The following is a 136498-nucleotide window of genomic DNA, read 5'->3' as shown; positions in this document are numbered from 1 at the left end:
GGACATGGGCCAGCCGTCCTGCCCGCTGCTCCCAGGCCCTGCCGGCCGAGGCCACTAGTGGTCTAGGCATGGGAAGACCAGGTCTCTCCATGAGCACTTAGAGCACTGGGGATTTCTCAGCCCATGACCCACCCCCTGCTCGGCCTGTTTTTGCCTCTGTCAGAGCAAGTTCTTGAACTGCATCTGGTCCCTTGTGACACACCCAGGCAAAGGTCTGCTGGGCATCGGTGGCTTTCACTTCCTTCGTGGTCCTAAGTCGGGGTTCACTGAGGCCAGCAGGCTGGCTGGGCACCTAACCAGGCTCCCTGGCCGAGGCTGGTTAGGATGGGACCTGTTCTGGGGCCCAGAGGTGGCCATGATGGTCTTCGGGATGCCCTTGAGGTGAAGCCTCACGGTCCTGCAGTCCCCTTGCAGCGGCTGCTCTCCTTGCTGGGGCTCTTGGCACTCTGCAGCCGACCCCATAGCCTGCCCGGTGCCCCCAAATGTGACCTTGGCCCATGAGCCTCACTCAGCCACTGTAGGGCCCATTCAGACATTGGCACCCTGCCTTCCTCCACTGAAACATCCATCGAGGGATGACACTCCAGGGTCACCATTGGTGCCACAGCTTCTGCTGTTCCCCAAGTTGCTGTGGGCCTTTCAAAACTGGCAAAAGTCAACTGCTGGCCAGCATCCTGCTGGCTGGTCATCAGAGCGGAGAACCCTGCGCGTGCCTCGCTCTTGCCCATTTGTCACCAGGCTGTTTACCGAAGCAGGCCTGTGTCCTGGACCATTCCTCTGGAGGAGGTGGGCCTCTTGAGCTTACAGCTGTGGCAGGGCAGGCAGAAGTTTCCACAAGCTCACGGGGAGTGTGACTTGGTCTGAAGTTGTTATCCCGTTTAGAAGCAGTCAACCTCAGACACCTTCGTTAGGAGCCACCCTCCCCTCTGACCAATCTTTGACCCCACTGGCCAAGCGTGCCAGGTTCCAGGGAGCAGCAGCAGAGCCACCTGCCAGCCTGTCCTTTCCATCGCCTTCAGAAGGAGGCCCATGATGCAGTGTGCCCCAGGGGAACTGTCTGGGTCCAGCCCCAGCAGCCCCCTCCCCAGGGCCGACAGGAAAGAAAGGGTGGTGCGGCAGCTAGGGCCCCCCACAGGAGGCTGGAAGGCTGGAACCCCAGGACCTTGGCTCCAGTGAGGCCCTCTTGCCCCACACTGCCGACTGGCCCACCAGGCACTCAGACCCAAGGCCACATTCCCCGGTCCCACTGAGGGAGGAAGGACCAGGGCCTGTCAGCTCATCAGGGGACGTGGAGCCAGCTGGGGCAGTGCTGGGCCAGCTGGGCTCCAGACATCAGTGCTGACACTTCCCCTCCCCCCGCTACCCCCTCTGTGCTCTACCCTCTAACCCAGCACCTTCCTCCTCCCGTGAGCCTCCTGGCACCTGATGTTCTAAGTATTGGGTGGGCCAAAAATCTCATTTAATTTTTTCCATACCATGGCTCTAGTCGTGCTTAGATGTCTCTAACTTTATTCAAAACAATTTTGTTAGGTTGTATTGTGACAGCTCTCATATCATGCATTTAAAAAAACTTATCAAAGTTGGTGAATTTTTGTAGAGCCATTTTAATATTGAAGGTGGAAGAAGATATGCAACATTTTTAGTGTATTATGCTTTATTATTTCAAGAAAGGTAAGAACACAGCTGAAACAAACAAAAAAAAGATTTGTGCAGTGTATGGAGAAGGTGCTGTGACTGATTCAATGTGTCAAAAGTTGTTTGCAAAATTTCTTGGTACTATTGACAACTTTGGCTGAATAACTCTGCTGTGGACTGTCTCATGCACTGGAAGATGTTCAGCAGCACCCCTGGCCTCTGCCCACTAGAAGCCAATAGCAGGAGATAGTCAACATACTCAAAATATCCAAATCAATAAAGTTATTGGTGAAAATGAAAAATCTGTCCTTTATTTTACAGAAAAAACTAAACAGACTTCTTGGCCAACCCATTACAAACCCAATACCAACCCAATACTAACCTCCTTTGGCCAGGACCCTTGTCCCTTCTTCCCCCAGAGCTTCCTGGACACATCATGGCTGTGGTTCTGGGCCGCCCAGGGGGGCGCGTGCCCTGCCTCCAGTTAGGCCCTTCGCCTTAGAGCAGGGCTGGTGCCAGCATGTGTGTTCACACCTTGGCCACTGGCCAGGTCTGTCCATACCTGGTCAGCCCACACCCACCACCTCCCGGGGGACAGGACAGTGCTGCTCCCACAGCCCCAGGCCACTTAGCTGTCATGGCCCTCAGTGCCCAGGAGCCCTGGAGGCAGCTTTAGGGCATCTCAGCAGGTCCTGGCCTCGCCATGCCCTTGCTTGCTGTCTGTCCATCAGGGAGATGGCTGGGTGTTGATGGGGCCAGATGGGCCAGACAGCCACATGGAGCACACAGAACACACAGGGCACATGGGGCCCACGGGACACACAGGGTCCATGGGACCCACGGGACACACAGGGACACATGGTATACACAGACCCATGGGACATATGGGGGACCTGCGCCACACCTGTCACCATTGCTCCAAAACAATGTCCAAGACAGTCTTCCCAGAGGGGAGCATTCATGTGGACCCCATGTGGTGGGGGCATGTGAGACCTGGATCAGCAGACTTGCAGTGAGGCATCAGGACATCTCAGGGCAAAGCTGCTGCACCAGCAGCCTCCTCTTACTTTGCATAAAATCTGAAGTGGAGCCCAATGTCTGAAATCCATGCAGTGGGGCTTCCCAATGAGGACGGGGGGCCTGGACTGCAGCTGGGTTAAAAGCCACACACCCAGGCCAGCCCCTTCTGTCCTTCCCCAGGTCCCACCACAAAGCCATAGGGCAGCCAGAGCCAGAGCTGCCACACAGCTGCATCCTAGGCTTCCCACCGCCCAGCGTGTGGGCTCGGACCCAGGGACCCACTGCCGTAAGGTAGGGGTTCCTGAAGCCAGGGTCCCCTCCACCATGACAAAGGCAGGGACTGACGATCCCTGGCAGCTTTTCTCCTCTGCTCGAAGCCAAACAGTCCTTATATTCAGGGCCCCCTTATGCGTATGCCCTGGAGCATCCCTGACTGGAGGTGTCATGACCTTTCTTTCATGTTAGGCACTTCTAGAAAGCACCTCTTTGTTCCCTGATATCTGTGACTTTCTTAACCAGGCCGCCTAAAGGCAGGACACTCAGAGCACAGGGCCCAACTTGGGTTCCCTTCACTAGCTCGGGGCTCCCGAGAACTGGCCACCAGCTCTGGGCACACGGCGGACACACAGGGCATGGCTGGGCATAGCCTGAGGGGAGAACGCCTCAAGAATGCCTCGTGAAGGCAACGGGTCAGTCATCTACGAGCCGAGGGTGCTGGAGGCGCCGGGGCCTGGCAGAGCCGGAGAGCAGGAACAGAGCGGGTGCCCCCTCACAGCCCTCAGGAGGAAGCAGCCATGCCAGCAGCTGGCCCCCGGGCTTCTGGCCTCCTGAGCTACACAGGAATCCATTTCTGTTGTGGAAGTCACACAGCTGTGGGGTTTTCTTACAGCGGCCCAGGACACTCACCCCGACAACGGCCTTGCTTTCCCCTATTTGCTGTGAGGGCCCAGCTGATCAAGAAGAACTAACTAAGCACAGCACCACAAACCCACACAGCAAATGTGCTCAGTTTCTAGAAAAATACCACATTGGTGCTGTTTGCACTTCCCATTGGCCTATTCTTGTGCCCGCCCGCCCACCCCTTCCTTTCTGAATGTTTCCAGAGGTTTGATAGCGTAGGCTCGTGAGGGAGGCGAGGCCCACGAAACGGTCTGCTAGCTCCCGCCTCTCCTGCTCCTCGCTGGGAGAGGAGTCCACTCCAGGAGCCCAGCCGCTGCCCGGCCCGTGGCTGTGAGGGCCGCCCTCAGAGAAAACTGACCTGTTCCAGCCCACCCTGTTCCCGCTGGCTCATCTGTCCTTTCCCCTGGCTGAAGCCCAGGCTGTGGCTGGGAGGCCAGCCTCCCCTAGTTGCTTCTCACGGACTGAGAGTGTGCGTGCGGCTAGAGGTGCGTCCCTGAGGCGGACTGTGGGAGGGCGCCTCGGACCCCATCAGCCCTGGATGTCCTGTGAATGAGTTTAAGACCCCTCCCGCATGAGCGGGCTCGCTGCAGCTGTGTCATGAGGAAGTGCCCTCTCTCACACCAGGCCCTGGGGGCAGAGGCATCCTGTCCCCGACAGATGCCGCAGGACTTGTCAAGGTACCCCCGTAGAAAGAGTCCATGTTGGAGCCACAGCTGCGGCATGTCAGGCCATTTGCCTCTTGTGACAAGTTCTTGGAAATTCTTTCTTCATTCAGGAAATGGGGCAGTGATTTCAGCCTATCTCCCCAGGGCAGTACGTACCATGTCCAGGGGACAGAGGGAGGGTACAGCTCTGTGTGGCAGGTGTCTGGGTCCCCGGTGATGAGATAAAGCAGGTAGTCCACTTGTTTTCTGGTGCCAGGCCCCTGTACACATTTGTATTTCCTGAAAGAACTAGCCTAGAGTCCCACACACCCAGCCTGAGCCGAGCCGCCAGGGGGCCGCTCTGCAGTGGGCATGCGTGGCTATGCCCAGCCATGCCCTGTGTGTCCGCCGTGTGCCCAGAGCCGGTGGCCAGTTCTCGGGAGCCCCGAGCTAGTGAAGGGAACCCAACACGGGCCAGGGGGCCCTGTGCCCTGACTATTCTGCCTTTAGGTGGCCTGGTAGCCAGTTTCCTTCCTAGCAAAGAAAGTCACAGATATCAGGGAACCAAGAGGCGCTTTCCAGGAGTGACTTACATGGAAGAAAGGGCACCCCTTCGGGTCATCTGCCCTCTGTGCGTGCCTGTATCCAAATTTCCCCTTTTTTCAGACCAGGGCCACCCTCATGACTTCACCTTGACTACACCTACAAAGACCCTATATTCAAATAAAACCACAACCACAGGTGCTGAGGTTAGGACTTCAACATTCAACATCCTTGCAGGACAAATGCTTTAACCCCTGATGCTGTCTGTCAGTTCACTGTCAGCACGCACCAAATAGGGAAGAACCAGGCATGAGCTCCAGCTTCGTGCCACCTGGAAAGGAGCGGCAACTGGTGGCTGTATTCTTATTACACTCATTCTCCATTGCCTTGTGGGTTTTAGAGGGTACTGGAACCTCCACTTGGCACCAGAGTTGCTGAGGGCCCCTTGAGAGTTTGACCCACTGCTCTGAAGCAGCCTGGGGACAGAGCCAGTGGGCTCCCACACAGGTGTCCTACTGAATGTGGTGACCAGCATGCCAGGCCAGTGAACCTGTCAGACCCACTGCTGGCTCCTCTGGGGTGTGCTTTGAAGGGACGCCAGATCCTGCAGTCAGCGGCTTCTAGAGAGCCTGCCCTAGGCCTGGCCGAATATCAGCAGGATTCCTAGGACCCAGGAGGCGCATCCTGGAGTCCTGGGCATGTTCTGGCTGGCACAGCCCAGCTCCTTGACTGGAAGTTGCTGCAGAGGTTAGAGCCAGCTGAGATGCCTCTCTGGCAAACCTCGAGGACAAGTCAGACCTTGCTGCTCTCTGTGCCCTGGTGGCTGGGTGAGCAAAAGAAGCACAGCATACTGACCAAGGGAACTCAAGATAGTGAGTGTCGAGGTTCAGACACTGCACTGAGGATGGATCGGCACCTGAAGAGGTCCAACCCATCACTGTGAGAGACCCGACACATGGTCTTTGGAGTCTCTCCAGCAATCTGCTGGGGGCTGGGGCCGGCTCCACTGCGTGGACAGAGAAGAGTGCAGAGAGGGTTTAGTGGGGTGAGGAGCTGGGAACTGAGCTGTGCACCCAACAGACCCCTCGCTTCAATGCCAGGGCTCACCCGCTGATGCCTGGCCTCTGTATCACATGAAAACAGCTCCTGTGACCTCACACATGCACACACATGTATATGCATGTATTGCACGTGTATGTACAGGATACAGGTCTGTACATGTGCACATACCGACATGCACACACACTGACACAGATGCACACAGCACACCCCTGCCTGGTCACTGCTCAGTTCTCACCTGTCCTGCCCCAGCCCCCAGGACCCTCCTCGGCATCCAACATCGTACTCTCTGGCACGCCCTAAAGTGTCTAGGCCTCCATTGCCTACCTTATAGGCTGTGTGTAGAGGGACGATGTCCCCTCTCACACAGGATAAGTCCGCTGAACCTCTATTTAAGATCCAGTATCACCAATAGCAATCAGGCCCCAAAATGGAATGAGATGAACAGCTGTAAGCAGCAGTGAGTTTGCCTTCACTGAGGGTGACCAAGCACACACACTGGCCACCAATCTGGCCAATTGTTGGGAGCTGGAGCATTGGATCCAAGTTTTCATCGCCTTGGGTAGCATGGGGTTCCCCCACCCTCCCTCCATGAATGCTCCACAAACTGATACAGAGGGGCCCCTGTTGCAGTGGCTGATGCCCACAGCGCGAGGGCCATCTGCTTGCAGCCTGGGACAGACGAGCCCCAGCTTCAAGGCCCAGTTCTGAGCACTATTCCAAGAGTCCTGGCACCAGGCTCACCCCTGGAGCCTGGTCCCTTCACACATGTGTCTGCACTCAAGAGCACAAACAAGAGCTCATCCCAACCCCCAGGGACATGTGTGCCCGGGGCCATGTTATCTCAGGGCTCAATGCTTTTCCATCTAGTCCAACAAGTATTGCTGAACAACAACTGTGGACCTGAGCACATGTGGGTGCTGTGCGGAAGCAAAGGATGATTCCCATCTGGCCCAGGGGAATGGGAGTTCCCACACTGACAGAGGCAGGTGGGAGGGCCAGCAGCCTGGCTCTTGGAAGCTGACATCCCCCAGGTCATAGGTGCCCAGGGAAGACTGCTATGGTCTCTGCTGGAAAGGTAAACCTCAGCTCCTGGCAAGTCCTGCTCTGGGTGAGAGGCAGGGATGCTGAGAAGGTTTATTTCCCACTGCAGGGTGGGGCACAAGCCTTCACCGCCAGGCACAGTGGCTGTACTGAAGGCAGAAGGACACAGAGCAGCGCAAATAGGGACAGCTGCACCCCTCTCCTGGGAGTGCACAGAAAGGGACAGGTAGGTGCTGAGGTTTTCCTCTGTTGGAACCACTTGGGTCCCCAGAGTCAAAAGTCAGTGCCGCCAAGGGAGGGCAGTTCTGGGATGTTAGCAGGGACTGAAAACTTCCCTTTGGGTCATTTGTTACAGCAGCTCCAGGAAAGGAATCAACTGCCCCTACCTGAAGGCTCTCTCAGGACCCTCGGATCCCCGGTGTGTTTCCAAGAAGAGATCAGCAGATTCTCCACAGGAGTGCTCCAGCTTCCCTAAATAACAGAGTGTCTCTCTGGGGATTAAGGAGGTCATCTTGGCCAGCGGCCACACAATGGGTAGCTGAGTGAGGAAGAACAGTGTGGGCAAAGAGTTGGCCCAGGTATCTGCAAGTGTTATCTACGTCTGGGAGGGGAAGAGGGAAGGAAGAGAGGATATAAATAGAAACCTTTCGAGGCCTAGGAACAGGTGAATAAGCAGAAGGCAGTCACGTGTCCCCTGAAAGCCACATGCGTGGCAGCATGGTGCCAGGCCATGGCCCGTAGGAAAGACTAGCGTCTTCTCCTGTATGTGCATGACCTGACTTTCCATGCACCCTCACCAAGCAACAGATGGGGTATACACACACACCTTGGATTAGGGTGAAAGTGTGGCCCGGGTCCCAGTTCTATCACTTCCCAGATTCTCAGAGCCTGTTTTCTCATCTGCAAAACTGTAGGAATGTAAGACACCGTGTGACATGGCCCTCCCTCCCACTGTCTGCACAGGCTCTTCTACAGACTCACCCCCATAACTACCATGCCTCCCCCTGAAGCATCAAAGAGCACCAAGGCACCAACGCAGCACCCAGGCCTCAAAAGTCCCCACCGGGAAGGCAGGCTTGCTGCACAGCCATAGAAACATCTGGGGCTTTCAGGGGGCTGGCCAGGTGTGGTGTCCACCCACCCAGTGACTGCCCCATCTGACCCCTAAACTCATGAAACATTCATATCCAAAAGGACCAGACACCCAGAACTGACTCACCCAGCTCTCTGTGGCACTGAGGATTCCAAAGGACACTGAAGGAGGAACATGGCTGCCCACAGTCACAAACAGGCTGCTGCGAAGTGTGCATGTTTTGCCCTTTTTGATTAAACTTCCTATAACTACATGTCTGAACACCTTGGAATTCCAGAATTCCAGGCTGTGTCCTTTCTCCCACCAAATGAGCTTTCTGTATCCCTGGGGCCAACTCCTAAAGCATTGACTCCAGAGAGAAGGGGCCCACTGGAAAAGGCCCCCGCTCCACCAGACCAGCCGACGCCAGGGGTCACCATTATGGCTGTTCAGCTGGATTAGCTTTGGAGTTCAGGGCTTATGCTCATCAGTCCTACCGTTGCGGGTTGGAGCAGGAGGTGGGGCGTGTGTAACAGGCTGGAGCGAGGGTTATCCCAGGCTGTGCTCCGCAAACGCTCCCACGCCGTGTGCACTGGAGTGCCTGCTGGGCTCGCACCCCGCCCTGACTTCCACGGTTTAGTCGGCGGCGAGTGGGCGCGTCAGGCCGCAGGGGTCGACGTGACTCCCGGAGCTCGCCAGGGAGGTCCCGTGGGCACGACACGCCGGCCACGCGCTCCTGCCCCCACGCCGCGCACCTGTCCTGGGCGTGGCCCCAAAAGCCCTGTGCCGCGGTCCCGCCCCGCCCCGCCCCGGCCGCGCCGCATGCTGGTTGGCTGAGGCGGTGCGCTATGCTAATAAGCCTGACCCTGCCCCGCACCTGCCGCGGAGCCGCGGACCCGCGGAGCCGCGTTCTGTGGACTCGCAAGTGGGACCCGCGCCCGCAAGAAACAATGCCGCGCTCCTTCCTGGTGAAAACGCACTCCAGCCACAGGGTCCCCAACTACGGGGAGCTGGAGACCCAGAAAGGTAGGGGCTGTCGGGTTCCCCAGCCCCCCCCCACCCCACCCCCGGGGTCGAGCTCCTGCGGGGCAGGAGAGGGAAGCCCCTGGGAGCGGGGGACACCTGTTCCAGGTAGGAGGAGAGGCGTTAGCTCACCAGCACTGCTGGGGCCGAGGCCCAGAGGCTGGAGGTATGTTGGTGGTCCGAGTCCGAGTCCAGCGAAGCGCGTGGACATTCTCTCCCCACTTAAAGAGATTTCTAGGCCTCTAATCACTCTGGGCTGTCCCCCTTATAGCCCGGCGCGCCCATCCCAGCTAAGGAAACCCGGAGCCATCTTCCTGGGGCAGGAGGTTTGGGAGGGGCCCCAGGGATGGTGGGAAGAGAGCCGGAGGGCCACCTGGGGTTGCCGTTCAAAGACTCGCGAAGAATATCCTAGTTTGGGTGGTAAGCACAGGGCCAGGAAGAGTGACCACGGACTCTCTGGCGCCAAGGCCCAGCTCTTTTAGCGTTGCGAGGGCTCCTCCTGTGCCTCCTCACCCCTCCCGAGGGTATCCTTCCCTCTGGCCTCCTCTCACTCCAGTGGAGATTGCCCAGGAAAGGCTGGGCTAAGGGGTTGCAACCCTATCCCCAAGGGGTTTGTAGGGAGATGGGAGTCCAGGACCCAGCACTGTTCCCTCACTCCCATTCCCTACTGGGCATGGGGACACGCAGAGGCCCCAGGGTAAAGGCCTCTAGAGTAGCCAGAGTTGTCCCTCCTCGCTCAGTTTCTTGGGACTAAGACCCTCTGGGGGACTGCTTCACGACTCAACGTGGGAAAGGGGAAGGGGAGACACTGTTGGTGGTCCGGCCACCTCAGAACCTTTCCAACTCTCAGCACCCAGCGCGGGGAGGGAGTGTCTGACCAGTACTGTGGCGGGGCCGCCACCAGGGGGCACCTTCCAGGACCAGGAACCTCACTTCTGGGTTCTGAAATCAAGGTAGAGTCATCACCAATGATTTTATAAAATAAAATAGAACAGACACCATCACAGTGCAGTGCTCCAGATAAAGGAAACTTTTTTTTCTAGCTTTATTTTTTAATTAAACTTATTGAGGTGACATTGGTTAATAGAGCCATATGGGTGTCGAGTGTACATTTCCATGATACATGATCTGTATATTGCATTGTGTTCCCGTCACCCAAACTCAAATCAACTTCCATCAAATATGTGGATATTTGGCTCCTTTTACCCTTCACTACTCCACACCCCCTTCCCTCTGGTAACCACTGTACTGTTGTCTGTGTCTGTGAGTTTCAGTTTTATATCCCACATCTGAGTGAAATCATATGGTTCTTGACTTTTTCTGACTTATTTCACTTAGCATAACCTTTTTAAGGTCCATCCATGTTGTCGCAAATGGCAGTATTTTTTCCTATGGCTGAGTAGTATTCCCTAGTATATATGTACCACATCTTCTTTATCCAGTTCTCTCCCTGTTGAAGGACATTTTGGTTGTCTAAGAAAACTTTTGTTTCAGATATATATGATGGAAAACTGAATTTACATCAGACATAGTTTTAAAAGTTTAAAAACCATGTGCAGAGTCCAGTCACACAGTGCACCCACTTCACTATTTGAATATGCAAATATGGGCAGCTCTGCCATGCCCAGTGATGGACTGTCCAAGAACAGCCTGCAGCCCGTTAGCTCTCTCTGCTTCCCTCCCCTTCCCCTTCCTCTCCCACTCTGGGGCCAGAGATTTATTTTAACACATAAGGAATAAGAAATGGGTTGCAGGCTCTGTGGAGATTTGGACTTTGGGGAGATGCAGAATTTAACTCTCACCTACTAACTTGTTTACTTTGGGGGCCTGCCATTCCAGGTCAAGCATGAGGCGTGCTGGCTCACAAATGTGGGCACAACAGGCTGAGGGCAGAGGACAAGCCCTCTGGACCAGGAGAGTTGGCAGGAGGCTACCTACGTGCACCAATGTCAGGATATCGAGGGGTAATTGGGAGGTGACTGGAGGCTAATTGTTATTTTACAAGTGGTGGCCTGCTGCCAGGTGCTCTGAATTAATGCTGCATGGGAGCCTGGGGGTGCACTGTGAGCAGGACCTGAGGTGGGACAGGGCATCAGAGAGAGGGTCCACCCCGTCTAGCAGTGAGGGAGCCTTCCTTGGCTCCGGGAAGGCTGTTCTGGGATTCCGTAAGGTATTTCTCTTTTTTCGTTCGTAAAGAGGAGCTGAGACTACTCCCCTAGACCCTATGGTTTCCGGGCTGTCCTTACTTCCCCAGCTGACACCTCCATCTTTCAGGCCTCTCCCTACATACCAAGCTGCTGAAGGCCTAAAGATGGGCTTGAAATTGGACCTGAGATGAAGTTTGAGACATAACACGTTGAGACTGAGTCTTCACTTTTCCATTCTCTCTCCTTCTGCCCTTCTAGAAATCAATGGTTCCTGTTCTGCCTGTGGGGGGCTGGTGGTGCCCCTCCTCCTCCCTGACAGGGCGGCCCCTCTCATGCCTGTTGACCCTGCCCAGCCCTGGGACCACACCTCTGGCATCACCTGCATCTCCCTGCCCCTCCCAGAAGCTCGGAGGGCCTCTGAGCCAGACCCCTTGGAAGTCACCTTGATGGACCCTTGTGCTAGCCGGGCTCCCAGCATACCCCTCAAAGACAGCCTGAACCACCTCAACCTGCCCCCACTGCTGGTACTGCCCACGCGGTGGCCCCCATTACTGAGCCCAGATGGGGACCCGGCTCCAGACAGACTGCTGGGGGCTGAGCACGCCCACTGCTCCCCAGGTGGCTTCCAGTGCACCCACTGCCACAAGCCCTACCACACACTGGCTGGGTTGGCCAGGCACCAGCAGCTGCACTGCCACCTGCAGGCTCAGCGCTGTTTTACCTGCAAGTACTGCGACAAGGAGTATTCCAGCCTGGGCGCCCTCAAAATGCACATCCGCACGCACACGCTGCCCTGCATTTGCACCATCTGCGGCAAGGCCTTCTCTAGGCCCTGGCTGCTTCAGGGCCACATTCGGACCCACACAGGTAGGAGAGCGTCGGGTCCACAAGAGGGATCTGGGTAGAGGCAAGAATGGGGCCTGGAAGTTAGAAAGAGGGAAGAGGAGATTTTATGAACAAGAGGATGGACGTTCACACAGCTTTTGCCCTCCAGTGTATCCGTGTCTTGTGGCTGCAGCACAAAATCCCACAATTTGAAGGGCTCAAAACATCAGAAATGTCTTCCCTCACTATCTGGAAGCCAGAAGCCCAAAGTCCAGGTGTCCCAGGGTTGAATCCTCCCTGCCTCTTCCTGCTCCTGGAAGCTGCAGGTGTCCTTGGCTTGTGGCCACATCACTCCCAACCTCTGCTTCCGACCTCACGTGGCCTCTCCTCCCTCTGTGTTTGTGTCCAAATTTTCCTCTTGTTATAAGGACACCAGTCATATTGAATCAGGGCCCGCAAACTGCAACATGACCTCATCTTAACCTGATGACATCTGCAAAGCCCCTATTTCCAAATAAGGTCACATCTGCAGGTACTGGGGTTTAGGACATGGACATCTCTTTTTTGGAGGACACGATTCAACCCATAACACACCCAGGAAAGTGTAGGATGCACAGGACCTCAGCAGAATCTGACTTCTCACATTTCACAGCCTTCCAGAATTCTGGAAGGAGGCATGGGGAGCAAGAAAGGCCTGGGCAGGGCGTAAGAACCATAGGGGTCATAGCTTATTTGAAGGGCAGAGATGACAGCTGGGACTTCACTCAGAAGTTTGGGACCTGGAGCAAACCTGTCCACGGTCAGAGGGTGGCCAGGAGCCCACAGGAAACAAAGGAGAGAAGAGCATCTATGGAGAGGAGACAAAGACAGAAACAGAGAAAGGAGAGGAACATGGACAGGGAGCTGAGGGAGGGCTAAACACCTTAGCCTTTTCATGCTGTAGATTATAACATACTGCCCAGAAAGAGCGGAATCATCCTGCTACGTGCAGGGGCAGCCAGTAGCTGAAATGGACCTCAGTCCAGGGCTTCACCTGGAGCCTGGGACTCTATCAAGCACACCGTGCAGAATGGGAGACGAGAACAGAGACAGGGGTCCCAGAATACGTGTTTGGTCCTGGTCAAGACCCACAGTTGCAACACATACTTTCTGTAACTGGAGTCTCCCTAACCCTAAGGCACGGCTCCGTGACTAGAATCTTCTGAGTCACACATGGGTGGAGGCTGGAAAGAAGGATTTTACTGGAAAGGAGCCATTTTCCTTGACCCTTCACTAAGGATGTCACACATCGTCCTTAGGGACATCGTCCGAGGGACTCAGTGCTCGTGTTCTGGGAGCCAGGAGGGTGGGAGTCCCTGCAGGAGGGTGGCCTGGCAGGGAGCGTGCCCAGGTGTCGGGCAGTGGGGGCGGCAGGCTGGTGTCTCTCAGGACCCTGTAGGGCTCCAGGATTGGAAGCTGCTCTGCACAGGCAAGAGAACAGGTGACTTTCAATGACCCTCCTTTCACACTTGTCAGAATCATCCTGGGGCCAAGGTCCCAACAGGAGGACTTTGTCCAAATCCCCAGTGGCCCGATTGGAGGTGGCCTAAAGGATACAAGGACTTTAGCCATTCCTAAATGCCCTCTGCGCAGGGGGAGGGCTCACTCCTTCCAGCCCGCCTTCTGTGGGAGCCTGGCCACGCTCCACCACTGGCTTTCAGTGGGCAGGCACAGCTGCCAGAAGGTGCCTGTGCTTCTCACGTCCAGATCTGGGTGGCAAAGGGCTCCAGGAGAGCTCTGGCAGAAACAGAGAAAGATCCAGCAGCTGCGGTAGATGTAGCAAAGAGCTGTGCTGGACCTGTGCTCTTAGGAAGGGCCAGGTACGTCATTCCACCCTGTGGATTCCACACTTGGGTGCTGGTATGGCCTCTTGGCCTTAGAGTCTCCTCCTGGGGCTGGGGCAAGGCCCCTATCACCTGTATTCTATGGAGGGGCTGATGAAGATAGATGAATTGGAATTGAGGGAGCATTTGGAGGGGGAGGGATGGGTTATTCATTTATAAACAGGGACACTTGAACCCTGAGGCCACCTTCCCAGCACACCCCAGATAGTCACACACCTGGCCCTTCCCTCTTCCTTCCCCAGGTGAGAAGCCCTATGCTTGCTCTCACTGCAGCAGGGCCTTCGCCGACCGCTCAAATCTCCGAGCCCACCTGCAGACACACTCCGACACCAAGAAATACCAGTGTAAGAGCTGCGCCAAGACCTTCTCCCGCATGTCACTCTTGGCAAGACATGAGGAATCTGGCTGCTGCTCCGGTCCCTGAGAGGTATGAGTTTGGCGCAGGTAGGAGGGACAAGACCTCAGCCCAAGAGACCACAGCGGGCACCCCTCTTGGCAGCCTCATGTTGCCTGGTGCACTCAAAGGAGCCAGAAGTCCCGGGAGGGCAGGAGTTCAGCCTCCCACTCTCAGGCGCGTCCCCCTGCTCGCCACAGCCTGTGTCTGCTCCGAACCAGAGCAGCCCGGTGGGCCGCCAGGGTGAGCGAGGGCTCATGCGGATCTCCCAGTACACTCTGCCCACTTAGAGGGGACTTCTCTTCCAGGGGCGACTTTCAGCAAAACAAGAACCACTGTTTCATTTTCCACGTGCTCTGGTTTCGGCTTCTGTTTCTTTAAGAGTTAAAGGCTGTCGGGGGACTGTCTCCAGCATGGACAATCCTCCATCAAGATGACGAAGAGCGCGGCCTTTGGATCTCTTCGCAGCAACTCCACGGAGACAGCCCGACCTGTGCTGAGCACATTGCACACTCTGACCTGCACGGGCAGAGCTACCTCATGGCTCACCTCCTCCTGCCTTGGTGTGGAATCTGGGCCACGCTGCCTCGTGTCACACGTGCGCACCCATACCCTCCCCACCTCTGAGATGCAGCAGCACCAGGAGGGCCAGCAGCTAGGTCCCCACCCACAAACGTGGGGCAATAAAGAGTCTATGCACTCAGGCCTGTCATGTCCTCTGAGGGTCGGCGTTTTCCCAGCCCCCTGCATCTACAAAGGAGGCCCAGCTCTCAGAAATTCTCCAGAGGCGGCAGGATTCCTAGCCACAAAGGAGGAGACTAGGGGTCGGCATCAAGCTGTGATGCTGTTATGGGTTGCCAGCAAGGCTGCAGGAGGCAGGGGCCCGGTGAGCAGGGTGCCTTCTTCTGGAAGAAAGAGACAGGTGATGGGAACAGCATCAAACAGTGTGGAAGAATAACTAAGGGGCAGGAACTTGGGCTGGGGAGGAGTAAGGGTTTGCAAGAAGAGAAGTGTGAGGAAGCTACAGCGGGAAGAAAGCGCCAGGGAGGGCTGTGAGCGCTGCCTGGCTGGAGGTTCATTTTCCCCAAGGTCTAAGGTAGAAGAGAGAACCAGTGCTGTATCTGCACAGCTCTGCCCTGTCACAAAAAGGGTGTGTCTTCATTGCGCCAACTCACCAAAGGGCCACTTCTCCATGTCTGCCCACAGCACTGTTTCCTTTTTTCTGCACCCCTCTCTTGAGGCCACAGGCATCTATGAACTGAGTGAGTGGCCCAGACCTTTGACCCAGCCCCAGACACACATGCCTTGTCAAACCGACTCAGACGCCAACAAAGAAGCACCCGCTCCCACTATCCCAGTGTCCTGTGCCCACTGTGCCAGCGTGGTGTTGTCATTTCCTTCTCGCAGGGGGCCTCCTTTCACGCCCAGGCCCTGTGTGGTCACCTGTTGGACTGGTCCTTCCTCTTGCCAGAGTGTCTTAACTGTCTCCAGCAGGACCCTTCAGGGAGGGTGGCACCCAGGACCGAAGAAGGAGGCCTGAGTCTAATGGAGACTGACTAAGTCCTTGACGTTGGGAGGGAACATCTGCTCCTCTTGGCCGGGAGGATGGCCTGTGCTGTCGGCAGCTCCACTTTTGGTCCCGGCCAAGGGAGAGTTAGGCCCCTCTGTTCTGGCCGTGGAACGGAGCCACACAGCAAGCTGCAGAGGTCCCCCTCTTGGCCCTGAGCCACCAGACCCACTAAGCCTCCTCCGCATGTGAAAATATTTGGGAGCATTTACCAGGACCGCACTGGGTGCCAAGTATCTTACTTTGTAGTCACCTCTGTTGCAGTTCCAGCCCTGGCGGTCCCCACTGTAGATTCCACCTCATGTTTCTCAGAGGATGAAGGGACCTGGGTGGCTGGTTTAATGACAGCCATTGGAAGGGACTCGGGGCATCCCAGAGGAAACCTGACCTTGGTTTGGGGCTTCTTTGGACCCAAGTGACCTTGAAGCAGACTGCCCAGGAGAGGCCCCTGCCTGACCTATACCAGACTGTCTCAGCCGGTAGAATGCAGATGCTTCTGAGACTGGGAATTTAGCTAATGTATCAGTTTGCTGCTGTAACAAAGTCCCACATGCTGGGCAGCTTAAACAGCATAAATTTATGCTTTCACTGTCCTGAAGGCTAGAAGTCCAAGACTAAGGTGCCGCCAGGGCTGGCTTCTCCTGGCACTGTGAGGAGAACCTGTCCAGGCCTCCCCAAGCCCTGCTCGTCTGCTCACAGCCTCTGATGTTCCTTAGCTTGTAGAAGCATCACCCTCTCTCTGCCTCCATCTTCACAGGGCGTCCTCCCTGTGTGCATGTCTGCCTGTGTCCAGATTTCCCCTTTTTATAGGGAAGCCAGACGTGTTGGGTTAGGACGCGCCCTATAATGATCTTATCTTGACTACATGTGCAATTTCCCTATTTCCAAAAAAGGTCACATTCTGAGGTACTGTGGGTTAATACATCAACATATAAGTTGAAGGGACACAATTTACCTCCCAACAGCAGATGAGAGCACATGATTTGCCAAGAGATGCTGGGTGGGTCCCGTGCTTGGGCTTAAGGCGAGGAAAGACAAATCCTATTCTCCCCCAGTCCACAAAGCACTGAGGGGGTCCGTGGGTTCTTACTGAGTTACTAGAAACGCCTCCTCCAACGGTCTGAGTCCCCCTGCTCAGTACCTGGTCCCTCTTTAGTGTCTGTGCCTGTGCCCCTCCTCGTCTCCACCCTGCCAGGGGATCCTGCGGCGCTGAGAACAGGCCTGTGCCCTGGCAGGACGGTCCTGCCCCCAAGCTGCCTCTCGAGGTGCCTCGCTCCTCTGCTGAGGGGGCAAGCTGCCTGCGGGTGGGTGCCTCTCCCGGGGCCTGGCAAAGGGGAAAGCTCCAGCCAGTGTTCATGCTGCGCCTGGCCAGCTAGCAGGAGGCTTTTTTTTTTTTTTTTAAATAGCATCCAGATGCCTGAAGGAAGCTATATTGTAAATTGTGTTCTATTTCTGGGCCCCAATATCTAAATGAGGCGATGCACCTGTTGGGCATGAAGGAAGAGAATTTCACAGGCCTAAAATAAAGTCAAATGTTTGCCCTTCTGTGCCGGCCCATGGAAAATGCTCTTATATTTATATCTGGGCTGGAGTAGGGCAGGGTAGTGGAGCATCGGTTGGCAGAGGGGCGAGGAAAGGCCCAAGCACCTGCCAAGAAACTGACACAGAATGAATGGGGGGGACGTCCCAGGCAAAGCGAGCTGGCAACAGCCGGACTGTGAGGCCGCCGCGTCCCCCACGGGCCATGCTGCCCGCTGCACACTCGGGGCTCACAGCTGCCCACCCCGACCCATCTTTCTTTGTTATTTAGCCTGATCATTAGAATTAATCCGGGGTGCCCATTGAACATTTGGGCTTCTGGAGCCCTCTCTCCACACCTACAGAATAAGAATCAGAAAGGGGCCTGAGGCTCATTCATGTTCATTCCCAGGTGATGTTGGCATGACCAACTCTCTTCTTGGGGAACTGCTATTTGGCCCCTCTCCTAATCAAATCTTTACTCATCATATTCCCACTCTTCTCCCTAAAGACAGCCTTTTGGTCGCACTACTCCGGGCATGTTGTTGGAACCTCCCTCCAAGGTGGGAGCCTGGGACCTATGCAGTGAGAGGCAGGTGTTTAGACGGCAGCTTGATGAAGTCTGGGCAAAAGAAGGAGCCTAATAAACCAAGAGGATTCTGAACAAGAGAAAAACCATGTAATTGGCTTTTCCACGTTTAGGGACAGCAGCTTCCCAGCACAAAAAGGGCTCCTGGGATGGCACGTGATAGGCGGACAGGATGGCGTCCGTGTGCACAGGAAAGGAAATTACTGGGCACGGCAGACTTCCACTCTTTTCCGACTCACAGACGCGAGTGCCTGGCCTCCATGAGCTCAAGCCCTGGAAACAGCTGAGAGGGACACCCAGTCTCAGTGGCTGGGTCCCTCACCCCACTCCCTGTTGAAAGAAACCTCTCTCATGAAACTAAAGACGCACTAAGGTTATGCCTTCCCTTCCAGACCCCAAAGGGCTCTATAAATATCATTTTGGCCCTGAATATTTTGGGGGTTCTCTGGACGTTTGAAAATAGCCCACTTGTTACTATCTATACTCTGAGAACCCACTCTTGGCCCCACTTGGTAGCTAAGTATAGCTCCCTGGCAAAGTTCAATGGAACAAAAGTTTCCAGGCCTTCATCACCTTGTGTATGGCAGAACATTCCAGGGAGAGCACCTCAGCTGCCAAGACTCAGAGGACCTCATAGAGAGGCTAGACCTGATGCGGGGCATGGGCTGCACCCCCCACCTCCTGCTTGAGCTGAGGAGTCTGCAGGCCCTTAGCAGACAAGGGTGTCCTTGCCAGATCCAGAAGGGAGGCGCTCCGATTCCAGTGCTGTGAGTCTGTCAGGGCTGAGCCAATTCCATTACGAAGACTTGGGTTCTTCATCTATAAAAAAGGAATCACGCTGACCTCTATTTCAGCATTCAGGAAAGTGCCAAGTAAACATAAAAGTATAAACAGACACCTAGGATACTGAAAATAAAACATAATTGCTAACTTTAGACAAACCCTCAGCCTTTACTCCTCCTAGAATCTGTCCATTTCTTAATCACCAAGTTCTGGCTGAAGTAACTCTCTGCTCCCTGCTGCCCAGGCCCAACCCAAGAGCTGCCTGAGAGCAGATCTGGCACCTGTCCGGGGTATCGATGGGTGTCAGAAGGGCTTTGTTCCACTGAACTTGGCTGAAGTACATGGATGGTGCAAAGGGCAAGAGGAGTGAGGGGCAGGAATTCAGACAGGGTCCCTCCTGTTGGGTGCATGTGTACCATCTTCGGACATCGAGTAGGGAAGCTGGAGGCTGTTTTCCCACCACATGAATCAATGCTGCACCCCATCCCCGGTTTTACAGCCAGCTCTCCCTCAGGTTCACCCGGAGCACTGGAGCACTCACCTCCTCTTCCCCACACCTCTGTCCCTCAGGGTGCCTCCTGTTTTCTCTCCTTGGTTCTCCCTGTAAGGACCAACTGCAGCTGGTCCTTAATCACTTCAGTTTCGCTTATCCAGCTCAAAACATCAGCTCCCATTTCCTTCCCCCAGAACACAAGTGACACCTTTACAGGTATCTCAGGAGGCGTGAAGGTGGCCATGGAATCACAGGCTACTCTTCTGTGAAATCAGCATATGTACCTTTTGAAATGTAACTGTTTTGAGTTGGCCAAAAAGAGAGGCTGAGATTGAGCAGAGTCAGGGCCGAGATCCCGCCGCCATTCCTTCACCGAGCATGCAATGAGAGACAGCCCGCGGACCCCCAGCACCCTCCCCAGCACACCTGGTGAGGCATGGCCTCCTGTCCTGTGGCTCCGTCCCCTCCCCTCACAGACCCAGCACGGCCATGCCAGCTCTCACGGGCGGTCTTCAGACACCTCTCCAGGGGGCTATGCTTAAGGACACTTCTCATCGTTTGGCACACACATTGAAAGTGAGAAAGTGGAGGGGGCTACACCACACCCACCAAAGCAGCACAGGCAGAAGCAGACAGGAGAGCCCAGCTGCTGATCTCAGTAAAGGAGATCCACAAAATGGCCACTCAACTCATTAAAATTTTGCTTCAGAAGTTATTTTTCACAAAAAATATTAATGTGATCGGTTCATTATTTTAAATAAATTTAATATTTTGTTTTAAAATCTATCATTTTTAATTTCTAATATGGGTAAATATTAGATAAATGCACATCACAGAAAGTATAGCTCTTTGGGGTTTTCAATAATTTTTAAGAGTGTGAAAGTGTTCTGAGACACAGAGCTTAAGAATTGCTATTCCACATGTGATTCTAATATGTGGACATGAACCCACTGGTGCCAAAGAAACAGCCACCCAGCCCCGTGCGGGAAGAAAAGCTTGCCCTGGCCTTGGAGAGATGGTTCTGCTCTCTGTCTCATCGGCGACTTTAGGCGTTACTAGGGGTAACTCTATGTGTATATTCTGCTTTGTCTGCGAATTGTGGAATTTCATCGCAGACCCACTGCATCAGCAGGAGAGTGCCCCAATACTCACTGCTAGGAACCCCAACATTCCTGATACCTCTGTCTAGTCAATTCACCTCTGGGTCTTTCAGACCAGTCTCGTCATCTTGATCCTCAGGGCTGTCACCTTAGTTCACACAATTTCATCTTCCATCCTGCACCCCCAATACAGCCCCACTACCCAGGCACCGCCCCTCCCCACTGTTCCAACCTGGGACAGGGTTGTCTGTCCCTGAAGTCTCAAGTTCAAACCCATAATCCTTGGCATTGAGCACAAGGCCACTTTCTCCCTCAAACTCCCACCGTGTTGCAGCAGTCTCCGTATCTCACATGCCCAACCTGTATCTGATCCGGGACGGACACTCAACAAACATCAAGAGAATAAAGGATACTCAACTAGGAACATGGCAAGGCTCAATCTAACCCAGACTTTTTTTCTCTTTAATCCATCGCTGGGGCTAATCTCACAGGTGTGTCTTTTTCTCATCCTTGGAAAGAAATCTGCTCTCTGTGGCAGAAACTGAATGACCACTGTTTACCCCAGGAGGCAAGCAGCCTCCTGTTTACCTGTGCTGCCTGAATCAAGCCCTGGATCAATTTACCCAGGCAGGCTGTGGGGCGGGACAATGGGAGCATGTGCTTGAAGGCGGGTGAGCTGGGTGCACGTCCCCTTGATAAAGGAAATACTTTCCAGGGTGAGCGGCTCAGGCAGAAAGACGCCAAGGCAAGTGCGGAGTGGTGATGCCAGCCGGCTGGCCCCAGCTGGCAAGGCTTCCTCCCCACGTGAGTACAGTCAGTGAGGGCATGTTTGGAGCCCATGTTTTGGACAACTGGAAGCTATAGAAGCCATGTGAGTTACTTACTGCTTTAACCAAATGAAAATGCTGTTTCTTCTGAAAGGAACGCCTCCCAGAGCTGCTTTGGGGACTAATAACCAACCCTTCCTGAGGACTGACACAAGCGTGACGCTGATGTGAAAACTCTAAGGCTGCATCCTCTCCTACAGATGAGCAGACAGGTACAAAGAGGTTAAGCAGCTCCTCCGGTCACACAGCGTGTCAGAGGCAGGGCTGGGATTTAAGCATAAAACACTCTGGACCCAGAGGCTGTCATCCTCGTTACCCAGTAAGGAACTCTGAGCTTTCCTTTCGCTTGGAAATCAGAACTGGGGAGCCAGATCAGGATGGCAGATACTGGGTTTCACACTGGGGCCAGGGTATGAGCTGAGAGGGTCAAGGGCGACCATGAGGATCTGGAGGAAGGGCAATGGCCTGGTCCTGGAAGAAAGCATTTTGAAGCTCTGGAGTTCACGGGTGTGAAGCTGGTTCTCTTTCATCCCCTGTTAAGAGGAGAGAAGGCGTGATAAACAGAAGGAAAATAAGGCTGGAAGGTGAAGAAACAGGAAATGCTCAAAACGTTATGGAGCTGACCAGTATTTTGAAAAACAAGAGAAAATGGCAAGGAAGAAAGGAGAAAAGGAGGTCAAAGGGCAGCAGTGGAGCAATGGCTCCAAAGGTGGGTTTGGAAAGGACCTCCTGAGCCACTAATAGTTCGGCTTGAAGCCTAAATAACAGGCCCAGTGAAACACCTGGCATGCAGTAGGTACTTAATAAATGTTTAGCCTTCTGCACTCTGTGACTCATAGTTCTGGTCTTTCTGGTTTACAATGAAACAGACCTTCAGCCATTTCTATTGGAACCACAAACCTTTCAAGGAAAGAGCAGCAGCTAGATGCAAGCAGGTGCCTGGAAGGCACCTCTGATGGTTGCTAAAACACTGGCATGAGTAGGGACAGGAAAGGGCCACCTCGAGGAAGGTAGAAATACCACAGAGGATCCCTGTCACTGTCTACAGTTAAGTGTGCACCAACGTGCAGGCTCTGGGCTGGTTTCTCCTGAGGCCCCTTTCCTTGCTTTGCAGCCGTCCTGTTCCCGTGTCTTCCTGTGGTCATCCCTCTGTGTATATCTGTGTCTTGTTTTGTTCCCCCTTCATGTTGCTTCAGAACCCACCCAACTGACCTCATTTTTAACTTAATCACAACTTTATAGGCCCTCTCTCAAACAGTCACATTCTAAAATCCTGGGGGTTAGGACTTCAACATATGAATTTTTAGGGATACAATTCAGCCAATAAGAGCTTCCTTTTGAACCATTTGATGTTAATATTGTTACATTTATTGATTTTAGAGAGAAAAAGGAAAGGGGGGGAGGGAGAGAGAGAGAAATTTGTTGTTCCACTTACGCATTCACTGGGGATCCCACAACTTTGGTGCATCGGGATGATATGCTAACCAACTGAGCTACCCAGCCAGGGCTAATCTTATTTTTAAAATGAGATACTGGCATGGCCTCCCAAGTGCTGGCATACCCCCAGACCCCTTTCCAGGAGTCAGTCTCTTCAGCTCTGAGGGTTCTGGCACTATTTCAGAGGCAGACGTGCTGGCACGGGAGGTGAACTGACTTGTCCTGGGTCTCACTGTTACAGTGATGGGATTGGGACTTGAACCCAGCAGCCTTCTCCAGACTTGGGAATCCTTGTCATGCCTCTTTTCTGCTGGGAACAGCAGCTCTTTCAGAGGATGGGTGGACTCCAGTCAGGTGGACTCCTTGATTTTTCCCACCTTTACAACACTGAGTCATTTGCCTTCCCCGAAGCAGATTTAGAAGCCTGTAATCTAGCCCTCCCTCCCTCCTCTTCTCCAGCAGCTCCTCCAAGGGTTCCACTCTCCAGGCACGAGGGCCACCACCCCAGCCTCTTGGCTGCCCCGCCCTGACCCACAGGCTCCCTGGAGGCTCCGACTACAGCATCAATTCCACACCCAGCACACATACCCAAGACCAATTCCTAAGCATAAATAAATAAAAAAGGAACTAAAAAATCTAGAAATAAAGTCTGCTCTTCTGCTGTTCTTTCTCTGCTAATGGAGAGAAAAGGGAGACAATGAACATTTGACATTTGCTGAGTCCTTGCTCCCTGCCAGGAGTGTCACCTCCTAACAGGCTCACAAGAAGCGGCATTCAGTGGGAAACGGGAGTGCTCAGAGGCCGCGACCTGGGAAAGGCTCAGTGGCCAATGGCAGAGCAGAGGTTCAAACTCCAGTTTCCCTTCCTCCAATGAGGAAGACAAGGTAGCTATGAATGGAATCTAGAAGTGGAACAAAGGAGCAGGGAAAAATGTAAATAACTTTCAAAGAGAGGAGTAGGGACTATACAGACAGACATTAGGCCTCAGGCCAAGGCACTGACAGAAACAGTTTCTTCAGGTCGCTTCCTTAGTGTACCAGGCCACACAGAGGATGTGCTGTGCTTGGGTGAACACTCCGCTGTTGTCATCTTGAAATTCTTCATACTTTTTAAACATTTTCAGTTTGTAGTGGGTCCTGCAAATGATGTCTCCGCACTCAAGAATGGATTAACAAAGACATGAGTAATCAAATAACTACTCAACATTCCATCAGTGTAAAACGAGGTCCGTCCAGAAAAAAGTCCAGCCGTTGTTGACATAACGAGAATGGTTTGTGCAACATCCATGTAACCTGGCAGCCAAGAAGAGTGGACTGGAGTGCACATGCGTGAACAATGACGACTTCGCTGTACTAGTCAGTGGGGGCGGTAGATACTGTTGAATGAACATGTGTACTGTGTGGCCATCACATTCAAAATGACTGAGCAAGTAGAGCAATGAATCTCTATCAAATTTTGCATTAAGCTTGAATATTCTTCTGTGGGAACTATTTGGATGATTCAGAAGGCTGCAGCTATAGGCAACTGGTGATTGGCAGGCTCATCACGACAACATGCCCCCTCATGCATTACATCTTGTGCAGAGTTTTCTGGTGAAATGTCAAATCACCCAGATGACTCAGCCCCACTATAGCCCAGATTTGCACCGTGCAACCCCTGGCTTTTTCCAAAACTAGTATCACCTTTGAAAGGGAAGAGATTTCAGACTGTTGATGAGATTCAGAAAAATATGACGGGCAGCTGGTGGCAACTGAGAGAACTGTGTGAGGTACCTACTTTGAAGGGGACTGAGGCATCATTGTCCTATGTACAATGTTTCTTGTATCTTGTATCTTCTTCAATAAATGTCTCTATTTTTCATATTACATGGCTGGATACCTTCTAGACAGACCTCATATTCCTTTCTCCTCCAAAGTCATCTTCATATCCCCACTCATGAAACTTACTCTTGTGCTGTTTTTTAAAAATATATATATAACTTTATTCTGATTCTAAATGAAAAGGAATGGGAATGAGAGTAACAGACAAGGTTTTACCACTGAATATTGTGATGTGGCTGCAGCAGACTTATAGCTGAAACTCAATAAGGAAACAACTGCATTCCAAAACAGCTAAATATGCAGGTCCAAAAAATGAAGGTATTTTCTAATTGCCACAGTTTCACTCCGAAGCTCATTAATCCCTTCCAGCATCCCAAAGATCAAGCGCAGGTTCTGCGTGGCTATATAGTAAAGTGGCAAACACACTGCACCACTGACATCACGGGACAGTTGCCTATAAAACTGGTTCCTGATGCTGGGCTCCAGCTTCCCCTTCTCACAGGTCGTCATCGTCACCCAGGAGAGTGGTGGTCTGAGCAACCTCTAGACTGTGGTCACACAGTGCTGCCACAGCTGGGTCCGTCACAACCTCTGGTGGGGCAAGAGCAGGCATGGTGACCAACTCCAAGTTAGGGCCTCCAATTAGTTTTCCAGCACGCCAGAGGAAGGGCTTTTCAAAGTTATAGTTACTTTTGTTAAAGACACATTTAAAAAAATATTTATTTTTAGAGAGAGAGGAAGGGAGTTAGAGAGAGAGGGAGAGAAACATCAATGTGCAAGAGATACCTCGATCAGTTGCCTCTCACATGTCCCCAGCTGGGGACCTGGCCTGCAACCCAGGCACGCGTCCTGCACTAGGAGTCAAACCAGCAACCTTTTGGTTCACAGGACAGCACTCGATCCACTGAGCCACATCAGCCAGGGCAACGTTGTAGTAAATTTTTGGCAGAGATGTTGTAGTACTGAAGATTCTTCTTTCGGTGAAAGGCAATTGATTTTGCCTTAATTTTCCTGTCTGTAATATCCACTCTGTTGCTGCACAACATGATGGGGATGTTTTCATACCCTCGTACCAGATCTCTATGCCAGTTAGGCACACTCTTGTAAGTGACCCTTGAAATTCCATCAAACACTATTAATGGCACACTGGGCTTGGCTGTAACAGCCATCTCTCTGCCTGCCAAACTTCTTGCCCACATGAGGGGATGGACCTCAACACCCAGGGTGGCTACGTGCTTCTCAAATTCACCAGCCAGTTGACATTTCATGAATGTAGTTTTCCCAGTCCCACCATCACCAACCAATACAAGTTTGAAATGAACTTGGGATTTTCTTTGTGTGGCCATCTGAGTCTTTTTGGTTGTTGTTAAGAAATCTTTAATCATCAGGGCATTCTGCCTTTTTCAAGGCAACTTTTTATTAAATATCAGTATGTGGCAATATTTTGTTTAGCTTAAATGTTACTTCAATTGTAAAAACCATCCCTGGTTACAAAAAATAATCAAAAACCTTACTGAGCCCTGGCCAGTGTGGTTCAGTTGCTTGGAATCTCGTCCATAACTGACAGGTTAGAGGTTCAATTCCCGGTCAGAGCACATACCTGGGTTACAGGTTCAATCCCTGGTCCGAATGTGCACAATTCCTGGTCTGGGTGTATAGGGAGGCAATGAGTCAGTGCTTCTCTCTTGCATCAATGTTTTTCTCTCTCCCTTTCTCTCTCTAAAAGCAATGAAAGAGTGTCCGCCAGTGAGGATTAAAAAAAAAAACTATTAAAATTTCACTTGCTTTTACAAATACCCTAAAATATCTTAAGCTATACAATATTTTAAGTAGAAAAACACTAATTTTTTTACTAGTTTGGTATATACCATTTCTGTGGTTTACGAATATATATTACTTGGTTTCTTTTATAGGAAACCTTACTAGAATTTTATCACATTAACCATTGTAAAATAAAGGCAAGAACTAATTACCTTTTAACAAAAATACTCTATATACAACAGTTTAAACTATCAAAGATATTATTTATTGTAATTGACTATTACAAAATAAGAAACAAAATATATTTACTGGATTTTTTTTTTACGAGTACAGCTGCCCTTTGGCACCCAAAATAAGGATTTCCGATGAATAAAAGCTGGAAAGTAATTCATGTAGTGGTTAGTTTAGGTCAATGCATTTTCCTCCCTATTGTTCTTCTTCCTCAGCCCCACACCCTGCAGTGGCACCTGATTATTAAATACATTAAGTACCTGGGATTTATGCTTCGGATCAAGACATCATTTGAGTAATTTCAAATGATGTACAGCTCCTCATGTAAAAAAGATGTTTTGTGGTCATGATTACTTCAAAAAGTAATTATATTCAAATAACCTGACATAACATGCTTTAGCAATTATAGAACCATGATTTTTTTTTTTTTTTTTTTGAGAGAGAGATAGGGAGAGAAACATTGACTTGAGAAACATCAATCAGCTGCCCTTCTCTCATGCCCCAACAGGGATGAGCCTGCAACCCAGGCATGTGCCCTGACTGGGAATCAAACTGGCAAACTTTCGGTTTGTCTCAAACTGAGCCATACCAGCCAGGGCTAAAGAATCATAATTTTGAGACATGGCAATTTATAAATTAGGCAAATGCGAAATGCTGAAAGATGTAAAGAGTTGTTCTCCTGTGTCAGTTTAAAGTGCTGCAAAATTCCGGTAATGACGTTAGTTTTATGGTTAACATAACCAGCCCACAATAAAGCATACTGTCATCAAGTACAAATCCAAGGAAGGTCATATACCTTCACTAGTTTCAGAACTTTGGCAAGTCAATACAGTATTCTTTAATACAATAAAATCATATTTTGTTGGAGTTATATATTATTTTAGGGACAATTTTCATCCCAGAAATGTCCTTTAAATACTAAATTAAAACACTGGTTTTTAATGGTGGTTTATAGCAGAGCAAGTTATTTTATACAAATTAATATATCTTTTAAAACTATACAATTTCTCCTTTTAAAGTGAGTTCTCTCTTGAAGTTTATCGCAGCAGGATAATTGTGTCCATTTAGAGGTGGCTCTGCTTTGTTCTGGGGTTGCTCCAAAGCCAGGTAGAGTTCCAATGCCTGAAAAGCTGTAAAATTCTAACATAAGGAGATTCAATATGCTAACACTGATTTCCAAGTAATTTGTTTTGTACTTTTCAAAAATTGTAAATTTTCACATAAACACTGGAATCCTTAAAACCAGTCATTTCAAACAACACTAATAATTTCAGATGTTTTATTTAGAAACCCTGCAACTCTTTGTTTTGATCGAGTCACATAGCCTTTCTTCAGCTTATTAAAAAAAATTAAACCTAAAACATAGCTGTATTTTTAAAATAATAAATACAATGCCAGCCAGTAGAGATCAGAAGGACTGGGTGTCACATACCAACTTTCATCATTTCTCTACAAATGCTGCCACCAGTGTCCTTATGCTCCCTCTTGATGAAGCTGTCAATTCTTTAGTCTCTGCATTTAACTTATTTAATTGACCCATTCCAGCTTCTCGACCTTTATTCTCATTTGAAAATATTGCACTTGTCGTCAGACCTTCGAGATAACTACTGAGACTGACTCCTTTCACAGTGATTATGGCCCCTTGAGTCAAAACAGGTTTTTCTGGGTTCTGAGGATGTGGTTTTATATCTTTCACCTACTGAAACCATATTTGTAAATGAAATATTACTGGATTTAAGATCCATTGTTTATAGGATCAACCACGGAATGTTCTTGCACATATGTTTTGGTTCTTGCTGCACCAACAAGAGATTTCACAATGGAAGGCGGTCCCTATTTGGTGCTGAGAAGTCTATGGCTGTGCAACTCTCCAGAAGGATCTACATGTCTGTCCAGTACATCAACTCCAACCACAGTTGGGTTCATAGGGTTTGGGTATTTCTGCATTGCAGCCGTTGCAACAGTTTTCTATGGATGGTCAAAGACGTGCTCTGAAGTCCAGATCTTCTTGGTATCGGTGGCCTGTGTGATGTCTTGGTGATGCAAAGAGGCAAAATGCTTGTGCTGCCTTTGTTGTCATTTGATCCTTGTTCCAAAATGCCATTTCAATGTGTTTATGCCAGGTTTGAACAGTACCTTTTGGTTCCAAAACTGAAGGGCAGATATTTTTAGATGAGCAGTTGAGCCAAGACAATGCCTATAGCTTGGATGTGATGAGCACATTTTACATCCTCAGAACTCATTCAAGGCAGTAAATCTAAAAGGCCAGCCATTCACCAGATTCCCTCCCTTTTCTGGGCCCTCAATCCATAACCATCCACCGGTAGCTCAGGCATCAAGTCTTAATAACACAGCCTTACTGGGGTATAATAGGTACAAAATCAAGTACACAGATTATGAGTACAATTTGATGAGCTTTTCCATCTGTACATATGGGCAAGACCATCAGCCCAATCAATGTAGCAGACACGTCCACCCCCAATAAATTCCCTCACGTCCCTTGTAGTCCGTCTATGCCTTCAACCACACCACAGGTAACCACTGATTCCCTTACTGCCCCTTCAGGTTAGTTGGCATTTTTTAGAATTTTTATGAGTGGAATTTGCCATGCTCTTTTATCCATCTCTTTCCCGCAGTCTCTACCTGCAGGCTCTCAATATTCAACGGTATCTTTCTTCCCATCACCAACTGCTTAGCCCCCTGGCCACGGTCCTCCATGACAACTTTGGCATCGTGGAGGGACTCATGACCACACTTCATGCCATCACTGCCACCCAGAAGACCATGGACAGCCCCTCTGGGAAGCTGTGGTGATTAGCTGAGGGGCTGCCAAGAACATCAACCCTGCTTCCCCTGGCACTGCCAAGGCTGTGAGCAGTCACCAGCATGGCCTTCCGTGTCCCCACCCCCGATGTATAAGTTGTGGATCTGACTTGTCGGCTAGAGAAAGCTGCCAAATATGGTGACATCAAGAAGGCAGTGACGCAGCCCTGGCTGGTATGGCTCAGTGGACTGAGTGCCAGCTTGCAATGCAAAGCGTCACTGGTTTGATGCCCAGTCAGGACACATGCTTGGGTTGCAGGCTAGGTCCTCAGTACGGGGTATGCAAGAGGCAACCAGACATTGATGTTTCTCTCCTTCTCTTTCTTTCCCCCTTCCCCTCTCAATAAACAAACAAACAAACAAATAAATAAATAAATCTTAAAAAAGGTAGTGAAGCAGGCATCAGAGGGCCCCCTCAAGAGTATCCTGGGCTATACAGAGGAATGGACTTTAACAGTCTTGTGACTTTAACAGTGACACCAGCCTCTCCACGTTTGATGCTGGGGCTGGCATTGCCCTTAATGACCACTTTGTCGAGCTCATTTCCTGGTATGACAATCACTTTGGCTACAGCATATTATGCCCACATGGCCTCCAAGGAGTAAGAGCCCCCAGACCTCCAGTCCCAGCTAGAGGAAGAGAGTCCCTCAGGTGCCGGGGAGTCCTTGCCCCAAATCCCCCAACACACTGAGAATCTCCTCACCTCAGCAGTTTCCATTCCAGATCCCCTGAAGAAGGAGAGGGGCTTAGAGAGCCCTGCCTTGTCACGCACCATCAATAAAGCTCACTGTACCCCAAAAATAAAAAATAAAGAACATCAAACAAGGAAAGAAAGTTGACCAGTGAAGGTGATTTGGGACTACTGTGTTTGAGACAGCATTCAGCAAACCCTGGCCCAGGGCCAAAGCCAGCCTCCACCTGTTTTTGTGTAGCCCAAGAGCTAAGAATGGTTGGGTCAAAGAAAATCAAAAGACATGGCAGTATTATTTGCAATAGCCAAAAGGTGAAAGCCACCCTAGTGACTATTGATGGACGAATGGATAACCAAAATGTGGTCTATTCAGTCAATGGAATATTATTTAGCCATAAAAAGGAAGGGAATTCTGACACATGCTACAACATGAATGAACCTTGAGGACATCATGCTAAGTGAAATAAGCCGGTCACAAAAGGACAAATGCTGCATGATTCCACTTACACGTTTCTATAGTAACTGAATTCATAGAGACAGAAAGTAGAATGGTGGGCACCAGGGCCTGAGGGATGGGGAATGGGGAGTTGGTGTTTAACGGGGACAGAATTTCAGTTTGAGAAGATGAGAAAGCTCTGGGGATGTCTGGTAGTGATGGCTGCACAACACTGAATGTACCTGATGCCACTGAACTGGACACTTAAAAATAATTAAAATGGGAATTTTGTGTTATTTATATTTTACCACCATAAAAATATACCAAAAAATCAAAAGAGGAAGATTTCATGACCTGAAAATTATGTGATATTCATTTTAGTGTTCATGAATAAAGTTGTATTCATTCACTCATTTTGTATGGCTGATTTGGATCTGCCTCTGCAAAGGTGAGTGGTCTGTGTGGTCCACAAAGCCAACAATACTTATTATCTGGCCCTTTACGTAGCGTCTGCAATGCCTGGCCTAGAGCCAGCTTGGGGAACCTACGGGAGAGTCTTGCTTGCTAAGCGGGCACAGAAATCAGAGCACTGGAGTCTAAGAGGCCTAGTTCAAACCCTTTATTTCCAGGGTCATGATGATACATCCCTAAGGAGTTTAGAAGAATGATTAAGAGGAAAATGAGAAATAAGGTAGGGGGATAAAATTTGGGGTGGGGGTATACCCTTCTACGAACCGGGCCTTTTCACTCTGAGCAGAATGTCCTCCCACCGGCACACCAAAAGGTCCTGGCTACCTCCTCCTCCTTAGGTTAGCCTGGGAGAGAGAGGAATTTGTTCTGGTAAATTCTTTCTCTGCCTTTCTCCTTTCCTCCCTTCCTCTCTCTCCCTAAAATCAATCAATAAATTTTTTTTTTTTTTTTAAAAGAGAGGGGGAGGAATTTCCTCCTGGAGGGCTAGGAATGATCTGTTCCCACTCACTCTGCTACCACCCTCCTACGCCACTAGAATGTTCCCTCCCTACCTTCTGCCATCCACATATCACACCTGTGTTACCTCATAGTCACCTTGGCCTTTTCCACAATTCCTTTTGCACTTTAGCACGTTTACTTATTTGCCCTAGACTGGTTTGTCTGCTATCCACCATTTGTATTATCTTGGGTTGCAGTTTATCTGTATGCCATCACATCTACAATATAACTTTTTACATAAGTATAAAATTCTACCCCCCCCCCCAAAAAAAAGCAAATCCCTGGAGAGGAAACATTTCTTTCTTTTCCTCTGGCATTGCCTAGCTCCTGGTGTTTCATATCTGCCAGGGCCAGAAAAACTATGGAGTAGACTAGGTTTAAATGAAAGGAAAAAAAAAATGTACAAATGTATGCTTTCCTTTCAAATCACTTACTGTTTTTTTAGGCCCTGAGGCCTAGACTGGGGCAAAGTGACCAGAGAGGGAAGCATGAGGTAGCCAAAGCCACTGAGGATCATCATGCAGGACACCTTGCAGAAGCTCTGCTCTCTGGTCCCCTCTGCTGGCTGTCCTGGCAGTCCCTAGGTGAGAGGAAGGGGGACAGCTGTGTGCCAGCACTCAGACCCAGGCCGAACTTGCCTGTTTCTGCTTTGTTATCCATCCTTGCTCATCACACTGTATACCTTCACTTAGTAAATCAACATGAAGTATGGCAGATATGTGACCAATGTTTACTGAATGAGCAGAAAACGTTCCTCGCATTCTCTGTAGCTCCAACGCACTAAAGGCTCAAGGAACAAGTCAGGAATGCCCCCATCACATGTATGGTACTTGATAACAGCACAAGAGGACCCCCACTTCTCTGCCTCAGCAGCTCTGCCTTATCTCTCTTCTCAACACGGATGGGCCAGATAGCAGCTCTGATGGAGTTCCTCATTTATTCTGTGCCTGTGTCAGAAAGCTTGCACTGGCAATTTATAACTCTTTAGGGAGCACTACTGCCACTTTACATGTCAGGAGACTGAGGTACACTACAGTTGAGACCTATTTATACACCAGGTCTGCCAGACTCCACAGTCCATGTGCTCTGTCATCTATCTTTGCTCTTCAGGGTGTGACCCCTGGATTAGCAGCCCCGGCCACTGGCATCCCCTGGGTGCTTGTTAGAAATGCAGACTCTTAGGCCCCACCCTGGACTTCCTGCATCAGAATGTGCATTTTAAAAAGCCCCCTAGATGATTTGAATTTCCATTAACATTTGAGAAATAAGATACTACACTTTTTCTCATCAACACTGGGAGAATACCTCCAATAAAAGAAAAACTGGGAATTCAAATCAAAACTACAATGAGATACCACTAAACACCCATTAGGAGGGCAAGGAGGAGGAGGAGGTGGAGAAGACAAGTGTTAGCAAGGATGTGGAGAAATCAGAAACTCCTTACAATGCTGTTGGGAATTTTAAATGGCACGGCTGCTGAGGAAAACATTATGGAAGTTCCTCAAAAAATTAAAAATAGGAATTACCAAATGACCCAACAATTCCACCTCTGGGTATATGCCCAAAGGAAATGAAAGCAGGGACATAAAACAGGTATTTTTGCACACCCATGTTCACAGCAGCATTACCCACAACAGCCAAGAGGTGGCAGCAGGCCAAATGTCTACCAATGGATAAGGGGATAAGCGAAACTGGGTGTACAGATCCAGCAGAGTATCATTCAGCCTCAAAAGGGAGGGAAATCCTGACACATGCTAAAGACAGAGGAACCTTGAGGACATTATGCCAAGTGAAATCAACCAGACACAGAAGGACAAATACTATATGATTCCACTTACGTGAAGTCCTTAGAAGTGACAAATTCAGAGACAGAAAACATGATGGTGGTTGTCAGGGGCTAAAGGAGGGGGATGGGGAGTTGTTTAATGGGGACAGTTTCAGCTGGGAAACATGAAAAAGTTCTGTGGATGGATGGGGGTGATGGCTGCACAACACTGTGAAGGTACTTAACAGCACTGAACTGTACTCTTAAAAATGGTTAAGATGGTATTTTACATTATGCATATTTGACCACAATTTTCAAAATGCTTTAAAACAAAAAAGGAAACCTAAGATTGTGGGAGATGTCTCAAGCTTGTAGCAGGAGTGCACCCTATAATTCTTTCTTGCTCCTAAGCCTTAAAATTTCAAGCTTTACTCCACTTTTCCTGCACCTACATCATGCCCTTTGAATCACTTTGTAGGAACAAATTAATGTGTGGGTGTATTTTAAAGTTCCTGTCATCTGATTTATCACCCCCTCCCCATGATCCAAAAGGCATTAACCCCACAACCTATTTGACAAAATCTGAACATTGGAAAAAAAGTACGTATTTTACAGTTATTTACCAAAGAGGCCTTGCGATGAGTTTATTTTATATGTGTGCCTAGGTTGACAGTTCAGGACTTAGGCTGAAGGTGTCAGTGGGGGGATCTGTGTCTAGCCCTCTCTTAGGAGAGCTGTTCATTCAAGGTTCTCCCCTAAGTAAGAGAGTCCTTGCCTACATGCATACTGTCAGGCATTCACGCCTCCATGGCTCTACTGTGAGTACGGTACACAATCGTAGTAATGAAAACAAGGAATGCCCACTTAACTGTTTCTGGAGGATGGCAGAGGGAGGAATGTGGTTGGGATGGAAGAGAATTCCTTATCCCTACTTAGTGGTGATCAACAGGTGCTATCTAAAACTGAAGGAAAGGAAGGCAGGAAGCAAGGGAAAAAGGAAGGAGAAAAGGAAAACAAGAAAAGAGAGGGGATAAAACAGGTTATTTAGAAACATGGAGGAAAATAAAAGATTTGAAAGTGGCTGCTTGATAAGTGGAACTTGGGAGAGAGCAGACTAAGACAGTATTATATAGACTATCTTAGTCTGTTCTGGCTGCTAGAACAAAAACATACCAGATGGGGGCTTAAACAACAACCATTGGTTTCTCTCAGTTCTGGAGGCTGGAAGTCCAAAATCAAGGTGCTGGCAGATTCAGTGTATCGTAGCAGCCTGATTCCTGGTCTTCTTGCTGTGTCCTCACATGGTACAGGGGGGAAGGACAATCTTTGGGCTCTTTTATAAGGACACTAATCCCATTCAGGAGGGCTCTGTCTAATTACCTCCCAAAGGCCTTACCTCCTGATACTTTGATTATAAATAAAATTGAAAAGTTACCTGAATGATATACACAGTACTTGGCACAAAACAGATGATTGATAAATGCCTGTACTTTCCCTTCCATCACTAACACACAGAACATAAATTACCGATGTCCATGGGTGACTTGCCTTCAACCCTTTCCTCCGTAGCTCAGAGAATACATCGTGACTATTGTCCAAAGCAATCCACCATTAACTCTTCAAAAGAATCTGAGAAGCTTTGCATGAAACAGAAAAGTGATGGCAAGAAAAACTTATAATAATCATCTGAAATACATGTACAAACAACAGGCATGTGCACACTTGACTTCAACAATCAATTCAACTTCCAGAGGCAACTTGTCCACAGCTGGCAAAATTACTCCAGGCACGTTCCAGTTGGCCCAGCGATTCCAAGTCCAAGAATTTCTCCTATAGAAATACTCACATATGCACAAAATGTGTGGAAAAGCAGCTTATAATATTAAAAAATTAGTAACAACTCAATTGCCCAACAGCAGGGGACAAGTTGGACACTTATGATATGTCTACACAACAAAACCAGGGAGCTCTTATGTACCAAATTGCGATGATCTCCAAGAAACATGTAAGTAGAAAAAAACAAGTTGGAAAAAAAGCTGTTATGTTTGTACAGGCATAATTTTATTGCACTTCACAGATACTGAGTTTTCATAAACATCAAGGCAAGACCCTCCACCAACAAAGATCATGACTCGCTAAAGACTCAAATGTAGTTAGCCTTTCTTAGCAAAAAAAGCATTTTTAAATTGAGATATATAGTTTGAAATTCATAGAGAACATTTTGCTAGTTGTCGGATGGGAGGGGGTTGGGTGAAAAAGGGGAAGGGATTAAATGCACACAAATTGCCAGTAATAAAAACAGTCAGGGGGCCAGGGGGCCCTGGCGGGGGGGCTCAGGTGGTTGGAGCGTCAGTCCATACACCAAAAGGCTACGTGTTCAATTCCTCGTTGGGCACCTATGGGAGGCAACTGATCAATGTTTCCCTCACCCTTCCTCTCTCTCTACAATCAATAAATATATCTTTGGGTGAGGATTTTTAAAAAACAGGGATGTAAAGTACCGCATAGGGAATATAGTCAATAATGGAAAAATTACGTGTCATGTCAGTTTAGTACCATGTCATGGGTACTAAACTTATGGGGGTGATCACTTCGTACGTTAGATAAATGTCTAATCACTATGTTGTATACCTTAAATTAATATAATCTTGTATGTCAAAGGTAATTAAAAAAATTTTATTTAAAATGGTATGTCGTGTTTCTTTTTTGGACATAATGCTACTGCACACCTAATAGACTTAACAGTATAGTGTAAATATAACTTTCATATGTTCTGGAAAATCAAAAAACTCATGTGACTCACCTTATTGCAGTGGTCTTGAACTGAACCTGCATATCTCCAAGGTGTGCCTCTATTTTGCTTTAATGTTGATGGAAAGATACATAAAAAATCCATTAATACTGCCCGGGGTGGGAGACTTCATATTATTCTTAATTCTCTTAATACCTTGACTGAAATCTGAACCATTTTAAAGCTAAAAATAAACTTTTATAAAGGGAAGGGAAAAATTGGGGCATCACTGTTCAATGGGCAAGGAATTTGAGTTTAGACTGATGAAAAAGCTCTGGATATGGATGGTGGTGAAGAATGCACATCAATGGGAAGGTACTTCATGCCACAGAACTGTGTACTTAAAGTGGTTAAAATGATAAACTTTACCTTATGTGCATTTTTTAATCCTCAGCCAAGGATATGTTTACTGATTTTTAGAGAGAGGAAGGGAAGAGAGACACACAAACATCCATCGGTTGCCTCCGTATGCGTCAGACCTCGATGGGACCGGCAACCTAGGTTTGTGCACTGACTGGGGATCCAACCTGGCAACATTTATTTTTATTTTTTGGTGCCTCACGCTCCAACCAATCGAACCACCCGGCCAGGGCACGTTATGTGTATTTTACCACAAGAAAAAAGCCAACGTACTTTTTCACTATAAATGTGGCAATCCATATCACCCCCCCGAAAAAAATCCTTGCTCATCCGGCGCTTTAAAATGGAGTGTGGGATTTCAAAGCGCCTGTCTCTGAAGCAGTGCATCCCTTAGCCGCCGCCACCCAGCGGCACTGGTCAGGCCAGGGAAGGAGGAGCCCGTGGGACCCCCAGAGGACGGGGCCCGTGAGGAAACGTGGGTTGCGGGACACCGGAGCGGCGAGCCCGAGGCCACGGGGAGTCGTCAGATGCCGTGCTGGTAGCCTGTTAACCCTTCGGCCACAGGAGCACCCCGGCAGGGTCACCCGAGTCTTCCAACCCGAGCTGCTGGGATACCTGGCCTCCGGCGCCCCATTCAGCCTCCTGTCAGCTGGGAAAGCCCCTTGGGTCCAACCTGCCCACCGCGCGAAACCGTCTGCCCGCTTGTGGGAGCAAGGTCCCTCATCGACGGCCAAGACACTCGTAGAAGGAAGCCATCCGCGCCTGCACACACCCCACGCCTACCCATCTGCCCGCCAGAGGAAGTCGCCCGCCAGGGGAGGTCCCGCGCCTGCGCACACTCCGTGCAAGCGCCGGCCCGGCGCAGGTCGGCTGAGGACAGAGGGGCGGGTTCAGTGTCGTCAGTTTATCGTTCGATCCCTCTCATTGGCTGAGAGTTGGAGCATGGACAAGACCCACCCCTGATTGGGCTGCGCGTAAACAGCTGGAATCGCGTAAGCCAATGGTGGGGCCTGGTGAGGCTCAGGTTCCGACACCTGTCGGCTGTGGGGTGGGTTCGCAGTGTTCTTCGGTAATGGCCTCGGAGAAGCATAGTGTGGCAGTGACCTGCACCGCGCCGGTTAACATCGCGGTCATCAAGTACTGTGAGTACATGAGCTGGAGGGGCAGACGTGGGGGACCGTCTACCGGCGCAGGGGCCCGGATCAGGACGTGAGCCACACAAGATAGCCATCCCTAATGGGGGCGCTCAGCTCCCACAGTCACGCCCACCCCACCCACCTGGGGCCTGCTCTTCATTTCTAGCCGGTTCTCTTTTCAAGAATGCTTCATAAATGGAATCGTTCAGCATGTAGCATTTTGAGATTGGCTCATCTCACTCACTAATTTCTGGAAGTTTATCCAGACGGTAGTGGCACCGGCACTTCTTTTAGTGCTGAGTCCTATTTCCTGGTGTGCATGGGCCACAGGTCATACCCCCTTTGAAAGGCAGCTAGGTTATTTCCAGCTTTGATCTATTAGAAATAAAGCTGCTATAAACTGTTGAGTATGGGTTTTCTTCTCTTTTCTTTTTTTTAATATATTTATTTTCAGAGAGAGGGAAAGGAACATCAGTTGTTTGCCTCTTACATGTCCCCAACCAGGGACCTGGCCTGCAATCCAGGTATGTTCCCTGACTGGGAATTGAACTGGAGACCTTTCAGTTCACAGGCCAGTGCTCAATCCATTGAGCCACACCAGCCAGGGCTGTATGGGTTTTTGTGTCAACATAAATTTTCATTCTTCTAGGATAAATGCCCAGGAGTTCAATTGCTGGGTCATAGGGTAGTTGCATATTTCGCTTTTTAAAGAAACTGTTAAATTGTTTTCCCAAGTGTCTATACCATTTTACATTCCCACCAACAATGTATATTGTCTTTTGGCATTTGGTGCTGTCACTGGTTTCTGTTTTAAGTGATACCTCCTTGTGGTTTTAGCAGGCGTTTTTCTACAGACAGTAACGCTGAACACCTTCATGGGCTTATTTGCCACCCCTGTGTCCTCTTATGAAATGTCTCTTTATGTCTTTTGTCCATGTTTCAATTGGATTGTGTGTGTGTTATTTTTACCATTGAGTTTTTGAGAGTTCATTTTATATTGTAGATACTAATCCTTCGTTGTATACATGGTTTGCAAATATTCCCACTCCAAGTAGCTTGTCTGTTCATCCTCTTAACGGGGTCTTCCAAACAGCCTAAGTTTAAAAAATTTTGGTGAAGTCCAGTGTATTAGTTATTCCATTTATGGATCATGATTTTGGTGTTAAGTCTAAGACTCCTTTGCCTAGCCTTACATCCTGAAGATTTTCTCCTGAAAGGTTTACATTTTTAATCTAAGTCTGTGATCCATTTTGAGTTATTTTTTGTATAGTGAGACTTGGGTCGAGGTTCATTTGGTGACCTATGAATGTCCAGCTATTCCTGCAGCGTTTGCCAAAAGGGCTGTCCCTCCACTGAATTGCTTTTGCATGTTTGTCAGAAATCAGTTGGGCATATATATGGGGTTTCTTTCTGGGCTCTCATATATCACCTGCTAGTTATGAATCTTTATTATCTACTGTAACTCTGCTGCCCCCCAAAACCAAAAGTGCAGCATATTGTGTGTGCTTAACAAAGAGTTTTGAAATTTCCGGAAAGTTTGTTTACCATGAGATGCCAGGAGTGGAAGTGCTTGGCAGAAGCGGGGGCAATTTTGAAGGTCTCCAGGGAGTATGAGAAGTGAGATTTAAGGTGTTTTCAGTAACTGAGGCTCCTTCTGTTTGGGAGGAGAGGACAAAAGCCTAACTATTGAATGTTCAGTACCTGGTGGTTTGTCCAGTGAGTGAAAGAAGATAAAACAGAAACAATGAAACAGGGAGCTAGCTATCCTCCACCTCTGCTCTGGAGCCTGGAGCTCAGAGAAGTGGGGAGCAATCCGGGAGGGCTTCCTAAATGTGTGGATACAGCAGAAAGAGGACTTAGATTGTGCAGCGAGAGAGCAGGGTCTAGGTGGGTGGGGGAACTGTGGGATGGGAGTGGGGGTGACTAGGGAGCACCAGAGGGAGGAGTGGGGCTTTGGTGGGTGGAGGCAGCAGTGCCCTGGTTTGCAGGGTTGGGAAACTGACTCATCTTGTCTTGGGTTGACTGTTTCAGGGGGAAAGCGAGATGAGAAGTTGATCCTGCCCATCAACTCCTCTCTGAGTGTCACTTTGCACCAGGATCAGGTTAGTGTGGACTGAAAATAAACACCAAAGTAAAAGTTTACTAAACTTTAATTTAACAATTGGTAGCAATAAATCCCCAGTTCATGAGGTGTCTGTTCCATGCCCCAGTGTTAGGAACACTCAGTGCACATGCCCCCCAAGGTCTCCTCTGAGGTTCTGTCCCTTCACTCTTGTACCCGGCCCAGTGGCTCTGCTGTGGGAGATGGAAGCGTTGGCCTCACCCTGTATGGGGACACCAGGCCTGGGGCCGAGCCTGCCCACTGCCTGGCTCCTCCTGCCTCGGCCTCAACCTCCTTTTCCCAGCAAGTCTGTCCCTGTCCCAGAGGGGGCGACGGTGATGGGCCATGGCAGGAAAGGCCTCCCCAGTGGAGAGGGGTGCACTGCCCCTGAGGGAGTCCTGCATTTTCTTCCCCAGTTGAAAACTACTACAACAGCTGTCATTAGCAAGGACTTCACTGAGGACCGGATTTGGCTCAACGGCCAGGAGGAAGACATAGGGCAGCCACGCATCCAGGCCTGCCTGAGCCAGAGTGAGTGGGAGTCCTGTGCGGGATGTGGGGGCCAGCCCCAGCCTGTTCCTTCTCCTTCGTCGCTTTGGGTGGAATCTGAGAGCACAACAGCTGCGGCACTCTCTTCCCTCCCCACCTGACTTTGAGAGCCTCCCGGGGGCGGGGCATGGGGACACCTGTTAGCACAGCCAGATGTGGGTCTGGGGCTTTACCCAAGAAGGAGACCTGAAGAAATTTGGGGAAGAGGCCCAGTGTCAGCTGTGCTTCTGACCCACGGCAGGTGAGATGTCAGGAGCAGGTAGAGCAGCTCTGCCCAGTGGCTGTCTCCCCCTCCACAGTCCGCCGCCTGGCCCGAAAGCGGAGGAGTGGTGAGGAGGACCTGCCGCCTCTCAGCCTCAGCTACAAGGTTCACATCGCATCGGTGAACAACTTCCCCACAGCTGCAGGCCTGGCCTCCTCGGCCGCAGGCTATGCGTGCCTAGGTGAGTGGCTGCAGGGAGGCTCATGCTCTTGCAGCCTTCACACAGCCTTTGTCACATGAGGCTGAGACCTTGGTCATCTCACACACCTGAATGTTAAAATCCCCCTAGGTTGTACGTGATAGAGGCCCACCTCAAACTGGCTGAAGCCTAAAGTAGGGAGGGACAGTTTCTTGGCTCGTGTAACGGCATTCCAAGGGGTACAGCTGGCTTCAGGTGTAGCTTGTTTCCAGACTCTCCCACAGCCTCACTGGGCATCCATTTCTCTCCCTTGAAGTGCTGGCTTGCTCTCCTCTGCATTGGCTCACTCTCCGATAGGGCCTCCTCACTGCAAAGCCAGCCACCAGAGTGGTGGGCAGCAGGCTCACACTGTCCTCATAGCCATAGTGGCCCAGTAGAAACTCCAGGGACGAGCTTACTGGCTTGGCTTGGCTTATGTACCCATGCCTGACCCGCCGTTGGGGATGGAGGGGCACGGTGAGCCAGGCCAGGAGGTGTGCCGGTGTCGGGCACACAGCTCTTGCCCCCATGGACCCCAGCTGTGCATCCTGGCAGCAGACCAGGCCCAGCCCAGCTCCTTCATGACCATTGTGCTGGCTACCCTGAGCCTACACATCCTTCAGGCCTCTGTGCCTTGGTTTATTCCCCCAAACAACAGCCCTAAAAGCCCAATTTTGTGTCGCTTCTTGGAGAAATTCTGGCCCCTCAGCACTTGGTCTTTTGGGTCCCCGAGAGTGGTTCCCTCCACCGCAGTACCACAGGTTCCAGCGCAGTGTGCGCCTTGGAGAATGCGGAGGGTGTGAGCACGTGGGTGGGTGCATGGCTGACGAGGTGAGTGCTAACTGTGAGGGTCCGTGGCTGAAGCTCTGTCATTTCAGAATTTTTAATTTCCTGTGGGGCACATTCTCGTAGGGTGCTGAGCATAGCCTGGGCCGGGCCGCTTGCCCCCTGCATGTCTTAGTTCCCCTCCCTTGTTCACCCTCCCTCCTGTGCCTGCAGCCTACGCCCTGGCCCGAGTCTATGGGGTCGAGGGGGACCTTTCAGAAGTAGCTCGCCGGGGCTCGGGCAGCGCCTGTCGGAGCCTGTATGGAGGCTTCGTGGAGTGGCAGATGGGGGAGCGGGCTGACGGGAAGGACAGCGTCGCCCGGCAGGTGGCCCCTGAATCACACTGGCCTGAACTCCGAGTCCTCATTCTTGTGGTGAGTGAGACGGCAGTGGAGTGAGGGGTCCCCTTGGGCCAAGCTGAGAGCAGGAAGGGATAAGGCTTCACCTGCCTCTCGAGCTTGTTGGGGGTGACGAAATGGCTCCCTGTGGAGCGTACAGGACCGACTCCCATGCAGTAAGGTGGCTGCAGATCTATATGCTGCTGTCCCCAGAATTGTGTCATCTCTGCCACAGACAGGAGGCCTCCATGGTCAGGAGCTCCCACCCTGTGGTCTGTACCAGCTAAGGGGAGCGACAGGCCGGGGGAGGGGTGTTCAGGGCTGGGGCCTGGGTGTGAGATCCAGGCCACCTCTCTCTCGGTGCAGGTGAGCGCTGAGAAGAAGCTGACTGGCAGCACAGCGGGCATGCAGACCAGCGTGGAGACCAGCCCCCTGCTCAGGGTAAGGCCGGCTCTGGGGTGGGTGCCGGCTCCCCAGGGCACAACCTGCCTGTCAGGACATAAACCAGGCTCCCCCCACGTTCTCCAAAGCCGAGCTCATCTGCTCTGCCGGATGTGCGAAGGCCTGCGGAGGCTCTGCCCTCTGTGCTGTGAGTGGCGGCCCCCTCATTGGGAAGCACCTCTGCCTTGCAGTTCCGGGCTGAGGCGGTGGTGCCAGCGCGCATGGCAGAGATGATCCGCTGTGTCAAAGAAAGAAACTTCCAGGGCTTTGGCCAGCTGACCATGAAGGACAGCAACCAGTTCCATGCCACCTGCCTGGACACCTTTCCGCCCATCTCTTATCTCAACGACACTTCCAGGCGTATCATCCACCTGGTGCACCGCTTCAATGCCCACCATGGGCAGACCAAGGCAAGGTGGGGCCGGGGCAGCGCTGGAAACCCAGAGTGGGCCTCAGGCCACGAGTGTCAGTAAAAGCTCCACAGAACCTGCTTTATGCTCTTGCTTGCAGAGCACCAACAGTCCCCGCCTCACTCTTTCATTTTGGCTCCACGACTGTGGGATCGTAGAATGCACTTCAAAGCACTGTTGTAGGGACCCGTCTCCCCCTGACCTGGTCCTGAGTTGTCGGGCAGAGGTGCCACTGGTCCACTTCGGGTTGGCCCCGTGGGCACCATGGCAGGTCCTGGGTCTCGGGCAGGCCTGGAGGTCTGAGCCGGGCAGAGCCACTGTGCAGAAGTTGACGTTGACCGCATGGGTTCCAGGTGGCATACACGTTTGATGCAGGCCCCAACGCTGTGATTTTTACCCTGGACGACACTGTGGCTGAGTTTGTGGCTGCCGTGAAGCACTGCTTCCCCCCTGAGTCAAACAAAGACAAGTGAGTTGGGGTCCCTGCCTTTGGGAAGCCATGGAGCGGGGAGCAGGGTCTCCTGCTGGGATCAGGGACGGCTGCACCTAAGGCTGAGGTGCAGAGGGGGAGTCTCGCAGGAAGTCCTGATCCCCGAGGGGCCCCCAGGCTGTGTGTCGCCAATGCGCCTTGCAGTGAACTCTTCCCCATTGCCTGTCCCAGCTCCATGTTCACAGAGACACAAACACACACCTACGGCTTCGTGGCTCCTGTGTGGACAGTGACTACAGCCACACTATGGGGCCAGGACATTTGGATTTCTTCCTACTAGTTGATCTAATGGTCCCTTTTCAGTGCAGGGACACCCTCTTGCTTGGGGTGCTGTAAGTGTAGGGGGTTGTTTTACCTGTTTCTGCAGTTGGGGCAGTACTGATGGCTAGTGGGTGGGAGGCCGGAATACTAACTTCCTTACCTAGCGGGACAGCCATGATTGCCTTGGAGGCCAGCGGTGTCCTCGTCAGAAGCTCTGTACTCACTGCCCTTGCCACCACAGTGGGTGGTGTGCAGGGGAACACGGTGGCGGACTCACGCTTGAACTGAGGCCTTTTCTTCTCAGGTTGTTGAGATGAACCCCAGTCTCAGGGAGGTTTCCTACCCTCCCTTCACAGTGACCCCAGCTTGGCCCTTGGTCACTCCTGCTGTTTTTGTGTGGATGGTAAAAATCACTTTGAAGTGCACAATTCAGCAGCATTAAGTACACTTATTGCTGTGCAACCAGCACTTCTATCAGGTTCCAGCATGTTTCGTCACCCCAAAGGAAGCCCTGAGCCCTTTGGCGGTCACCGCCCTTCCACTCTGGTCTGCGTGCCTGCGCGCCTGCTGTCGGTGGACACTCAGCACACGCCTGCTGTCCTTTCCCCAGGTTTCTGAAGGGGCTTCCTGTGAGGCCGGCCCCGCTGTCGGACGAGCTTAGAGCTGCACTGGGCATGGACCCCACCCCTGGCGGCGTCAAGTACATCATTGCCTCTCAGGTGAGTCCTGGCAGCGGCCCTCAGCCCAGGGTCCGGGGGCCACCATGGCCCAACAAAACTGGGCAAGTCCCCTTCCGGTACACACGTCTTGCAGGCTTAGACCCGGTGTGTCCATCGGGTGAAGGGGTTCCCTGCACCCCCACTTTATCTGGGATGGGAAGCCAGGCTGTGAAGAATGGCAGCAAAAGTAGGAGGAGCACTGTACTTCCGTTTTCAAGGCATCTGCTCCACTGGTTTGTTTTACTCACTTGGTCACAGTGTGGACATTTCAGGACTGTGACTCATGGGGCTACATTCCCAGGGCTGAGGGGAGAGGGCGGGGCTGGGAATGGAGACCCAGGGATCCTGGGGACCCTCAGGCCTCACCGATCAGAAGCAGGTCAGGATCCTTGGTCAGGGAGGCTGAGCCGGGATTTCACTCAGACCCTCCAATCCCAAGTCCCCATGACATCCTGCGCCCAGGCCCCGGTCTCTGTCTCTCACACAAGTCTGGGCTTGGAGGCCAAGACCACATGGCTCAGCCTAAGGGGTTGGGCACAGGGCCAGGGCATCACACACAGTGGTCAGCTCCCCTGGGAGGGCGGGGGTACACCTGTCCCTCCCTGTCACCCCCACAACCTAACATTGATTTCTCTGCCTACCAGGTGGGTCCTGGGCCGCAAATGCTGGACCAGCCACATGCTCACCTCCTGGGCCCCGACGGCCTGCCAAAGCCGGAAGCTTGACTGCCTCCCTGACAGGAGCTCTGCCTGCCACTTGGAGAAGGGCCTGCTTTGCTGGGACTGGGGAGCTGAGTATGGTAGCAGCTGTGCCCTGCTTATTGGGACAAGTGGGTAGCCGCCTGGTCCCAGGCCAGGAAATGTGCTGTGGCTGAGTGGGGCAGTGTGGTGACCATCTGGAGGCTCCCAGGTGCCCAGGAGCAGGCCCCCCACCAAGGGCCTCAGCTCCCGCACCTGCCCTGTGCTGAGATGAGGGCTGGAACGACCTGAGGGACGTGGTGGATCCATCGGATAGGGGTGAGCTGCTGGTGTGTCCCCTATAGAGGATCTCTGACCCTGAGCTCTGGGGCCACTCCCACTGCTCAAAGCAGGAGCTCCTTCCCCCTGAGATGGGGCATCGGCGTCCCTCTCTGGAGCTGGAGAACCGATCACTGTCCAGGGAGCAACCTCCGCAGCCTCAGGATCCCTCAGAACGTGCCTCAAGCATGACGGTCATCCGAGCTCCTCTGCCAGAGCTCAGGCCACTGGGTATGGGTGGCATGTTTCCTCATGAGCAGACCAGCAGTGCGTCTCCAGAGGGAGGTGGGAGAGCAGCCCAAGACGCGTTGTCCCACAGGAGCCCCATCAGCTGGCCACTGGGAATAAAGCCAGGGTTGCTGATCGGGCCTGGCGTGCTTCTGTGTAGCCAGTGTTCTGTGTGGGCAGCAGGCGGCACTCGTCGGGGGTGGGGAGACCATCGGCCGTGTGCCTCCTCTCCTGTGGGACGGGAGAGCTTGGAACTTGCCCATTCGCTGAATTGCTCCTGAAGAAGCTGCCTTCTGACCCGAAGCTCCCCTTCAGTTGCCTGTCCCCACGGTGGGGTGCTCAGCACACAGCCACTCCCATGGCCATGGGCCACACTAGGTGGCTGAGAGGGTCACCAGGGATCAGACGGGTGGGGGGCATGGTTTCAGCCAGGCTTTACGCTTCCGGTCCACAGAAGTGGGAAGCATGTGCACAGGCAGGAGCACTGATTTGGGACGGTTCCCCTCAGCCCAGAAGCTGTAGGGTCTTTGGAACCCTTACATGAGTTTTCCATCAGTGTGCAGGTCATGCACACTTCCTCACTTTGCCAGCTTCAGTGCAGCCAGCTTGAAGGAAGAGGGGTGGATACCTGTACCCTTTGACCTGCCTCCTGGTGCCATTCTCCCTGGGGAGGGTCAGATGCTGCTGCTGGCCCTTAAGGGGGTGGGCAGAAGAGAGAGACGACAAAGGGACAGGAGCCAGCACTCCTACACTCTGGGTTTTCTCAGCTCTGCACACCTTGGTCCCCTCCCCTAAATGAGCCCTGTGAGCAGAGGGCTGCCCACCACACCTGGCCAGCCCAGGGCCAGGTGAAGTGGGGGTTGGGCCAGCCACTGTCTTAGGAGCAGGCATTGGCTTCCATGGGCGAGCATCCAGGCTCTGGGGCTCCTGGTCTTGGGCCTGTCTCCCTGGAGGGAAACCCCCGAGTGGGCAGGGTGAAGGCTCTGGACCTTAAAACCCCTCCAGGACCTGTCCTGCTCACACCTTCCAAAGAGGCCCGTTAGCATCTGCGGGAGCTCAGCATACTGGGCGCGGGGGGGGGGGGACTCTGCCTGTATGGGTGTCCATCTCACTGGGTTCCCTCTCCTGCGTGCCCACCTGAGACGTTTAGGACGCTCCAGGTTAACCCTGGGCTGAGCTATACGCCTGGCATCAAGCAGGCATCCGAGTGGGTGGGGCCCGCAGTGTGCTCGAGGGTGCTAGAGGAAATAAGGCGAGGGACCCTCAGACGCGCAAGCCAGAGGTCTGGGGGGCCGGTAGGCCCCCTGAGCACCCCACCATCTTGGCTCCCGGTTCCCGCCAGTCTTCAGTCCAGGGGGCGGGGCCGGAACTCTGGAGGCAACGCTACGCGGTGGGGCGGGGCGGGGTAGCCCCAGGGAAGCAAGGGGGTGGGTGGGGGGTGGTGCCGGAACTCGGGGCTAGGAGGCGGCAGTCGCAGGGTTCAGCGTCCCAGCCCGAGCTGTGTCGGCCACCAACATGGGGCAGATCGAGTGGGCTATGTGGGCCAACGAGCAGGCGCTGGCGTCCGGCCTGAGTGAGTGCGCTCGGCACGGGGCCGGGGCGGAAAGCGGGGGCAGCAGGGGGGTGGGTACTGAGACCCGTGGCTGCGAGGGAGGAACGGGGTGGGCTGGAGATGGGGATGTGGGGAATCACCGACCCAAGGCTGTGGGCTTGAGCAGTTGGGGCCCCGGGCCCCCAGGCAGCGGCCGAGGGACGGGGTGGGCTGGAAACAGGGCGGGGATCTAGGGTCCTGAGAGGTCAAAGACTCCAGGCTGCGGGCTGGTAGGTGGGAGCTCAAGCCTGGAGGTGGGGTCCCCGAGACTCCTTCGAAGGCCTCTAGCTGTGGGGCAGGGAGGTGGGCCTGGGCGGGCTGGGGTTGTTGGGGCGGCCGGCGGTGGGAGACTTCGGGCTGCGGAGGTTGTCCGGAGACACTCCGCCCCTGTCCCTGCAGACCCGTCTGCCCCGTCCCCTCCCCCCTCTGCTGCCCTCTCTTCACCCCTCCACCCCGCCCAAACCTCCTGCCCACAGAGGAAGTTGCAGCCCCGGGGGGGAAGAGGATGCCGTCCAGGGTGGTTTCCAGAGAGTCACTGCCCTCCAGGATTGGGAAAACTGGCCAGATCACCTGATCCCGCAGCCCCTCCCTCCCTGGAGTGGCCTTCTGCCCAGGGGTCGCCAGGGCCTCCCTCCCCGGCCCTGGGTTTTCACCGGACATCTAATAGCGCTCAGAGAGACCCCTCCCAGCTCCACCTGCAGAGACTGCTTCTGGGGAAGGATGATGGGCCACCCTGAGCCTGTGCTCAGGAGCCCTGGGGAAGGCATAGTGGGATCCACACCCCTGTGCTGTACCGGGAAGGGGAACTGCTCAGGAGTGGAGGGTGAGGCTGCGCCTAGGCAGGGCTGAGGCAAGAGGAAGCGGCCCAGAGGCTCTGCCCGCCTCTGGGCACCTGCCACTCCCAGGAAGGACCTACACCTGGTGGGAGAAGGTGGGTGGGAAGACTGTGGGGAAAGTGGTGATGAGGAGGGCCCCAGCGACCACCATTCCCCTGAGACCCAGCCTGAGGCACCCTGCCACTGGGGACTGGGGTAGTCTGGTGAAGCTCTGGGAGGGAAGGGAGTAGATAGGCAGTCCCTCTGGCCCCAAACTGTAAGATCATACTTTGAGGTGGGCAGCCTGAGGCATGAGACCCAGTGATCTGTGTCAAGGCAGGTCGCCCCCCTTTTGGCACCTAGAGTAACTGAGAACTTGGTGAGTCAGATCCTTCTCACTTCTCCCCAGAGCTCTCCGCAGGCTGTCCCCCTGCCTGGCACCAGCTGTGAGGCCTTACACTGCTGCTGACCAGCCTCCCTGTCTCCCACAACTCCCCAACCCCTGTCCCACCCCCAGGGAGTAGAAGGTGACCGAGGGCACCAAACTGGGAGCTCTCTGAGAGGCCTGGGTTGTAGTCCCAGTGGGTGCAGACAGTGACCCTCCCAGTGTCCCCATTCATGGCATGCCCACCCTGTGCAGGTTGGCCCTTCCTTGCCTTGAACGTCCGCAGTGTTGTGAGGCCGGAGCTGTTCTTATATCCGTTTTGCAGACAGTGAAGTCGAATGCTAGAGAACTTACACACTCTGGCCCCGTTCCCTCCACCATCAAATGAGGCAGCTTGTTGGGAGGTCTCCCAGGGCCCTTCACACTCTGCGTTCCCCTCTCGCTGGCTGTCTCTCCTGACGCAGAGTAAACCTCAGCACCTGGGGCTGCTCAGGGCTGGCCTGGCCCTACGGGCAGGTGCATCCCACAGGCTTCTTTTTTATTGTAGAAAATCCCATCTAATCAGAGCATGTCACCTTCTGTCAAAAACACTGCTGTGGATCCCATTGAGAAGAATAAAAGGCAGACTCAGACTGCTGTGCCCCTGCCCCCCTCCCTCCCCTGTCACTCCAGCTGCGCAGGCCTCCTTTCTGTCCCTGGGTCTCCCCAGGGCCTTTGCAGAACCACTTTGTCTGTCTGAAGCATCCGTGGCTGGCTCCTCCATTCATCTCTGAGACGTCTTTCCAGAGGACCTAGACATCTCTGTCACAGTCCCCTGTTCTAGTTCACCACCCTGTTGTTTATTTCTGTCCCCTCCTGGACCATAAGCCCCATGAGAGCAGGGGCCTTACCTGTCTCCTTCTCTGCCTCTGTCAGAGACCCTGTCTGTACATAGTAGAGCTGTCAGCCCTCACGCCCCACTGGCCAGCCAGTGGCGTCTGCGCAGGATGAGAAAGCTGTGCCCCCAAAGATGAGCAGACACATGCTGACTGAACACAGAGGGAGAAAACCCTTCCCTCTTCCACCTCGCGGGAGAGCTAATGAGCAAACTGAAGAGTAATTACATAGCTGAATTCAACTCCAAGAATAGGAGATCTGCTAGCAACGAAAGCACAGTGAGGTTTCAAAAGGGTGGGACTGGGGCGGAAGGAAGGGGTGCCTGGGGAATTGGGACCAACAGTGGGATTTCAGGGCCTCTGAGAAAAAGGGCTGACATGGAGCTGCAGGTCACAGGCCAGAGCCAGGAAAGGCTGCCTGTACAAGAAAGAGACTAGAAAACTGTTCCATCCAAGGAAGCTTGTCATTTGCTGCCAGGGCCTAGATGGAGAAAGTCACAAACAAGACAGAACCCCCAGAAACTCAGGCCTGTGCTATGCATGGGGTAAAGGCTAAATCCTACCCTGTGCTACAAGGACCACTAACCAAGAAATTCCGATAAACCGGATCCAGGACTGGAGAAACCCAGAGGCCCCAAGCAGAGGCAAATGCGAAACTTCTATAAGGGTAGTTCCTCAACCAGGGCTCACAGACTGCCACAGGAAGACACACAGGCCCTGCTGGGCGCAGCTCACAAACATGCCTGCCATTTGAGGAAGCAGACACCAAACAGGAGAACGTGCCTCCTTAGCACCAGAACTACTAGTGCCATTAGGAAGAGACTTGAGAATATGGGTACAAACATGTGGGGATGTTTAAACCTGTTCCATATAAAATTATACAGGGCAATGCAAAAAATGACTAATACAGGACGTCTGGAAATAAAAAAATATAAAGTCGTGGAAGGTTAATGGATGAAGTAAGCAGTATATAGAGATGAAGAGAGTATCAGTGACATGGAAGATGGATTTTAGGAAACCACAGAATGTAGCTGAGAGAAGCTGAGTCATGCGCAGGACTACAAGAAGACCCCACATCTATATAATGACATTTCCAGAGGAAAGAGTCAGTAGACTGGAAAGAGGCGACATAAAGGGAAATTCCAGAACTGAAGGAGGAAACAAAGTTCCTTACAGAATAAAGGAATTTATTTAAACCCCTTCTGGGGCACATTGTAATGAAAATTCAGGCCATTAAAGAAAATCTTAAAATTTACCAGAGAATAAAGTGGATTAGTATCAGACTGATTTCAGACTTATCATCAGTAGTAGATGCCAGCGGACAATGGAATAATATCTTTGGTGTTGAGAAAAAAACATGAATTTAGTATCCAGATACACTGTTACTCCAGAATTAGGGCATTTCCAGATATCGAGAGTTGCTGCTAATAGACCTTCACAGAAAGGATATACTTCAGCAAGAGAGAAACTGAATCCAGAAGAAAGGAAGGGGGTGCAACAATGAAGACATTGGTAACTAAGTACTGACTGTAAATAATTAATAATAATGGGTAATTTGAGGGTGAGATTGAAGTTAAACATTTTGAAGTCCACATGTGGTTCAGGAAAAGGAATTTTAAAATTAAAGTTTAATCAAGTCAGCAGGAGGAACAACAAAAACTTGTTAAAGAGAAAACACAAAAGATAAAATAAATTCCAATTATCTGCAATCACAACCAATACAATCTGTTAAATTCACTATCGGTTAAAATATTAACAATTCAATTATATCAGTTTATTTGTAATAGCCAAATACTGGAAGCAACCACGTTTCCCAAAGACGGAAGGATGGATAAATTGTAGTTGACTCACACAATAGAAAATCTCATAAAAAGAGCCCCGACTGGTGTGGCTCAGTGGATTGAGTGCTAGCCTGCAAACCAAAGGGTCACTGGTTCAGTTCCCAGTCAGGGCACATGCCTGGGTTGTGGGCCAGGTCCCCAGTAGGGGGCGTCTAACAGGCAACCATGCATTGGTGTTTCCCTCTTTCACCCTCCTTGCCCCTCTCTCTAAAAATAAAATCTAAAAAAAAAATTTTTTTTTTTTCACAAAAAGAATGAGCCAGTGATGCATCCAAACCACGTGATTGACCTAAACAGCCTTCAGTTGAGCATTGAAGCCAAGTCTAGGGTTCCAGAGTTGACTGGATGGGGGCACAAGAGAACTTTCTGGGAAGATGGGAATCTTGACTTGGGTGGAGGTCATGTGAGGGTTCACGTGTGAAAAGTCATCAAGCTTATGCCTTTATTTTATTGTATGTAATAATTATACCTCAATAAATTACTAGAAATCCTGGGGATGGATACACAACAATGTGAATGTACTTAATCCACTGAACTGTTTGTTCACTTTAAGATGGCTAAAATGGAAAATTTTATGTATATTTTACCACAATAAAAAAAATGAAGAGAGAAGATCCAGCAGGACCACACAGCTGAAAATAAAAGAATGGAATAGCTGAAAAATACAAACCAAAGGAGGGTGAAGAAATGTCAATATCAGACAAACTGAAATAAGGTGAAATAGGAATAGGGACAAACAGGAACCATGCAATGAGGCGAGGCGATCCATGGAGTCGATACAAAATCCAGTCAACAATGTGATCTTTAAATGCAAACCTCAGAATATCGGGGGTCACAGAGCTCAAGAGTGAGTGTCTGGCCTGGAGTCCAGGCTCCTCTTGCCCAGGGTTGTGAGGCTGTCTGTCCCCCACCACAGCTCCAGGGACACAGGCCTGGCTCCAGCCGCTGCAGCCCCTTCCCCAGCTCGCAGGCCACTTCCTCAGGGAAGGCATCCTCCATTATCTGCAGGTGTCTGCAGCCACCTGGGTCCCTCTCCTGGGCAAAAGGGTGGATGGAAACTAGGGCAGCAGTCTGTGGTGGGCTGGTGGCCCAGCTGTGGGGGGTGGGGCACAAGGGGAGGTGGTCAGAGCCTCCTGTGGACCCCAGCCCAGCAGGGATGGGGGTGGGGCAAGTCTCTCCCATGGGTCAGGGGCTCCTACTAACCCACTTTTCTTCTGCCCACAGTCCTCATCACGGGCGGCATCGTGGCCACTGCTGGCCAGTTCACCCAGTGGTACTTCGGCGCCTACTCCATGTATCCTTCCACCATAGACCCCATGGGGTGGGCGGCACTAGTGGGCTGGGAATAGAGATGCCCCTGCCTCTGGGGCATGCACTTCACAGTTTGCACAGGGCTGCTCATGTCCCTGGGCCCTTTAGACTCTCAGCAGGATAGGCGCAGCGGTGAAGTGAAACTTGTCTGGTGTCTGGCAGGGAATGGGAGGCGTCACAGCCCCAGAGATCCTACCTGTACCCTCTTATCAGTCCCCCTATTGCCCGGTTGTTTTAGGCCCCCTGGAATGCAAGCCAGGCAAGGGAGAGCGAGGGTGCAGGACAGGCAGCGAAGTGGCCAGACCTGTGGGGTCCCACCTGGCTCCCCCTTCACTATGCGGCTCCAGGCGGCGGCTGCGCCACTGTTTCTCAGCAGAGGGGCCGGCTGTGGCCCCTGAGCCTGGGCTGTTCTGTTCCTTAACCACAGCTTCAGTGCAGCAGGAGTGTTTGTTTGCCTGCTGGGGTACCCCCGGGGGAAGAGGAGGAAGGGCTCCACCATGGAGAGATGGTCAGTCCTCCGCCTGCTCTCGGGGTGGAACCCACGGGCTGGGTGGAACCCACAAGGGCGGGACGCTCAGCCAGGAGCCCTGCAGGAGCCTTGTCCTGTCCTTCCAAAGCTCCAGGTCTCCAAAAAGAAAGAAGCTGGGGTGCTGCGGGGCTGGGTGGGCAGTGGGGTTGCTGAGTAGGACCCAGTCTGTCTTCCCTCCCTCCTCACTTGGTCTAGTGGACAGAACTACATGACGCAAGTGCTGACCTTATTCAGGCCCCTCTCCAGGAATTACTACTTCCGGGCCTTCCTGTACCTGGGGTGAGTCCCACCTGCTCTCGGGCTCAGGACAGCCCTGAGTACATCCTCCCCAAGGGCTTGGCTGCCTGGACAGCAGCGCTTGGGGCAAGTTAGGTCCCTCTCAGCCCAGCTGCTTTTCCAAACAAAGCCCAGGTCCCAGGCTTTGCTAGAGGACCCCCAAACCTGTATCTGTCATCTCTTCCTGTGTAACAATTCACCCCAAACCTTAGTGATTTAAATTAGGAACAGTCAGCATCCTGGGGTTGACAGGACCCAGCTGGGCGGTCTGCATCTCATGCACGTGTCTGGTGGTGACGCGGAGAGGCCAGAACACCCTCCTGCCTCTGCAGTTGCATGGGTCTCCCCCCAGCATGGGGGTGGGACCCAGAGCAAGGGTCCCAAGGTTGTTAGGGTACAAGTCAAGGCAGAAGACATCACCAGGGACCGAAATGTAAAAGCCCAGCCTTAGCAGGGCCACGTATCCCCTCTGTCCAGGGCCCTAGGGACAGCACACTTGTGGTCTGCGTTGTCCTGAGATCCTGTGGCCTCTGCCCTAGACCTGGAGCCCCTGCAGACCCCCTCTGACTGCTCCTCTGAGCCCCCCACCCTCCCGCCCCCTCCCCAGGCTATCGGTACCAGCCGGCTTCCTGCTTGCCACCATCCTGGGGACAGCCTGCTTGGCCATAGCAAGTGGCATCTACCTGCTGGTGAGTGGTGTCGTCTGTGGTCGGCCCTGCCGATGCCCGACACCTTGGTCCCTGCAGCCGCCTGCAGGCTGAGCCAAGGCCAGGAGCCTGTGTCCTTGCTCATGTGAGGGGAACAGGGATGGCCCAGGGGACTAGAAATCTGCATTTTAGCCCTCGGGGAGGCTCCCCACTGGGGTGGGTCCTGGCTGAGCAGGCCCCTGCTCCCCCTCGGCCGTCCTCTGGGCCTCTCCCGCCCTGTGGGCTGCTGGCCTCTTGACTCAGCATGGCGGCCACACTGGCCGGACCTCCCTGTCCTGCCCCTGGGGGGAGTCTGGGAATGTGCACCTGGAAGTGGTTTCCAGGGCATCTTCGGAAACCCTGGGACTGCATGCTCCTCCGGCTTGCAGGGCCCTCCTGACATGGTGAAACAATTCCAGTTTGGGGTCAGGCAGAGCCCCAGGCCAGCCTCTCAACCTCTGGCCCACAGGCCCTTCAGGTCTCATTAGATTCAGCCTGGGTCCTGCCCTGTCCCCGGGTAGGGGTGTGGGAGTTCAGGGGTGGGGCCAGGTTGGGGCTGGACCCTGGAGGCCCCCAGAGCCCAGCCCCCTCTGTGTCCGGCAGGCGGCCACCCGTGGTGAGCAGTGGACTCCCATCGAGCCCAAGCCCAAGGAGCGGCCGCAGGTGGGGGGTACCATCAAGCAGCCACCTAGCAACCCCCCACCCCGGCCCCCAGCAGAGGCCCGCAAGAAGCCCGGTGAACAGAAAGAGGAGGCGGCCACAGTGGGGGTCTCCAGCGGCCCCCAGGAAAACCCTGTCCCAGTGACCGATGAGGTTGTGTGACCCGTGCCTCAAACTGCTCCCCGAGCCGCTGCTGTCTTGGGTAGCTCTTTGAGGGGACACCACCCAGACCCGGAAGTACCCCCTTGCCTGCCTGGCAGAACCACAGGCCCTCTTTGGGGGTCATTCCCAGAAGCCTGTCATCTTTCTCCATGACACCCAAAATCATGGAGCATCTCCTATTCCATAAAATACAGTAACTGGAATTCCAAGTATTTGAGTTCCTACTTTAGAAGCAAAGTTCCCAGGCCTGGGAGGAGGGAGTATGAATCCCCGCACCAGCTCTCCTGGACCTGCCAGACTCAACTCCTGGAGCCCCCTCGTCCCACTCAAGCAGCCCTGAGTGCAGAGGGAAAGCAGGCGAGCAGGGGCGGGCCCCAGAGAGCCCAGCAGGCCTTCACCTTGGTGTCACCCTGCATGGCCCGTCCACCTGCGGGGCTGGAAGCCCTGCGGCCCCCAGGCTGTTCCTGGCTTCGGCTCACATCCTGGCCTGGGAAGCCTCCTTGGTGGGCTCTCCCCAAGCACCTGCTCCCCCAAAGTCTGGAAAAGTCCTTAAATCCCTTGCCTCCTGTTTGCCCCTCCAGCTGTCAGCAAATCCTGCTCTCAGAACTGGGGTCCTCTAATGTTCCAGGGCCAGCTGAGCACCAGGCCAGCCCTGCCCCAGGAAATGGCCACTCCAACCTCCCAGAAGGACAATAAAACTTTAGGCCCCTGACTCCCCTTAACGTACCACCACCTCTTGGGTGGTACAGGGCTCTTACAAATCTGCCACTTGTCACCTCCCTGCTCAGCCCTGCCCCCTACAGGCCATTTCCAGCACTGCAGTTTACTTGCCGGGCACCCACTCAGACCCCACAGACCCCCACAGTCCAGGACAGATGCCCTGTACGCCCTGGCCCCACAGTTACTCCCTGCCCCTTCAGACACAGACACGCTGCCTTCTCAGGGCCTTTGCATGGGCTATTCCCTCTGCCTGGAACACAGGTTCCTGGCTGGCCATCCAGGCCTTTGCTCAGGTGGCCTCCCTGGCCCTGGGACCCTCTGTTTGGAATTGCAGACCCCCCTCCCCACGCTGCCCTGCCTTCCCTGCATCACTGTCCTTGGTTCCTTCCCCACCCCCGATGGAGCAGTTTACTGCTTGTTCTGTGGTTGCCAGTCACCCCCCATGTGGGCAGCACAGATCTGTTCATTTTGTCCCCTGCTCTCTTCCCAGCACCAGGCACACAGACACCCGGAAATATGTGCTGATCCCACGGTCCTTCCAGGCTCAAGACCAAGGTCACCCCTCCCCTCCTCCTGGCACTTGCACACAGTAGGCGTTAATCAGTGGGTGAAAACGACTGGTCAGGCAGGAAGGTGTGGACAATGGCCCTGCAAACCCCACAGATCAACGTCAACCCTTAGAGCTGGCTGGGCCTGTGCTTGGGGGGGTCGTCGCTGAGCCAGAACTGCTGAGGCTGCGCCCTCCTGGGCCCCTTAAAGAAATGCCTCCAAAAATAATAACATGGCCGAACATGCAGATTTAGGACGTTTTCCGTGAGAGCGCAGGCTAGGTTGTCAGTTGGCCAGGGGACACCTGGCTGGGAGACGCTGGCCAGCTTGGCTCCCCTTGGTCTGGCAGGTCGCCCGCAGCGGACGGAAGCCCAAGGGGATGAAGGGGCCATGGGACGGCCTTTGGAGCTCCTGGGCCTCTGCTGGGCCGGGGGAGCATGGCTCCGAGGGCGGGAGGTGATGGCACTCATCCCGGCTGCAAAGGCGCCCCCCACCGAGCTGACACCCCCTGAGGCAGAGAGGCAAGGGTGGAGGGAGTGCTCACTGTCACAGCACAGGTCTGGCCGCACCCTGGGCCTGTGGGTAGAGGAGGGCCTACCCACGTCACGGTCGGGCTGTGGGAGCGGCCCGTCCCGGGTCCCGGGCGCCCTCGCCGAGGCGTCCCCAGGTGAAAACTGCAGGGGTCGGCGGGGCCCACCTGTGCTCCGCTCTGTTCAAACTCATTCCCCACCCTGTATGTACTTGGGGTTCATACACAGACCTTTCTGGACACACCAGAATGCGGGGCCTGTGGCTGCCCCTGCAGAGCGTGCTGGGCGCGAGCGTCAGGCAGGGGTGAGGGTGAGGAGGGTGCCCTCACCCCTGTCTCTGTGACAGCGATGCCGTGCCCTTGGGGTGTTTATCAACTTAATGACACGTATGTACGTTTGCAATAAATAATTATTTTAGAAATACGGGGCGGGGGTAGGAAGAGGGAGCTTGGGGGAGCCCAGTGGGACCACCAAGGTGGCGGCCACCTGAACACCTTTTCTGCTTTTGTTTTAAGTTCTAGATAACAGTGAGGTTCCTTCTAGCCCACTGTTTGTGTGAAAGGGTAACTGAGTGTCAAGAGGGGGGCTGACCAGGGCAGCATCGCCTGCCCTTCCAGTGAGTGCCCAGCCTCCGCTGCTCTTCCTCAAACTAGAGGCCCGGAGCCCTGGTACCTGCCCAGGGGCCCTGTGTAGAGAGGAAGCGGGGTCACCCAAGGCATATAAATAACCAATAAATACACATAAATAGGAGGGGCCCTCTCCGCAGAGAGAGCCCCACTGTCCAGTCTGAGAGGCGACTACTGCCCACAGCCCAGCAGCGGGGACAGCTGAGGCCAGTGGTCACAGTACCACCTTGGGCAGGACGCAGGTGCAGCCGATGGGCACTTGTATGGACTCGACGTGAAATTCAAAGGCTCCAGGCGTGGGCACCCCTGTCGCATCCCGGGAGCAGGGCCGTCTGCGTAGCACCAGCAGGCTCTGGTGCAGCGGGACAGAGTTGAGCGCTGCTGTCTCGCGGCCGGTTCTGGTGCTGATGCAGCCCCTGCACAGGCACTCGGCGACGGCCAGCTTCTGTGGGTAGCGGTTCTCGTCCGTGTCCACACTGCAGGAGAAGAGCGGTGAGGCCCCGCTGAGAGCCTCAGCAGGCGTGCTCCTCCTTCCCTGTCTGCACCCGGGGCTGCCCCACGCCCCCAGGGCCAGAGTGAGCGCTGGGGCATCAGGCTGCAGGGAGCCCGGAGGGCAGGCGCGCAGTCAGTGCTCAGTAAGTGATGATTTCCCACAACTCCAGTGCCCTCTCAGGGCGCAGGAGCTGGCGTAGGGGGCGCCCTACCTCCCTCTGGGCCCAGCCCAAACCCTGCAGGGGCTCAAGTGAGGGCCCCAGAATTTTCCCAGAGGACCTTGGTACCCAAGGTCCTGGCTGAGATTTCAAGACAACAGTGGCAAGGAGGAGCTCACATGATGGATACCCCACCCCGGGGCAGAGGCCTGGCTGGCTGGAGATCAGGACACTTATCCCATTTAACTGCTGAAAACACTGAGGCTCAGAGGCTCTTCAGGAAGCCAGTGCCCAGAGAGGGGAGGGAGCAGCCCGATGCCACACGTGACATCCCAGTGCCCAGGGAGCCCCACAGCCCTCACCGGTATCTCCAGGGAGAGATGGAGCGCTGGTGGATGTCGGCTTCCAACACCTCCTCAGGCTGCAGCACCGGGCACTGGGTTCCAGCTGGGGGCCCCTTGTGCTGCTTCCTGCGGCCCACTGCCTCCAGGCTGGACACCAGAGCTACCGGCAAAGCCTGCTCCCACTTGGCAGCTCGAGCCAGCAGGTGGGCGGGGGCCTGGCCCAGGAGCAGCTCCTCGGCTGAATAGCAGCGTGGGGTCCCGTGGGTGTGGATGTGCGGGCTTCCCCAGAGTGGGGGGCCATGGAGAGCCAGGCTGGCCGACAGCCAGAGCAGAAGCAGAAGGCCAGGGAGGAGCTGGTGGAACAGGCAGTGGGTGGTCAGGGCGCGCCTAGAGAAGGGGGCACCTTGCTGCCACCCCAGCTTGCCCTGTTCCCTGTGGAAAGACGGGGCATAGCCCAATCTTACAGTTGGGGAAACTGGGGCCCAGAGGGGTTAACCCCTCAGCCCAAGACCCCCAGTGGACCCTCAGAGTTCCTGAGTCCTGGATCCCTCCTGCCCCCAAGATTTGGGGTGGACTTCCTGGGCCCCATCCCAACATCATTAGCCCAGAGCTCAGGGAAATGCCAGTCCTTCTGGGTCAGATGGCACCATCCAGGTGGGGGCGTGGGGGTGGCTCACCATTTCAGTGGCAGCAGCTGGGCTCAGAGCGGCTGGTGTGTGCCTGGCAGCAGTCCCAGGCATACTTGGCTGTGGTCCTGGGGTGCACCAGGTGGCAGACCTGGCCGTGGCTGGCTGTCAGTGCCCTTTATACCTCTGGCCACACCTGGGGAAAATCCAGCATCGCTTCCTCCTTGGGAAGTGCCCAGCTACCATGTCTTCCTCCTCTCCTTTCTGGTCCCCACAGACTGTCCCCTCCTCCCCAGCCCAGGGCAGATGAAGCCCACCCCTCACTCCAGACCCCCTCTCACTGCCATCCTAATTGTCACCCTATCCTGTTTTCTTCCCTCCCCCACCCAAAGGAACCCCACCCCAGGCTATCCACCTGTGGATGGAGTTGCAAACAGGTCCTGCCTATGTAACACTCTGGAACCTCCTGTAAAAGGGTTTTTGCTGAGTATTCTTTTTTTAAGTTGTTTTGTTTGTTTGTTTGTTTTTTAGAGAGAGTGGAAAGCAGGGAGAAAGAGAGGGAGAGAAACATCAATGTGTGGTTGCTTCTCATGTGCCCTCTACTGGGGACCTGGCCTACAACCCAGGCCTGTGGCCTGACTGGGAATCAAACCAGTGACCCTTTGGTTCGCAGAGCGGCACTCAGCCCACTGAGCCACGCCAGCCAGGGCTGCTCAGTGTTCTTTAGCTTGCTTCTCTCATTCCACCTGTATGTTTTTGCTCTCTGGACCTGGTTACCTGGTCCCTGGGGCAGGGCTCGTGCATCGCGTGCCGCAGCACAGTGCTCCTCCAGGTTGCTTTCTCCTGTCCCCAGTCAGTGGACATGAGGTTGGTTTCATTTTTTACCTAAGAGGATCGAATCAGGTGAACAGCAGTGTCTGCCTCAGACTGCAGGGGTGGGGGAAGTTCCAGGGGACACCTGGGGAGTTGGGGCTGGTGAGCATCTTCAGGTTTTGTCAGGGTGGGGCAAAAGTAGATTTAGAGTAGTGAGTATTTGAAACACAGTTCATTTTTGTTTTATTATTTATTAATTATTGTATTATTTGCCACACTAACAACTGTAAACCTACTTTTGCCCCACCTTGTATTTGGGTTTCTTGTGTGTTTTTTAAATAAAAATTCAAGCTAACATGTATGAGATGGAGGGGGTAAAAATGCCTTGGAAATGTTAAAGAGCAGCGCACCCTAGGAAGTTTTATTTAAAGAAGGCCCCAGGAGCCCACTGCGTCCCACTCACTCATGCTGCTGGCTGGGAAGAGAGGTGCTAGGGGTGCCTTTATTATCCTGAAAAGGAGAGTTCAGAGTCAGGTCTTGTAAAGTGGTTTGTTTGTTTTTTTTTTAAAGATCTTATTTATTTAAAATAAAATAAATAATAGAGATGGGAAGGGGGAAAGAGAAGGAGAAAAACATTGATGTGTGAGAGATCTATTGATAAGTTGCCTCTCACATGCTTCCAACCAGGAACCTGGCCCACAACCCAGGCATGTGGGCTGACTGGGAATCAAACTGGTAACTCTGTTTTGCAGGCTGGCGCTCAGTCCACCGAGCCACACCAGCCAGGGCTCGATCTCACAAACTTCTGAATGGGGTTTGAAAGCCATCCTGGGGAGGGCCTGCCTGGGGATCCCTGGGAGGGCGCCTGGGCGCCCTACAAGGCTGAGGGCCCTGCCTGTCCTGGTCCTCTCAAATCAGAGTCTAAAGTGTCCAGTTGAGGGTCTTGGGGGTGGAGGAAGGGTGTCAACCTGCCTTCCAGTCTTCCTTTGCCTGCTGGTAGGTGCCAGAATATATATACCATTGCGGCACCATTTTCTAAGTTTAAAGCCACACACCTGATGGACATGAAGACCCCCCTGAGAGGGGTGGAGCTGGAGAAGGCAGCGGGGCACCTGGGCTCTCCCAGCAACTCCACACAGCAGTGTGTGACTCTGCCCTTGCCCTCACTGGGACTGGGCCTCAGTATCTGCACCTGTAAGCCAGAGCTAAGCTGCCCTCCGGAGGAGCAGGTGAGGATTAGAGAAGGTCCTACTCTGCATTGGGGGATGGAAATGCCCCGACAACAGGTGCTATATCATGACGGTTTTCTCTGGTTATTCTGAATAATGGATGGATGGATGGGTGGATGCATTGAGCCCCCAGGACTGCCCCTCCCCTACAATGCCCTAACCCATTCACACTCTGCTTGCATGCTTCCTGCAATGGGAAGCTCACCCACTGCATTAGTTTGTTAGGGCTTCCATAATAAAGTACCACAAACTAAGAGGCCTAAAGCAACTGAAAATAATTATTTTCTCACAGCTTTGGAGGCCAAAATCCCAAAAACAAAGTGTCAGCAGGATCCTTGCTGCCCTTCCCAGCTGTGTGTGGCTCCTGTGATCCTTGTAGTCCTTGGCTTGTAGACTCTTCACTCCAACCTTTGCCTTTGTGTTCACATGGCCCTTCCTTGTATGTCTGTGTCTGTTGATGAGGACATGCACCCCATCCAGGATGATCTCATTTAAAGACCCATACCTTAATTGTATCTGCAAAGACCCTTTTCTCAGATAAGGACATATTCCTTGCAGGTACTGGGGCTAGGACTTCAACATATTTTTCAGGGGGGAGATGACACAATTGAGCCAGTACACCCTCAAGTACTGGATGCTTATAGTGTGGGTCAGCTCAGTTGGAGAGAACTGAGACCTGCCTCCCTGCCAGGGCCACTGGAGGTCTTAGAAAAATTCCAGCCCTGGCTGGGGTGGCTCACTCAGTAGACTGACTGCAGGCTTGAGAACGGGAAAGCTACTGGTTTGATTCCCAGTCAGGGCACATGCCTGCATTGCAGGCCAGGTCCCCAGTAGGGGGCCCATAGGAGGCAACCACACATTGCTGTTTCTCTCCCTCCCTTTCTCCCTTCCTTCCCCTCCCTCTAAAAGTTAATAAAAATAGTATCTTAAAATAAAAAAAAGGAAAAATTCCAGTCCCTGTTGCTGCTCCTATGTACTGTGAGCCCCTTGATGGCAGGGACCGGGTCCCCAGCACACCCTGCCCTGACACCTAGATAAGCCTGGATGACCCTGTGGGAAAAGCAGGGTGACAATATCCCCCTTGCTGGGCCACTGTACGCTGGCAAGGCAGGAAGGTCCGGAACCTCGGGAGACCAGCGGCAGCAGCATTGCTTCCTTCGGGCTGAAAAGTCCAGCTGCATTCACACAGGGATTCAACTGGGAAATGAAAAGGGTGTGAAACTGCGGCTTGCACAGGGGCTCCTGGGGTTTCCCACGCCGCAGGAATTCACCGGATGCTTGGGTCCAGCGGCAGGGGGTGTGGGAGGCTGAGGGGCTGAGGACTGCTGTACCCCTGCCCAGGTCAGTGCCCTGGGGTGTCTGCATCTTCTGTGTTCCTGTGTCTGTTCTGAACAGCATGCACTATGCTGGGTTGAGAAAACTGGGACCCTGACTTCATACCTATCCCTCCTCACCATGGGCCCTGGGACACCCCCAGGACAGTGCCCCCTACCCCTATGCAGGAGGCCAGCACAAGGACTGGGAGTGGGGGGGGGGGCCGGAAGGGCACAGGGCGGGAAGGGGCAGAGCCTCATTCCTGTGCTGCTGAGGCAAGCACAGAAGTCCCAGGTTGGGCAAGACTGGAAAGGCGCCACCAGTGGAAGGTCTGAGGGCATCCTCCAGGCAGTGCCTGGGAAGAACGCCCCTCAAACCACGCCCACGGGACCACACCCCTGATTACCACGCCCCCAGCTCTCAGAGATGCAAAGTCAAACGGACCGAGACGCAAGAAGAAGGATGTGCCAGGGCACTTCGAAGCAGGAGGAGGGGCTGGACAGAGGGGACAGTCACAGGCAGACAAATCCAGGAACACAGGCGGGCAGAGGGAAGGCAGAGGAGAGAAAGGCAGAGGCCAAGGCAGGAGGGACCGACATACCAGGTGCTTCACACGTGGCCCAGCCTGTAGCTCAGAGCCTGTACAGCCCTGGCTGGATAGAGGCAGCCAAGCGAGCCTGGGTTGGCAGGTGGCCTGCAGGAGGGGTTTGCCCCAGGCTCTTGGGGCTCCAGGCTTGAAGCTTTTACCTGTCCTGGAGGGGGCCCCGCCACAGGGCTCAGGCCCCTCGTCTGTGAAGTACAGATGACAATACTGTCTCCCCCTTCCCTGGGGGGTGTGGCCTTCCTGACCACTGGGTGCCAGGCAGTCTGGCCTGTGGTCTATCACTCAGCCCAGTCGTCTTGTTCCCACAGCACTTTGCACTGTTAGAAATGACCTCTTTACTGCATCCCTGTCCATGGCCCTGTACAGGGGCCTTTCCAGGGTTGGGAGGACCCTGCTTGTTCACGCAGGGCCAAGGCCAAGGCCTGGCTTTCCTCAGCCAGAGCTCCTGAGCCTCTCCTGCCGAGTGTGAAGGATGACTTCTGCTCTGGGAGGCTTACAGGCTGGCAGGGGAACTGCCACAGGGGGTTGGCAATAAGTAGGGGAGGGAAGCCAAATCTGGGGACAAAAGGGGCAGGTGGGGGCCCGAGCTTTGAGGGGAACAGCAGGGGCCTGACCCTGGGGCTGGGAGATGGAAATCAAGATCTGGTCCCTTCCTTTGAGAAGGGTCAGTGTTAGGAGCTTGGAGCCAAGTGCTTCCCGGGGTTACACTCGAGGAAAAACAAGCTGACAGTTCGAGGACAGCACTGTGGCAGCAGATCAGACAATGGAGGGACTGAGGGGATGGAGCCAGCTGGCCGAGCTGAGGAAGTGGGAGGGGACAGCCAGGGCAGAGTTCCAGGACCAGGAAACAGCAAGTGCAAAGGCCCCACGGTGGGAGGGACGGCCAGCAGGTGGGGAGGGGTGAGCATAGCTATGGGGTGAGGACTGGAGGGCAGGGGATCCCACAGCGGCCTGGACACTCCGCCCGGACACTTGAGGAGCAGTGTGGTGGGAGGAGACGGAACTTGAGAAACTTGTAATTATCCCCACTATTTGCATGTTAACCTCCTGTCAAGACCTCAATCAACAGAGGTGTCCCTTTTCTCAGGTGCCTGGCCTGGAGCGTTCTTTCCACTAGACCTTGGGAGGTAGAGCTGGCTCAGGGTGTGCCCCTCCCCGCTCCCAGGACAGGTAGGTGCCCCAGCCTAGCCCAGGCGAGCCAGGACGCTAGACAGCAAATGGAAACCTGCTGAGTTAAACCTAGTTTGGGTCAAGGGGATCTAGTGCAGTGACTGCAGCCTGGGGGTTAGAGGTCAGGGTCAGGTCAGCCTCTTGGGACTGGAAAGGGCTAGAAGAGGGAGAGCTGAGTGCAGAGACCTGTGCACTGGGCTCACCTGTGGCCTCCCGGCTTGAGAGGGGCAGTCACTGCCCAGCTGGGTTGCGGGGCCCAGTGGCTTGGGGACACAGAGCACACAGGGACAGGCTGGCACTCAAGGTGTCCTGGATTCTGACTCCCTGTCCTTTAAAGCCACTAATTCAGAAAATGGGAGTTCCCTTTGCACCTGGCTTTGACCTGATGGCAAACCAGATAAGCCTTTAAAAAATTGTGGCAGAACCCTGGCTGGTGTGCTCAGCGGGTTGAGCACTGACCAGTGAACCAAAATGTTGGTTCAATTCCTAGTCAGGGCACACGCCTGGGTTACGGGCCAGGTCCTCAGTTGGGGCGTCCAAGAGGTAACCAAGGAACATTTCTTTCCCTCTCTTTCTCCCATTTCCTCCCCTAAAAAAATAAAATCTTAAAAAAAAAAATGGTGGAAGACACTTGACTGAGGCTGCTGTGATGGAAGAGGAGCCTTGTGGCCTGTGCTCTAAGGAAACGTGAACATGGGACGGAAAGCAGCGCACGCAGGAGCCCCGCGGCATGGCCAGCCCACAGCACTAGCTCCCTCCAAGCTTTCCTGTCCAGTTTAATTGCCACAGAGCAGTGGGGCAGAGCGCTGTGACATGCAACCTGTAAGCTGGCCACAGCTCAGTAGGTCCTATAACTAGATGAGGACCCCAGGCTGCTGCCTCCTGGCACTGGCTCCACTGGGCCCTGCTGAATTGGGACCGGGGGCAGCAGCATGGGCTCTGGGAGGTGTTTGAGAGATTAATCTGACCAGGAAAGACCCCAAGTGAGCACTGGGGTCCCCTCACTGGTGGTCATGACCCCGTTGGGGTTCCCTAGGCTGCAGTGGGCACCACAAGGGCTGCTGCTCTCAGAAGGGCTGACATTTCTGCTCTGCAGTACACGGACGGGGGTAGTTCTGGGCCTAGGACTCAAGCTTTGACACGTGTACAGCCGCGTGGGACTGGATGGCAATATTAAGGCTCTGAGTGGGGAGCTGGCTTTGAGGACGGGTGTTGGCCTGGCCTGAAAAGCATCTTTCCTGACCTCTCCAGCCCAGGGTCCTCTGCTGGGATAGGTGATCAAGGGTTTGTCATGAAGCCCTGCCAGGGCCACATCCACCAGCAGGAAACTGAGGCACAGTGCTCCTTGGGGGTGGGGGTCAGAGGGCAGAGTGCCTGGGCTAATGGGTGAGTGAGCAATTAACTCTTCTGGGCTGAAAGCTCCCAGGGAATTGCATAGGGGTCTCAGGGGAGACTCCATGTCCCCAGACTCCATTAGCCAAGGGCCCCTAAATAGCAGGAGGGCCCAGTGCATGTCCTGAGGTGACCAGGCCCAGGAACATGCAAACACCACCACCAGGGCAAGATGGCTGCTTATCAAAATATTTTATTTTAGGAGACCCCTCAAAAAAAGACCCTCCACATTAGACAGACGCCCAACAATACCCTTGGCCTTTTTTTTTTTTTTTGGTCTTTTCTGTATTTTGTTCATTTTCAAATCAACTAAAACAAATTGATGCTTAAAATAAAAGACAGGAAATACTTCCCAGTCAGACTTAGTGAAGAATATATATACTTTTTGATCCCGGGGACGGGCAGGGACGGGGAAGAGGTTGCTCAGAAGCACTCGGTGTTCCCGTCGACAGTAGGAGAGCCGCGTGGTGAGAACACGGCAGGCAGCAGGGCGAGAACTGGCCTCACTGGCAGAGGGAGGAAAAGAACACGGGAAGAAAGACGTATGGGCTGGCTGCTCTGGCGTCTGGGACTTAACATTTCCACGGAACTCCGCCACATCCTCGCTCGGAGCTGTCTGCCTGCCGGCCTGTCTCCGCTCTGGGAAGGGGCTGGTCTGCGTGGTCGGGGAAGGCTGGGGTTCAGCATCATCTTCGTTATGTGTGTGTGGCTTCTTTTCCAGCTGAGAAACTTTTTATTTCTTTTTTAATATTTAAAAAGAATCACAGCCAAAATAAGACATTGACTGCAAAATCCAAAATGGCTGCGCTTACCCTATTTATAAAAACACGTGAGTCTTTGCCTCTGGTAGGGGAGCTGAGCCCGCAGGGCCCATTATACTTTCCCGGGAATCTTGGCCCGCTTGCGAGCAATGGCGTCCTCCACGGCTTTGAGCTGTTTTAGGAGCTCCTCCCGCCTCGACAGTGTGCTCGCCTTCCCTGATTTAGTGCCAGTGGAAGTGGCGGTGCTGGCATCTGAGGCTTTACCAGGCACGCTTGTGACCTTGCTGGAGCTCTTGGACTGGGGTGACAACTGGCGCTTCCTGCAGAGATGGGGAGGCCATTAGAGGGGTCTGAGTGCCTCTCCCTCTGCCGTGAGCTTCCTGCCAGGCGGGGGACACGAGGCCCCCCTGCTGACCCTGCCAGGCAGAAAGCCCCCCTCTCTGCAGTGAGTGGAGGCCCCACCCCATGGTGGATGAGCATCCGGGGCACCTCCCCCCCAGCACCCTCCTAACCTGCCCCTCCTGCTTCTGGTCCTTGTATACAACCTCCCTGTGGGGACAGAAAACCCACACTACAGATTTAGGAGGACCCCGGAGGCTGTGGGTGCCCAGGTGTGTGTTGGGGGTTGTGTAGCTCCCTGGGTCCTGGGCCTGCCCTCCTCATATCCTCCCTCACCCCACCCTTGACCCCGAGCTACACGGTGCAGGAGCACAGGGATTCAGAGCCAACTTCCTGGGAAAAGGAAATTACTCTCCTACTTCCTGTGCCTGAAATGGAAGGTACTAAAGAGCTGGGACCATCTTCCCGCTCGCCAAGCCCCCAACCCCCAAAGCCCCACCTTGGGCCGTGAGCTGAGTGCCCCAGGCCATCCCTCATTCCAGGGCCCACTGGTGGGGCAGAGTGAGTCGTGTGAGGGGCCGCCCTCTTGCCTCCAGATCTGAACCCAGATCTAAGACATTCCCCAGCTGCCCCTGGGTCTGCAGGCCCTCCCGAGGCAAAGGAGCCAATGTGGCGTGGCTGCGGCACAGGCGGGGCACTCACCTGTCTGGCGGGGCCACGGGAGCCTTGGAATTCTGGGCTCTCTGCCGCTCTGGCTTTGGGGAGCTGAGTCTCCCACCTGACTTCCGGTCCCGAGAACCTGGGACAATGTTAAGACCAGGGTCCCAGTTATATGTGGGGCTGGCAACAAAGGGGGATAATGCAGCCTCATTGGGCACTAGTGGCCCCGTTCTATCATGACAGCTCAGCACAGCTTCCTCATTTTTACAGGAAGAGGCAGAAGGACAGAGCCGCTGGGAAATGAGGAAGAGGGGACACTGATCATGCCAGAGAGCGAGGCCCCAGGAAATCCCCAAAAGCACAGCTCCAAACTGGTTCCAGTTTCTTGAGCCGGCATCTAAAAAGATCACTGAGCAGTCAGACTGCCCTCACAGTAACACGGGGACCCTGCCCGCCCTTTGCTCTCTCAGCCTAGGGCGGAGTTTTCCAGAGCCTGTGTGTTTTGTGCTATCACAAGAGATGAGAACCCAGCTGTTGTCAATCAGCCAGGTATTAGAAATCTGTGACAACACAAACAAAACAAAGCAAAAACGAAAACAAAACCCAATGCTGCCCTAATGGGGTAGCTCCGTTGGTTACAGTGTCCCCCTGATATGCCAAGGTTGCAGGTCTGATCCCTGGTCAGAGCACATACTAGAATCAACCAATGAATGCATACATAAGTGGAACAAGAAATCAATGCTTTCTCTCAAAATCAACAAATAAAAAACTGAAAAACAAAATAAACAGAAAAACCCCAATGCCACTCCTACTAACTTTTGTTTTGGGAAAGAGTTATTTTTCACAAAAAATATTATTTGTCCTAAAATATAGTTAGCAGTTATTTAAAAATAAATATTAAAAACTTTTCTTGGCCTGGGCTGGAGTGGCTCAGTGCATTGAGCACTGGCCTGCAAACCAAACGGTTGCTGGTTTGATTCCCAGTCAGGGCACATGCTTGGGTTGCAGGCCAGGTCCCCAGTGGGAGGCGTGCGAGGGACAACCATGAGTTGATGTTTCTCTCCCTCTCTTTCTCCCTCCTTTCCCCTCTGTCAAAAACAAACAAAAAACAAACAAAAAAACCCCCAAAAAACAAAAACAAAACACCCACTAAAAATTTTTTTTGTAAAAAAAAAAATTCCTTAGTTTTGATTTCTAATACTGTAAATAAAGATAAGTTCCTTGGGGTCCCTCCCCATATATATATATTTTGTAACTTAAAAAAAAAACCCTCACCCAAGGACATGCTCATTGGTTTCAGGAAGAGAGGGACAGCAGCATTGATCAGTTGCCTCTCACAGGTGCATTGACCAGGGACCTCTCATACCCAACCCCACTGGGGACTCACTGGGGACTCACTGGGGACTGAACCTGCAATCTCTTGGTTTACAGGATGATGCTCCAACTAAGTGAGCCACACTGGCCAGGGCAAGGGTCCTCAATCTTTTTAAAGAATGGACAAGGTCCTGGTCCCTACACCAGTTGGGCCCCTACAGGGATAGAGCTCACCTCGGTCTGGGGATAAGTTGGCCCGCTTGGCCGGAGGAGGGCTTTGCCTGTCCTTGTCTGAGGGCTCATATCGTTTCCTGCTCCCTTTATCGGCAGCCTGAAGTAACGGAGGAAGCACAGTGAGGACACAGGGTCTCGGGCATTGCCCACCAGTTGGAACACAGAGTGAAAGGGACAGAGCGGTGACATCCTCACATCCAGACCAACTCTCTGCTCCCACAGGCCCCTCTTCTAGGCTCCCTCTTCGCCCAATTGGCCCCAAATGAAGCAGGGCCTGTGGTTTGGGGGCCTTTATTCTCTGTGGTGAAGGTGCCAGCAGAGAGGCTGTGCTCCCTGTTGGGGCCACGTGATGGGACAGGACTCCAGCAGACTCGGCCTCTCCGTCCCATGGGGCCTTGGAGACATCACCTCACAGAGGACAGGTCGGCTTTGCTCTGTCCCAGTGCTGCCCTCTGGGAACTGGCTGGCTTGGCACAAGGAGGAGGAACAAGGATGCGGGTGCTCTGCAACAGGGAGAGCCACATCCCCAGATGCCCTGACGTCTCAGATGTGCTACAGGAAGCTGTCCACCCCGTGCCCATGCACCTCCCCCCATTTCCCACAGCGCTGTCCATCAGCACAGAAGGATGGGCAGGGGTGATATCCAGCCACCATCTTCGTAAGGCCATTTTCTGGCCCCCACTCGGTCTCAGTCCTAGGATGACCCCAAAGCATGTGGTTCCCTGGAACTCCCACCAGAAGTGCCTACGGCCTCACCTTGTTCAGCAGCGTCAACTTGATCTCCTTGTGTGCCACAAACGTACCCTGCTGGGGCTGCCCAGGCGGCACCTGCTGGGGGGTTGTGGGCTGCTGGGAGGATTTACTGCCTGCGGAAGATTTCGAGGATTTGGGTGGCTGTGTGGATGAATCCCTTTTCCGCTTATCCTCTTTAACGCCATCTTCTTTTTTAGATTTTCCTGCCGACAAGAAGTGCTCAGTCATGGTCCCCGCAATCACATTGTGGTTTCCCGAGTGCTGCTTGGTGGATGGGTGCATTATCAAGCAAAGGTGCAGGGACAAAACTGGGAGGTCACAGTGTTGTCTGACCAGCTGCATGCAGTGCTGACCAAGGCTACATGCACCCTCTTTCCACCAAGGGTGTCTCCTCTGCAGCTGCAACCCACAGCACACAAGGAACCCCTGTACCTTTCTCCTTCTTGGTCTGGGCTGGGGTCGGGGACCTTGAGCTGGCGGAGGACACAGGGCTGGCCAGGTCTGCGTACATGTCGTCTGAATCCACGCTGTGCACTGAGCTGCTGCTTGACGTGGCACTGGACACCGAGGAGACACTGCTCACGCTCAGGGACCTAGACACGTACGAGCCTGTTTGTGCCCGTGTGTCCCCAAACAGAAAAAGGGCTGGGGCTGGAGGCTCTGGGCAAGGGTGGATAGGAAGGTTTATGTCTACTTTCCCCAACTCCCAGTTTCAAGGAACATGTACCCACCAAACCCTAAATTTCAGAGCGGCCTCTAGGTAGTTTAAAACTGTCACATAGTGTAGAGATGTTCATGCTGCTCGCTGGGCAGGGACATATGACTAAGTGTGACCCGAGAGTTAGCGAGGATAGAACTGAGGATGCCAGTTAATGATGCACAACAAAAAGAGAGCTTCACCTGCAGTGACACCAGACACTAGACGGGAGACCACTTTAACCCATGGAATGTCTCAGGAAAGCACGAAAATGACAGCCAGTCTTATGGGCCCTTGGTTCTGTCACAGCTCATGCTGCACAAGGACTTGAAATGCACAAGCTGCTGCATCAGTTTCTGCTGAGCACTATCTCTTTAGCTCTGAGAAAACCCCCATCACCATGTCGTAAGGTCGTCGGACACCAGAATGGGGCTCAGGAAGGAAGAGAATTTTTTAAAAAGTTAGGTCTTTAAACCTATTTAGAAAGATTTGGGCAAATGTATATAAACTGCTTGCTGCCTAGAAATAAAAGGAAGTTTGACTCAAGGAATCTAAGGACTGATTCAATACCGTTTTCCTTCTAGACACCTAAATAGTAGAATTCTTTTCTACTTATTTTCTCAGATTTAAAAAAATTGGCTGTCCCCGGCACAACAGGCCAGGGCAGGACCAAGCCCTCCACACAAGAACGAGCATGAGGCCTCCGTGCCAGCCTCTCTCAGACCCGCTGAGCTGGAAGAGCCCCGGCTTCCTTGAGCCCGTTAGGTGTTTATGGGGCAGAAGGTGTCCGGCCACAACACAGGGCTGGAGCCATTGGGCCAGGCTCCCTACAATGTGATTGTCGGTCTGTTCTCTTCTCTTCATCCAGGTGGACACAGCCAGCCATGCTGCTCCTACACACCACTGACCGACGAGCTATCAGCAGTCGGCCACAGGCTGCCCAAGGGAGAAGGAAAGCTCACACCTGAGGTGACCTCTTCCAAGGTCCCTGGACCCTGACTGGGAGGCAGGAGCAGGGGCAGAAGGTGATGGGGACTGGGGCCAGAGAGATGCTGACAGTGACCTGGATCTGGAACTAGAGCCGCTGTAGCTGCTGCCGCTGCCGCTGCCACTGATGGTCCGCCTGCAACACAACCAAAAGTCCCGCCACTCACACCTCTGCAGAGTCGACAAAGGGCAGACAGTGTCTCCTCGAACCAGGGCTAATCACGGGCCTGAGACAGAGGTTTAACCAGTAGCTGGCCACAGACTTGGAAGTGGGCTGGGCTCTATTTCCTCTTAACTGCAACTTTTCCTTAAAATAATAACTAATTAAACTTTCCCCCAGCATCGCCACACCACCACCGCCACCTCTTCCGGGGAAGAGTCTGGGTACCAAGGGAGCCTCCCCCGCTTCAGGTCGAGCAGTGAGATGGGCGCACGCCTCCCCTGCACTCATGGGGAACCAGACTGAGGGAGGTGGCGGGACGAGGCAAAAGCTCACAGGTCAGGGGCAGAATGGGCCCAGGAGTGTCCCCTCCCCCAGCCCTGGCACCAAAGATAAGGAAATCCCCATAAGGGTGCACTCACCTCCTGGGAGGGGTCCGGGCTTGTCGCTCCCTCCTCCTGGCTTCCCGAAGGTCTCCTGGCTTGGTGGGCTCGGGGGCAGGGGCAGTGGCCTTGGGGACCTGTGGTGGGGCTGGGGGTGGGGCTGGCTTCTTCACCACTTTCTCTCTGTTTGATGAGATGGAAGGAGGTCAGACCTTGTGGAAGGGCCCAGCCAGCGACCTCAGGGCATGTCACAGGGAGGCCAGGTGGGCTGTTGATCCCATATTACATGAGGCTCTTGGACTGTTTCTGAAGCTGCAGAGTATCAGTGCTACTTCTCCCTCACAGGCAGTAAGATGGCCCATCTGAGAGCTCTCGAGAATAGTGCACAGCTGAAGCTGTGAACCCCTAGACCTCCTGCCCGCATGTGGATTCCACACTGCAGTAAAGAAAACAGCCTTCAAAGGATTTTTAGCTGTCAGTGTGGGGAAACCCTCTGCCAGTTTTTCAGTGGCGGTGAACGCTCCAGACTCAGAGGGAGCATGGAGCAGGGGCCTGTCGGCAACTTGTCAACACAGTGACCTCAGCGGGAAACAAAAGTTGTGGTCAAAAGCAAGCGGTTCAGCCCAGTGTCAAGGGTGAACTGAATTTGTGTCGATGAAAATGCAGAACCAAAGTGTGCATTCTGCACAACTCCCAGTCTGAAGTCTGGAGGGGTACAGCCGTGGCAGGGGCTGGAGTGCCTGCACTGTGTGGTCTCACACGTTTGTTAAACCTACTGAACGGTACAATTTAGATGGATAAGGTACACTGGATATAAATTATACCTCAATACAATTCATTTTAAAATGTGAGCTGTTCAGGGTTCCGTAAATGTTTCTGAGGCGGTTGGCCACTCCATTTAGGACGAAAAACCTGCAGGGTGCAAACTTTCAACGCCCGCCATACAGTAGGTGCAAGGCTATTTCCTGCTCACAAGCAACTACTGTTAAGAACGCGTCAGGAAGCAGGGCCCGCGATGGCAAGGAGGGGCCCTGGGCAGGCTCGCAGGCCCAGCTGCTCAGGCAGAGGCTGCCTTGCCCCTTCGTGGCAGGATCGATTGCACCGCTGACCGGCCTGAAGTGCCTGGCTGAGACACTGCACGTTAGGTGCTGTATAGTCAGGCGTTCGTATAAGGGTTGGATGTTTCCAACTTCTCTCATTTGCTGCATCTACTGAGAAGGATCACTGTGACCTATTCCAGGAGCAGCAAAGGTGAAGGTGAGACAGAGCCTGGAGGCTGCTCTTTTCCAGGCATTGCAGACACAGCCCTGGGGCTGAGCATGGAGGGAACCCCTCCCACATACCTGCCTGGTAAGAGCGATAAGAGTGGAGCTGGTGGCTTCCCTGTGCCCCACTCATATGGAGCCCCAAGGAGCATGGCCATCACCACCCCCCAGGGAAGGGTGTGGGAGCATAAATGCTGTACGTGGCCCCTAGGTCCACGCACCCACCTCCTGGGGTCCTGCCTACAGTTCCCACGGGCTTCTCCACATAAGCGATAGGAAGGAGGGAGAGGGCGGGGTGCTGCCAGCTGCCTGACCACTGGGCACTTACCCTGCTTTCCCAGGAGGCAGAGCTGGCTCCCCCTTGGTTCTGACAGAAGGTCTGTGTGGGGAAGGCGTTGGAGATGGGGACGGGGATGAGGAAAAGGACCGAGACCTAAGGAGCAAACAGAGGTGTGAGGAAGGAGTGCCAGTGCCCTGGTCCGAGTCTGAGCAGGATGGGCACCGCCGCAAATTCACAGAGCAGGTCTCCGTGAGGCCACCGTGAGTGTCTGCTTCTGGGCCTCAGATTTAAACATGGGCTTCAGACGGTTCTTGGTTATTTTGTAAACCACATCGCCAGAGGGGAAAGGAGAATGCTGAGCGGACAGCTGGTGACCACACTGGCGAGTCCTCCTGAGGCCCTGAGCCATGAGGCGTGCGGGCAGGATGGGAGGAGCACAGGCTCTGCTCTCTGTGCTGCTGTGAGACCCCAGCAAGGAGACACACAGCCTGAGCGCGCCGTGGCAGCACGGGAGAAACAGAAGGCCAAGCAGGGCGCCCGAGACCCAGCTGGCTGGGGGTGCGGGTCTGGTGAGGGTGGCCCCAAGAGGGGCCAGCAGCACAGGCCACGAGCAGACCAGACGGACCAGCCTGGCCCGGGAGCGATCCAGCTAAAGGACAATGTGATGAGCTCACTGGGACACAAGCTGCAGGGGACAGCAGGATAGACAGAGTGCTGGGCAGGGGGCACCGGGCTGGGCCGAGCGCCAGGAGGCATGGCCCGGCCAGGCTGCGGCCCCACCATCCCAGGACTCACATGACGTCACGCAGGAGGCAACCCTCTGAAAGGCTTAGGGTTTGCAGCTTTTACCCCGACTTAGAAACTGTCCTGTACGATTTTCAGCATTTCAGCCAAGCACCACCACCAGCTAAGCTAGGACCGTGCTCCTGCAGCCACCCCCGCTGGACCGTGAAAACCCAGAGCCGCCCAGGAGAAGCGCCCATTTCTCTTCCCGTCCTCACACTCGCTGCCCTTGGCTGGGCTGCCCGCCAGGGAGGAATGCCAGGCTCAATGCCAAGAAGCTTCTGAGCACCTGCAGCTCCACTGGCCGCCTGGGGTCACCTCCTCAGAGCCTCCTCCTCCCTGTTCCCGTTCCTCAGAAGGCTGCTGCGGAGCCAGTGCCCACAGGGGTGCTGCGGGGCGGCACTCTGCTCACGTCTCAGGGGCCACAGGGCCTTCCCAGCAGCCAGCCGAGGCGTGGAGCCGGGCGCGGGGTTTGCTGAGTGACGGACATCGGAACGGGCCCCAGCCAGATGTCCGTACATTACAAACACCAGCCAAGGGGAAGGTTAAGGGGAGAAGAAAGTGCACCTGATTTCATGGAAATGGCTAGGCAGTTTATGTCCAAACTGAAAATATCCTAGAACTGGTTCAGGACACAGGGCTGGGTCCTGAGTGGAGTTTCTTTAGAAGTGGGTGGTGAGGAGGCCAAGCACCCTCTTTGGTATCCAACTCCTGAAAGGAGAGCTGGGTTCCCACCCACTCTGCCCTGCTGACTGCTGAGGCGCCCCCTCCCACCCCGTGCCTGACTCAGCGTGAGGAGCCGGGCAAACCCGCCAGGTGATGCTGATTCTCTCTCCCACTGTGTGTAGCCTTGGGCCCGGTCACAGCTGCCCCAGCCCTGTCCCTGACCTTGGAGACTCTATGCCATGGGGCCTTCTTCTCAATCTCTCCCAGTGTCCACTGCACACACACTGGGAAAACTGCAGGCAACCCCCACATAACTGTGATTTCCAAAATTTCCAAGCATCCCAGCTTGGCCTTGGGCTTCTTCCCATAGCTCACCAGCCTTGTTTCCTGCATGAAGCCACACCTAGGACTTTTCCCATTGTTGATGCCTTTTGCTCAATATCTTTTCTGCCTTTCACCTCATCTCCTACAGGAAGCACTCCATGACTGCCCCATGAGTGGTAGCTGTTCTGTAACTCCTGGGCACTGCTTCAACTTCCAGCAGGAAAATCATGAGGTCCCAGGGCACAGAGTTGACCCTTTAGACACCCTTAAGAAAAAGCCTGCTTTTCTGCCCTGGCTGATGTGGCTCAGTGGATTGAGTGCCAGCCTGTGAACCAAAGGGCTGCTGGTTTGATTTCCGGTTAGGGAACATGCCTGGGTTGTGGGCCAGGTCCCCAGTAGGGGGCGCGTGAGAGGCAACCACACATGGATGTTTCACTTCCTCTCCTTGCTCCCTTCCCCTCTGTAAAAATAAAATCTTAAAAACCAAGAATTTTCAAAAAAACAGTTTGCTTTTCTTTTTCAAAGTTATTGCTGCACACAAGATTCAACATTCATGGAAGAGGCCCACATGTCATTTACTGTCTGTCCCATAGCCCACTTAAAATGTTAACTTGACCACGAGATTCAATAGTTCCAATGACCTAATGCTGCTCTGATCCTCTACAGCTTTCTTAAAGTAAGACTGGCTGCCAGGAAGGGGTGCCACTGTGGGACAACAGACCACCGCAGGGTACACTGGTCTGTTTAGTCCCCGAACATCTGTTGATGTGCTTCCCAAAGACGCACATATGCGCGTGTAGGTGGGTCTTTGTATGAGTGTGATGCATTATTCTGATTTTAGCACACCCTAAAAACAGGCCAACACAGGTGCTGTTTCTGAACTGCCTTCTTATGTGGACTGTGTTTTAACACACTGTGTACCGCTCATGGGTTTTCTCGTGTTTCGCGCGCCATCTGTTAAGGACCACTCATGAGTTTTCTCGTTTTTCACGCACCATCTGTTATGGACTTTAGATGTCAACACACTGTCTTGTCCACATTGAATGAAGCGATCTCACTGGTGGAAACCGTGCAGATCAATCTACAAAAACTATATAATTCCATGAACCCATAAAGCAGTGCAGTTACATTGTATTTTGGTCATTCGACCCTGGCGTATGTCTTAGAGATTTCTATGTGGTACGCAATATATTAAGATCTCCCATGGCCTGCAGTTAGTTAGCTGGCACCTTGTTGTGTATTCTTCAGAATTCGCCACAAGAAACGTAGCTTGGTGAGACTGTTCTGGAAATAACATTACCAGGAAGAACCCTGTCAGGATAGAGACCTACCATCATGCAGGAGACTTGGGATGACTTGGGCCACACACAGAGGTGCCCGAATTCACTGGACCTGCTGAGCCCTGGGGACGTACCTGGACCGGCTCCCTGAGAAGGAGCTATGTCTGGAAGACCGGCTGGAGTAGGAGCTGTAGGATGAGGACCTGGATCGAGACCGGGACGAACCAGAGCCCGAGTAGGATGAGGACCGTGAAGATGACCTAGAGCATCCAAGAGGGAGAGAGGAGAGGCCCGGTCGTCCTCCACCCCTGCCCTGCCCACTGGTGCCAGGCCTGCTGTCCTTGGGTGCAGGCCTGGATGATATAGCTACACTTGTACATGGCTACACATCCCCTCACAGAGACACCCCTCCATAGGCACCCCCCACTCAGACACACACACACAGATACACCCCCCCACCAAAGATATAGCTCCCACTCAGAAAGATACATACCCAACACACACAGACACTACACCCACACAGATACACCCCCCACACTCACACAGAGACACCTGAACTTCAGACCCTTTGTGGATACACGATAGTTCCATTCCCTTCTAGTGGGAATGGTGTTTAGAGACCAAGACCTGGATACTGGGTGTCTCACTGTTGCCGTGACATGGCTCCTGGGCCTTCAGTGCACTGAGCCAGGACACGGCTGCCGTGTGTGCAGGTGTCTGACTCTGCAGATGTGTGTATGCGTATTTCTCTGTCCACCTGTGTACACACTGAGCCCTGATCCACACGGATGTCCCCAGTCCTCGCCTCACACTGGGGCTGCCCTGGACGCCCCCATCTGACCTGTGAAGCCTCTCTCTGGAGGGAGAGATCCAGCTCTCACCGCCTACACCTCCCTCACTCGTTTGTGCAGAGCTGGTGCACACAGGGTTTCAGAGCTGCTGACCCTAACTCGCGGGAGAAACGGACTGACTGGCTGGACGACGGGACTTGTGCTGTTCCGCTGGTCTCTCCTCTCAGTGTCTCTCCCAGAGTGACCTGACCAGCATTCTCCCCTCACAAACACCCCCTGCCCCCGCCTGGCTCACCGGCCAGGTCTGTGTTCCACTCTGAGTCGCCCGCATCCTGGCTAATCTCAACATGTGAAGCTACGCTGAGGTTCTAAGAGCCAGCCTCGTTTGCTGCTGAGGCTCCAGCACCCATGTACTCGGTACGTCTTGGCTAAACTAACAAACACCTGTTGAGTCCTACTGCCTCTTCCCTGGGGCACTACACTACAGTACCTCACTCCGGTGGTGTTTGTGAACCAGCCATTCGTACCAGCCCGCCTCCTTACCTGGAGGAATTGGAGGCAGAGGCTGATGAGGCTGATGTTTTTCGACGCCTTCGTGCACGGCTAGGGGAGACCGATACCCCAAGTTTCTTCTTGGGAGACTTGGACCGGCGCCAAGGGTCCTTCCACTCATCTGCTCGCTTCACCTGTGGCCCAGCGGAGACTGCCTCCTTCTTTGGTGGCTCAGCTTGACGGCTAAAAACACAGAGGAGTTAGCAATTCTTGGGTTACCTTCCACTTGTCAGTATTGCTATTTTGTGAAAGAAACTGAGAAGTGAGATTTCTGAGGAATGCCTGAAAAATAAAGGGTCGTCTACAAGAAGTAGCAGATATTTCACTCACAGCAATACTTATCCTGAACAAGACAAGCATAGTTCTCTCCATAAAAGGTTCCTGCTCACACGTGTATTTTTCAGGGGAACATCCGTCTTTCTCCTTCACGGTACCTACCCATACTGGTGTTTCCTTTTGTGAGAATAATTACTTATTGAATTCCTATCTTCCCCACTATACTGTAACATCTGGGGAAGGACGAGGAGGGAGATGGCCTTATCTGACACATCTTCTGTAGAGATGCCACACAGTGGGCACAAAATAAATACTGACATAATTAAAGGGTAATACAGTATTTCCGTTTTCAAATGCATTAGAAATTTTATGAATTATCAAACCCAAGTCTTTGAAAAGACTCACTTAATTTACCCAGAGAACATCCAGACCGAAACCCCAGAGAAAGTCACAAGTGCGCCTATACAATGGCCACTGACTGCAAGTGTCCACATTGAGGGCCGGTGGTTTAGCAGGAGGGCAATCTGCTGGGCAGTTCCCCCCAAATCCTGGCAGGACTGTGTGTATGATGATTACAGGTGGGCAGATGAGACCACCTGGAATCGAATCAAGGCCTAAATGTGAAGGCCACGCTCTGCATTGGAGAATCTGGGAGTCCTGGCTGAGGGAGCCCACCCACCACTGCCCAGGAGCTCAGGGTGGGGAGAAAGTGGGAGTGGGAAGCTCAGCAGCCCTTGGGAGGAGGCTCAGCGCCAAACCAGAAACACCCACAGAAACAGAAATAGCTACACACCTAAACCTCCCCCCTTAAACAGGAGCCGACCTGCGGGGTCCCAGAACCATTAACAGTAGAATTTGCTGGCCCTGTGATTTTTTTTTATTAATTAAAAAAATTTTAATTAATTTAAAGTTTTTAGAAAATACAGAAGTAAAGAGTTATCTCACTCTCTAGGACAGCCAGCAGTCAGCATCTCTGCCTTTCCCTCCCACGCCTTCCATTCTCTGTGCTGCACACTCGCACGTGTGCTCACACTCCCTCTAAACACAGCTGGGACCTGCCTGTGACTGCTCGGCCGGCAGCGGGAGCATCTCTTCCACGGCACCTGTTTCTGGAGACCTGGACTTTCTTGGCTGTGTACTAAGTCACTGTCATGTAATCTGAACATTTCTACACTGTTAGCTGTTTGTAACTTAAAAAAAACAAACACACAAATAGCCCTGGCTGGTGTGGCTCAGTGAATTGAGTGCCAGCCTGTAAACCAGGAAGGTTGCTGGTTTGATTCCCAGTCAGGGTACTTTCCTGGGTTGCAGGCCGGGTCCCCATTTCGGGGGGTGAACAAGAAGCAACCAGTTGATATTTCTCTTACACATTAATGTTTTTCTCCCTCCTTTCTCCTCTCTCTGAAAATAAATAAATCTTTAACAAAAAATTAAAGAAATAAAAACCCCACAAATAACATTAAAGTGACTCTCTATATAAATCTTATGGACATCTTTTTTTTTTTTTTTTAAAGGGCAAATTCTTAAAAAAGTGAAACCAGTGGGTCAAAGGAGATGAGCATTTTACAGTTCCATGGTAAACTGTCAAACATTTTCCCCTAAAGTGAGAGTGACGAGGGGCCCATTTCACCGCTCTCTCAACAAGGCCGGGCTCCTGTGATGCCAGGGAAACACCATAAGCACCACCAGATAAAAATAACCCCCAGCTCCTGGCAACTGTGTAAGATGGGGCATGGGCGTCAGGGTCTGGGTGGTTCATACTAAATGCCATTCTCGCTATTGTTAACATGCAGCACAGTTCTTTGCAGACGCAGCTGTAACCTGATGAGCTTGATGGAACCCAACAACTGCACACCCCGAAATGGGCTCCTGTTGGCTCCCGGCGGCACCTCCAGTGGCTGGAGGGCTCTGTCTTCTGTGCTTCCTGGCACCTGCGAGTTCTGCTCGTCTGCCTTGTTCTTGACCAGTTTCGTAGTGAGCTCTTCATTTATAAAGAACTGGATCCTTTCCCCAGGCTGTTTGCTTTCTAAGGTGCTTGGTGATGGCAGAGAGAGCACAGCATTTCAACTGACAAAGCCATTCCTTTCCCTTCTCTCCGGTAGCTGCTTTTAGGCTTACTGAGTCCTCCATGGCAAGTCATATTCACTTGCACTTTTCTTCTAGTTGACCTGGACTTTCTTTCGACCATTCCTGGAGCTCTGGCTAACCAGCGCCTCTTTTCCAAATGGCTGGTGACATGACACCACTTTGGATGAATGTAAGTTCTTATTCTGACGGGGGAGTGCTCATGGGCTTAGCTCTCCCCTTAATCTATGTGCTCTCATTCTGGAAAGAGATCTGCAGGTAGGTCCCCAATACACAGACGGTCCCCAAATTATAGTGGTTCAACTCGCAATTTTTCAACTTTACAGTGGTGTGAAATATGCATTCAGTAGAAACTGTACTTCAAATTTTGGATTTTTCCCAGGCTGACATTTGGTATGATACTCTCTCCTGTAATGCTGGGCAGGGGCAGGTCCTAGTCAGTCACGAAATCGTGCGGGTCGATAACCGAGATGCTACAGCATATTCATTTTGTTAAATAATTTTGCCCAACTATAGGCTAATGTGAATGTTATGAGCACATTTAAGGTAGGCGGCTAGATGTTTAGTAGGTTAGATGTATTAAGTGCAGTACTGACCTACGATATTTTCAATATATAATAGGTTTATTGGGATGGAACCCCCATTGTAAGTCAAGGAGCATCTGTTGTTAAAATGCCCAATACTCTTACTTTGCAAAGATTTCTTGGTATGCCCTGCCTATTTTTATCTGCAGAAGATCTTTAGAAACAATCAGACCCTGCTCTCCAAGTCTCACTGGGATTTGGATTAGAATGTTGTTAAACTTACTTATAGCACCTTGCTATTATTCATGTCTTCTTTTATGGGTGTCAGCATAGGGTAATACTTTTCTACCTTTTGGGGGTAGATTTTTAGTTACTATATGAATTCACCAGCAGCCGTATCTCAGCATCTTGGCTTGTACTTGGCCTTGCTATGACCAGCATCTAGTTATATCATAACATATACAAACAACTGCCTGTTAATATGTTCAGAACTGTTAAATCAATCAATCAATCAACCCACCAACTGGCAAGTTCCATGCCTACTATTTGCCCAGAATCCCAAACCAGGAGCAACACCCAGCATTTAAAAAATGCCCTGAGGACACCCTAAACCGAGGCATAAAATTCCTGTTACCTTGGCCAAATTGCTGAGACGCATTACCACATAAGCTCATAAGCGTGTCCTTCTGGAAAAGTAATCCAGGAAGGAGGCAAAACCTGTCTGACAAATCCAGTCTGTCACAGGTCATCGGGAGCTGCTTTCACCTTTATACTTCCTGTGTTATTCTCATTCTAAAAATGCAAGAGGAAATGGAACACATTGATCACTAGGTTTTTCATTAGTCATCAAAGTGGCCCAGCTCTGTCAGCTTGCAGCCCTTCTCACACTGGGAGAGAGGAACAGATGGGAACCAAGGGAATAATTCATGACGCATCCATGACTCTACCGAAAGTTCTTGCTATAGTGACGAGGAAGGAGAAAGAATGCCAAACCCTGACCCCGTCACAGCATGGAAGGGAAACCACTTCAGGCCACAGAGAGGCAGCCAAAAGAGGCCTCCATAATCTTTTAGAGGCAACGTTTCCTCACCAGGGAGAAATTTTCATTCACTCTGGAGATAAGACTATGAGTTTCAAACTGAGCCGGCTCCTTTAACAGTGTTAGGACAAGGCCTGGAGGTATCCCTAAAGTTTCTCATTTTCTGGGCTGGTGCCATGGCTGGGCCTGAACTCCCACATCATCCCTGGTACAATCCCTATACAGATGGAGCAAAGAGCTGGGGCCACCTTCTCCCTGACATAACAAGCCTGGCAGCGACTGAACTTTAAATTAAAGTGAAAATATCGGTGGTGCCTGGATACAGAAAATCATGCAGCTGGCACAAAATGAACTTTGGGGATTGCCGTGTTAATGAGTCACTCTGTAGACCATCAGAGTCAAATACGAATCAGCTGAGCCCCAAGTGACTTCTCTCCCCAGACTTGGGGGACCCAAACTAGAAAGCAATGTTTTCAGACTGGATGCAAAACTTAGAGCATCTATTTCAATGGTGAAAAGAATGACTGAATTAACTAATAATCAATAAAAACTTCCTTAAAAATTCCATTTAGGAAAAATGTTCACATTATATTGGAGAAGAGCAGAGGGGAAGAGGCAAAATCAAGTATGCTTCTAAACTCTCACAGTCAGTATGGGAGTGTGGCCAATCAATAGGCCAGCTTTTCTTCTCTTTCTCTTTATTCTGTAGGAAGTTTTCCAAACTTTCTTAAATCGTCACGACTTACATTTATTACAGAAAATATCCCAAATGTTATTTAAAATTTTTTTCCATTTCTGCAAAGAAAATCTTTCAATACTGTTGACAAGTACATACGCTGAGGAATTTTACTATAGTAATTGGTTTTAGTGATGGGTTCTCATCTCTCATAGGAACCTCAAGGAGCAGGAAAGTGCGCCTGCCCACTCACTGGAGTCACTGGTGTGTCAGGTAGCTCATGAAGAGCGCAATGCCACAGATGGCAGTCCTCAACGGTCTCACCACCACGGCCAGCAGAAGTTGTCCTGTACACCTCAGCAAATTAAATGCGACCCAGTTAGTAAGGGAACAATAACTAGGGGACAGGGCTTAGGCTGATATGCCCTGGAAACCCTGATGAGGATGGCTCTTCTGACCATGGAACCCATGACCCTGGTCCCCAGGTGGCCAGACAGGTTTGCTCAGGCCAGTGGGGTTATGCTGGTGCTTCGACCCGCTGGCAGAGAAGTAGGGCTGCTTCTGCTCTGAGAGGGCCCAAGACACCTGAAGCCAAAGCCTTTCTCTCACTGAAGGACAGCACCCCAGAGGAGAGCCTGGAAAACTAGAGAGACAAACAAACTACACCCACATGGAAAAGAGGAGGCTTGCCGCCATTTCCACACATGCCACCGACCAAAGCTGAAGATGTGGACAGGAAGAAAGCCCAGCTGAATGGAAACAGCCTGCAAGGTAAGAACTCAGTCAGGAATACTGGCAGAACAGATTTGGAATTTGCATAAACACTTCTAAAACAGAGAGGGGGAAAAAACCGTTCAGTAATCTCTGACGGAGGAAGTGGCCTTTACCAGGCACAGCTACGACACAATCTTATCTCCCAGGCACCTGATCCTTTGTTCAAGGCCACTGAGAGTCTCCAAAGGAGCAGAGGTCAGCTGTTCTATGACTGTCAAACAGAAATGTCACAACAAAGGGGCCTTGAGTCAACTCAGGAGGAGCTCACATCTTACATCAGCGCCAGAGGTGTTAGTGCCAATGATGCAAGGTCGCCACAGCAAGCACGTCTGGAAACTCCAACCTGGGTGGCTGCCAGGTTTGGGGTCAAAGGTAAACAAAAGGTAAGCAGGATAAAGATTCTCTTCTGAAATCAGAAGGGTTAAACATCTAATAAAGACACAAGAAAAAGGAATCTGAAGCATGTGGATTTTCTCACTGCACTCACAGTCACGTTTGGAGAAAGAGCACCTTTTGTAGCAGCTCCTCTCTGCTCATTCATCTGGGAACATTTATGGAGCATTACACTGCTCACCTCCCTCAACACTGAGCAGAACTGCCCACAGAAGTCCCCAAGTACACTTGGGGCTGTCATGCCCCTTTCCTGGATGACGCCAGTAGCCCCTCCTGCCTGGGGCCCAAGTGCACACCGTATCTGAATCCCTGCGTGCCCCATGCCATACAGGTCAGGAGGCTCCCACAGCTCACCTGGGCGGACGCCGGCCAGGAGAAGAAACTCCAGGCCCCAATCCATTCCTTCCTCTGGAATGCCCACCGCATGTGAAGTCCCGTGCATTCCCCACCCAGCCTGTCATTATTTTTTATGATCCACCCATCTGGCTGTAAACCCTCCTCCAAACTCCACCATGACGTGTGACCCTCTCTTAAGGACCTACACACAAGTAAGAATGTGACCTAACTTGTATTTCCTATTCACATTTCTCAACTCTGTCCCTCACAGGACTGAGCTGGAGGCCTGCAACGCACGGCAATGCATGCTGGGTCAATGAGGCCCGAGCAAGTCCCAGAACCCTGACTGGGTGGCCGTGATGCAGTATGGCTTTCTAAGGGCCTGTGGACTTACACTGAGGCTGCCATCACAGATGACAGTGCTTCCAAGGAAGGCTTGAGAAGGTAGGGGCAGGACAGACAGGCTTTCCCAAGTGAGGGGGGGACCTGGGGATGAAAAGACCTGTCGCTTCAATCCTTAGATTTTGAAAACATATTTAAAATTTACCACAAGCAGGTAAACCTGAGAAAACTGTAACTACTAACAACTTACATTTTAATTTCTGAGTGAACAACAATAACAAAAATCTGTACTGTTTCAAGTGGTGGGCATTAAGACTTCCTATTTCATGGTGAAGACCTGTCATTTGATTACATCTTATGAATTTCCAAGACTATAAACATTAGTTTAGGTTCTTTATGCCATTTCTCCACTTCCTACCCTTGGTCCCGATGGTGAACACACTGCTGTAACTATAAACAGAGTAAGGCTCACACAGGCTCAACAATGCTTCTTTCTTCTTTTTAAAGATTTTATTTATTTATTTATTTATAGACAGAGAGGAAGGGAGAGACGGAAACATCAATGTGTGGTTGCCTCTTGTGCGCACTGGGGACTTGGCCTGCAACCCAGCCATGTGCCCTGACTGGGAATCAAACTGGCAACCCTTTGGTTCGCAGGCGGCACTCAATTCACCAAGCCACACCAGCCAGGGCTCAACATTGCTTCTTTCTAATTCAGGATTTTATCTGTATTTATCTAAGTCCTACCCATATCAGATGTCTATACTTAGCCTTGAATGCGTGAGAGACACTAGCTATCTTTTCATCTTTATCAAATAGTTGGGCAACTTCTGGACAATTCAGTGTGTAAGGAGTCAAGAAATTAAACAGGATACACTTTTTCTCAAAAAAGCTGTGGGCGTAAGAAGTTTCTCCAAGTCAAGAAATTAAGCCCTGCCTAGGATACAGCAGAATGAGAGATTAGAAAGGTAAAACAGGTTTATTAAAGTGTCAGGGGAGTGTCTTTTGTGCTGACAGGAAGAAGAGTGACTGTTTTAAAGCTGAGCCTAAGTGCTGGGGAATCTACTCTGAGCAGTCTGACGGCCTGGCTCACTGGGGAGCAGTAAGTGGAATGGCAGCCGAGAGTGGAGTGGGAGGCCGGGAAACCTGCCCATCGCAGGGCCTCAGGACAGCACCGCACTGCTTCCCCAGGTTACGCATGTCCTGCGTGGTTGCTGACGGGAGGCCAGGTGTGGTCTTCTGACACAATCAGGATTCAGTAAATGCATGCGATACCACCATGCTAGTCTAGGTACAATCACTCCCAACTCATAATATTCAAATTCAGGGAATAAGTGAATTTCACCATCTAAGATGTCCATATCAATGGGATCGCACTGAAAAGTGGTGATAAACTGCCCACTGCTGAGACAGAGCAGAGAGGAAACTGAGAGGCCTAGCACCATGCTAGTAGCACCCAAGAAAATGGGGAGGGAAAAGGTTACCATAAGCTGAGAGACAGGGAGGGAGGGAGAGGGAGGGGAAGGAGGGAGAGAGGGAGGGAGAGAGAAGGGGGAGGGGGGAGCAGACCAGTCAGGGCAGACTCGAGGGTCTGATGGCCAGCCTTCTCTCTGGGGTGGCAGAGGGCCACACAGCCTTAGCCACTGCTGTAAGGGTGAGTCTGAACTGGACAGAAACACACAAGGTAGCAATCCATGTTTAACTGCCATTACCCTCCCTAACCTCAGGTATTCCTTGCCCCTGAGGGTAAGCCTAGAACAGTGGTTCTGAGCCTTTGTGGGGGAGTTACAAACCACTTTGAAGATGACTATACATGCTCCCCAACCCACCCCGAGACCCTTGGTGTGCCTCAAACGGGAGATGGACAGGTTAGCACGGTAATACCAGGGCAACTGTGTGGGTGAATCAACAGCCCACAAAATAGGATGCTGGCAGCCCAAGGTGACCAGAAACCTATCTAGGAAACTAGGAAACACCCAGGCTTTAGTGAGTGTGAAAAAAGAGGTGGCAGAAGGTGCTTCCTTATGAGGATTAAGCAAATCTCCAAGGAAATGAAGAACCTGCCATTTCAACCCCAAGGGGCACCAAACCTCAAACGCGCATGCAGTCTGAGAAATTCCTCCAGCAAGATCTCAGTTACTACTTATATCTAGAATGAAATTAATTTGCCTATGCCAAAGAACGTCCTAGTTTCCCTCCTCAGCTCCCCACAGAAAACATGGCCACTGGTTTGACTGTAAAGAGAAGATAGAGGTTTCACAGAATATCCGCCTATCTACATAGATGTGTCCTGTAGAGCTGCATAAAGATTATTGTTAAAAGGTTCTGCTCTATCTAAAAACAGCACCACTATACAAGTGGGCCAAAGTTCTTAAAAGGTGTAGTTACAAAGGAAAACCTGGGTGAGGAGTGATGCTATCACTAAATACAGTGACACTGCATCTAGCCTAGGAGGTCTACAGAAAAGCTGAGAAATCCCTGAGGCAGAGATTTGACAGAAGGTAGCCCACCAATTACCTGCCTTACAGGGGTAAAATCGGGCAGGTGAGGGAGAACCACAGGAAAGAGGGCACACAGGTGGGGGAAGAAGAAGGGAGCCCCTGGTATCTTGCTGGTTTGAGCCTCTCTGTCTTGGTAATGGGTGTCTGGCCTTAGAGTTCTTGCTGGTTGCAGATGAAACAGAAGAATCACCACACATTATTAAAAGTTTAGCATTGTCCACTCCTACTTAGGTCGATTAGATCCTGTAAGATTTCTAATGCAGACTCTGTCCTCATACAGTGTGTGAAGACAAAAGCTGCCCAAGTGGCTCTTTCTTAACGTAGTCATGTCATCCTGTTTTAGGTGAGAAAAGTTCTTTTCTGTCAAAGGCTAAATAAGTAAGCTCTTCTACAAAAGGGAGACCATATAAAGGCATTACTGCAGGGAAATTCAGCCACCTCCTGAAGAGGTCATGCCAGCTTGGCTGATCAAGGCAAAGAGACTAGGAGGCTGCACTGGAAATTCTGCTCTGGTGAAACCCCAACCCTTCGGCTGGTAACGAGGCTGATGGGGCTCCAGGCAGCGGAATCAAAGATGGAGTTCAACACTCCCTAACGTCACTGAGACAGGCTGAATCGAGATCAAGTGACAGGAGTGCCCCACCTCTGTGGATGGCAGTAGGTGCTGGGGGTGGAGGCCCAAAGAAGCTTAAGTAAGAGTTTGGAGAGGAAAAGAAGGGACAAAAAACAAAGAAACAAATAGGGGGTAGGGATGGGGGTGGCAGGGAGAACAGACCTGCCTAGTTTGGTGAGAAGAGATGCACTGGATTTTAGAAACTCACTTAGTTAGGCTTCTTGAACCATGATCTACTACTTTAGCCGAGTCATTTTCTTCAAGAGTCTATCATTGTGCAAACGCAGGATCTGGAGGCTGTTCACAGCCATCTGCTGCTTGGGGGCCAAATCAATAAATGCCATTGCTTTTAAAACACTTTTTTCTGAATTCATATGTACTTTCCTCTAAAAAGGTCAGGTGATGCTGGAGATAAGAGTGAACACTAGACTGGCATCTGTACCATGAATTAGTAAAAAGCAGAGAAACACAGCTGACCTGTATGGCTGTCCTACAACATGGCTCTCTAAAATGTACCCTCATAGGCATAAAGCCCCTCTCCTGGGTCTCTCAGCTGGAAATACAGACACCTGACTTGGAACAACTGCTTGGCTTCTTAGAAATAGGCCAGACTAACATGTTAGTAAGGGCTGAGGAAGGGGTCTGTAGCCTGAGTAAATATGCCTGTAAACCACAAAACCAGAGAAATGGACTAGCTGATGTGATTAGGAAACTGTGGAGCTACACGGTCAGAGATATCCTAGACACTGCTTGCCAGTCTTTCTTGTGTCTTTGCTTCCAAGACCAGGGATCTGGATATGCATGCAAACAGCCTTTTACGACTCTGGAAAGCACAATGAGTTAGTTCTGTTTGTAGAACTCGGTCTGCAATTTTACCAACCCTACAGCACTCACTTGTGTCACAGAAGGTAAAAATACAGGCTGCTACCAAATCCAAAACTCATTTATGGCTCCATCAAACGTTTATTGAGCACCAGCTTTAATGCCAGCCCTGAGACTGCGGTGTCCACCAGGGATTGCATTCTAGAAGGGCAACAGGTGATAACAGATAAGTGAATGAGGAGACAGTAAGAGTTATGAGGGACAAAAAAGCAGGGTGGGAAGACAGGAAGAGTGAGTGGGGAGACCTCTCTGAGTAATGGGATTTGAGCAAAGCCCTGAAGACACTGGGGCAGAGGGAATGGCAGAGCAAAGGCTGAGACTAGAATGCGTTTGATGAACAGCAAAGAGGTGGGAATAGCTGGTGAATGTGAGCAGAAGGGCACCAGGGATCATCTCCCAGCGGCGCCCCAGTGGGGAACACAACCCTAGGACTGAGTCCATGCTGGAAACACTGTGCACTTCTGGGGAAAGAGCTTCGATCAGTAAGGGGCTTCAAAAGGACCAACAAGAGAAAGATCAAAATCAAGCTTTTCCATTCGAATTTAAAGAGTGATTACTGGAACAGAAAGAACCATCAAAGCAGCCTTTTAAAGAAAAAACCCTCTCACTTCATATAAAATATGTAATTTACCCTGGACACTCTTTAAGAACGTTACTTTGCCCAAAGTTAGGAAGGTATAAAACAAGTTACAACAAATTTAGGGCGGCCAACTCATTGCAATTTAGATGAAAACAGTCAAAACTGGCATTTATCACAACTAAGTGTTCTGCTGCAGCCATAAGTAACCCTAAAATGAAAGACTACAGTCCAGACATTTACTTTCAGAAACACAACTGTACACAGGAAAGGAGCTTGTCTAATCAAAAAAGGGATGATTGCCTGGTTTCATCCACCAAAAAACTGTTAGAATTAATAATCAAATTCAGTACAGTTGCAGGATACCAAATCAACATATAAAAATCAGCTGCATCTCTATACACTGACAACAAACTATTTGAAAATGAAATAATCCATTTATAGTTGCATCCAAAATAAAATACTTAGGAATACATTTAACCAAGGAGATGAAGGATATCTATAATAGAAATATCAGATATTGATGAAAGATACAAATAAACAGAAAGATATTCTCTGCTCATGTATTGGAAGAATTAATATTGTTAAAATGTCCATACTACCCAAAGTGATGTAAGATTCAATAAGATTCCTATCAGAATTTCAATTGCATTTTGCATAGAACTAGAAAAAACAACCCTAAAATTTGTATGGAACAGCAAAAGACCCCCAAATAGCCAAGCAATCCTGGGTAAGAACAGCAAAGTTGGAGATGGTGCACTTCCCAATTTCAAACTATACCACAGGATTATATATAGTATTCAAAACAGTGTGGTACACAGACACACAGATCAATGGAATAAAACTGAGAGCCCAGAAATAAATTCTTGCATCCGGGGTCAACTTGTATTTTACAAGGGAGCCATAAATGCTCAATAAGTAAAGGACAGCCCTGACCAGTGGGGCACAATTGGTTGGGTGTCGTCTTGCAAAGCCAAAGGTCACCGGTTCACTTTCCGGTCAGGGCATATGACTGAGTTGTGGGTTTGGTCCCTGATCGAGACACACATGAGAGGCAACCCTTTGATGTTTCTCTGCCTCTCTTTCTCCCCCCTCCTCTAAAAATAAACAAAATCTTAAAAACAAAACACAACAAAACTTTAAAAAAAAAATGGGCAAAGAGGCTGATTAGACATTTTCCCAAAGAAGACATACAATCGATATATGAAAAAATGCTCTACATCACTAATCATCATAGATATGGAAATCAAAACCAGAATGTGAGCCCTGGCTAGTGTAGCTCAGTGGACTGTGTGCCAACCTGAGAACCAAAGTGTCGCCCATTCGATCCCCAGCTTGGGCACATGCCTGGGTTGTGGGCTAGGTCCCCAGTGGGGAGCACATAAGAGGCAACCAAACATTGGTGTTTCTCTCCTTCTCTTTCTCCCTCCCTTCCCCCTCTCTAAAAATAGATAAATAAAATCTTTAAAAAAACAACACAATGTGGTATTTCCTCACACTTGTTAAGATGGCTATTATACAAACAAACAAACAAGAAATAACAAGGGCTGGCGAGGATGTGGAGAAATGGGAACGCTGCTGCACTGCTGGTGGGAACGTAAACTTGTGCAGCCACTATGAACAACTCTATGTAGGTTCCTCAAGAAATCACAAATAAAACCAACATAATGATCCAGCAATCCAATCCCATTTTTGGGTGTATACCCAAAGGAGATGAAATCACTCTCAAGATACCTGCACTTCCATGTTCACTACAGCAATATTCACAATAGCCAAGATATGGAAACAATGTAAGTGCCTATCAACAGATTAATGGATTTAAAAAAAAAAAAAAGGTGGTATATAATCCAATGGAATGTTATTTAACCATGAAAAAGGACATCCTGACATTTGTGACAACATAGAAGGCTTTGTGCTAAACAAAATAAGCCAGACAAATATTCTTTGTTTTCACCTTACATTTTATACTGGAATCTAAAAAAAAACCCTAACTCACAGAAACAGAGTAGAATCGTGGTTGCCACGTGCTAGGGCACGGGGGAGAAGTGGAGATGTTGGTCAGATGATACAAATTTTCAGTTATAAGGTGGGTAAGTTCTGGGATCTAACATATACCATAGTGTCTAGAGAGTTAACATATAGAGAGAGTAATATATATCTAGAATAACACATATGTCTAGAGTAATATAAAGTAACATATAATATAAAGTAATATATAATATATAAGCAATCAATAATGTAAGTAATATAACTAATATACCTAGAGTAACACATATATCTAGATTAATATATGTAAGTTGCTAAGAGAGTAGACCTTAAATCTTATCACCACACATTCACAAAAAGTAATTATGTGAAGTGATGATGGTGTTAACTAACCTTAGTGTGGTAATCATTTCACAATATAAATGTATCAAATTATCACATTATATACCTTAAAATTCATGACATTATATGTCAACTGTATCTAAATAAAGCTGGGAAAAATAAGAGGCCTCCTTTAAAAAAAAAAAAAAAAAAAGGAAAAGAAAATGAACATGATCATGAAAGTGAAATGACAACCCACAGAGTGGAAGACTACCTGCAAACTAGGTACCTGTAAGGGACTGGTGCCTAGAACAGACAAAGACCACCAGATTTAAAAATGTCTGAAGGTTCTGAATTGGTATTTTTCCAAAGGAGATACACATAAAGCCAATAAGCACATGAAAAGATGCTCAACAACCTTAGTTTTCAGAGGAAAACAATTAAAACTACAATAAGATAGCATTTCACATCCACTAGGACGCCTAAAATCCAAAAGGCAACAAGTGTTGGCAAGGATGAGGGAGGAAGTGGAACCCGAAGACATTTCTGGTGGGAATGTAAAGTACTGCAGCTACGTTGGAAAGGTCTAACATTCCTCAAAAGGTTAAACATAGTTATCACATGACCCAGCAATTCCACTCCTAGGTTTTCACCCAAAAGAAATGAAAATTATGTTCACACATAAACTGATACATGACTATTCATACTCATGATAACCAAAAAGGAGAAACGACCCCAAATGCCCATGATTCCATTTATATGAAATGTCCATGATAAGCAAATCCAGAGACGGAAAGTGAATTAGTGGTTGCCAGGAGCCAGATGGATGTTTGGGGAAAAATGGGGAGTGACTACTAATGGGTACAAGGTTTCTTTTTGGGGGACAAAGGTGTTTTAAAATTGTGGTGATGGCCCCACCAATTTATGAATATAACTGTTGAGTTTGTACATTTTAAATGGGCGTTACTGCATGGTCTGTGGATTACATCTCAACAACAATGTAGAAAAACACAAAATTACATCTCAACAACAATGTAGAAAAACACAAAAATCAAATTCTATGATTTTCTAATGAGGACCACCTGTCCTGCTCCAGCATTTAAATACATTTAAAAAGAAAGAAAAGCTGTGCAAAGCCCCAGAGCCTGCCTCGCTCCTTGGGCCTTTGCTGTGGGACATGTCCTCACTGGCCTACCACAGCAGTCTAGCTGGCAGCTCTCATGGGGCAGCACAGAACCTGCCACACAGAACAAGCTAAGTGGAGAGGCCAGTGGTCCACCTGGAGACACAAGGTCTTGCATTCAAGCCACAGGAGCGCCACACTGTGGCCAGAAACACACACATACTACAGTCCCTAATTCCTTCGTCCAATTCCCAGGTGAACTGGGAATCCAAGACTTTCCTGATTTAGGACATGCAGTGGTGCAGAGTACATGTTTCACAACACGCATGTTACATGGTGGGGCAGAAAATACTCATCAAAACACATTGACAGCTCTTTAGCAACTGACTCTGAGGCTGTGGGCATGGAGCCGTGGGAGGCAGGCAGGGCCAACACAGTGGAGCTGCAGGGCCCCCAACTTGGGGGCCCACAACCCGGCCTGCCGGACCCCAGTGTGTAGCCCAGTGGTGGGTGGCCTACCTTTGTGGCTGCGGGGAGCGGGGCTTTGGCTTCTCCTTTTCCTTCTCCCGCTCTTTCTCTCTGTCTCGGTCTCTGTGCTGTCTGTCCTTCTCGTCCCGCTTGGCTCGCTCTCGCTCCCACTCCTCTTTCCTCCGCTGCCGTTCCTTGTCCCGTTCACGCTCGCGTTCCCGCTCCCGCTCACGCTCCCGCTGCCGACGCTCCCGTTCTCGGTCTCGCTCCCGCTCGCGCTCTCGCTGTCTGTTCTCTCGCTCTCTTTCCCTTTCCCGTTCCTTTGTTGAAAAGCCAAACACACAGACACGCCAGCTGCAATTTAAACACTTATAATGGAAATTACAGAGAAAATGCAAAAGAGCAAGCAAATGAAGATTAGGGAACAATTCTCTGGTGGTAATTTTGTTTCAGTTTCTCCTTAAAACACAATGTTAAAAAATGAGTTATAGTCCAAATTAGAATGGAACATAACCTACAAGCGAACTCTTCCAATGACTAATTCTAGACTAATCAGCATGCAAGGGCTGGAGTAAGTTCTGGTTGCCAGCATATGATCCCACGGGCGTTCCTGGTTTCAGCTCTTCATGTGTAGGGTAGAGACAACATAGACTTTGCAAAGGCTCAGACCTGGGGCACCTAAAGCACTCTATGTAGTAGCATCTGGAGCTGTGTGGGCACCCCAAAATGGTGGCTCTTGTTTTTCTAACACAATCCTTGAACACCTTTTTGAACTATTACTCTGTTCTCATTCATTTATTTGTTCTCATATTCACAGTTAAAAGTGAATAATGCTCAAATCATAGCACATTGACAGGTTTTGAGCTTTCGGTGGCCTGAGAAGAAATGAAGTGTACTCCTGACCTTCATGCTGGCCCACCTGCCCCTGGGACACAGTGGGGCAAAGGGACTCTAGCAGGTCCCTGCTACTTCCCAAGCTGCTCTACCTGGCATGAGGCACTGTACCTCTGTACCCCAACCCCAGTGAGGAATCAGCTCTATTGGAAAGAGGGGCAGAGGTGGTCAGCCAGGGTCCTCATCTCTCCACAAGCTCACCATTTGATGAGTTCTCAGGGTAGTCACTTTCCTTTGGTCCTAAAAATGCATGACTCTGTGACATAAGTCAGCACAAAAACTACTAAATTGCTTCTAACTGAACTCTTCCTAGTGGCAGCTTTTTCATATCACCCTAAAAGCATAAGATTAGAGACTCAAAGGCTGAAGCACATATATTCACAAATATACTAAACTCTCCAGAGAAATACCAATATAGACTGGTTCTTCATTAGGCTAAGGCATGGTTGGTAGAGGCCCAAAAGAATGTACTTAATCTGTTAAGCATGACAATTATAAATGCTATTACTAAGGAGTCTGAAAAAATAATACTCTTAAGAGGGTGGAACACACTCCCCTACAAACCCATATCAATAACCCAATCAGCAAATCTAATTACACAAAACACAACAAAGAAACAAAAAACATAGCAAGAACACACAGGTAAACCCAAGGAAGTCTCTGTTCAAATCACCACAAATTTGATCTGTGGATCTGAATTAGTTCTTCAGAATCAGTTTGTGTTATTAGAGTTAGTTCACCGTGTCAACATAATTAAGCTCACATAAAGTCCTATAAATAAAAAAAGAGGGTGATTTTAACAAATCAACCAGTGAAGTTGAGATATGCAAATCTTAAGTCCTACTCACCCGGTAATTGTGATATGGTTCTGTTTCTGTATATTGCACCCTGAAATTCTCATACTGACCACCACGCCAGAACCGTTCTATTTCATAGTCATAATAAGGATCTGCATAAGGCTCAAGTCTGAAAAAACAAACAAATAAAAAATTAAATAAGAAGTAAATATTTTCACTTAAAAAATAGTATTGCAAACATACTACATAAAACATTAGCAAACAGAATCCAAAATCACATTAAGAAAATAACATACCAGAGACTTCCAGCGAAGATGGAGGCGTAGAGACACACTTTGCCTCCTCACACAACAAAAGGACAGCAACAAATTTAAAAACAAAAAATGACTGGAACTCCCAGAAAATCGAACTGTATGGAAGTCCGACAACCAAGGAGCTAAAGAAACATTCATCCAGACTGGTAGGAGGGGCGGAGATGGGCAGCCAGGTGGAGAGGACATGCAGCAAGGTGGTGGCTGGAGGACAGGGAGGTCCCACATTTGCTTGTGGATAAACCGTGAGGAACAGCTGGGGAGCGAGACAGACCACACAATCCGGGGTTCCAGTGCCGGAAAAGAAAGCCTCAAAACCCCTGGAGGTAAAAACCTGTGGGGGTTGTGGAGGCAGGAGAAACTCTCAGCCTCACAGAAGAGTCCACTGGAGGGACCCATGCGGTCCTAGTATGTACACAAACCCACCCACCCACCCGCAAATCAGCACCAGAAGGGCCCAATTCGCTTGTGGGTAGGCGGGGAAGGGACTGAAAGCTGGCGGAGAGATGAGCAAGCCAAATTTTTCCCTCTCGGAGCCCTCCCCCCACACAGCATCACAACGCAGAGACTTAGGTTGCCCTGTCCTGGCGAATACGTAAGGCTCTGCCCCTTCCACTGTGATAGGTGCACTGAGACAAAGAAATATCGCCCAAAGAAAAGAAGAGATCAAAGTTCCAAAAACAGAACTAAGTGATGAACAGAGAGTCAATCTATCAGATGCACAGTTCAAAACCCTGGAAATCTGGATGCTCACAGAAATGATTGAGTATGGTCACAAAATGGGAGGGAAAAATGAAGGTTATGCAAAGGGAAATACAGAAAAATGTACAGGGAACCAACAGTAAAGGGAAGGAAAGTGGGAATCAAATCGACGATTGGGAGCAGACGGAAGAAATAAACATTCAACTGGAACAGAATGAAGAAACAAGAATTCAAAAAAACGAGGAGAGGCTTAGGAACCTCTGGGACCACTTTAAACATTCCAACGTCCAAATTGCAGGGGTGCCAGAAGGAGAAGAGGAGGAACAAGAAATTGAAAACTTACTTGAAAAAAAAATGAAGGAGAACTTCCCCAGTCTGGCCAAAGAAATAGACTTGAGGAGATCCAGGAAGCTCAGAGTCCCAGAGAACTTGGACCCAAGGAAGCACACACCAATGCACATCATAATTACATTACCCAAGATTAAAGACGAGGAGAGAATCTTAAAGGCAGCAAGAGAAAAGGAGACAATTACCTACAAAGGAGTTCCCGTAAGACGATCAGCTGATTTCTCAAAAGAAACCTTGCAGGCAAGAAGGGGCTGGAAAGAAATATTTGAAGTCATGAAAGACAAGGACCTTCATCCAAGATTACTCTGTCCAGCAAAGCTATCATTTAGAATGGAAGGGCAGACAAAGTACTTCTTAGATAAGGTCAAGTGAAAGGAGTTCATCACCACCAAGCCTTTATTATATGAAATGTTAAAGGGACTTATTTAAGTGAAAGAAGATAAAAAACTATGAACAATAAAATGACAACAAACTTACAACTATCAACAAATGAATCTGAAAAACAAAAACAACTTTAGCAAACAACTAGAACAGGAACAGAATCACAGAAATGGAGATCATATGGAAGATTATCAGTGGGGAGGGGGTGTGGAGAGAATGGGGGAAAAGGTACATGGATTAAAAAGCATAATTGGTAGGCACAAAATAGATGGGGATGTTAAGAAGAGTATAGGAAATGGAGAAGCCTAAGAACTTATATGTACGACCCATGGACTTGAACTAAGGAGGGGGAGGGATGTTGGGGGGAGGGGTGGTGCAGGGTGGAGGGGAATAAAGGGGAGGAAAAAACTGGACAACTGTAATAGCATAATCAATAAAATATATATTTAAAAAAAGAAAATAATATATCATGATTAAGTGGGATTTATGGTATATCAGGAATGCAAGGTTGGGTCAATACTAGGAAATTTATGAGTATACCTCATATGATAATAGACCTAAAGAGAAAATTCATAGGATTCTATCTATAGATAATGAAATTATCTGTGACAAAAATTCAATACCCCTTCCTGATGAAAATACTCAAGAAAACAGGAAATAGCCCAGGCTCACGTGGCTCAGTGGCTTGAGCGGCTGGCCTGTGAATCAAAAAGTCACTGGTTCACAAAGATGGTGCTGAAAGCTAAGAAGGAAGCCTCTGCCCCCACAAAGCCGAAGCCAAGGCAAAGAAAGCACTGTGAAAAGGCAACCCACAGCTACAAAGAAAAAAGATCCGCATGTCACCCACCTTCAGGAGGCCTAAGACACTGCGGCTCCGAAGGCAGCCTAAACTTCCTTGGAAGAGCGTCCCCAGGAGAAACAAGCTTCGCCACTAGGCCACCATCAGGTTCCCCCCGACTACAGAGTCAGCCATGAAGACGACAGAAAACAACAATACGCTTGTGTTCACTGTGGATGTCAAGGACAACGGGGCGCCAGATCAAACAGGCTGTGAAGAAGCTGTATGACATTGATGTGGCCAAGGTCAACACCCTGATCAGGCCTAACAGGGAGAAAAAGGTGTATGTTCGACTGGCTCCAAGACTATGATGCTTCGGATGTTGCCAACAAAATTGGGATCATCTAAACTGAGTCCAGCTGGTTAATTCTAAATATAAAAATTTTCTACTATTAAAAAAAAGAGCAGTCACTGGCTTGAGTCCTACTTAGGGCACATGCCTGGGTTACAGGCCAGGTGCCCAGACAGAGGTGTGCGAGAGGCAACCGATCAATGTATGTCTCGCATGTTTCTCCCCCTCTCTTTCTTACTCCTTGCCCCCTCTCTAAAAGTAAATAAATAAAATCTTAAAAAAAAGAAGAAAACAGGAAATAATATTTAAAGTGATAAAATATATGTATATACTTTAGAATAAAGCCAACATCTTACTTCAGGGGAACAGGGGAGCCATTTCTGTAAGGCTGGGATGAGGCAAGGAGTCCTGCTGCTTCCCCAGTGACCCAACATCATGCTGGAGGCACTGCCAATGCCAGAAGACTAGAGGTGTCCAAGAGAGGCATAATGGGAAAAGGAGTGAAATGATCTCAATTTGCAAAGTGAATAATGTTATGCCTGAAAAATCAAGACTTGAAGATAAACGCAATTCAAACAGCCAGAAGAACCCAATAAGACAGATGAAGAAAACTTAACATATAGAAACCAACGCTTTCCTATACACAAATAACCAGTTAGGAGACAGAGGGTAAAGAGTACTTCATTTCGGCAAAGAAGAAAAAAAACAACAAAACTTGGGAACAAAATACATTTAACCAGAAATATGCAGAACCCATCTGAGGACAACTTTAAAATGCTCTCGAAAGACACGAAAGTTGTCACCATCCCCAGTCACCTTCATGGCCTTCTCTGCTGGCTGCTTTCTAGGAAATCTCTCCTCTGCTGTTTCCAGTGCCCCTGGCACAGATAACCCAAGGCTGGCTCTGCCAAATGACAAAGCCCTTTCTCATCCCAAACAGTCAGACACCTTTCTAACAATCTAACCCTCACACCACTCAGATAATGTTTAGTGACAACAATCAGGAGCTACACGAAGAGGCCTGCAGGACGGCATCTGCTACACAGAAAGGAGAGAATACAGTCCCCGAAGCAGAGACTTTTCCCGTCATCTTAAAACTACAAAACACAATACATAGCCAATGAAGACCCTAGAAAACAGTTTTCCAAAAGGGTGTGAGGGTACATGCTCTCTCAAGAAGGGAGTGCAGGCAAATACGGTTTGGGGAAACTGGTTAAGCAAAATTATAATGGCCTCTCTCCCTCTGGATTTCTGTTTTAGGATATAGTGGAAGGGGAAAGGGCACGCAGCATTCTCTGTCCACTGCCCTTAGAATCAAGCCTGGGCAGCCCACCAGCCCACAGGGCCTGGGCCTGCAGGAGTCCATAAAATGCTGTCATGGAGTCAATGCTGCCATGCTCCAGCCAGGACGGGAAACAGTGTCAAGGATGGACCCTGCGGTTCTACGTCCTCTTCTCGCACCACTCACAAGAACCACACTCAGAGAAGGTTTTGTATAAACTGGCTCCTATGACTCTCACGAACACCCCCCAAGAAGGAAGGACAGTGTCGTCACCCTTACTTACACTATGAAGAGGTGAGGCCTTAGGGCCTGTGGCAATATACCCTCAGCAGTAGACACAGTTCTCGCTCAGACACTCTTATGATCAAGTACTTTCCCCACAAACAGAATTAGAAAACAGTAAGTTTTAACTATTCTTTAAATCTCTACCCTTCAACTTCTGAGCTGTTAATTCCATGATAGGCATGAACACCAGGGCATCCTTCCCTCTCTGTTCTGCCAGCAGAAAGCCAGAGGAGCACAAACCAGGAACAGAGGGATGTGAGAGAGCCTCGTGGGTCCAGGTCAACATGAATGAATCTGGAAACAGGCACTGTATATGTTCCTTTTTACTGTGTACCTTTTACTGTCATTTCAGCCAGAAGTCAGTGATTGTTACTTTCCAGTAGCAAACATAAATGAATAAAGTGTTGCTACAAGACTGAGATGGTGCTAAGGCAAGTTCAGATCACTGACTGCGGAGTGGGCTCAGGTCATGCTGTCCCATGATCTGAGCTCACATTACACTGGCTGCTGAGGAGAAACCTGGCCTGTTCTGTTCCCTTAGAGGTGAGCACAACAAACCTGGGCTTTCCCCTGGGAGTGGGAGCACTGGCATGCAAGTTCTGTACGTACTATGTTACACAATTTGTGACCAGGGACCAAACCTGCAACCTACATATGAGCTGACAGGAAATCAAACCCACATCCCTTTAGTGCATGGATGATGCTCCAACAGAGCCACCCAGCCAGGGCTCTGTAATTATTTTTAAAAGGCCAGTAATTAAACATCTGGTAGAATAAACAACAAAGACAGCATTTACCATGTAAAGGGTCACACCTCCCCTGCTCCTGGATTTAGCGGCAAATTTCATAGCTTTTCCTGGTTCCTGGGTAACTTGGGAAGAGGTGAGAAGACCTATGGGGCTTCAGGGTCTTCAAGAACAGCTGTAAAAACTCTCAGAGCTTGTACGAGGCCAAATGCGCATGAGACCTCCCCAGTCACATGGCCCTGACACAAAAATAAAACATTTCCTTCATGGAACCAAAATACTGAGGGAAAGTCAATTGCAAAACGTCTGGCATGATCTCAGGTACGTCGTTCTCAGTCCAGGGAGTGTGGACAGGCACTTGCCCCCACATGGCTTGGAGACCAACGTGCCGCTGCCCTCCGGGACCCGAGCCCTACAGAGCCGGGGACAACTTAATTCTCTTTCAAAGAGGAATGAAGAGGTAAACCATTCCTTACGTGGTGTCTCTGACATCTCTTGTGATCCGATAATTCCAATCTCGGAAAACTTCATTTTCTTTGTCAAACTCCCGTTCATCTTCTCCAATGGTTACAGTAAACCTTTTCTCTTCAAAATCAGGCTCCTGTTCTTTTCGAATGGTTGCTTTTTTTAAAACCTACCGTTGTGAGAAGAAGCCAAAACCAGTTACTGTTAGGGAAAACAAAGGGAAGCCTGTCCTGATTTGACCCACGGAAGCTTGGCCAGTGTGGCATGGCTGAGTGCTCAGTGGGCAAAGTGTGCCTGAGCTCTGTGCCCGGGGTGGAGAGAGAACCCTGTGGGCCCTTCCGTGGTCCTGGAGTGCACTGTCACTGCACACAGCTGCACCTGGCAGACAGGACAGGCCCACTAAGAAGCACCATGGGGCTTACTCATTCTGGGAAGGGTGATGAAGGCAGTGCTTCCTAATGATAGCCCTGGTATTGAACCAGGGAACCACAGATATTCTTTCAGGGATGAGGACCAAGTGTGGAGAGGAAGGTTAAGTCTGCATGGCAGAAAAGGCACAAGAAGCCATCCAAGTCTCAGAGGAAAGGAGGAGTGGTGAGGTATGTATTATGGGAGGGAGAATGGCTTTGCTTTAGCCTATTATCTCACTGAAGAGCAACCAACATACGGAGCTCACAAAGTGGCCTGGACATCCAAGGCCCAAGTGCGGCCTGGAGTAAAGGAGTGGGAGGAGGGGTGGCCCACGTTCGGACCATGGATCTCAAAGGAGAGGACAGCTTCTCCAGAAGACAGGCCACTCAGGGGGAGCAGTGTGCACTAACTCTGGGGAACGGCTCTGAGTGGCTGGGGGCTAGAGCACCAGCTGGGTATGGTCAGTGCTGCCTAAGCCACATGAAGCCAGGGGCTCGTGTTCTACACTGGGACTCCCTGGTTTTCTGAGCTTGGTCATGGCCTAGCATGCCTCAGACAGTTAGAAATCATTTTCCATTCTCTAGCTCTTCAAAGAAATTGCAGAAATATACCTCACTTCAGAGGCTTTACTGAGTTTTTGATCACTGTCTCTGGATCAAGGAAATGCTAGTTTTGTGCAAGGACCGCCACTAGTATTTTTCTTCTCAGGTTTTCTGCTGAAGTCTGTTACCTCCTTTGCATGCCGAAGTCCTCGTTCCCAAGCACTCTCTGTAGGGGGTTCTGGAGGGGGTGGAGGCAAAATTTCATCAACTACTGGCCCACCCTATTAAAAAATGAGAAGGGAAAAGTTGAGAAAGTGAGCAAAACTTTAAAATCTATAAAGAAACAAGAGCAAAAGCAAGTGGAGCATCTGGAAGGCAGCTCTGTGACTATGATGTCACAGAAATGCCTTTTACACAAGTGTATAAAATAGTGCTTTTAGCCGGAGAGCCACAAACAGCTTAGATGTCTGATTTGCTAGCAATTAGAAAAAAAAGAGGTATTCACGCACCCAAGGGTTGGCAGGCATCAGTGGGTGAGGTCCAAGAGGCGGGGCACCATTAGGCGGGAAAGGTTCGGCTTTGGTGATTAGGGAGTAGTTGCCCTTGTCGTTGACTCCAGGGTGTATAAACCTACAATTCATTCCCCAGGTACAGTTCCCTAAGGAAACAAAACTTAGGTCAGAATGTGTCTACGAGAGCCCGAGTACATGAGGCCAGCTTCCTGCCTAGGGTTTTCCTGAGGGTCTGTGCTGTGCTGGGCAGTGTGCTGAGCACAGTCACAGGTTACTGCTGTCACCCTCGACCCTGTAAGGTACGTGAGCCTGGGTATGAACAGACCAAAGCCAACTGGCTGCAGTGAAGTGTGTGGGCTCACTCCTCACACCTGAGTCCCCCACCCCCACCTGCACAAACACCCAGGTCTTTGGCAGGCAGGCCTCAACTGTCACAAGCCAGACACTCGGCCAGGGAGTGGGCAGTGCTTCCTAAAGGGCTCCTGAAGGGGGCCGGCTGTGTGTTAGAGGAAATACAGCCCCTTTCCCAAGGTCACCATGTGAAAAGTTCATTTCTCCCTCCAATAAGAAAAGTCCAAGAGCTTCCCAGACAGAGGTGGCCCCTTTTCTGTGGGTTTATTGTTCAGAGACAGACACTATGCCCCTAGTGAGGCTCACAGGTGCACATAAAGGACCATGACCCTGACTCAAAACCCACTCATAATGAAAAAGAAATTGAGAAGCATAAAAATAGAATTCTGAAAGCTTGTTCCATGGTGGTTTTTACCAGCTCTGTAAGTTTGCATTTCCAATCAAAAGCCTCACAAACCATTTCAGTATATTTCTGGTACTTAAAACACATAATTATAATAAGTTGTTTATACTTTACAAAAAAAGGAGTCATCATTTAGTATTATTCAGTAAAGAGAACATCAGGGTTATTCATGGAAACCACTTACCTTTCAACACAGAAGGCAAGAAGTCAAAAATTTAAATTTAATCAGTGAGTAAAATCACTTAAAAATTTTAATTTTTAGAGTAGGTAATATGTACAAAGGTTCAAAAATAAATATGGCACATAATGTTAGTTTCAAAAAACATTTTCAATGGGTTAACATGTATTTAAATGTTAAACTATTTAAAAATATATATTCACGTCTAAATATTATGTTCCATTTGAACATTTCTGTCAAAAAAATATGATTTTCCTTGTGCAATGTAAATTAAAGAGAAGTAATCATTTGGTATTTAGGGAAAAGCTGAATTTTACCTTTCAAATACAAATACTTAAACTTGTAGTAAGTTTTGTAGTAAAACCAACTTAATATATTGATATAAATTAAATATGAAATAAAATACACTTAAAATTGCTTCTCTGGAAATGCGAAAGTGACAGATTAGCTTTTAAAGTTCCTAAAAGTGTTTGAGAAATCACATATAAGTCCGAAAGAAAATGCTGTACTATAGTGGGTTCAAAATGCCAGAGTCTCAGGAGGTTTAAAGAAAGACTATGCAGTCATATTTTTAAATAAAATATTTCAAAACACTATCAACTTCACCATTCGACTCTTACAAAACTCACTGCATTACATGTTGCTTTTGTAGTTAAAAAAAGTAAAAGCTCATTGCATAAAATTTTCAAGTACAGAAAATTATTAACAATATAAACCATTTTTCTGTAACTTTTAACCTAGTATATGTATCTGGATGGTATATAAATGGGTATTTGTTATTCTGTTCTTTTATTTAAAAAAATTTCAAAACACATCACCACCCATGAGCTAGCTGCTGACAAAAAAGATCTTTTATGACCCATATTGGACGGGGGAGAAAAGAGGGACAGGTGGATGAGGAAAAACACGAGGAACAATGAGGCAGGAGCTGGGACACAAGCCTCTGAGACACTGGTGGGCGACAGAAGCCCAACCCATTGGAACCTCTGCTCCCGGATACGCTAAGGTCCTTGCTGAGCTTATGCTGCCATCTAAGGGAAGGACAGACGTCCCAAAAATGCAGCCCAAAAGAGCAGTCAGGATGGTACAGTCCCATTGGTCATTTTGAAGTGAATTTTTATTAGTGTAGAGAAGTCTGGAAGGATACACCCCATACAGCTGGGACTGCGGAAAGATCCTTTTATCTTTTATTGTCTTGACTTGTAATAGCGCATGTTACCTTTCTAATTAAAAAAAATCTATTTGGAAAAAAATTCTTCGGAAGTGGAAGCAAAAATCAATCTTCTGGTTTTAAAATTGTATGGTGGTGGCCCTGACCGGGTGGCTCAATGGGCAGAGCATTGTCCTGTGCCCCGAAAGGCTGCAGGTTCGATTCCTGGTCAGGGTACACACCCTAGGCTGCAGGTTCAATCCAGCTGAGGTACATACAGGAGGCAACCAATTGAGGTTTCTCTCTCATATTGATGTTTCTCTTTCTCTCTTCCTAATTAATAAACATATCCTCAGGTGAAAACTTAAAAAAAAATTGTATGGTGGACTGCTTCTAAAGGAAACTTTACAAACACAAAAGTTATGTGTACTGTCATTCTGACTGGATGAATAAATAGGCTAACAATTATATAAGGAAATGAGTATGAGCCAGAAAGAAACAGAAGAAATAGAAACCTCGTGACAGGCAGTTCAATGGGACAAGTTTCTTAATCTTGGCAAACAGGGTTTTAAAGTCATTGACAGTATTCCATTTCTTAACTGGATGGTGGGCACATCGGTAATTTTTATTCTTTTATTTTTTATGCCTGTGTAAACATTATAGTAAATATTATAGATAAAGTATTTTATAATAAAACTAAATAAAAGGAAGATGTAAACAAACAAAAAAATATGCAAATACTCTAAGAGATATTTAGTGAAGTCTGCATGCCTCCAGGGCTCTCCAGAGCCAGTTCGCAATATATTTAGGGATCAATCAGTGTACTTGTCCCTAATTTTTCCTTGTTATGTTATACACTGTTGAACCTTGTTTTTCCACTAAATAATATATCTACAAAAAGTATACATACATATATCTCTACAAAAAAGGAAACTGCAGGCTCAATAGCATCAAACCCAAACTCTTATCACTGAAACAGATGATTTACGCAGGAAACCTAATGGGCCCTCATTGAAACCAAGGAAATGACACAGAGATGAGAGGAAATGAAATCCATGTCTTCCATGCCAGCAACCCACTGGTCACAATCACACTAAACAAACCCAAGGAATCCATCTCTCCCACGGTGTGAAATGTCAGGAGAAGAAAGCACACTGTGTCTATGGGCATACATATGAGCATGTGTGTGTGGGAGGTCCAGAAATACTATCAGATTTTAAATTTCTGATTGTTGGTTCTGCTGGCGATCAGCACAGTGCAGTGCTGATTATTGTTCTCGGGTGTACACTCACCATATTTGCAATGCATACCACTAGAACAGTTGAAATAATTTTACAGTGTCTATTTTCCATATAAAAGTATTTGCTTCACACTAGAATTTTAAATAAAGACTTCCTTATTTCTGTATGAGACATAGTGCTCTTACTTAAATATATCTTGTTCCCATTTCTTGTTAGTCTAAATAATTCAGAATAGATAATCAGATTGCAAAAATACAATAAGGCAGTTTAAAGTACTTCATGATAGGAAGGCAGAATATTTAAATCTAATAATTAAATACTAAGAACCTAAGCTCTACAAATGCATATTCTAACAGGCATATATTCAACAAACGAGTATATACAAAGTTGCAATGATACACCAAGAACTTATGTGTCCTTTTCTTTCTCATGTCACAGAAAACTGTGACAGAAATGGTCAGACAGCTACAGTCACAACCAGCACTATTCTAAGATATTTTACCTCCTTTAAGGAATACATTATGGTAGCTGGAAAATTAAAATAATTTCTGGACTGCTTCTTTATAATTAACATAGACTTGACTAACTTTTTAGTCTTAGGAACCCCAAAAAGCCTTTCTTTGAATGGGTTAAACTGATATATACCATACAGATTAAGTTGATATTTACTGTAGAAATTAAAACTGAGAAAACTTAAAGACCTAATACACAACACACATAATTTAACAATATTAATGTACATGTTTTATGAAGACTAGCTATATTTAGAAAATACTTAGTGATATGAGTAACATTATTTTCCTTTTTGCAAATCTCTTTAATGCTGACACAGAATAGAAAATAGCTGGATTCTTATGTCTGCTCTGCATTCAATTTGCTGTGCCAGGTTGTTTTGATTGAAAATCCAGCTGCAAGCAGATATGTAGTTGGACAAGGAAGGGGCATTTTAATAGCATTTGCAGGTACTCTTGGATGTTCTTTGATGCTATGCCAAACTTGAAAAATGAAGGCTTCTTCAGTCATCCACAACGCAGGACTGGTAACCCTATCATGATACCGAACGATTTCCGACTGTTTCCCAGAAGTGCACTCATCTATCTTGAACTGTAAATGGATCTTCTACCCTGGTATGATTTTTAACATCACCCAGTGGTCATCTGGAAAAGTTCATTAAACACTGAAAAGCTGTCAAGCCCACAGTGGAGATAGTGGCTCTCCAAAATTCTAATTTTTACTATAGAGCTCAAATTTTATCATTAACAACAGCTGCTGTTCTCCTTGAGGCAGCAGGCCCACTTGGTGAGTCTTTGAGCAGACTTGGTTCTGCACCATCTTGGTGTGCCATGGTCCTTCCTGCAAGTGGACACGCACTCTGTAGGAAGCTCACAGTGCAAACCTCGAAAACATGCCCTCCTTGGAGACAACCTTTGCTGCATGACAGTGCGCAGCAGGGGGGCTCCACGCCCACTTCCAACTCCATCATACTGAATACGGAAAAGACATCACTGAGGGCTCTTACTGGGGTGATAAAAATGTTCCAAAACTGAACTGTGGTGATGGCTGTACAACTTGGTAAATTTAATTTAAAAAGTCACTGAATTAAAACAGGTAAATTTTATGGCATGTTAATTATACCTCGATAAAGTTGTTAATTTTTTAAGTATCAGTACTCAAATGTGAAACAATTACAATTTTTACTGCTCTGTCACAGACTTAATGTAAAACTGAAATTATTTAACTGTGTGTGCATGGTAGTCAATATCTGACCATTAGTACAGACTTAATATTATTATGAGAATAGTTTTCACCTCAGGGTCCCCTTGAAAAAGTCTCAAGGACTCCTAGGAGCCCAAAGACCTCACTTTGAGAACTGTTGCTTTAAACATAAAAGAGAATGTGGATTCAAAAGTGGGCCACAGAAATTTCTCCAAAGACATTCAAATGGCCAAAAAGTACATAACAAGATGCTAACATCACTAATCCCTAGGGAAATGCAAATCAAAACCACAATGAGGTGAGGAGATACTACCCTCACATCCATCAGGATGGTCAGTATAAAAAAAAAAAACAGAAAATAACAAATGTTAGTGAGGATGTGAGAAACTGGAACCCTTGTCTACTGCTGGGAACATAAAATGGTACAGCCACGTGGAAAACAGTATGGCAGGACCTCAAAAAATTAAAAACAGAGTTTGCAAATGAGCCAGCAATCTCTGTGTATATACGCAAAAGATGGGAGAGCAGGGTCTTAAAAGAGATATTCGTACACCTTTGTTCACGGCAGCATTACTCACAATAGTTAAAAGGTGGAAGCAAATCAAATGTCCACTGATGACTAAACAAAATGTGGTCTATACACACAAGAGAGTATTATTTAGCCTTAAAAAGGAAATTCTGAAACATGCTGCAACACAGATTAACCTTGAGGATGTTATTCTAAGTAAAATAAGCCAGTCATAAAAAAACAAATACTGTCTTGATTCCACTTATATTAGGCATGTAGAATAGTCAAATTCATAGAGAAAGAAGAACAGAGGTCACCAGGGGCTGAGAGGAATGAAGAATGAGGAGTCAGTGTTTAATGGGGATAGAATTTTAGTTTTACAAGATGAAAAGTACTGGAGATGGATGGTGGTAAAAACCACAATATGAATGTACTCAATGCCACTGAATTGTACACTTAAAAGTGGTCAAGAGAGTAAATTTTATGAGTATTTTATCACACTTAAAGAGAACAGGAAACAGCTGAGACAAGAGGCCTGGCTCACAGAACAGGTGAAATCAGAAACACAAAAGATGAAACAGCTTTGAAGAAAATACTATTTATACCTTTGTGAATAGAACTTTGTGTACTGACTCAACATAAATAAGAAGTCTGTCCAGAAAAAGTCCAGCCTTTGTTAATATAACAAGAACGGCTTGCGCCATATCCATGTAATCTGGCAGCTAAGGAGAGTGGACTGGAATGCACATGCGCGAATAATGACAACTCCACTGTACTAGTCAATGGCGGGGGGGGGGGCGGGGGCGGGTAGACACTGTTGAGTCAGAAAGTGCACTGTGTGGCCAATGCATCCAAAATGATTGACTAGAGCAACAAACCTGCATCAAATTTTGCATAAAGCGTGAACATTCCTCCACGGAAGCTCTTCAGAAGTCCACAGCTATGTGCAACTGGTGACTGGCAGCTTTACCACAACATGCCTGCATCACGTCTCGTGCAGTGTTTTGGCAAAACATCAAATCACCCAGGTGACTCAGCCCCTCTACAGCCCAGATTTGGCGCCCTGGGACATCTGGCTTTCCCCAAAACTAACACCACCTTTGAAAAGGGAAGAGATTTCAGACAATCAATGACATTCAGGAAAATATGATGGGGCAGCCGATGGTGACTGGGAGAACTGTGTGAGGTGCCAAGGGGCCCACTTTGATGGGGACTAAGGCGTCACTGTTCTATGTACAATGTTTCTTATATCTTCTTCAATAAATGCCTCTTTTTCATAGTACACGGCTGCATACTTTCCGGACAGACCCCATATATGAAAGGTAAAAATATACTGTAAGTTGTATTGATGCTTTAAAATGTTTTAATGTGTGTTCCTAAGTATATTTAGTTGTCAATGGTCACAAATAATTAATGTGTCCATTTGGGCAATAAATAAAGATCACAACTTGTATCAGAAACATAGCTAACCAACAAAATTTTTTTCAAGATATAATTCATATACCACAAAATATCACTAATGTAATTCAGTGAGTTATAGTATATTCAAAGTTATGCAATCCCCACCAATTTTAGAACATTTAATCACCACAAAAGGAAACCTTGTAGTCATGAGACTTTACCCCTTCACTGTTCCCACCCCCTGGCCTATACAATGACTAATCCACTTTCTTTTTCTATGGATCTGCCTGTTCTGGACACTTCATATAAATGAAGTGTACAACATGCACCCTTTTGTGTCTGGCTTCTTTCTTGCACTTGGCATAATGTTCTCGGGTTCATCCATGTTGTAATATCAATACTTCATTCCTTTTTATGGCTGAGTAGTATTGTACGGTTAAAACAAATTTTATTTATCTAGCATCAGTTGATGGACATTTGGCTTGTTTCTATTTTTTGGCTATTGTGAATGCTGTTATGCTCATGTACAAGTTTTTGTGTGGATGTTTTCATTTCTCCTACACAGAGGCCCAGAAATGGAATTGCTGGGTCATATGGTAGCTCTATCCTTCACTTTCTGAAGAACTGACAGACCATTTTATGTTCCCACCAGTAGTGTATGAGGGTTCCATTTCTCTGCATCCTCATCAAACACAACAAACTTAATTACTTCTCCTACTATTGGAGGCAACGTAAATATACCCATCTCAATGGATTGCAGGTAAGCAGAGACATTTACATCTCAAAATTTTCTCAGAACTAAGAACAAGCAGGAGCTACGTTCTAGAACACTGGAAAAAAAAATCAAACATTTCCTTTTGTACTACATCACAATTCTCTGTAGAATAAACAAACAGTACAGGAGGAAAGGTAATTTCTAAAATATTCCTGAAACAAGTTACTGATTATACCCAATTAAGCTGCAGAAAGGCCACTTGTCACTAGTTTCAGATTGTTCTACTGCAGAAAGCCTTACCCACTGGTCTCACTCCCTGAAATCCAAATTGAGCACTTAGTTTGACCCTGGAGGCACCTCATCCTATCATGAGGTAACCCTGTGACGTCCATGGAGATGGTGTCCTGTCCTTGTCCATCGGGATTCTCCTGATGATGCTGATCTGCAGTTCCAGCAACAACTTCACTTCATTTGTATGCACGCTTCTCTTGCTAAATTCTGGAAACTACTCCAGTGGTATGACCCCAGCCCCTGGACTAGAGCCTCTGTGGCATGAATGGTAGACGGTGCTGCCCACTGCTGTGGGAGCCTCTGGCTAGTTCTAACCAGCTGGACAGGCTTCTGACTCCCAGTCCGCGAACAGTGCTAATCGCAAATGACTGCAAGTACATTCATGTTACGTATGCGTATTTGTTTCCATTGCTTTAATCTAAAAATTTCAGAGATATAATGACCTTCAATCCCAAATCTTTATGGAAAGTAGGTCTTCTGTTTAAGTTTAAATTTTCTGAAATACTGACACTTCCAATGTTTTCTAAAATGTATTGCACGCTTATCTGCATTCTTAGGGTGGCTTTGCTGCTCATGATGTAATGTCTGCTCTACAACACGTGACCGTGCTGGCTACCCTCCCCTGGACACAGTAGAGCCCATCACATGCAGGGAAGCCAAACTGTATTTGGCTTGGCAGAAACAATAACCACATAAATAGCACAGGCCAAGTATGCATGCCCTGAGGAGCAAGCTGACCTGGGTCCTGAGTGCACTGATCCCTCAGCTCCCATGTATCCTCATCATCAGGCCATCCCTTGGTATAGGGACAGGGTCATTCAGGAGCCACCAGATGTGTAGAGCTGCCCTTCCATGAGATGGGACTCCACTGTGCCCCTGCAACCCCGCCCTCCCCGTGTGGTCAGTGCACAGCTCCTTCCAGCCTCATCAAGTGCCTTAAGTATTAAGGCTCACAACTGCTCTCTGCCCCTCCAAGCCTCCCCTTCCTTCTGGCTTCACTCTGGGTCCAAGAGAAAGAAGTCTGGCCTCTGGAGCAGGGGGACTTTGAGGGACTAAAGAGAGTGAATATTGTATATTTTGTACCTTTAACCTGGTCTCTGAATGGTATGGAATTTGATATTGGTGGAAGAAGAGTGGATAATGGTGTCACAACATCTGGAAAAGAAGTACAGGAAGCTCTTGTGAACTTTAGATGGTACACACAGGCTGGGTCAGTGAGCAAAGTCATCAAGGGGCAGAGTAAAATTAAGAGAAAAACATCTTCCTACCTATTGAAGGAAAATGATGAATTAAAAGGTATCTACCCACATTACTGCTGCACATCAAGGAAACCTTAAAATTGGAAATTTTCATCTCCACTTCCAAATCTCTCAAGACTTTAGCCCAGACTTTTCAACATCATTTTATCATACTGCCACCTGTTACTACTTACTGACTCACCATTCACTTTTCAAGAGAAAGGGAGCCTTTCTACTTTCAAAGGCCATCCCTCTGTTATTTAGAAATCCATTTCAAATGAAGGATATACTTCTGATACACCTTGCAGAAAAGTAGTAATTCTCCTTACAGAGGTGGGAGAATGTCGAAACTGGCGCCTGGGGCATTTGGCCTTACGCAAAGAACCACTTAGAAAAATGACTGATACTGTCTACATTAAAGTCATGGGTCTGTTATAAACAAGGTGCCAAGAACCACAAGCGTGAAAATGACCAAGCTGGCTTCCCTCAGAGTTAGTCATTAAAATGACGAAAAGACCAATAAAAGAATCAGTTTCACATCAAAGCCACCACCACTGCCACCACAGACTGTCATACTCTGTATTCTGGCCCAAGAATAGCCTAACACAGGCTCCAGGGCACTTGACAAGACTGAACCACCACCACAGTCCCAGGAAAAGCGGAGGCCACACAAATGGGCCATGCAAAGGCCCCTCACTCAGACAATTACCTTTCATGAAGAATCGGCAGGTGGGACGAGGCCTCACCTTCCTGTCACTGGGGTCCTTTACTTCGCCCTCTTCCAGATCATCATCCTGAAACAGAGGATAATGTGACTTGCAGAGGGAGTCATCTTAACAAGAGGGAAGAGGCAGGAGGGGCATCTACCAGCAGGCATGGCTTTCACCAAACCAGAAAGGATATGGTCATAAGACCCAGTCTGGGCCACTCACCAATACATGTTTATTTTCCAAACCTCAGACTCCTCATCCACACAATCGGAAATCTCAAAGCTTACCTATAACATGACTGAGGAATTCCATGAAAGAACAGAATGAAAACATTGTGAAGCACGTAACGTATGGGATAAACCTGGGCTTCATTATACTATTTTTCTTAATTAGCAATTCTGGGCAGGAAATGGTTACATTTAAGGTGTTCAGTATTTTGTTCTAAATGTTCTATGTTCTTAAACTAACTTCTTCTAATTTTAAAGTCTGGGGGCTGGACGCTGGCCAGTAAGGCTCCATTAGGCATTATCCCGTGAATGGGAATCAAATTGGTTGCAAGTTCGATTCTCAGTCACGGCACATGCCTGGGTTGTGGGTTCCGTCCTCAGTCACAGCACATACAAGAGGCAATTAATTGAGGTTTCTCCCTCTCTACCTCCGTTCCCCTCCATGATCAATGAAAGAAAAAAAAATTCTGGGGACAGGGAGGAAGTTAGGTGACTCAGGTTGGTGATACCACCTGGCCAGTATGTGGACCCACCTTTCATCTTAGATCTAAGCCCTTTTCTCATTCTTATTCCACAGTTCCAATATCTTGGTTGTCAAACTGTGAACAACATGGGAGCTTTAAAGAGACCAAAGCCCATGGATTTTAAAGAGTAGCCACAACCTGGACCAGTCTGGTGCCCTCTCCAACCCCCACTGCCCCAGGGCCTCAGTCACCACTGCCCCACAGATTCCCACCTGCACAGACTCCTATTTGCCCGCCCTGGTCACCACTCACCTGCGGCTCTTAGATGAGTCCCCCCCCACCTCCCCGGATCATCCCCAGCCCAAGCAGGCATCTCTGCTGACATCTCTGTTGGTCTGTCCAGGATGAAACTCCTCATCACCCTGTGTTTCAGAGTGCCCTAGTGCGGTTAATCCAAAAGGTCCTACAGGGCAGAGGCCCAGAAGTCGCTGGACCCCTTTCCCCCCATCTCCTGCAGCACTACCATCTTCCAGACTATGGCTCAGTCCAACCTGGTTCAGGGGAAGCACTCTCTAACTGGTCCCCCCCCCCCCCGCCCCCCGATCTCCCCCAAACTCTCCCACAATGCAGTGACCTTTTCAAACCCCAGCTGACCATATCCTTCCCTCCCTTCTTTGGTCATCACTTAACTCATCTCATTTTCAGATTGTAGCTTGAGTCCCCTTCCTCAGAGCCCCCCATCTCCTTTCACAATGGGTCCCCACAGCCCCCTCTCCTGGTCACGGCCATCACAGTCTTTCCAGCAGAACTGGAGGCTCCACCAGGCAGGACTGTGTCTGTCTGCTCACCACGCCAGTCCAAGCGCACTGTCCGGCTTGAAGTAAATGGAAAATAATTGTTGAATGCTGAGATGCTGAAGTCAAACCCTGGATTTAGAATGACTTACTTTTAAAGCTCAAATAACAGTTGTATTAATTTCTGCCTTGAAAGTTTGACTAATTAAAAAGCATCTTGTAACAAAAAGAACAGATGCCTGAGAGTTATATCCCTTGAGAGCCAACAAAATTTTTTGAGAATAAATAGCTTATTCAAGTTCATTTTTTAAGGATCCCTAGAATTCACCTTATAACTGAAAGTTTGTAACCACTGAACAATATTTTCCCATCTTCCCTAACTCCAAATGATTTCTTTAAATCCTAGAGAAAATGTGCTTATTTTATGCTAAATGACAGAATACCTCTCTTCCCTAGTCTTTTAGTCTGTATTTGCTTTTTACTACTCTTATCATAATGATTACCACACTAAAGCCTTAATGTGGTATTTTATATGAGCTCAAATCTAAGTTTAGAAAAGATTCTCTATTTTCATAAAAAAAGAAAAAAGAAGAAAAAAAAGAAGCCCAAAACCTGTTTTGAAAGGTCAGAACCCATTCAGATCTTACTGCTTCCATTAAAAATTAATGCACAGGAGTGAAATAATGAGTACAGAATAATTAGTTTTTCAGAAGTAAGGATTCATAGTAGTGCACTAGATCAGGTTTAAAGAGGTGTGTGTTTCTGCAAAGGTGTTACTTACAATATTCGCAAGAGCAAAAAGAAGAACCACCTACCCATCTTAAGATTGGTAAGCAGTCACATGAATCATACGAAGGAGTATATGCAGCTTCTAAAAACGATCAGTAAACAGACCTAGAAATGCACAGTAAAGCACATAATATAATGTCAAACCAACAAGCACAGAACAGCATCCAGATGATACTGCCCACTGTCATCTAGTCCCCACACCTGCCAGGATAGAGACAGAGGGCTGCACATACTACTGGTGTGCTGGATTTATGGTCTCTCCTTTAATTAAAAACAGAACAAAACAAACAAAAAAAAACCAAGCAAAAACAATCAATATGTCACTCAGCAATACAATATCCTGAATTTTCAACCAACCATTCATTTAACCCATGAGTTTTCAAGTGATGGATGATAAAAACAAGTTCTTAAATCTGTATTACAGAGTTTCATGCAAATACAACCCAAGAAAGGGATCTCTACAGCCAAACTCACAATGTTTAGTTTTTGAGAGCTGTTCCACCAAGTGTGTATTGTATAGGAATTCTTTCAAGCCTCCTGATCATGTGACCTCAAGCAGAGGCAGCAGATAGCAGAGGACAAGGAGAGGCCCTAGTGTTATGGTCAGAAGCAAGCTGGTGGGTCTATGAGAAGGATGGTGCCTGTGAAGTGCCCAGCAAGTATCACCCCAAATGGCTAGAAGGGTACAGGTAATCTAACTTGGGGAAGCGTGCAAGGTCCTCTACAGTTCATAAATCTAAGGACCAGCCATGGCTCATTGGTATACCTTTATCAGCACTTCCTCAGGGTCAATATGCACACAGTACATTCAACTTCAATGCTTTTATAAAAGGCCTGAGTTCAAATCCTGATGGTGTGACTGTGGACACATCCCTTCACATTAAACTTTGGTTTCCTCTAGTAGAACAGGGCTACATTCAGAGCACTCATGTAGTGCCTTGCACAAAACATGAGCACTGAGCCCTGCTGGTGTGGCTCAGTTGGTTGGACATCGTCCTGCAAACCAAAAGGTTGCCGGTTCGATTCCCAGTCAGGGCACATGACTGGATTGTGGGTTTGGTCCCCAGTCAGGCACATATAGGAGGCAACCAATCGATGCTTCTCTTTCACATCAACGATTCTCTTCCTCTCTTTAGAATTAAAAAAACAAAACAAACACACAAAAAAACCTGAAACAAGCCCCCCCACCCCAAACCCATGAGCAGTGGGCACTTAATGAATTACCACTATTTTAATGGAAAAATACCTCAGAGGCAATGTGCCAAGATACAAGTATCTATGCGCATTGGTAGCATAAGTAATTTTTACTTCCTTCTTTGAGCATGTTATTATTTCCCTTATAAAGTGCACATATATTAATGATATAAGAAGTTGTTTCCAACCCCACAGCTCCCACAGCAATGGTAGATAAGGAGATGGTCACCACATGGCACTGCTGTGCATGGAAGCAGCCGCAGCATGTTCCACACACACACCCCCCCCCAAAGCAGAGGCCTAGGTGCCGCCCTGACACCGTCATCGAGGTCAATCACAAGCTCCTTGAACCCTGGATCCTGCATCTGTAAAATGGGATGATACAGGTCTATAATCCCTTACCTACCCCAAACCCTTGTAGCCAGATGTTCTGGGAATTCAGAAATGTTTTGGTTTCAGAAAGGTGATACAGTGGGGTCGGAAGCAGCACCCTGTAACAGCCACAGTAATCTTTCTGTGGGGAGATGTGTCACATATAGGACCACAAACAGCTTGGTGTCAGCTGTGGAAAAACCTTTTCCATCTCAGAGGTTCTGGGCTTTCTGGGCTCTTCCGACCAAAAGTAAGGACTGTGGCCTATGCTTACTCTTAGGAGTAGTTGTACTGACCAGTCCTTCGGGTGCCAGATAACCCATGGGCTCTTCTCAAATGTGGCACCAGCTTCCTAGGCTTCGATAAGGGGACCAATGCCATCCCTCACCTAAGTGACTTGGAGGAGTGAACATGGGGAATGCACCACCTGAAAGGAGTGGGCCTTGCAGACAGTAAACTCTCAGCCATGAGGGTAAGCTGAGGAGAACCTTTTTGTAAAGACAGCATATATCCTGACATAAAAGGAACAGCTATTTTTGAACAGAAGAAAACATAAAATACCACCTGCAAAGAAAACGCTTCCAAGTATTTTTGTATGCAGGTGGGCTGAGAGCTAACACTTCTGAACAAGGAGTCACATGGACTGTCCATGTAGGATGTGTCCTGCTGTCTGAGACTACTCTACCAGCATGAGAATCATGGATGAAAAGAATGGACTATAACACATACCCCAAAAGGATGATATACTCCAGGTGGACAAAGTTGTTAACTGAATGACAAGTAAGATATAAAAATAGAACCAGGCTGGTGTGGCACAGTGGATTGAGTGCCGGCCTGTGAATTGAAAGGTCACCAGTTCAATTCCCACTCAGGGCACATGCCTGGGTCACGGGCCAGGTCCCCAGTTGGGGGTGTGCAAGAGGCAACCAATCTGTATCTCTTGCACACTGATGTTTCTTACCCTCTCTTTCTCCCTCCCTTCCCCTCTCTCTAAATTCAAAAAACGAAACAAAACTTAAAAAAACAGAACCAAGTAAACGAGCGAGAGAGAGAATCGAAAGACCAAAGATGGGAGGACATGTCTATAAAAATGAATCAAAGACCCATGAAGTCTGTTCCATCTGCTCGTATCTGCTAATCAAACACAAAAAGAATGGTTCTGGTAAGACTAACCAGAGGTTCAGGAGAAGGAAAGGAAGACCTTCGCATAGTTTGAGTTGATTAGTTCACTCTTCTGAGAGACGCACAGATAGCCACAAAACCACAGATGCTTCTAATTTTCTTAACTGTGGCTTCCTAAATAGGTAACAGACTAATGATTAAATAAAGCTCATACCAGGTTCAGTTGTTAAGGGTCCTCCAACCCCACTCTACATAACCAGGGTGCTAGAAACAGCTGGCCCACAACCCTGTGTGCAAAATCCACTCCTACCACAGCACTTCCAGAAAGGCATTTATATCTGAAAGCTGTCTGGTAGGACACCGAAAACAAAAAGGTAATTCAAGACCCTCGTCACAAATTGGTTCAGATAAAAGAATTTCAAGAGTTTATTGTACAACTTGACGTCACTATCAAGGAAGCTTCCGAGAGAGAAAAAGCTGGGGAGGGTGTGGATGACTCCCCCCCAAATCAGTTCACCTGTCCTAATGATTCAAACTATAAAGAGAAAAGCAGGGTGATGCACCTGACAGAAGGGAAGAGGTCCTCACTTACAAGAGGACACGCCACATGGCACTCTAGATTCTTCATCCCCGCTGTTCCCAGCAATGCAGGGCCAGACACTGAGGGAAGAGTTGGAGGAGCCATGTGTGCAGGAGGGGCCCTCTGAACCGTGAGCCTCTCGACTCAGCCAAGCTGGTAGGATGCCCGCTGGGCACAGAACCGCTCAGGGGCCTCACTGAATGCACATTTCCTCCTGATACAAATATCCAGGAGGTTCACCCAGATACCAGAGCTGCACTTGAAAGCCAGAGGGAAAAAGCCCTCTGTGATGTATGGTTTCCATTAGGACCAGAAGCTCCTTTGCAGGGCTTTAAGCTAAAGGGGGCCAGACCAAAGGCCCACTGGAAACAGGCTGTTCATGGTTCCAGGTACACACCTCTGGTTCCTGTTCCATCAGAGAAATGCAGCTGGGACAGGGCATCTTGGAAAAGAAAGAAACAAAGAGCGTGTGCTTGGCAGGGACATAGGGCACACACTAGCAGGGATCTGACAATAAATGAAGAATTAGAACTGGTACAGAGCGAGCAGGAAAAATGAACGAGCAGTAGGCATTTGTGTACAAGCTGAGTCATGTCTAACACTAGGTTCTTCCAGTGGTGGTTAGGGCTGGTGCTAGTTACCAAAAACCAGTTCCTAAACTGCCCTCTCTTTGGAAATGGCCTCCCTAGTGCAGATCTTCTGCCCACTGCCACTCCACATCTCAATGTCACTCAAATTAATTGTGCCCCAACGCAACGGTTTCTCTATCTGCTCAGAAGGCAGTTACTGGCTGCCGACCATGTGCCAGGTATGGGATGCTGAGGGAGGCAGCCTAGCAGGTCCCAGAAGTAGGGAAGTTGTGTTCCTGGAGGTGAGAAGGAGGCAGCGGGAAGCGACGGAACAAACACAATGATGACCCAGTTAATTCAACTGTGGAAGTACAACAAAGGTGCCAAATACAACAGAGAGGCAGGGGCAGGAGCCAGAGCCTATGTATAGGAGGTGACATTTACGCCAACACTTAAAGGATGGGGAGGAATCCAGAACGAAGTTGGGCAATCAGAGGAGCTCCTCAGGGCAGGTGTGCTCACGTGCGGGCCCAAGTCACCATTTACAGTGTCTCCCCACCATGGTGAGGTCTGCCTGTCCCTGAGGTGGGGGCAAGGCTGTTCTACCATCACTTCCCCAGCGTCCTGGGATGAGCCTGACACAATGTAGGGCCCACCAGTGCTGTGTCCAGGAAAATAGACCTGCAGGGGGACTTGAGTAGGAGGCATGGTCTGTAGTATGGGAAGGAAACCGCCTCATGCATCTGAAGCAAACTGCTCGCAAGGTGTTCTCAGCAGTAGGCTGTTTTCAACTGTGGGGTCCCTTACGAGAGGGTACCAAGCAGGGCAAAACAAGCCAAACCAACCAACTAACGAACCAGCCATAGGAGCTCAGTGGATAAGAAAACTGAACTAGATTTTTATTTCACATGCTGTTTCTACTGAAAACAGGCAAATCTCCAGAGGATGGGTGTTTTTCAGGGACAGCTCAATTCAATTCGATGTTCCACACCGCCACATCCCAGTGCAGTGGAAAAGCCCACTGGTGCAATGATGCCAAGGTTCCTGACTGGCAGGGAGACACCTGACCCCATATGACCATGGAAAGTTAAGAAGAGTACATGAATTTCCTCTTAAGACTTATTCAACAGTTGATTCAAGAAGGGTTTGCACCCTGGCTAGTGTAGCTCAGTGGGTTGGGCATTGTCCCACAAACTGAAAGGTCACTAGTCTGATTCCCAGTGAGGGCACAAGCCTGGGTTGTATGCCAGGTCCCCAGCTGGGGATGTGTGAGAGGCAACCGATCAATGTTTCTCTCACACACCGATGTTTCTCTCCCTCTTTTTCTTTCTCTCTTTCCCTCTCTCTATAAAATCTTTAAAAATACGTGCTTGCAAGTGGTCCTCTCTTAACAAGAAATGAACTGTCCAGAACCCTTGGATCACAATCAGAACTCCCCTTCCCCTCAACATTCCCTGGTGGTTGAAAAATCTAATTCATAGGCAATCTCAACGCATGACCATTTTCTGCTGAAAATGAACTGATTAACTTGAGTGCCATGGCTCCATTTTCCCCTTTGCCAACCCTGTGGTAGAGCTGAACTTTCCCAAAGTGGAAAGGAAGCACAGGTGGCAAAACCTAAGGGAACCTGCGTGACAATGTCCCAACGACGCCCCTTTAAATAAGGTAACATTAAACAAGGGTTATTAACTCAAGAGATCACCTACACTTAGTTATGAGAAGATACAAAACAAAAAAATCTAAAATTCTAAGCTTCTAACCACATATCTCCTAAAGTTGTTCTTATGAACCAAAGTTAGATACACAATGTCTAAAATTCTACAAATTGACCAGGCACACCAAGGCCACGACACTTCAGAATGCACTGAGAACATATGCACCAACATACTATTAGAGAAGTGTGGTACTTACAGTAAACCTTTGATTAAGTATTTAACTAGTAACCTTTTCCCTCCCAACCCAAAACATTTCAGAGATATTCTACACACCTTCACTGTGGTGACTTTCAGATAAGCACAATCTCCTTCCCTAGGGTACTTCACAAAAACCCAGATTATTTCAATCTGCTCTTCTTTCTCCCTCTGAACTCCTTGGAGTAAAAGCCGAGTAGAACTTCAGGCTCTTTGCCCCTGAAACTCAACTTATTAAAGATCATGATTAAAGTTCTCTTAAAAAGATTATCTGTAATAAAACGCCAAACTACCCATATCTAAGATGATATACTACCTGTCTTACCTTATCCTTGACCTGAAGGCCAGATTATTTAAATAAATTATAAGAAAGTATGAAAAACTGAGGTACTCCCGAGGGTCTTATTTGGCCCAGCTGGGACCGCCACCAGAGGACGGGCTTTGGGACAAAGATAAAAATGTCTAAAAGAATAAAAACGGAAAGGAAGCCTCTTGAGTCTTTTCAGTTTCAAGAGACTGACAAGGACTGAAGATACACAATGGTTCTGGTTGAATGCCAATTCAAATAGGATTTAAAGACAACAAATATAAAAGGAGACTATTACCTCTTCACTTGTTAAAAAGAAATATCCAAAACTTAAAAAAAAAAAAAAAAAAAAAATTGGGACCAGACAGTCCAAAACCAATGGCATCAATAGCATCAGACAGATGAGTGAGGGTCCATGGAAATTCTGCCAGCTACCAAATGGCAGACAGAAGTTTTCTGAATCTAGACTACTTTGCTTTGATTTTTAGCACTTCCTAATCACCATGGTGACTGCTCCCAGAACAATCCTCTCATTTCCTGCCCTCCTCCATCCCACCTCCTTGTTCTGAGATGAGGCTAAGTTAATCCTACGTAGAGCCCTCCTGATAGCAGGCCGAGGCGTGGTTGTGCTCTATCGACACACTTGCAGCTCAGGCATACTCACGTCGATCTCCCCATCATCAATCTCTCCGTCGTCATCCTCTTTTTTTTTCTCCTTGGTAGCCTCCGGGGGCTCCTTTTCTTCCACACTGTGGACACCTGCCTTTCCCTCCTCCCTGGGAGCTCCTTCTCCCTTCTCCTCATCATCCTCGGCCCCAGCCTTCTCGGCTTCGTCCTCCTGCCCAGTTGGGGCTGGCTCTTCAGGTACCTCCTCATCGTAGTCTAATTCATGTTCGTCCAATTCCCTGGTGACTGAGGAGGCCTCATCTCTCAGGTCGCTTGTGCGATCTTCTTCCCCCGCATCCCCTTCCTCTGCACGTGGCGGGCTCGTTGGGCCCCTGTTCAGCTCCTGTCGCTCAGAGTCCTGGTCCTGATCCTCCTCATCAGAGCGACTCTCCTCTTCCTCCTGGCTCAGTCCCAGGGCAGCATTTTCCTCGTCCTCCAAATCAGAAGCCCTCCCTGCAGCTCTGTCCACATCCTGATCAGACCCACTTTCTCTCAGAATGTCATCGTCTGAGAGCCCCTGCTGCTCCTCCTCATCCTCTGGAGAGCGAGGGTCCCGTTCAGGGCTCTCAGCCACATCCATCGGTACCCACAGTTCTGCAAAAGAAAGAGAACACAGATTCACAACATTTATCAAAATGGAAAGTAAATCTGCCCTGGTTTTCCTGTCCCCACACTCACTCCTGACCTGCAGGGGGGGACCAGGATCTGCATTTTGCTTCGTCCTGCACAGCTTCTCCAAACCCCAGTCCCCACTCCACAGACACTACTGCTGGCTGTTCTACCATGGAGGATGGCAGGCCATCCCTGCACACACCACCTCCACAAGGATGGGCTGTGCTTGCTAAGCTGTGTTAAGTACGTCACATCTGCAGCAACCTGTAAGGAAGACACCTAGTACACCCCTTCTTCTCACCAGTGCCGCCCAAACGGTTAACAGAAAATAGGTGATAAGATATGCATTGCAAGGGATTAGACTGCTGATGAAAGTCAAGAAATAAGGCAACAACATTTGAAGGCATGCGTCTAACCATTTTCTTCTGGAGTCATCTTGAAGGGCCTGGAACAGAAACCCCAGCCCATCTTTAGGGGTCCCCACATTGTAGGCTATCTCCTGTTCCTGAATGCACTTCCCCAAGCATGGCCCTGATTGCTTCATCAGATGCACTTGGCATGATCTTGGTCCTCACCAGACTTGTATGCTGGAGCTGCCAAAGGATGCCCAGAAGGCGACATTCATGTACTCTGTGATTCTCACAGCAAAGACCCATTGCTCTAATACAGACATGTTGTGGAAAAGAATTCTGGCAGAAAATTTTATATATTTAAGTACAGTTGACCTTTGCATAACACAACTTTGAACTGCATGGGTCCACTTATATGCAGGTTTTTTCAACTGGCCCAGGGAGCTCAAACCCACATTGTTCTAGGGTCAGCTCTAGATGCTAGCACCTGGAGGGAATCCTAGTATATGAAGGGCCAACTGTAGTAGTCCTTGTCTTTTAGACTGCTCAGGAGGCCAGCACGCCTAACCCCCGAGTTGTTCAAGGGTCAACTATAGTTTCTAATGTAAAAATACCAATATGTCATTTTTAGATTTCAGTTATATTTTTACTAACCTAAATTTAACTATAAAGTGAGTAGTTTTTGGTTTTCCCAACTCAGTGTGCAAAGACAGTACAGTGTTCCATTTGTTTTAAACATAGATTGCAGAAGACGGGGTAAGAATATGAGTGTGTGAAACCAACACCAGTCTATTAGAAAAAACCATTCACTAATGAAAGGTGTACCAAGTCACCGCCATGGAGTTTTGAAAAAATAGTAACAGTGAAGGGTTCAATGGTCACTTGATTCTTCCAAATTTGTTATTTAAAATAATGTGTGTCACAGTCATGCTCTTTGGCATCTCTGCAAGATATGGAAACATATACACATATATTTACAATGCTTAAATACATAATTTTTTATGTATTTATATAACTAAAGATTAAAAATATATATATTTTTTAAATTTATAATTTCAAAAGAAGAACCTGTGTTTAAAGATTCATATACCAAAAGTTGGCATCTGAACCTACAATTAAAAACATTGTTTCGGCTTTTAATGGAAATTATTATAATTGAGCACGCATTAGGACAAATCACTTAAAATTCAACACTTTATAAATAAACTACATGATTAGTAGTAATAGAGATTTATGAACCAATCAATTCATTCGAAGTCATTTAAGAACACAATTTTGAAAATGATTTAATTTTTTGTCTTCTGACTACACTATCTAGAGATAGAACTATTGGAAAGTACTAAAAAGTTAGTCCTAATATGGTATACTTCGCTGAAAATGAAAATTTGAGGCTACTCCCATGACGTTGTGGCCTCCCTTACACAAGGAAGAGCCTATCATTGCACGCAGCACACTTCTATAGCCCGGGGCATCGTGCAAAAATGAGAAAGCTACCAAGGACAGAGCTGGCTTCTAAGGCCCCTTACACTCTTAACTATTCTAGACAGAGAATGGGGGCAGTTACAGCAATCAGCCAAGGGCCATTGGCAAACTGGCAGCCTCCTCCACCCTTAATTAATGATACTGATAAAACACATAAGATTTTCCTTTGTGTATGATACCCTATGCCTATCTCTCTATAGTTTTTATTACATTGTATGTAAGAAATCTTCTCCACAGGAAGACAGGGACTTTCATCTCCCTAGCTGCTTAAGCTAGCACCTGGTATCTTGTAGGCAGGCAGTCACATGGAACCCATTACTGAGCCTTTATATATCACTACTTGAAAACAAACGAATTCTGATTTTCACACTTTATACTCTAATAGTGACCTTGAAACAAAGCTACCTCTTAAATCAATCAACCAAATTTGAATGTACTCTCAAACTAGTTTAAAAACCACACAACTAATACTCTGCAGAACTCCCTACCCCCAAGCCTGTGATTGGCCTTGCAACATACTATCCTGTTCATAGCCACAAACTCTCATAACCTGTAACAGTATTTTTCTAGGGCCCAGGTCAAATTGGTTTCTGCTTTGGTTTCACTGTTTGATCAGATCCAACCAAATTGCTTTTTATATTTTGGTAAACCTGAAATTAAATCTTAGAATAAGAAATGGAAAAAAAGGGTGTCAAACTTCAAATAATGCAAGAAGTAGGTGAGTAATGTGGGATGTTTACCTCTTGGTACACTGTACCTTTATGGATACATGAGCTAGTGCATACAGTATGGGCTTCTGAGGTAGAACTTGAACTCCCAGCTCTACTGCTTCTTAGCTTGAGGATCTTAGGGAAATTATGTAAACTTGCCAGTCCTCAGTTTCTTCATCTGAAATACGGGGACAACAGTATCTACTGTACAAGGCTGTTGAAACAGATGAGCCTGCTAATATGCATGGCACATTTTAATTTTCTTTTTTTAAAAGTAATTGTTATGAATTTATTTGAGCCAAAGTGATGACATATACCTCGGAGCAAGATCTCAAATGCTCCCTGGCACATAATGTGAAGGTGAGGAAAGGTAATCCTCAGTTTCCAAAAATAATATTCTTCTCACCCGTCAGGTTCAGTTCAAGTCTCTTGGTGTACATCCAAGGGTAATTCATTCACTGTTTCATTCAGCAAATACCTGATAATCTACTTAAATGCAAGACTATATTATTAAACAACTTACGCAAAAATTCAACAGCTACCACTATCCAATGCAAGACCACTACTCTGTGTCAGGCACTTGACCAATTTCCTCACATCAACCTTCCAAATAAGTTATGGTCCCCTTCATAGATAAGGAAACCAACGCAACATGGCCCCTGAGTGGCTATCCTAGGACTGAACTTGGAGCTGTACTTCAAGCAAGTGCTCAGCCCCAGAGCCCTGGACTATGCAGGAAATGAGCTTCTGCTCTGTCAAGGAACTAACCTCTACCTTTTGCCATTGTTCCTGTAGGAAAATGGAACCCGAGTTCCAAACTAGTTTTATAAACTCCTTTTTGGAACATAGCCCATGCATAAATTGGGGACTTCTATTGTACCAGTAGATTTGCCTGTTTTTCTTTTCTCCCTTCTAAAGTTTTGTGTTCATCCAGCTATCCTCCTGTCTTAGCCCTTCTAGAACCAAAAACATACCTTTTCATGTAAATGGAAAAGTTAACGTATTTACACAGACTACTAGTTAAAAAATGATGATGACCATATGGAGATTGAACTTGTGACAGCATTTATTTTATGATTTTAAACTTGTCCAAAGTCTCAATCTTAGATACTTAAACAGGAATGCCCTCCACAGTTTGAATTATGGAAATTACTTCAACATTCTAAGGACGCAAAGGGTAACCTCCTCTCAAAGGTAGTTCTCAGCACTGACCAGAGGCGGCGAAGCCGTAACTCCTGAGTGCACCTGCTACTACCAGGGGCAGCTCAGGGCTCTCTGTCAGTGGTGCTTAGACTTTGGGAGTAAGGACTGCTTAGAGAAAAAGATGAAGAGTTTGCTTCCCTCCCTAGAAAAATCTGGACACACACAATTTATCTTCTGCTTTAGGGAGTTCAAAACCTCCTGAGGTCCACCCGTGGCCTCCAGGTTAACTCTTGCCCTAAGTATACTATACATTATTCTACTGTGCGTCCACACTTATCATACTGTACTGAGACTTGCACAGTCTGTTGGGAGGCCCTCCTGTCTCACACAAAGTGACTGAAAAGACTCAGACTCACTTCTATGTTCCCTGGGCTCAGCAAACAAATGCCTGGCACTTGGTAGCAGAGCTTCCATGTAATTTACTGTCTAAACTGAGACATGTTTGAAACTGAGACTAGAAGAGGGCACTGTTAACAATTACAAGAAGCATGAATAAGGGCTGTCCAAGGCACACGGTGATATCCAGTCATATTAGGAGGCCCTGGGTTTGAAATCACCTAGGAATTCACAATCCAAGGCTGCTCACAGGGGAACACCTTGCAGATGGAAATATACCAAAGAATTTCCATGTTATTAGAAGTAACCCGTGTTACACCTCGCTGCACTGATGAGGAGCGTCAGAAGATGACTTACATTCTAGGGTCTGCTCTAGGCAGGTTAATTGTCTCTCTATGCGCCTTAGTTCTAAATTAACTTGAGATTAATTCAATTTGGCAAATATCTGAATGCATGCTCCATGTTAGGTGCTAAGAAATCCATGTGGCCTGTGAAGTGTAGCCAATGAAATGGAGGGCCCTCTGGTTGAGTCTTCACCAACTGCCAGGTGCACAGATTTTACTCAGTTTGTTCTCATACAATCACCCTGTAATCGAAGATTCTTGGCAAAGTTTACAATTAATTCTTTAATCCTTTTATCCATAAAACGGTGAACTTGCCCATAGAACAGAATAGTAAGTATTCGTCACTATGCTTCTACTGCCTACTGCATTTGGCGGATGGTAGCTGATGGTTGAAAGAAGGAACGACAAAATCTTGTTATCTGATAAACAACCTGTTGCATACCAGAAGTAAATTTGAAGTAAGTGCCTAATTTTTAGAAGACTATACCAGAACTCTAGCATAGTGGCTACTATGTCATGTCCCAGCAATCACTCAGGAAGGATGCACACTGATTCCCACAGCATTGCTAAAACACAGAACATTTTGGGAATGTCTCTTTGGAGTGACCTTTAGAACCTGCAGAACCCTCTCCTGGTGCTTTCAGTGGAAGCAAATCTTCCTCTTTGCAAGGTGAGTGACTGAGAAATGCCTGGCAGGAAGACATTCAGAGCCTGGTCTGGTAGGTGAAATGAGGTGAGTTACAAAGCTAGGCAAGACAATTTGGGGTCAAACACAGGGTATAACTATTAAGATAGATTTTCTCGAATGTCTTATATTTTAACTACCAGGAGTTCTCAAGTTTTGGCAAAGAAGCGTCAATGACATACAAGCATAACCTCTCATGATAACAAGTTTAAATAGAGCAGTCCCTATTTGAATGCCTAAGTTCTGGTACATTTAGTTAAAATTCTGATTCATAACTTCATATATTTACAACATCTAAAGGAAGGGTGGCAAGGCTGGTGAAAGACACCACCCCCAAACTAAGTTTGACCACCAAAAAAACTCAGGGAGGAAGCACTCACCTTGAAATGATCTGAAGCTGCTGAAAAAATTTTCTAAAAAAGTTTTAAACATGAGCAGGGCCTCAACTTACCTGTTTGCTCTCTTGAATGATTCCACAAAGGTTTCTTACAGAGTCTGAGCATTTCCCACCCAAAACTGGAGAGGACTTCCAGCCTTAGGGACACATTTGATTGGTTTCCGGTGCTGGCTGGGCTCCACACGTCTCACACTGTAGAATTATCAGGCAAAGACTCCCTCCTTAGGACTTGGAAATGGGAATCAGCCTGTGTCCAGGTTCACCCTGATAATCCCAACCTCTGCTCTGGGCAAGGACCATTCCACAAGGTATACGATGAAGGTGAATCTCCAGGGAGAAATGATGATACCCCTTGCTATGTCCCTAAACATTACTTCACATGTCAAAGATCCTCTTCCATTTCCCCCAAATAAATTGAAAGACTGACTTACTCTTGCAATTGAGTTTGCTGGTATTTAAAATGATCAACCACTTCATCCAGCAAACGCGGCTGTCATAAAGTATTTTGAAAAACTTAAGTTTTAGTAAGAGCAAGACTGGAAGTAGGTTCCTCCAGCATCGTAGCTGCAGTGAGTTAATACCAACGATGGGTATTCTTTGGGTCCCTAAACAAGGGGGCAAGAAAGTTATATATTTCGAAGAGTGGAGTGCGTCTTGGGGCACAGCCAATACGTCCAACCTGTACACACACTGGGAAGCCGAGAGAGCAAGTTCCAGGAGGCTCCGGAGAGCTCAAAGTTCCGGAAGAGCCCATCTCTAGTCCGACCTGGCTGCCTCCGGAGAGCGAAACTAACTGCCTCCCCGCAACACCTTTGTGGGCTGCAAACATGTGCCACGGGAGTGTCCCGGAAGAAAAGTGACAGCTTTAGGAGAATCAACTCCACCGCGGGGCGCGGAGGCAACCGCGGGGAGCTCGGGCTCTAAGAGGTTCCAGGGCCCCCCGGGCAGGCTCGCCGTAGACGGAATGCGGGATCGTGCTACCTCAGCGTCCTCTATCCGGGGCTCAAGAGCCACGCTTCGGTCCAGGGAGGTTGGCAGCCCGGAGCGCTGCCCGGAGGCGGTGGCAGCGGGCTCCCGGGCCTGAGCTCCGCGCCGACACCACGCTCCCCGCCTGGCCGCCTAGGCCTCCTCCTCGCCGGCCCAGCCACCCCGCCACCTACCTCAGCGCGAGGGCGGGGAGGGGGCCACGGTTCCGCTGGGGTCGGGGCGGCGCGGGGAAGACGTCCCTGGCCCTTCCGCTCCTTGCAGGATCCGGCTTGAGGCGCGACGCGGGCGGAACAAACGGGCTCCACTACCCGCGGGGGCCGGCCATTGTGCTACGTCATCAGGCCGCGACGGTCGTCCTGCAGGACGGCGGGCTTCCCTATCTTGCCCCGCCCTCCGCTCGCTTCCTTCCGGCCTCCGCGCGGCCGCTGCGCGCCTCCCTTCCCCGGCGCGACGCGCCCCCGAGCCCTTCACGGCGCAAGCGCCGCCTAAGGCCCCGCAGCGGGGAACAGGTCTGAGCCCGTGACCCGCGGCCGCAGTACGTTCACGGGGAGGGCACACGGCGTCGAGTGCTCACATGACCTGTCAAGTTCCCGCCTCGCAACTTTCCTGGTGGGGAGGTTTGCCCTTCGCAGAGGTGGGTGGTTTTGCCATGGGGATTTACAATTTTACCTGTTTCTGTCGCAGTAGAGAGCTCCCGTTCTGTTAAACTTAAGCACCCAACAAGAGATTAATCATTTTTGAGGTACTGGCTTAGTGGTTTGAGCGGCGGCCTGCGAAGTGAAAAGTCGCTGGATTAATCCCCAGTTGGGGCGCATGCCTGGGTTGCCGTCCTGGTCCCCAGTTGGGAACGTGGGAGAGGCAACCAATCAATGTTTCTCTCGCACATAGATGTTTCTGTCTCTCTCTTTCTCCCTCCCTTCCCCTCTCTAAAAATAAATAAAAATAAAAATATTTTAAAAAGACATTGAGCCCTAGCTGGATAGCACAGTTGGTTAGAGCGACCTCCCCACATGTCAAGGTTAGAGGTTTGATTCCAAGTCAGGACTCTATAAAAAGTGGAACAACAAATGGATGGTTCTTTCTATCTCTTACTTTTTCTCTCGCTCCGAAATCAATTAAATTTTTTTTAAAAAAGGCTATTGAGTATAAATATCAAAATCTCAACATTTCAACTATTTTCATGGGACCAAATAGCTCCTGCTATGTTAATCAGTTCAACACAAATTATTTTTGAGATAGTTTAAATATAAAAAAAATTTAATGATTCTAGCTTTCTTAAAAACAATCAGCTGGAAACTCCGACCCTATTGGTGGAAATGTGAATGGGTTCAGCTACTGCGGAAACCAGTATGGAGATTCCTCAAAAAATTAAGATTGGAACTACTACATGATCCTGCAATTCCATTTCTCAGTTTCTACCTGAGGAATTCAAAAACACTAATTTGAAAAAATATCTGCATTCCCATGTTCTTGCAACATTGTTTACAGTAGCCTAGATATAGGAGAAATCTAAGTGTTCGTGGACAAATGGATAAAGAACAAGTGAAATATATATTCAGTGGAGTATTATTCAGCCATAAAAAATGTGAAATCATGCCATTTTTCAACAATGTGGATGGACTTTAAGAATATTATACTAAGCAAAGTACCGTAAGTCAGACAAAGACAAATGCCATGTGATTTCACTTGTACAATGTAAGATGAAAACAAAAGAAAAGGCATAGAGGCAGATAACAGCTTGGTGGTTACCAGAGGGGAAGGAGGGTGGAGGGAGGGCAAAAGAGATAAAGCAGTCAGTTTTATGGTAGCAGATGGAAACTAGACTTTTGGTGGCGAGCATGATGTAGTATGTATAGAGGTTAAATAATGTGGCACACTTGAAACTTCTATATTGTTATAAACCAATGTTACCTCAAAATAATCAGCTCAAAACAAAAATTAGTCATTTTTGAGATGCTGAGTTTAAATATAAAAGACTACAAGATGAAGGCGTAGGTAGATGCTTTGCCTCCTCGCACAACCAAAAGAATGACAACTAATTTAAAAACAAAAAACAACCAGAACTGCCAGAAAATCGAACTATATGGAGGATTGACAACCAAGGAATTAAGGAAGAAACATTCGTTCAACTGGTAGGAGGGGCGGAGATGGGCAGCAAGGGCGGAGAGGACAAGTGCCAAGGTGGCGGCTGGTCGACAGGACAGTCCCACATTTGCGTGCAGATAAACCAGGAGGAACAGCTGAGGAGTGAGACAGACTACGCAACCCAAGGTTCCCGCTCAAAATAGGAAAGGCTTAAAACCTCAAAAACCTGTGGGGGTTGCCGCAGCAGGAGAAATTCCCAGCCTCACAGGAGAGTTTGCTGGAGAGACCCACAGGGTCCTAGAACATACGCAAACCCACCCACCTGGGACTCAGTGCCAGAAGGGCCCAATTTGCTTGTGGGTAGCAGGGGCAAGTGACTGCAAATGGGGCAAGAGCAGAGCAAGCCCAATTGTTCCCTCTCAGACCCCTCCCCCACACACAGCACCATAAGGCATTGATGTAGGTTGCCCCACCCTGGTGAATACCTAATGCTCCGCCTCTTACGACATAACAGGAGCACCAAAATATGACCCAAATGAAAGAACAGATCAAAACTCCAGAAAAAATAGAGCTAAGCGATGAAGAGATAGCCAACCTATCAGATGCAGAGTTCAAAACCCTGGAAAATCAGGATGCTCACAGAAATGGTTGAGTATGGTTAAAAAATAGAGGAAAAAGTGAAGGTTATGCAAAGGGAAATACAGAAAAATGTACAGGGAACCAACAGTAAAGGGAAGGAAAGTGGGAATCAAATCGACGATTGGGAGCAGAAGGAAGAGATAAACATCCAACCGGAACAGAATGAAGAAACAAGAATTCAAAAAAACGAGGAGAGGCTTAGGAACCTCTGGGACCACTTTAAACAGTCCAACGTCCAAATCGCAGGGGTGCCAGAAGGAGAAGAGGAAGAGTAGGAAATTGAAAACTTATTTGAGAAAATAGTGAGGGAGAACTTCCCCAGTCTGGCCAAGGAAATAGACTTGAGGAGATCCAGGAAGCTCAGAGAGTCCCAGAGAACGTGGACCCAAGGAAGCACACACCAACGCACATCATAATTACATTGCCCAAGATTAAAGACGAGGAGGGAATCTTAAAGGCAGCAAGAGAAAAGGAGACAGTTACCTACAAAGGAGTTCCCGTAAGACGATCAGCTGATTTCTCAAAACAAAACTTGCAGGCAAGAAGGGGCTGGAAAGAAGTATTCAGAGTCATGAAAGGCAAGGACCTCCATCCAAGACTACTCTATCCAGCAAAGCTATCATTTAGAATGGAAGGGCAGACAAAGTGCTTCCCAGGTATGGTCAAGTGAAAGGAGTTCATCACCACCAAGCCCTTATGATATGAAACGTTAAAGGGACTTAGCTAAGAAAAAGAAGATCAAAAACTATGATAACAGTAAAATGATAAGTAAAATGATAACAAACTCACACTTATCAACAAGTGAACCTAAAAAACAAAACAAAACAAAGACAAACTAAGCAAACAACTAGAACAGGAACAGAATCACGGAAATGGCGATCACATGAAGGGTTCTCAGCAGGGAGGGGGTGTGGGGAGAAGGGGAGGAAAGGTACAGGGAATAAGAAGCATAGTTGGTAGGCACAAAATAGACAGGGGGAGGTTAAGAATAGTACAGGAAGTGGAGAAACCAAAGGATTTATATGTATGACCCATGGACATGAACTAAGGCAGGGGAATGCTGGTGGGAGGAGGGAAGTGCAGGGTGGAGGGGAATAAAGGGGAGGAAAAAAATTGTAGAACTGTAATGGCATAATCAGTAAAATATATTTTAAAAAAGAAACAGGTTTAGAGCACACCTGCAGAGGTGCAGGCCAAGCAGAGAGTGCAGGCTTTCCTCTGAGAGTGCAGAAGGGACACCTCCCAGGAAACCCACACTCTTGGAATCAGACCAGCTCTTATGAGGCCTAGAAGCAAGCCTTAACCAGGGCCCAGGTATCTGTCTGTAAGAAAGCCTCACCTCTTTGGGAGTACATAAACTCCATCCCAGTGCCCCTGCAATAATTTAACACAATGTCCAACATCAGAAAAGTACAAGGCACCATAACTCGTGTGGCTCAGTGGATTGAGTGTCAGTCTGCAAACTGAAAGGTTGCTGGTTTGATTCTCAGTCAGGGCACATGCCTGGGTTGCGGGCCAGGTCCCTGGTGGCGGGGGCGGGGGGTGTGAGAGGCAACCACACATGGGTGTTTCTCTCTCTCTCTTTCTCCCTCCTTTCCTCTCTCTCAATAATAAAGAAAAATCTTTTTTAAGAAAGAAAAGAAAAAAGAAAGGTGGCTCTGGGTAGCTGAGGGAGGATGGGGGGATGAAATCGGGGGGCAGTGGCAGAGCGACAGGGGTACATGCCAGAGCTGTGGCATTGATCCTGGCAGGCGGTGATGCTGGCCAGAACCAGAGTCAAGGGGAATGGAGAAGAGATTCAGTTAGGAGGCAGAGCCGTGGACAGGAGTGCTGTCTCCTTTTCCCTTCCCCCAAACTTCTTTTCCCTTCTCACCCAGCCCTTTTGCGTTCTTCACCCCCACTTCTTCTCTGCTGTCACCCTGCATTTTCTCCCCTTCTCTCCTCTCTTGTCTCTCTCCATTTCTTCCCTTCTTAAAAAAAATAGCTAAAGTATAATTGAGATACTATAAAATTCACCCGTTTAAAATGCACAATTCAGTGGGTTTTAGTGTATTCACAAAGTTGTACAACAATCACCACTACCCAATTCCTAATTTCATCACTCCTAAGATAAAAATTGTACCTATTTCATGGTTACTCCCTATTCCCCCTCCTTCAGCCCCTGGTAACCACTGAGGTACGTTGTGACTCTACGGATTTGCCTTTTCTGGATATTTCATGTAAATGGAATGTGTTCGTTAGTTCAGGTTGCCATAACAAAATGCCATAGACCGAAGGGCCTTATACAACAGAAATTTATTTTCTCAGAGTTCTGGGACCTGGAAGTCCAAGATCAGGATGACGATATGATCGGGGTACGGTGGGAGCCTCCTTCCTGGCTTGCAGACCCCAGCTTCTTGTGTCCTCGCATGATGGGGGTGGGGAGTGAGAGACAGAGGGAGAAGAGTCTGTCTTCGATTTCTCTTTTTATAGAGACTTCATTTCTTTGTATGGCTGAAAAATATTCCATGTATGTATAGACCACATTTTATATAATCACCCATCATCAGTTGATAGACATCTAGGTTGTTTCCACCTTTGAGCTACCATGAATAATGTTGTGAACAATTGTGTACAAGTTCTCGTGTGCACGTTTCGTTTCTCTTGGGTTAGCTACCTAGAAGTGGCATTGCTGGATTATATGATAACTGTGTTAATGCCTTCATTTCTTCCCTTGCCCCTTCATTCATTCAGATAACGTGGGGCAAACATCTATGAGTTCATTCAGTCTTACTGTGGACCAGACACTCATATTTGTGGGTAGAATGGTGGTGGACTGTGCCAAGGAGGAGTTTTCCTGGAGGAGAAACATGGGGTGAGGAAAGCCCTGTCTGCTCACCATCCTCCCAACCCTTAATTACCCCCAAGACCAGCTACATAATTTGCAGGGTTCAGTGCAAAATAAAAACCTGGGCCCCTTGTTCCAAAATGATTAAGAATTGTAAGGTGGGGCCCTGACAAGTGTGTCTCAGCGGGTTGGGCATCATCCCCCAAACCAAAAGGTCGCCAGTTTGATTCCAGGTCACGGCACATGCCTGGGTTGCCAGCCAGCTCCCTGGTTGAAGGCATGCAAGAGGCAACCAATCAATGTTTCTCTCCCTTTTTACCTCCCCCTCTTTCTAAAAAAATAATAACTAAAATAATTTTTTTTCAATTTTAAGGTGAGGAGGTTTTAGGTGATTAGATGTGAGGGGGCTAGATGGAGTGGTTCGGAGTTGGGGAAAGCTGATGGAACCCAGCCATCTACGGTCCAAGGGCTGTGAGAAGCTACCCAAAGGTAAAAGACCCAACTGCCTGGGGTTCACAGTCCTGAGAACTTGGGGCACTGGAGGGCCCTGGTCTGGGAGGTTGGAAAATGAAAAGTCTCAACCCGAGTCCTGGGGCCTGGGAAAATTGATGTCCTGACTCTGCTACCTCCCAAACCCTGCCCTGGGTAGCTCCAGACGGGATGATCAAGGCTGTTTACAATGCTGTCTGGAGAAGAAAGTCCATGTGAAGCACAATGCTGATGATACCACTGAGGACCTTCAAAAGCTGATTACAGCCCAAACTGGTACCCGTTAGGACAAGATCATCCCCTTGCTGATGTGGCTCAGTGGATTGAGTGCCAGCCTGCAAACCGAAAGGTCGCTGGTTTGATTCCCAGTCAGGGCACATGGCTGGGTTGCCGACCAAGTTCCCAGTTGGGGGCATGCAAGAGGCAACCAATCAATGGTTCCCTCTCTTTCTTCCTCTTCCTAAAAATAAATAAATAAAATATTTTAAAATATTATATATAGAAATACTGGAAAAATATTTTTTCAAAAAAGAAGAAGATCGTCCTAAAGTAGTGGTACATGATTTTTAAGGACCACGTTCCTCTGGGGTGCCATGAAATCCATGATGGGGAGAACCTGGAGCTTTCCTCTGCCCTGCCCTCTCCTGCCCTCCTCTCTCACTCTCACCTCCCACGCTGGTATGGATGTTTGTCTTTTTAAAAATCGCATTAATAAAAACTTAGAAGCAAAAAAAATAAATAATGAAGAATTTTAAGGCAGGGACAGCAGGGAATTCAATCAAGCCCAGTTCCCTTCTAAGAGCAGGTTGTCGCTAAATGAAGAGCACAATCCTTTGTTTTCCTGCAGGCTGCCTGTGTGGCTCTTGCTGGGGGTGTATGAAGGCAGTTGGCAAGCTGTAAAAATACCTCAAATATGACATGATGTCCTTCTGATTAGGAAAGCTTACACAGAGTGAAGCTATCACATTTTCTTTCCATCCTCACCCAAGGACATTTTTTTCATTGTTGAGAGAGAGAGAGAGAAATCGATCAGCTGTCTTCTGTACACACCCTGACTGGAGATCGAATCCATAAGTCGGATACATGCCCCAACCAAGAATCAGCCTGTGACCCTTTGATCCAACCAACTGAGCCACACAGCCAGAGCTAAACTGATCACATTGAAAAGACAGTGCTATTTAGTCTAATGGAAACAGTTTTAAAATTGTAAGCTTTGATATTTAACTCCATATCTCAGAAATAATTAATTTTGTCAAAGTGACTATATTTAAATATATTTATTATATTTAATAAAACTGCAGAAATAGTTTTAAATGTTTAGTCTTTGATATTTATTTTTTCATTGTTTTACTGATTATGCCATTACAGTTCTACAATTTTTTTCCTCCCCTTTATTCCCCTCCACCCTGCACATCCCTCCTCCCACCAGCATTCCCCTGCCTTAGTTCATGTCCATGGGTCATACATATAAATCCTTTGGTTTCTCCACTTCCTGTACTATTCTTAACCTCCCCCTGTCTATTTTGTGCCTACCAACTATGCTTCTTATTCCCTGTACCTTTCCTCCCCTTCTCCCCACACCCCCTCCCTGCTGAGAACCCTTCATGTGATCGCCATTTCCGTGATTCTGTTCCTGTTCTAGTTGTTTGCTTAGTTTGTCTTTGTTTTGTTTTGTTTTTTAGGTTCACTTGTTGATAAGTGTGAGTTTGTTATCATTTTACTTATCATTTTACTGTTATCATAGTTTTTGATCTTCTTTTTCTTAGCTAAGTCCCTTTAACGTTTCATATCATAAGGGCTTGGTGGTGATGAACTCCTTTCACTTGACCATACCTGGGAAGCACTTTGTCTGTCCTTCCATTCTAAATGATAGCTTTGCTGGATAGAGTAGTCTTGGATGGAGGTCCTTGCCTTTCATGACTCTGAATACTTCTTTCCAGCCCCTTCTTGCCTGCAAGTTTTGTTTTGAGAAATCAGCTGATCGTCTTACGGGAACTCCTTTGTAGGTAACTGTCTCCTTTTCTCTTGCTGCCTTTAAGATTCCCTCCTCGTCTTTAATCTTGGGCAATGTAATTATGATGTGCGTTGGTGTGTGCTTCCTTGGGTCCACGTTCTCTGGGACTCTCTGAGCTTCCTGGATCTCCTCAAGTCTATTTCCTTGGCCAGACTGGGGAAGTTCTCCCTCACTATTTTCTCAAATAAGTTTTCAATTTCCTACTCTTCCTCTTCTCCTTCTGGCACCCCTGCGATTTGGACGTTGGACTGTTTAAAGTGGTCCCAGAGGTTCCTAAGCCTCTCCTCGTTTTTTTGAATTCTTGTTTCTTCATTCTGTTCCGGTTGGATGTTTATCTCTTCCTTCTGCTCCCAATCGTCGATTTGATTCCCACTTTCCTTCCCTTTACTGTTGGTTCCCTGTACATTTTTCTGTATTTCCCTTTGCATAACCTTCACTTTTTCCTCTATTTTTTAACCATACTCAACCATTTCTGTGAGCATCCTGATTTTCCAGGGTTTTGAACTCTGCATCTGATAGGTTGGCTATCTCTTCATCGCTTAGCTCTATTTTTTCTGGAGTTTTGATCTGTTCTTTCATTTGGGTCATATTTTGGTGCTCCTGTTATGTCGTAAGAGGCGGAGCATTAGGTATTCACCAGGGTGGGGCAACCTACATCAATGCCTTATGGTGCTGTGTGTGGGGGGAGGGGTCTGAGAGGGAACAATTGGGCTTGCTCTGCTCTTGCCCCATTTGCAGTCACTTGCCCCTGCTACCCACAAGCAAATTGGGCCCTTCTGGCACTGAGTCCCAGGTGGGTGGGTTTGCGTATGTTCTAGGACCCTGTGGGTCTCTCCAGCAAACTCTCCTGTGAGGCTGGGAATTTCTCCTGCTGCGGCAACCCCCACAGGTTTTTGAGGTTTTAAGCCTTTCCTATTTTGAGCGGGAACCTTGGGTTGCGTAGTCTGTCTCACTCCTCAGCTGTTCCTCCTGGTTTATCTGCATGCAAATGTGGGACCGCTGGCTGCACCAGCCACCGCCTCGCCCACCTGGTCCTTCAGCTGCTGCCTTGCCACATGTCCTCTCCATCCTGCCTGCCCATCTCTGCCTCTCCTACTGATCTGGATGAATGTTTTTTCTTTAACTCCTTGGTTGTCAGGCTTCCATACAGTTCAGTGTTCTGGGAGTTCTGGTTATTTCTTGTTTTTAAATTTGTTGCTGTCCTTCTTTTGGTTGAGCGAGGAGGCTAAGTGTCTCTACTGATGCCTCCATCTTGGCTGGAAGTACCTACAATCTGTTTCTCCCAGTGCTATAGGGGGCTGCTGAATATGTGCTCAGCTCCTTATCTTCCAGGTGCTCTTTTCTGCTTGGGCACCTTATCAGGGTTTCCTGTCAAGTCTCAGCCGTCTGCTCAACTCAGCAAGCCTGTAATTGTTGCCTTTATGGAAGCAGGGGGAGAGCCTGCAGGCTGCAGGGTGAAGGGGTGGGTGTCATTTTGTTGTTTCCTTTCCCTCAAGGGTTAGAGCTCCCATGTCCTATGAGTATTTGTTGTTCTCCATATGCATGTGTATGTTTATGTTGTCCAGCTTTTATGTTGTTGTTAGCATGGGGTGAGGGAGTTTAATACAAGGATCTGTCTGCAAGTAACATTTTATTTATTTTAAAGAAAATAAATTACTAATTTATTTATTAATAAATAAATTACTAATT

At 49.2% G+C, this 136498-nt stretch overlaps 5 protein-coding genes and 2 pseudogenes across 7 annotated transcripts; 3 read left to right on the top strand and 4 right to left on the bottom strand.

The window, feature by feature from the left end:
• The first annotated feature begins 8819 nt into the window (after positions 1-8819).
• SNAI3 (snail family transcriptional repressor 3) lies at positions 8820-14854 on the top strand. The gene is made up of 4 exons (XM_054588830.1): positions 8820-8943; positions 11346-11954; positions 14038-14222; positions 14498-14854. The coding sequence occupies exons 1-3, from the start codon at positions 8868-8870 to the stop codon at positions 14217-14219; spliced, it is 867 nt and encodes a 288-aa protein (XP_054444805.1). The 5' UTR covers positions 8820-8867; the 3' UTR covers positions 14220-14222; positions 14498-14854.
• A 9952-nt stretch (positions 14855-24806) lies between these two features.
• Positions 24807-25669, bottom strand: LOC129083062 (GTP-binding nuclear protein Ran-like; annotated as a pseudogene).
• Positions 25670-27756: 2087 nt separating this feature from the next.
• Positions 27757-29075, bottom strand: LOC129083016 (PRELI domain containing protein 3B-like; annotated as a pseudogene).
• Positions 29076-37212: 8137 nt separating this feature from the next.
• Positions 37213-45195, top strand: MVD (mevalonate diphosphate decarboxylase). Of its 2 annotated transcripts, none has more exons than XM_054588829.1 (10): positions 37213-37292; positions 39318-39388; positions 39804-39918; positions 40236-40379; positions 41376-41575; positions 41906-41980; positions 42172-42390; positions 42744-42859; positions 43752-43860; positions 44505-45195. In XM_054588829.1, the coding sequence occupies exons 1-10, from the start codon at positions 37223-37225 to the stop codon at positions 44583-44585; spliced, it is 1200 nt and encodes a 399-aa protein (XP_054444804.1). In that variant the 5' UTR covers positions 37213-37222; the 3' UTR covers positions 44586-45195. The 2 variants fall into 2 exon arrangements, with proteins under 2 accessions (XP_054444804.1, XP_054444803.1); XM_054588828.1 differs by having other exon boundaries at positions 40215-40379.
• A 1358-nt stretch (positions 45196-46553) lies between these two features.
• Positions 46554-54430, top strand: LOC129083060 (cytochrome b-245 light chain). The gene is made up of 6 exons (XM_054588827.1): positions 46554-46677; positions 51836-51905; positions 52356-52430; positions 52647-52730; positions 53335-53416; positions 54017-54430. The coding sequence occupies exons 1-6, from the start codon at positions 46620-46622 to the stop codon at positions 54233-54235; spliced, it is 588 nt and encodes a 195-aa protein (XP_054444802.1). The 5' UTR covers positions 46554-46619; the 3' UTR covers positions 54236-54430.
• A 2444-nt stretch (positions 54431-56874) lies between these two features.
• On the bottom strand, positions 56875-59084 carry IL17C (interleukin 17C). The gene is made up of 3 exons (XM_054588799.1): positions 59058-59084; positions 57673-58007; positions 56875-57136 (listed from the first exon to the last, which is right to left on the bottom strand). The coding sequence occupies exons 1-3, from the start codon at positions 59082-59084 to the stop codon at positions 56875-56877; spliced, it is 624 nt and encodes a 207-aa protein (XP_054444774.1).
• A 5897-nt stretch (positions 59085-64981) lies between these two features.
• On the bottom strand, positions 64982-127088 carry ZC3H18 (zinc finger CCCH-type containing 18). 2 transcript variants are annotated; one of them, XM_054588948.1, is made up of 19 exons: positions 126929-127088; positions 119648-120243; positions 110655-110739; positions 109791-109862; positions 100751-100899; positions 100430-100522; positions 99300-99457; positions 93690-93807; positions 91999-92267; positions 77023-77214; positions 75823-75948; positions 72684-72788; positions 71130-71273; positions 70624-70683; positions 69296-69456; positions 68867-69066; positions 68111-68207; positions 66605-66701; positions 64982-65883 (listed from the first exon to the last, which is right to left on the bottom strand). In XM_054588948.1, the coding sequence occupies exons 2-19, from the start codon at positions 120227-120229 to the stop codon at positions 65676-65678; spliced, it is 2916 nt and encodes a 971-aa protein (XP_054444923.1). In that variant the 5' UTR covers positions 120230-120243; positions 126929-127088; the 3' UTR covers positions 64982-65675. The 2 variants fall into 2 exon arrangements, with proteins under 2 accessions (XP_054444923.1, XP_054444924.1); XM_054588949.1 differs by lacking the exon at positions 109791-109862.
• Positions 127089-136498: the final 9410 nt, after the last annotated feature.

The sequence above is a fragment of the Pteronotus mesoamericanus genome, unplaced genomic scaffold (genome assembly GCF_021234165.1).
Source record: "Pteronotus mesoamericanus isolate MK-2021 breed Mesoamerican mustached bat unplaced genomic scaffold, CSHL_Meso_final scaffold_165, whole genome shotgun sequence".
In the NCBI taxonomy this organism is placed as follows: domain Eukaryota; kingdom Metazoa; phylum Chordata; class Mammalia; order Chiroptera; family Mormoopidae; genus Pteronotus; species Pteronotus mesoamericanus.
Note: the sequence above shows the minus strand (reverse complement) of the source record. Positions and strands in the feature narration are given on the sequence as shown.

Excerpts from the sequence above, each read along its gene's own strand:
- SNAI3 (XM_054588830.1), top strand. The coding sequence starts at position 8,868 with ATGCCGCGCTCCTTCCTGGTGAAAACGCACTCCAGCCACAGGGTCCCC. Across the intron at positions 8,944-11,345 it reads GGAGCTGGAGACCCAGAAAG|AAATCAATGGTTCCTGTTCT; the intron begins GTAGGGGCTGTC and ends CTGCCCTTCTAG. Across the intron at positions 11,955-14,037 it reads CCACATTCGGACCCACACAG|GTGAGAAGCCCTATGCTTGC; the intron begins GTAGGAGAGCGT and ends TTCCTTCCCCAG.
- MVD (XM_054588828.1), top strand. The coding sequence starts at position 37,223 with ATGGCCTCGGAGAAGCATAGTGTGGCAGTGACCTGCACCGCGCCGGTT. Across the intron at positions 40,380-41,375 it reads CGCAGGCTATGCGTGCCTAG|CCTACGCCCTGGCCCGAGTC; the intron begins GTGAGTGGCTGC and ends CTGTGCCTGCAG. Across the intron at positions 41,981-42,171 it reads AGACCAGCCCCCTGCTCAGG|TTCCGGGCTGAGGCGGTGGT; the intron begins GTAAGGCCGGCT and ends TCTGCCTTGCAG.
- LOC129083060 (XM_054588827.1), top strand. The coding sequence starts at position 46,620 with ATGGGGCAGATCGAGTGGGCTATGTGGGCCAACGAGCAGGCGCTGGCG. Across the intron at positions 52,431-52,646 it reads GGCTCCACCATGGAGAGATG|TGGACAGAACTACATGACGC; the intron begins GTCAGTCCTCCG and ends CACTTGGTCTAG. Across the intron at positions 53,417-54,016 it reads CAAGTGGCATCTACCTGCTG|GCGGCCACCCGTGGTGAGCA; the intron begins GTGAGTGGTGTC and ends TGTGTCCGGCAG.
- IL17C (XM_054588799.1), bottom strand. The coding sequence starts at position 59,084 with ATGCACGAGCCCTGCCCCAGGGACCAG. Across the intron at positions 58,008-59,057 it reads AGCCCTGCCCCAGGGACCAG|CTCCTCCCTGGCCTTCTGCT; the intron begins GTAACCAGGTCC and ends CTGTTCCACCAG. Across the intron at positions 57,137-57,672 it reads ATCTCTCCCTGGAGATACCG|TGTGGACACGGACGAGAACC; the intron begins GTGAGGGCTGTG and ends CTTCTCCTGCAG.
- ZC3H18 (XM_054588948.1), bottom strand. The coding sequence starts at position 120,229 with ATGGATGTGGCTGAGAGCCCTGAACGGGACCCTCGCTCTCCAGAGGAT. Across the intron at positions 110,740-119,647 it reads TTGATGATGGGGAGATCGAC|GATGATGATCTGGAAGAGGG; the intron begins GTGAGTATGCCT and ends CCTCTGTTTCAG. Across the intron at positions 70,684-71,129 it reads GCCCGGACCCCTCCCAGGAG|GCGGACCATCAGTGGCAGCG; the intron begins GTGAGTGCACCC and ends GTTGTGTTGCAG.